The following is a 103,518-nucleotide window of genomic DNA, read 5'->3' on the forward strand; positions in this document are numbered from 1 at the left end:
GAGATTTAAAAGTGTTATAGTGGCCAAAAATTTGTGGCTGTGTAGAATCAAATGATTCAGGAGTTATAGTGGCCAAAAATTGGTGGCTGGAATTTTGTAACAGTGGCCAAAAATGTGTTGCCGTGATTAGTTAATTGTTTGAACGTGGATAAACAGATGTAGTAGCGCAAAAGATGTTATGCTAGAAATAACCTATGTTGTGTCGTTGTTCTCCTCTTATATTTAATGCGTTTCGCTCGGTTTTGGTTTGTTACCCCGATTTTGTTTTTTGTCCATGGATTTATGAGTTTTGAACAGCGGTATACTACTGTTGCCTTTATTTTTCATATATTAATATCTATTTTGACTAATTTTTGTGTGAATCTTTAATGTACTGATTATAGATTATAATAGTGATTGTGTGAGCGAGTGACAATAGACTAGTTATTATTATTTGAAATATATTAAGAGTCACGGGTCTCTGCTAGTGTCATCACTTTGAAACATGTATGTTTATTTTTTAAGCTACATTTTTATGCATCGCAAGTGTTCACTTGAGCAAGTTGACAGTTGTTATTTGTCGTGCTCTTGGAAGTATCCGTAAAATAAATAAGTGAGAGTTTAATGGTCAAGATTTTACGACCTATGGTATCGAACATCTGTGTCTGGGATTTCACAGAGAGATATTTATGATGTTGTGGTTTTTACATAATGAGTTCTGATGAGATTTAGTGGTAAGATTTGTTGATTTTTAACTATACAATTTATGCACACTTGTCATTTTGACAGATCAGTTAACAGAATTTCCGTTTCAAGATTGCAATTTAATTACACTGGGAACTAAGTTTAAAACCATGATCATTGATTTCAATTGAAAAAATGTTTTATTGTTTTCTGTTTTCATATACATTTTGACATAAAAAAAATAATTAACAGCATATTTTAACGAAGAATCTATCATTTAGATGAAATGCAAATGTACTTTTATGATGTGCCAATATCCTTATATGATGTCCATTTTCCTTATATTATGTGCGAACATCTTATTTTTATTGTCTGCGGGCTGAATGCTTCTTACTCTCTAATTGGAAGATGATTAATGACTCTATGATAATGAAATTCGTTGATTGGTTTGGGCTATCATTACCTAGTAATGTCTGCTAATTCCGTAGAGTGTCAGATTTGAGCTCTCTATTTTTAGTAACAAGATTTTGCTTCTTTATCAATGATGCACATCGGTACATAGGTAATACTTATCTATTTATAGCCGAAACTCCTAAAATTATGTAAACACGCACGTGATTATTTATAACGTACATTTTATACATGAAAACAGAGTAAACACCGCACATATTTTTTACTTAGGTTATAGATATTAGTTCGTGGTAAGAAAATCAAAAGGCAGAAAAACATTGGTTAGGTGATATCCAAATCAATTATTTTGAATAAATATTACTTTACAATTTAATCTTTATCTCAACCCAGGGTGCGGCTTAATGGTAACCCCGACTAGCTGAGACATCCAATAACTCACCTTTTTCAGATATCTTGAATAACAAAATAACATACTCTAATTATCATATTTTTTACATTAAATATTCCTATAAATATATATCATTGTTACGCTTTTCAAACGGGAGAAAGATAATTTTTGCAAAATTCTTTATCATATACGACAGAAATTCTAATTGTATCGGTAAAAAAAAATTATACCGATATCTGATTATTTTCAGATCCACAATCAACCTTGTTATATATTTCACGTAAATTGCCCTACCAGATGCCCATCACTTCCATTGACTGTAATACGTACCCCTTCCCACATCATGCACATACCATCAAATCTAAAAGGGATCGTTGTGTAGGCTGAGTAGGACGTTATCTAGCTCTCCCTAGCTCTTCATAGCAAGATAGTAGACGTTGAAGTAAAAAAAGACTAAACAAAATCTCGATTTGGGATTATAAGAATAAGCAAACAAAACAATTATGTGACGATAAAAGCAAGTTTACATATGTGCTAGCATACTTTACGCAATATTTGATATTTATGCCTTATTTAAAAGGAGATGTGAGATAATGAGTTTAGAAAGCAGCCCAATGAAATAACACACAAAACAATATACTTCTTAAGATTAACATGCGGACTTTTACTATGAACATGTCTTTAAAATATTCTAAGTTCTTTATCCTCCAAATGTTAGTTATAATAAGTTGCATAGTTGTGTATAAATGTAACAAAAATCATAAGGATTCTGCGGAACCCTGTGTTTCACCTTTGATTAAATCTATTCAATTGATTGTTAGGGATACAAAATGCAAAAGTGTAGCCGGCGACAAGAAATGGTTTAAAAAATCACAATCTGTTTTAGTCGGTAAGGCAACAGTTGCGGATACAAAGTTGTAATCGTGCATAACAAAAACGACATCAACATTACTATTGCATTAAAAGTACCCTGTTTCGCGGGTAAAGTATATTCCCCCTGCAGATAATATATATGAATCATAATTTTATCTACACCTTCTGTCTTTATAAATCCTTGTTTTCGAATATTCGGTTTTGTGCGGTCTTGATGGTAAATCAAGAAAAGCGCTTCGGACAATTGAAATTTTATCGTGGGGCTGACATCTCTTTTTTTTAATAGAAGACACCATTTGCTATTTTGTATCTGTATTGTCATGAAACGGAAATGCTGTTAACTGATCTGTCAAAATGACAAGTGTGCATAAATTTTATAGTTACAAATCAACTAATCTTACCACTAAATCTCATCAGAACTCATTATGTAAAAACCACAACATCATAAATATCTCTCTGTGAAATCCCAGACACAGATGTTCGATACCATAGGTCGTAAAATCTTGACCATTAAACTCTCACTTGTTTATGTTACGGATACATCCAAGAGCACGACAAATAACAACTGTCAACTTGCTCAAGTGAACACTTGCGATGCATAAAAATGTAGCTTTAAAAATAAACATACATGTTTCATGACACTAGCAGAGATCCGTGACTCTTAATATATTTCAAATAATAATAACTAGTCTATTCTCACTCGCTCACACAATCACTATTATAATCTATGATCAGTACATTAAAGATTCACACAAAAATCAGTCAAAATAGATATTAATATATGAAAACATAGGTTATTTGATATTTATGCCTTATTTAAAAGGAGATGTGAAGTAAACATAATGAATTTAGAAAGCAGCCCAATGAAATAACACACAAAACAATATACTTCTTAAGATTAACATGCGGACTTTTACTATGAACATGTCTTTAAAATATTCTAAGTTCTTTATCCTCCAAAGTTAAGTTATAATAAGTTGCATTGTTGTGTATCAATGTAACAAAAATCATAAGGATTCTGCGGAACCCTGTGTTTCACCTTTGATTGTAGCTATCAGTGTAAAAGTGTAATGTTGACATAAAAAGGGAGTCAATTTATCAGTATAAACAGAATTAAAATATAATTTCAATCTTTTACGTAAGTGGCTTTTTCCTTGTCTTGAAGAGTAGCTTATGTCTAAAACAAATTATCATGTCAAAAACGTTTAATATCAGACTGTTTGAAAATATAAATCAATTAAGTTATCCTATCAAAAAAAAAAAAAAATCAAAAAAGATGTTTTCAAAAGTTTGCTACTTGCGCTAATGATTAAGACATTATCCCTCCGCTTCCAAGGTTACTACATTTCCCCCAAAAAAGAAATTGGTAAATCTGAATACTGCATCAGCTTTTTTAAAGTTTAAACACAACAATTTATATAACTATTCGCAATACATTAAACCGAAATGCGAACACAAAAATCCACTTTCATCTTTCATCCGCTTAGACATTCGGTATATGGTATCGAACAGTTAAAACGTTTTTGAAAATGACACCGCTTATCTTAATACATGTTAGAGTTATCTCCCTAAACACTGTTTCTCTTGTTATTTCATATAGACATTTGCGGAAACTAGGTCTATACCTAGGATTACACTTTAGACTTACGATTACAGGTGACAAAAACAAGGGGTCATCTCACAATACCAAAAAAAAAATGACAATACAGATACAAAATAGCAAATGGTGTCTTCTATTAAAAAAAGAGATGTCAGCCCCACGATAAAATTGCATGTGTCCGAAGCGCTTTTCTTGGTTTACCATCAAGACCGCACAAAACCGAATATTCGAAAACAAGGATTTATAAAGACAGAAGGTGTAGATAAAATTATGATTCATATATATTATCAGCAGGGGGAATATACTTTACCCGCGAAACAGGGTACTTTTAATGCAATAGTAATGTTGATGTCGTTTTTGTTATGCACGATTACAACTTTGTATCCGCAACTGTTGCCTTGCCGACTAAAATAGATTGTGATTTTTTAAACCATTTCTTGTCGCCGGCTACACTTTTGCATTTTGTATCCCTAACAATCAATTGAATAAATTTGCGTATACACTTTGTGTTGAAATTAACGTCATGTTACGGGGGTTGGAACGCCCCTTTTCTTGCCGATCAATGTTTTTGAATAAGGAACATATGGTCGGACCCCCCTTTTTTTATCTTGGGTAGGAATCCCCTTTTGAAAATGGCTGGATCAACCCCTACTTCATCAGTGCACTCTATATGACAATTCTATGAAAATAGTACCAGTCTCGGAACAGGGATTAAAGCTCATGTTTCGAGCATACCAGTTCTTCTCATGTTCAGAGGGGATAAATATTGACACCGCGAAAAAAAAACGTCCATACTTAATGATGCCCAAGATCTCTATTATAATAATTACATAAAAGAAAAACAACTTAGAACTCGTTTGTCATTTTTTGTGTGTTGCTGTTGAAAACATAGATAGAAAAGTTTTCACATATTTGAGTACATCTATTCTTATATTTACGAGTCTGGCGAACAGTCTAAAATATATTTCCGACATAGAGAAGTTACTTGATAACTGTTTTTTTTTCTCGAATCGTTGTGCTTTTTTTTCTATTGAACCCAAAAATGGAGACAACAGTGTTTGTCCTATTCAGGAAAAATAACAGATTACAAAATTATACCAAACGGCAAGTGAAGTTTCACGAAGAATAAAGGCGTAAATATAAAAAATGTATCCTGGTAATCTATGATGAGTTTATATGATAGCTCAAAAATAAAGGCAACAGAAGTATACCGCTGTTCAAAACTCATAAATACAGGCAACAGTAGTATACCGCTGTTCAAAACTCCTAGATCTATGTACAACAAACAAAATCGGTGTAACAAACTAAAACTGAGGGAAACGCATTAAATATAAGAGGAGAACAACGACACAACATTAAAATGTAACACACACAGGAACGGACTAAGCATTAGACAAAATCCAATGAGAATAACACCCGTCCGCTGTATTTCCTCATTCTCTTTAAAACAAACAAAGAGAGAAAGTATGTTTCACCATAAACATGCTAACATGCTCCATGGTTGATTGCACCTTCCCTAACACAAAGTATTGCTGACTTTTATTTAACAATTGTCCCAATCTAGCTACTGCCACGATAATTGCGATATTTTGTGTATCTAATGTTAAATGTATTTTTAAAATAATGTTAGTTCATTCTATCATACTTCGTACAATTACGGCATTTCCAACCTGGATAACACCGTATACAATAATCAATGTTAACACATTGCTGCAAAATATAAGAAAAAAAATCGTTGTTCAACTACAGAAAAATATCACTTTCGTTACATTGTTTTGGATCGACAGTTTATTTTTACACTTTGATAAAGCCCAAGATTTAAATGCTACCTCCCAGTGTAATTGTAATCCTAATCGTAGGTAGATGACAGTTTCCGCAAATGTCTAATATTTTGCAACCGTATAAGAAACCGACAAATTCATTCTACGAAATTATATCTCCAGGATGTTCTGATTGATATTGACCGAAGCGGTATAGAGATTCCATATGCGCGTTATTTCCACTTATTCATTTGATTTAATTGATGTGCATTTGTAACTGGAAAACCATAAGTGAAAGAGACCAAAGGTCTATTGAGTTAAGGTCATTGGTCCGAATAAAAGGAAACAAGGTCAAGGTCAAAGATCAAGGTCATATTCTTATTTTTAATTTTGCCTTATTTTCACTTCTTTTCAAAACTGTATGAGATATCGACAACATATTTCTCTAAATTGTTAGTTGCAACATGTCGTTACACAAACATTTTGTTTTAAAGGGTGGTTTGGCATTAAATGGAAGTTTTCTCTCTCTTATATTTAATATTACGCATAACATGATATAGCACATTAAGCATATATAGTAAAGACCTAGTATATTTTGATTTGAGGTCCTTATGCCCTTTTTCATGTCCTTAAAATTGAGGTCAACGTCACAGGTAACCCTGGAGTTCTGTATTTTGACCTTTGCTTTAACTTAATATCTATGCATGATATGGCTATGGGACTTTGTGGATACAGTTGTAAGCCATATAACCTGAAAAAATCAACCGGAAGTGACATTGTGTTAACCAGAAGTAGCTATTTTTTGTAAAAGAATATAGAACCATATATTTGTAATCATTGTTAAATTCACTAGCATATGTTACCGGAAGGGATATTTCAAACCGGAAGAAACAAATGATCTACCTTATTTTAAACAAAAGTGTAAAGAAATCATAGATTTTTAAATCATCGTTATTTTTCGTGGAAAGACCAGTTGGTTTTGTTCAGATTATTATTTTTTTTTCTTCCGCCAAATGTTTCCATCGCTGTTTGGCTTTTTCGCAAAATGGTGCTTAGATTTCTGATAAATGATTCGAACATTTAATGCGATTTTGAAACTGACGCAGGTTAACTGAATACTTTCCCACGTGAGAGTTATCTCCCAAAACACTATTTTCTTGTTATTTCTAAGGGTGCAATCAACAGTTCTTTTTCTATGACGTCATATTTTGAAGGACCATGCATAGTGGTGGAATTGTTAAGGTGTAATACCACCATTGATTTTCCCCTAGCTATTAGTCTTTGTTAAATTTGCACTTTTCAGAAAAATGTGCAGAATTTATCTTTGTTTCAAATAAAGAAATACTTGGCATGAATAAAGTTTTATCCTGTCCAGTACTATAGAAAAAAATTCACATAACATTTCATTGCATATAAGAAAATAACCATCAGTGGAAATTAACCAATCAAATTTCTCCCCTCATGTTATCTGTGTACAAGGTTTAGTCACCATGAAACCTCAAGATTACAAAATATTCTATAGAAATCCCCACCAAAAAATAATGGTGTTTGGAATACCCAAGACATATGTTTATGACACAGTAATGTTTTACTGCAATAAAAGAAAGGATTAATTACCTACAACTGTCAAATTCAAGGGAATATTTTTTTCGACCTACTTTCGTATACAACCGGATGTGACGTACCATGATTTGGTGGTATTACACCTTAATAAAGAAACATGTATAAAACTATATATCAAGGGAATAAGATTTTTTTTCTAGTTTATAATGAAATAAAAATAAAGTTTGTTTTTTTAAATTAAATTAATAATTCAACCTAATGGAAGGTACTTGACTCATTTTTACTATCAAATTCAAAAAACATGATACCTTATCACCAATTCTGTAAATGAAAGGGATTTCCCTCCATGGCATTTTTTTGGTTGGGGAACATCACATTGTTATTTTTTACACGAAACAGTTTATAGCACACAAATACTTCGCAACCGTTGTTTAACCGACAAATGTTTTTTACCAAATTGCTCGTTATATCCGCATGATGTTGAAAATAAAATCATGTTCTCAATTTTAATTTTAATTAATTTTCAAAACTCGTAGCTTGTATATTTCGGTCGCAATGGTACGTTGACTTCCAGAGGGAATTTCCTTCTTTTTTATATTCAAAATTACATTTATGATGATATAACTCATTAACCAAATATAATAAAGACCAAGTGTTTTTATATTTGAGGTCCTTTGATAATGTACATGAAAAAAAAGTACTAAACTAATCAGGAAAATGTTCAGTACTTTAAATTACAGTACTAAAAATAAACTCATGTATTTATCTTATTGTTAGTTGTCTCATTAGATAGTTGTCTCATTGGCAATCATATCACATCTTCTTTTTTATATCATCATAGATACCAGGATTTTAATTTTAGTTTTGTATTTACGACGCGCGTTTCGTCTTCAACAGACTCATCAGTGAAGCTCGAATCATAAAAAGTTATAAAGGTTAAAAAAAGTTCTAAGTTGAAGAGCATTTATGACCAACAATTCCTAAAAGTTTTGCCAAATACAGCTTAATTACATTTCAAAGTTAGCAGTGTATCAATTATAAAAAGGTAAACCGATTCAGCCAATTAATCTCATACAGATTCAAAATATAAATGGTTTATATTTTTTCCTTTAAGAAATTACCATCTTCTTACAGTCCAAGATATTTTATAGAAAACCTCTTTAAAAAAATAAACATGGTTACATGTATTACTTAGAAGTTGTGTTCTGCAATTTTCTTACTACAACAGTCAAATACAAGGGGATATTACTTTCGTTCCCTTTTCGCCTAAAGCAAGATGTAACATAAATTGTGTTTGCGGTATTTCACAACACGAATGGCAAAAAAAGATAAAGGCAAACAACAATACAGTACACACAACATAGAATGCTAAAGACTGAGCAACACTAACCCAACTTGGGTGGTCTCATATGCTCCGGAAGGGTAAGCAAAACCTGCTCCATGTGTTGAAAACGTCGTGTTGTGCACGTTAGTACAAATCCGGTAATTAGTCTGATTCGGTAGGTTATTTTCGGGGTAAAAGAACGGGTTTGTTGTTACGACATTTCAGACATATCATCTATCATCTTCAACATGTTAAAACGGATATTCCATAACGTTCAACCAGCTCGTGGTGACGTCTGATAAATTAAGGAAGGGATGATTTTAACTTAACCACGGGATTTCTTGGTTTACAGGCTTCCTTGTGAGCAGCAACCCTTTATTAAGGCAATCATTAGAAGAAAAAGAAGTCCTAGAATATCGTTTCAACTGGGAAATATATACTCCGTATGCAGGCGCTGTTGGCATGTTGCCACATATAAATGAGAAGTTCACAATGCTTCTGATGTTATTGTTGTAAATACGGCGCGAAAACAACACAGGCACGTCACTCATTTCTAATGTTGTAATGTTAAGACTTTGTGACGTATCATTTGTATAATTAGGCATTCTAAGATGGATTACATTATTATAAAATGCAACAGTTTCTTCCTTAATTCACGTATTTCCCGACATTTTTGTGCCGTGCCAAAAGGATTTGAATAAGCTGAAATCGATTAGAAAGGCGAACAGAAGTGTAGTAACATGTACAAGACATTTACGAGAAATCGACGATTTCAAAAAACGAAGCGGAGTTAGTCTGTGTAGATTTTTTAGAAACATTCGAAAGTGAAGAACAAAAGAAGAAAATTTGAATTTTCAAATCAACAAATTATAAGTGCAATTGATTCGGAGGATCTGGAAGAAGAAATTTTTAATACAGATTAGTATACATTAGATTTACAAACTAAACTAAAACACCTGTTATTTTCATATAGACAATAATTCGATTAATCATAGAAATTTCCCATCATATTAAGGGCATACGATACAGTTTTGATCCTGTATTTACAAGTTCATAAAAATTTGCATTTAGGCTATTTTTCACCTGATTAAATCAAATATGTAATAAAAACAAGAAGTAATTGTAACAGGATGCTGTTACGAAGTCTCCCAAACAAAGCTCTGATAACTCCCCATTCATATGGTCCCATGTTCATTTTATTTGATTTTTTGTCCCATACATATATATGGCTTACGAGTAGGGATCTCTACCATTTACAAGTTTTCAAACAGGAGGGGTGGTGATGACCCCCAGGGACTTTACCTACATTTCAATTGATTTGTTTTGTTGTCCCCTACAAGAAAATATATGGTTTAGGGGTGGGGATCTGGGCCGTTTACAAGATAATAGTACATTCTCTACTTGAACGGGGTGGGGGTGACCCCCAGGAACTTCCATCTTATTTCATGTGATTTGTTTTTTTGTCCCATACAAGAATATATATGGTTTAGGGGTGGGGATCTGAACCGTTTTCAAGTTTTCAAACAAGAGGGGTTGGAGTGACCCCCTAGGGACTTCCCTTTTATTTCATTTGATTTGTTTTATTGTCCAATACAAGAGTACATATGGTTTAGGAGTGGGGATCTGGACTGTTTACAAGTTTTCAACCAAGAAGGGTTGGGGTGACCCCCTAGGGACTTCCCTTTTATTTTATTTTATTTGTTTTATTGTCCCCTACAAGAATATATATGGTTTAGGGGTGGGGATCTGAACCGTTTACAAGTTTTCAAACAAGAGGGGTGGGGTGACCCCCTAGGGACTTCCCTTTTATTTCATTTGATTTGATTTATTGTCCCCTACAAGAATATATATGGTTTAGGGGTGGGGATCTTGACTGTTTACAAGATAATAGCACATTCTCAAATTGAAGGGGGTGGGGATGACCCCCCGGGGCATCCCCCTATATTTTTCATTTGATTTATTTTATTGTCCTATAATCATTTCTGAAGACTGTATGCATCTATCACTTATAGTTTTCAAGTTATATTCATTTAAAAAAAATTTGAAAATAAAATCCCATAGGGTTCTATAGTAAAACCCTCCCTGCTTTCTACCCCCCAAAATACACCTTAATAGACCCCAAAGCACAAACGAAAGATTGATGGCTCACCTTGACATATTAGTCTACCATTTTATGAAATCCCAAGTCAATCTGACAAGTGGTTTTGGAGAAACGCTGCGGACAAGTTCATATTTTAAAGCGGCGGAAGAAGAAGAGGAAGAAGAAGAATAATAAAAATAATAAGAAATGAGCAAAAACAATAAGTCTCCAAACTTTGTTTGGGAGACTTAAATATACCTTCATGTGCTACTTTTTGCGTAAAATGAGGTCGAAATTTTGTATATTCGCTCAAAATTCTGATTTGTGGCCGTAATTTCTTTTTCGAAAGAAAGACATAACTTTTTTGTTATAAAAGATAAACACAAATTGTTTTTTGTTAAATAATCGGTAATTTCTGTATCTTATAAATATCCTAAAAAAATATGCAATTTTTTATTCAGAAATAACTCATATTTATCAAATGATCATGAATTGAGGAAAAAACTTAATTTTTTACTGCATGTTTATCAAAATTTTTAAAATTCCTATATTTACAGTTTTATAAAATGTGGGTCACATAATCTCCCTGCAAAGTGAAACAAAATGCCGTTTTGAAAAATAGGGGTCCATGAACTCGTTTTCAAATTAAATCAGTTTGAATGATAAAAATCAGTCGAAAAATGCATTTTTTCCCGATATGTCACACTTTGACGTCGCGAAAATAACAAATTACGTTAGCAACGTCATTACATCCCTGTAACTGTATCGTATGCCCTTAAACATTGAATTGCAGCATCACCTTTTATTCCAACTTAATGCATTGAAAATCACCAAAAAAGTTTCAGACATGTAGCACCATCACTGTCAATTTTTAGCAATCAAGATTCTTTCGTATCAGAAGTACATATGAACCCGAGTCTACCCGATATTCAGAAATTCAATTATCTAAAATCACAGCTTGGAAGAACGCATATCTTACTATTAATCGGTTCGTATTGACAAACGCAAATTATAAGGAGGCAGTTAGCGTATTTAAAGAAAGAAACAGACAATCGAGTAAAATTACGTAGCAAAACTCATCATAGATACCAAGAATAAAATTTAATATTTACGCCAGACGCGCGTCTCGTCTACAAAAGACAAGCACACCTGAAAGCGCCACATTATACTTGCAATAATTATTTTGACAGTTTACACGTCTTTTATTATCGCATAAAGGCATCAGTACGTGGATTGGAAGCTTAAGGTCAATCGCAAGACACTTACGGCATATTTCTAGTCCCAATAATTTTGAGCAAGTTTCCCGGAGAGGTAAGGCAACATAAGGGAACATTGATCAAGTACTAGGACTTTATCAGAATTACGCAAATATATTCAGAATGAGATCAATATTATAGAAGCAGGTCAGAATTGCGGTATCCGGCAAAGCTATTCCATTGAACCTACATGTACATTTCTCGTTGAAACACATGTACAATCGTACGTAAAAGAATCATATGATATTATGTAAACAGTAAACAACTTGCTCTAACGGCGAGATCATGTAAATACTGTCAAAAAATTCACACACTAGCATACTGTACACGGATTACAGACACAAACGAAAGAATGAATATCGTAAAATGCAGCAATCTTTGCTTTAATTGTCTCGGTACTCACCGAGCCAATTAATGTAACTCTAGACATGTATGCCATCATTGCAAGAAAATTGGCATTATAGTAGCATGTACTGAATCTATGGACGATAAAAGAAGTACATATACCGCACCACCGAGTTAGAAAAAATGCGTGTGAACTTTGTACAACTCTCAATGCCCAGAAAATGTGCTCTGAAGTTGGAGTTGAACACATAACCTACAAGTTTGCTCAAATTTTAGGAAAAGCAACAGCATCTAGATAAAAAGTCTTCCAAATGTTGCAACACTGAAACGTGAAGACGAAGTCATTTAAACGAATTAATGTAATTGTCTTTTTACTTGAATATCTATCAGATCGAACACACATGAAAACCAAATGCACCTTACAATGATTGTCACTTCACTTTAAATGTTAAATTCAACAAACACGACTAAATAAAAATAACTAACAAGATGAATAAATCCCAAAGCTTCAGAAATTAAAAAGTTAACATTAAAACGCATGATAATTACTACAAACACCCATCGCAAAATTGTAAAATTTGGGTATATAACCAAAAACCAGACAGTGTCGGTCTATGTGTGAAAATATGCGATATTGAAATCCTGAAAAAAAATGCATATGTTTAACCAGTTATATTGCTTATTACTTCTTTCCTCTTAAACGTTAATCGCGTAGCTTGAAGTATCATATGTCTGGTTTACGGCGTGTTTGCACGTGCTTATAATGCTTGGTGATAAACAGTGATTTTGTGATGTCTGTTCCACCATTTTCAGATGTTCTGTGCTTTATTATAGGTTTACTTATAAATGTCTTTATATTGTATGACGTTCAACTGTTATTCCCAATTTCGTTCTAAAATAATGTTAAAAGGGTTGATGTATGAGATTTCACTTCCGAATAAGCCGTGGAGTATTCAATGCAAGTTGGGTAACGTCCGATTAGGCTGTGTTAAACAAGTCGTTCAAAAAAGAGTGGCACAGTTGGTTTCCATGTGAATTTGTCCAACAAAATAGATAATTTGCTATTCTCAAATAGAGAAAACCCGTATCAAAAAATTCACTAGTCCATCGACTTCCGTGTATTGGTGTAGCGTTATGTTGCAACTTACTATTTACTTAAAACCGTATGTAGATACATTTTGTAGTTTCTGTAGAGTTTTAATAACAGGCAAAGTTAAAAATTTAGAAGTTTACTTTGACCTTTGATCAAATTACATGGGTTTTTTTTACCATAGACCTCATAAAAAATGTTCTAGGTGTCTTTAACTTATGGTTTATAGTTACCCAAGCATACCACTCATGTCAAACACAAACAGGGAAATAGCTGTTATTTCATATATTAATTAAAGATCATTAAACTACCTCGTTCAAATTTTAACACATGATCATGAGGAAGTTACGAACATGTTAGAAAAACAATCTAAGTAATATATTTTACGCTTTCTGAAGAGAAGTGATAATATGAGAAACAAGTACAGAAGAAAAAATCGACATAGATGAATCCAAAAATGTTTTGACCCTTCGGTTTTTACGCAAAATTCTTTTCTGTGACGTTTATCTTTGTGTATACTAAGCATCGTATAATTTCCCAAAATTTTCGTTTAACTTATGAAAAGAATATTGGCAAAGAAAATTAGTTCTGCATCATGCATCATTTTAAAATAGGTTATTCAACATACTCTTTTAGAGGAAGGAAATTGAGTTCTCCAGGTTTTTTTTTAACCGGATCAATAAATCAGTTTTTGTGTCCAATAAGATGACTGATATACGAAAATTCCAAGAAGCCAAATTTGTCTTTGTGTTGTTACAGTTTATGTGTAGTTACAATTTAGATAAATTTACCTGAAGATAGCGTGTTTTGGTTTACACTGAATATTTCGTCAATATAAAACCCTATACAATAGAATACTGAAAGAAACATTTCGTTGTCAATATAATGGAATTTGGTGCGACTGTCCTACAGTTGAGAGGTTTACCTAGCTTTAAAACAAGGTATTATAAACCATTTTCTAAATAAGAAAATGTCTGTACATAACTTTACAACAGGTTCCACTGGGATTTTAATTCAGAAAGCTGTTTCGGGTTTACAAAATGCCACAAGTATCATATAAAATTTATTTTTGATACTAATTCAAAAACATATTGTTTTGGACTCACTCCTCTGTTCAATATGGGAGATAATCCAACACTTTTGAATGGCAAACGGTCACTACCAGTGTATTTCAAAAGCTTTATTTACACTGATTCTAAAATATATGGTTTCTATGAACATTGACTTTTTTGTTGCATGACTCATTGTATTCTGATAAGGACTGTTTTGTTATTTTTTTCTTAGAAAACAAGGTTGTATGCAAATAAAACATGGACGTTAATTTGTGTTTTTTGTATTTCTATTATAAGGAAGTTGTCCTACGAAATGTGATAATTATAAATATGTAAAAAAAACACAGACTGAGTCTGATTTCTTTTTATATAATTGAGTTTTTCGATTCTTACCAAAATATAGTGAAAATGCTAAAACGTCAGCATGAAACATATGAAAACGTTTTGGTTTCATAACAAGGTTGATTTCAAAACGCATATATTACCTTAGCTGTATTTGGCCAAACTTTTAGGAATTTTGGTCCTCAATGCTCTTCAACTTCGTACTTTATTTGGCCTTTTTAACATTTATGGATTCGAGCGTCACTGATGAGTCTTTTGTAGACGAAACGCGCGTCTGGCGTATATACTAAATTTAGTCCTGGTATCTATGATGAGTTTATTTTGTATTGTTTCATAAATTGTCCCAAACAGCGTTTGTAAATTGTAAATGATTTAATCAATATACGTACTAAGTAAAGGATTTATCCTAACAGTTATTCATACCTGATTATTATCATCCCATGCTGTGTTGAAAAACGAGCTGTCTATCTTTCCAACTATATTGTGATATATTTTGTTCCTATAGTGCTTTATCCTCCACAAATCAGCCGATAATGTAAAATCGGTTTCAACTGGAAACTTATCGTAATGGTCCAACCCAGTAAGATTTATGAGTAATGTAATCATCAAAGCAATATCAAAAATGTTTGAATTCGGATCACCTGTTGATAGAATAAATCAAAGAATGGAAAAATATTCAACAAAAGAGAACATACTCAACTGATAGATTTCTTAATGCATAAAATCCCTCAGATATCCAATTTATTTTCAAGACTTACATGATTAAATTTCATGAGTGTGTCTGTACTTAAGCCTACCCAGGAGAGCGATAAATAATCAAATCGATTCATTGATACTTCATGTAATTCTGGCGGCCATAGTCACAGTTGCTGAATGCATCTATACCAGTACTTCCCAAACAAGAATCTCATCCACAGAGATGGTTGAAAAGGAAAAATATTTGAAGGGGGTCTCTACATCCTCTAAATCTTATACTGACGCTTATCACAAACACATCCCTTATTACCGCATATGGTGTTTTCGAAGAGTGTTGGGTTTATTGAAATTTAGACTATTACATTCTTTCACTACATAATTCAAAATTTGGTGACTATGTTGAACACATCTTTCCCGTCAAACTAGAGATAAAGGATACAACAGATACAGTTAAGTCGGCCTCATATCTTGACTTACATCTAGAAAATGACAATGAGGGTCGTTTTAAAACAAAACTTTACGACTAAAGGGATGATTTCAGCTTTACAATTGTGAACTTTCCATTTCTAAGTAGCAACACTCCAGCAGCACCTGCATACGGGTTATATATCTCCCAATTGATACGATATTACCGTGCTTGCATTTCATATCATGAGTTTCTTGATAGGAATTGCTGATCACAAGGAAGCTATTAAACCAAGAGTTCCAAATGGTGAAGTTAAAATCATCCCTTTGTAAATTTTACGGACACCATAACGAGTTAGTTGACCGTTATGGAATAACCGTTTCTCAAATGATATCGGATATGTTCCTTACGCCGTAACTAAATTCCCTCACCTTTCATAAAATTGACCTACCGAATTAGACTGATTAACGGATTTGTTATTACATGAGCAACACGTCAGGTGCCACATATGCTTACCCTCAGTTTTTGGTGGGGTTCGTGTTGCTTATTCTTTAGTTTTCTATGTTGTGTGAAGTGTACTATTGTTTGTCTGTTTGTCTTTTTTCTTTTTCATAGAATTTTTTTTTTTTTTTTTTGGGGGGATGGGTCTTAATTAAAATCCATATTGTAACTTTACTCGGTTTTTTTGTTACATAAAATAGGTAAATTCACAAAACATTCTATAATAAAATTTAATGTATCTGAGTTATCTCCACTTATGTGAAAAATCAAAAAAAAAATCAAAGACAAATATTCTGTGATATGTATGATACAGTCGAATATGTGATAAAACACTTCATTTTCTATATGAACGTTTAAAGTCCTACATATGAATTAAAAACTATTCTCAAAATTTGCATATTTCATTAAAGATCTGGACCGATTGTTATTTCCTATTTCAAAATCCAAGATGGAGGAAGAAAACACAGCTACCTTAATAGTTCAAACTTAAGTGCAATATTGGCCTGGATGACCACTTATCTCAAGCACAATTTCAAAAGAAAATGTTCTTCTTCTACCTACAGTTTGTCTGGCAATCCTTTTCAATTGGAATTTAGGGCGTGTTTTGTTGACAAATGCCTTGACGTGTGGTTTTCCTAACCTACCATTACGTGGAAACAGAAGATTCCACTGTGACATGTTGATTATTTTATCTTTTCTTAGTTCAGTCAATTTTTTAGTTGCTTTTCTAATAGATGCTTTCAATACGGATGGATTAAATTCCCTGTTAAACAAAGCTCGAACAGCACGAGTGGAGATTCCAGACATTAATAAACACAACCGAACAAAGTTTTCTTCTTCCTGATATATTGTTGTCATGTTTCTTATACCACTACTCTAACTGGTCTTCTTCATTTCCATTATTTAAATAGTGTGACTGAAATATATATTAACACTTAATAAAAATCAAAATCAAAAATTGAATTAATGTCTGATCTTCTTGTAAATTATTTATTTATTCCTTTTTTATTTGATAAAGAGTAATACATATTTTCAGCAATTATACGGTATGTGTATTGAAAGACATTTGCAATAAGTTTATATGTTTTGGTAAAATTATATTACATAGAACATCCTGTACACAAAGACTTTCATTTGAATTTGACAGACGAAACCTTGCAAAACTTTTAACACAATATTGCTCTCATTTCTATTCATTTTCCAGAAATATCACAACACATCGATACAAAGTTATGGTATACACATATAATTTGAGAGTTACAGAAAATATTGAATTGTGTTCTTAAACAATAGCGTCTAGGTGTAAGAAAATGAAAAACAGTAAAGCAATTTTCAATAAAACTTGATAACAACAATATCTTAAAAGAATGATGTCGTAAATTTATTGTGTTTTAGCCCAATAGATATTTTTTCACTTCAATGTAAACTAACGAAGAAATTATAAAACAAAACTTGTGTTTTTATTATCACCAATTTGAAAACACTTTATTATTAGAATATTAGAGTTTAAACCATTATATTTGAACTTATTAGGATTTCGTTTAGAAAAGAGAAACATATATAAAACTTTTCTATTCTAATGATGAGGTTGTCTCGTTTACAGCTTTTTCCATTTCAACACTATCAAATACTATCAACATTAAAACAGTTCAATAATTTTAAAAGATGTATTCTTTGACTGATCGATATAAGATAAAAGAATCAACACTTACAAAGTCTGGAGTATAGTTCTAAAATAATCACTTGGTAATGAAGTTGTCTCGACTGAACCATTTACCGCTGATTGTTCCCTGGAAATAAAAATAGATATTTAAAAAAATATCTTGAGTCCATGAAAATATTTAGTTCAAACAAGAAATTATTAAAACTGAAAATTGAATTATTATTTTACATTTTCGCTTGATAAATGTACTTGTATAGTATATGTTTGTAGACAACATTATTCAACAAGAATTTGTATTTGACCTTGTTATACAGTGCAGGTATAAGAAAACGAAAAAATATGACGCAGGCTTTGTCAGAGTTGTCAGGTCTTGATATCAACATTTATAACAGATGTAAATCTTGTGTGAAAAGTCCCATATCATCATAGATGCATACTAAACCAAGTAAAATAGTTGTAGTTTATTATGAATATGCAGTGTATATAAGAACTGAACTCAACAAACAATTTAAAGCATACGCCATTTAGTTGAAATAAGGCAAAACCAAATTCATTTTTATATTATTCTTCCGACAATCACTGTCAAAAAAGAAGCGAGCAAGTGTAAAAAAAAATTCTTCTTCCGAAAATTTGATTTTTTTCTGGCGCCGGACAATATTTCAGGTATAATTTCAAAACAATATGAATAAAATAAACCATTTTTGATAAATGAGATGGAGAAACTTTATATATTTTTAAAAAAAGCAATGACAATAATATGATGAATCCACAGTGTGTCAGGGTTTTTTTTCAATTCAACTTTCTTTTGGTGTTAAAATCAAAATTATGAACAAAATGGGGAACGTGCCCATGAGACACAGATATATACCCCCGCTTTCAAATAATATACAGTTACAAAGGGACATAACTGATGAACGGCAAAAGTGAAAATACACAAATTTGAATAGACCGACCTTACAAATTCTTTGTTTGATGTTGTTTATTCATGCATTTAAGTATTAGGTTGGAAGGGAGTTATTTAAGTATTTTTCTCCCATAAAGTGTTTTTTTCCTTTTCAATACAATATAAAAAAAACTTCTTTGTTTGAAAGCAATGATCAAAGCTACAACAAGTCATTGTGTTAATGAATAAAACACACATTCATTTGCAGACTCCATTTTTATTTTCTGTAAATTGCTATAACTTTTATGAATATATCGTTTTATGTTAATTGAATAAATTAAAGAAACATCAAATCAGGTATCTGAATAAAGCATAATTTAATCTATAAAAGATGACCTATACTATATAACATGTTGTCAAGGTTTAGTGTAACAAGCAAATGTACAAAGAGTAGATGTAAATTTGATGTCATACATTTTAAAGAATTATAAGAATTATAACTACAATAATAATGGAAAAAATCTTTGAAAGGGGTTACTCTAATTGGTTAGTCTTAGACTAAGAACAATAGTTGATCTTTCATATCGTAGAAAAAAACTTCTGTCTGTTATTATATTTCTATATCTTTTTATAGTTATTTAGCCAGATTATTAATTTGATTTCTTGTACGAAGTTATAAAAGGTTTTCTCAATTATCATAACAATATCCTTGACTTCGAGCAAATATTTTTATTAGATTTGAAAAACCTCATCAATTTTAGTAACATCTAGTGTCAATGCATTCAAATAAATACATTTCTTATTTATATTTTCAAAATTGAAACCTATTTAATTTTTCATTAAAAAAATGTAAATTGCTTACAAATTTTAATAAAAAAAAGAAAGAAATTTGGTTGTATAAGGATAAATAAAATAAAACTCGGCTTTAAATACTTATACTAGAAAACTCTAAAACTATCCGAAATGACCTCTTTGAATTAATTATTTTACTTTTTAAAGGTTTCATGTTTCGTAGTCCAGTAGATCATAACTATATATATTCTGACAGTACTTTTACTTTGTATTTTTATATCGGATTTTCATTTTCTTTATTTTGATTGCTTACTCTGTCTGAGATTCTTTAATTATGAAGCCCTCTTTTCAATTCCGTTATAGAACACTTCATAGAAAATCCTTCCTTGATAGCTAAAGGGGTAATATGTTTTATTATAAAAGTATTTAAAATATTTAAAATTAAAAAGTGGTAGAGCTCTCCATACGACATGTTCTTTTGATATACTTTCTATATGAAATGAACGATTGTTTTTACATCTAACATTTATATGCGTACTTACATACATGTACAGTATGAAATGTGTTTAGACCTTTCATTTCTGCAGACGAAGAAACTCTTTGGGATGACCCACTCATGTAATAATTTTATTTGAATTGTATTGATTGATGTGAACAAAAAAGGACAAGGAATATTTGCAACAATTTGTGATTTTAACAGTATAACGTAGTTTATACTATCAATATAATGTAGCTGTTTATATATTTTATCATTTGCTGCCTATCAGAATGATAAAAAAAAGGTTTTATCGTTTAGAAACACATCATGCCATTAAAAGTCTTGTGTATTCTACACTGGTTTGTTACAAGTTTTCCATGTGAAAACGCCGTTTTATCTTTATGAATAATAAAACTACAAACATTTAAAAAGAAAATAGTATAGAACATAAAACATCGAGATTCTCATGTTGTACTTACTGTTAATGTCTATGTTCAATTTGAAACTTATAATTATCCTTTCAATTTAACTACAATGCATATAAACTTATTTTTCGCACAAGTTATTAAACGGGTGAAGGTTGTAAAAAGTATAAAAAAAATCGATGTTATCTTTAAAAGCAATTATGAACTTTAAATGAGTATATAACCGAATTTCGCAGTAAAAATGTTTGTACTCTAACCAATTTTCATATCAAATTGTATAATTGAAACATGATAATCATGATAATTGCATTCTATTGAAGACTTCTATACAATGTATATTGTTTGTTTCTGTGGTACAATGACTGCCAATATCTTGTCTTTACGCTTATGAATATCATATCATGTTTTGAGATTCATGTTAACAAAAAAATCTATTCACATTAGTCTCATTTCATAATTGTTATTCAGATATAAACAATATATTGAAAAAGTATTTAAAAGATAAACACATTTTGCATGCTTCAATTACTTTGCTAACAAAAAGTAAAATAACAAAAATACCGACTCCCGGGGGAAATTCAAAACGGAAAGTCCTTCATCAAATGGTAAAATCAAAATCTCTAACACATGAAACAAATGGAAAACAACTATCATATTCCTGACTTGAAACATGCATTTTCTTATGTAGAAAATAATGAATTGAACCAGTATAGCTTATATAAAAGTCGCATTAAGTGTCCATATATTGACAATAATGTGTGAACAAAACAGACTTATTTGGTAAAAATGTCAATGATACGGGTACAGCAGTCAACATTGTGTTATAATTTTAACAACATATTAAACATTATAAAACAAAAATATACTCAAAAAGAAAAACAATGACAAAGCAATTTAGCAAACACAAAAAGACAAGAATACACAAATTTAACATTGAACCATAACACAATGTATGAGTACCGAGCCACGTCAAATTGATGTTACTACAAATATATTAAAACTCGACTTTCTGCGCAGACACTGGTGACGTTTAACCACATCTGAGTAGCAGCTGCTAAATATCGAATAAGTTGAGAAATGTATATCCTACATGCAGGTGAAGTTGGTTTATTGGGATTATTTTTAGCTTTATTGTTACAGTGAAAGTGATAATATTAATAAAGATTAATGTATTAACGTACAGTCATGATAAACAAATTACTTATCGAAAGGGGTTGCTCATGAAACACAGGAATACCACCAATCCATCTTTCTAGTTGCTTATATCTGAATATTTATTAAGTTGGAATTACAAATTGGGTCTTTGTATTTGATCATTGATTTTTAAGTAGTTTCCCATGTTTCATTAACAATGGCTTATCTTATACTGGACTCGATTTATTTATATATTATTCATATGGAGATAATTAGGGCAACCGTTCTTACTAAGTATTAGGTGTGTCTTTTCGTATGTTAAATATCTTGCAGGGTACTATTTGATATCCGAAATAGTGCATTACCACGTACAAGGACAAACACTAAGATAAGATAAAGATAATGTTTCCATAAACTAAGATTCATCGTAAGCTTCATGTTTGACATAGTGAGTTTATCTGAAAAGTATTTCTCAAAAATTACTTAAATAACTGCTTTTCTCTTTTTCTGGTTTTATGAAAATATATGTTTGCCTCCTAGTGTTCACACCTATCAATACAACATGAACAAATCCATTAATGTATTTTGTCACCATCGAAATTCTGAAAACAATTTGATCTTAATGGATTTTTTTCCATCAAAATATAAAATCAGTTGATATTAATTTTGTGATATTGAAAATATTCGTGTGAATTTAAAAAAATAATACACTTGAATTTTTGAAGGTTTAACAACCTCACCGTAAGAATATTTTGTTGCATAACCTTTTGTTTAAAACGATTTTATAAATGTTACTTGACAATAAGATATACTACAACAAAGGTAGTTACCACCATACGACAAGTACAAGTGATATATTTCAACTTTGAAGTTCATCATAACAAATGGACAAAAATGACTTGGATAAATACTATGAATACAGTCAACCCTGTGCAATAGAAGAAGTTTAAATGCCTTAAACCACTAGTTATAAATCAGAGAATTGTTTCCCAGAAAGATCAAATGTCTTGTGGGATTTATAGCAGCCTTTTAAGGTGTCAAAATTTGGTTTAAAACCTTGATATAACCCCCTCAGAGAACATTTTATTGTGTTGTATTGATTGATGTGAACAATAAATTGCCGGTGAATATCTTCACAAAAAAAGATGATTCATACAGCATGTACAGTGTAGCTAAATGGAAAATTTCAATGATTTCTTTTTTCTTTCTTTATTTTGCCATGTTTTGTAGAAACAAACAAAATTCCGATAAAATTTAAAAACAAAATTTTATAATACAAAATCTCAACATACATTTACATATCTAATGAATGCAAGACATAAAACATTTTGTAAAAACCTTTCCTATTTCCTGTTTAACTGTACTCGTCTGTCTGTACTGTTTACAGAAGTTTTCGATGTGCAACTATTGCAATGTTTGTCCATTTGTTTCTGAGTACACCATTATTTTATACTTTTTAATATACCGCCATCTTGGATTGTACTATCGCAGTACACAATCAGTCAAGTTATTTGCCCAAATCTTCAAATTTGTAGACAGATGTGCACTTTTATTGGCTAACTGTTTTTTTTTTAAATGAGGAAAACTTGCTGATTTATTTCATTATCCAAAAACCTTGGTGTTTTAGAATCAATTTCTTCAACTAAGCCATTTAAGAGGAGATAACTCTTTTGGTGAAAAATATATACTGGACTGATAGGGAAATTTTTTTATTTTTACTTTTAGCAAGTTTACAAGTTCGGTGACACCATGTTTTCTTTTTATTTTCTTAAAACATGTAATAAAACCTACCTTCTCACAATTAATTTCTTTAAAATTTTATCTCATAGATTTCTTTTTATGGACATAAATGTGTTTTTTTCATGATCATTCTAAGGAAATTTTTCAACGACTCATAGATTGAAAAATAGTACGGTGACCCATCTTCTATATTATATTTTTGAAAACAGCATAGTATAATCTCCAAATTCTATCTCGGGAAACTTATACCTATTATCTACCTTAACCCACAATATTTTTTTCTTAAAATGTCTTGTACCAAGTCAGGAAAATGGCCATTGTTTTATTATAGTTCGTTTCTGTGTGTGTTACATTTATGTGTGTTTCTGTTGTGTCGTAGTTCTTCTCTTATATTTGATGTGTTTCCCTCATTTTTATTTTTCTCAATCGATTTATGAATTTCGAATAGTGGTATACTACTGTTGCTTTTATTTAACCCTAAGATTTAAATAGAATCTTTAGATTTAGTAGTATAGAGGCAGATCAATTGTATTATACATACTGATTGTTAACATGTGAGGGCTTTCAATAAAACTGTCGAGATGAGTTTTATGAACGAGTATATATACTACTTAATATAAAGACCGTTTATATGTTCACCTGATAAACGTATATCCAATGAAAGCTACAAGTCAAACTTATATAAGGGTATATATACTTGATAGGGTATACTGAAAATGTCACACTCTTACATCGATTACTGTTTCAAACATTAAGCAATTAGACAAATTAATAAGTTCCGGAACTATCAGATGCGATTTTGTTTTAGTTATGTCACATGTTACCTATTACCTTATAAGTACGTTCCGCTCTGTCAGGAGAACCGCCAAACGGTGTATTTGGGATTTTCTATATACACGGTTCATAATCACAGGGTTGACACTACTAAATTCAATCATTTTCGCAGTGTTTCCTGTTTTAATATTTTAATCAGCATGACTTTATAAAATGACTATACGAATACTAAAAATCTAGACTTAAAATAAGGCGTAGGTACAGTTTCCTTTGTTAGCTGACATGACGTAAAAATGATGAATTGAAGAATTCAACTATATTTTATAACTAAAATAGGACAATGCTGTTGATTAAAATTATTACATTTCAAGCCAATTTGTTTTCCAAATTATTAATACTACCAATAATTAATAAGTGCCAGATCAACGGGTTTAAACAGAAAGATTTCGAAAGAAGAGAAAACTGTTCATCTTATAATCAGCATGACTTAATCAGATAACAATACCAATACTAAAAATCCTGGCTAAAATAAGGCTTACACATTATTAGATATTTAATTCAGTCACGCGGGTGTGTTCTTGTAACCTTTAACATGTTTAAATAAATACACAATTGCATAACGTAGTTGAAAATTATGTACCAAACATTTCTCATTAAAAAAAAGTCAATATATTCATCATAATTATTGCATTTTCATTAGTACTGTTCATACAATATTACAAATGTTTCTTCTGTTATGAAATAACTTCCAATGTGCATACTTCGTCTTTATGTCAATTCAAGTAACATCAAATCAGCTTTTTAAAAACATTAAATACTTAATTCTAAAGATGACCTGTATAACATATTCATGATATTGTCAAGGTTTATGTTTACTTAACAAATCTATCTATAGTGGGTTTTATTTTTATAATATGTATTCAGATATCAACTGACATTTATTTTACGCTTTACGTTTGACATCATTTTTCAACATAGACAAAATTTCTCTAAAGAAAGCCTAATAACTGCATTTTCCTTTTACGTTTTCAAAACCTTAAACCAATTAATATTTGTTAAAGAACAAATATTCGTGTGAATTTAAATAGACAATGGAATTGACTCATTTTGAAAGATTAAAAAATCACTTTTTAATTAACATCTTTCAAAAAAAAGTAAGACACCTCCTCGGGGGACAATATTTTTGTGTTATATTGATTGATGTAAACAATAGAAGGTCAATGTATATCTTCATAACAATAAATGATTTAACAGTGTTACTGAGTGAATAGTATCAGTAGACTTTTTGTGTATGTTTATTTTATCATCTTCTACAGAGAGGAACAGAATACAAACCAAAATTTTGTTTTTCGGAATCAAGACATGCTTTATGTACTAGCTTTCCAAACTGCACTGGTTTGTTTGTACTCACGAGAAGTTATCAAGGTGTACATGGTGTAAGCACGGCTATTTTTGTCCTTTTGTTATAATGAAACTTACAATTATACACTTAAAAGATCGATCTTTTTAGAGAAATAAGAATTTTAAAATTATACTTACTTTTCCTGTCCGTGTCAATTTGAAATCCACCATTATCCAAATTGAAAGTTAATTAATTGTATCATACTGTCATACGTACTCATTATTTGAACTATTGGATTGTGAATAAAACGATACACTCGGGTGAACTTTAGTAACGAGTATGAACTTTAAATGAATAAATAACCGAATAACACAGTAAAATTATTAAGATTTTAATAATAATTAAGCATTAAATCAATTTAATAAATTGAGAGTATCGTCTGCTAAACATGAGTTCACTTTCTGAATTTTTAAGGATTTAGGCGTCTTTCGTTTAACATGTTTACCTACATAATTTCATAAGCGGTTTTCGCGCTTTTATTTGATATCAAATTGCATGCTTTTAGTTTATTGCATGATTTGCACTAAAGGAACACAAAAAAGCTGATTCGGACATATTTTAAGATAAGTACATATGTTTTATTGATAGTTAGATATAGTTATTGCAGTTGTATTTTCCTGATGATTTTATTTCGGTTATATGTAAAAGAAATGATTTAGATTTATCTGAAAGTTATTTCTTGCAAGTAGTTCGATTCATTACTTCAATTTTTCGCTTACTTGGAAAACTTATTACACTGAACAAAATATAATTTAATAGTAACGTTACATTGTGTACACATATATCAACCATTGAATATTATTCAATTTAATCGGTGTTGACATGAATATCAATTATGTGGTCATCTTTATAAAATTCCTGTCTATAAAACTTTGAATTTTTCGAAAAACTAAGGGTTTTCTTATCCCAGGCATGAATTAACTCAGCCGTATTGCTTTTTAATTTGGAATTTTGGATCATCCATGCTATTCAACTTTATACTTCTTTGGCTTTATAACTTTTGATATGGGCGTCACTGATGCGTCTTATGTAGACGAAACGCGCGTCTGGCGTACTAAAAAATAATCATGGTACCTTTGATAACTCTTTACTACAGGCGATATATTAGTTTGTTTTGAGCAGATAATTACAATATATATAGTGTACGACGTGTTAAAATTTGAATGCCCGGTTAAGTTTTAATTTATTACACGTTACATCTTTTATGTTTAAAGAATTCGCGTATACATAATTTAATTAAGTTATAAGCTTGGTAATAGAAGGAATTAAACCGTTAATAAACGATGTTTTATTTTGTTAAAAAGTCCATATGGTAGCTGTTTTAGTTATGTTTTTATAATAAAATTTTATGCACTTAAATGTATTAAACTTTATTTAAGACTACGTAGTGTATAAATATAATGGTATTTCAATTTTGTTTTTGTTGAATTAACATAATTTTACTATATTTTTAAATATGAAATGGACTTTACAGACTTGGTGTATGTATCTAATCTGTTTTTATAATTATAATAACAATGCCAAGAGGTAGAGGTATGTGTCGCCAACAGGACCCAATAGGAGGTCGGGAACTACAAGTATGGCGGGCTCCTAGTGATGAAGTGCAACATCTACAACCAGTTATCAGAAATATAAGAAGGCGTCCCTCAGTTGATGTAGAGCAAGAAGCACCTTTAGAAAGAAGACGGCGGGTTGCAGAACCCGAATTAGTTGCCATGCACCCTAATTTAGACATTCAAATGAATTAGCCGCAATAAGCTGCCATATGTGAGGTTAATGAAGTTTTTGATGAACCTCTAATGTTACCTGGCTTTCATGAAGTTGACATATGTATAAGCCAAAAACTTAAGGATAATATTTAGAATTTTGAGTGCATTGATTTGTCTCATGCATCGTTACAATTTTAACAGCTAAACAAATAATGAAAACACAATTGGCATTAATGTTGGTATGCTGGTTATTCAAAACAAAATACAAAAAAAACCATACTATTAATTCTGTTGAGGATTGGAATGTCCAGGTCCTTATCGAAAGCTATCCTGAAAAGACAAGTGAACGTTTCTCGTATATGTCGTTTAATGGTATTTCCATGACCAACAATTCTTTTTAAGGGTATCAAGGGATCATACAAACAGATGGGCATCCATAGATGTTTTTTGTGGTTACGTAGTGTAACTACCAATACTCAAACACACCAACAAGCTAATGTTAGTTATAAATGCTACGATATGAATTTTAAAGCCTTTAATGTTTTTGCATTAAACGAAATTGCCAATACAGACATGCATGTCTCAAATGCGATTTTGATCATTATGCTTGAAGATGTCGTTGATTTATGGACAATAAAGTTGATACTGGTCCATCTTTGCACCTGTGCTAAACAACTCTGCTTATAGACAAAACCTAAACGGAGGTTTTTAAAAAAGATAATTTATATATTTTCTTAACTAAACCAGACATGTTTAATATTTAGGTTCGAGAAACATCTCCGGTTAATGAAAATGAACTCTTCTTATGACGATTTACATTTGTATACTGACAGTGCAGGTGGTCATTCATTGGGTTGTGCAGATTATTTAAATGGGACATGGGCAATGTTACAATACCCATTTAACTTGAACAATGTTTAATTAAGTGACATCAATTAAATTGAAATAATACCTATTGCTTTTGCCATCTTTTTATGGAAAGAAAGATTTACAAATAAAAAACTGATTTTTCATTTTGATAATATGCTAAATAAAACTCTTCAAAAAATGACAGGGTTATGTTTTTTGTTGAGAAAAATCATTTGTCAACATTTATATTCAATTTTCAGTTTAAAGCGTTGCAAAATGTCTCGTTGACAGATGAAAAAGTTCAGAGAAGCAACAAGCAATGCCGACCTGAAGCCACATACTTTTCTACAAGAATTCTTAAATCTTCTGATGTAGAAGCTTCGAAATTGTTGAACTTATCAATTTCTCAAAGAACGAAGAACGTTTATGAAAATGTAATGCGGTCGTTCAATATGTTCACATGAAATATTTTATTCCACTTAGTTGGCCACCTTCTAACTCACTTATTATTCGTTTCAACGTGTTTTATTTTGTGACTTAATCATTATTATTTATCTACAATAAGATCATCTACATAAGTTACAATTTCAAAATTGAAGTTAATGAAGATTCAACTTAATCTTTTTTTATTCAGAATCATTTGGGTTGTTGTGAGAGACTACAAGTCTAAAGATCTCGGGTTGATGTTTTAATCATAGTTAATGCGGCTTTGAGGCACGTTTGCTTTTCTAGATATGAAACCATAATGTTTCAAACAACATTTAACTTCGCTTTTGGTGCATTTTTAAGTGTGAGTGAATATGCCCGCTGAGAATTTGCCATTATATCAAATGTTATAAAAGAACATGAAAATTAGCTGTTTGTTACTATAAAATTTTCAAAAACCTTTCAAAAAAGGAGACCCACTACTGTAGTTGTTGATAAAAATAATCAAATGAGATTTGTCCTCTACATAGTATGAAAGCTTTTTGCCAAATACGACCTGGACATGATGGTCCTCGTTGTTGCCATATTAATGGAGATCATTGGCAAGATTTCAGTTTCAGACTGTTTTAAACAGAAGACTCCAGTTTTTGAGTTCAAGATTTAATACCCATTCATTTAGAATAGGAACAGCGCCACCAGCCTTTATGTCTGGCAAATCTGAAAATCAGATTAAAAACATCAGGCGCTGGATGCCGTCTTCATTCCAGAGCTACATTAGTCTTCCTAAAATTAAAAAAACGACATTTGGATTATTGGTTCATCTTTGTATTGAATTCAGTTGCTAAAAACATGAATTAAGTTGAACAGTTCTGTTAAATATACAATTCTGCTGTAAGTTGTAAATGCACAGTTGAATAAATGTTAAGTTGTACACGTTGTTTATAGTACTGTTGTATAGTATAGTTGATACACTTCGTTGAACTGATGTATAGTATGGTTGATATACTTCGTTGAACTGTTGTATAGTATGGTTGATATATTATGTTAAACTGATGTATAGTATGGTTGATATACTTCGTTGAACTGTTGTATACTATGGTTGATATGCTTCTTTGAACTGTTGTATAGCATGGTTGATATGCTTCGTTGACCTGTTGTATTGCATGGTTGATATATTACGTTGAACTGTTGTATAGTATGGTTGATATATTACGTTGAACTGTTGTATTGCATGGTTGATATATTACGTTGAACTGTTGTAGAATATGGTTGATATTTTACATTGAACTGTGTTATAGTATGGTTGATATATTACGCTGAACTTTTGTATTGTATGGTTGATATATTACGTTAAACTGTTGTATAGTAAAGTTGATATTTTACGTTGAACTGTTGTATAGTATGGTTGATATATTACATTGAACTGTTGTATTGTATGGTTGATATAATACGCTGAGCTCTTGTATTGTATGGTTGACACATTACGTTGAATTCTTGTATAGTATGGTTGATAAACTACGTTGAACTGTTTTATAGTATGGTTGATATATTACGCTGAACTTTTGTATTGTATGGTTGATATATTACGTTAAACTGTTGTATAGTATAGTTGATATTTTACGTTGAACTGTCGTATAGTATGGTTGATACATTACGTTGAACTGTTGTATAGCATGGTTGATATAATACGTTGAACTGTTGTATAGTATGGTTGATAAACTACGTTGAACTGTTTTATAGGAAGGTTGACATAATACGTTGAACTCTTGTATTGTATGGTTGATATAGTACGTTGAACTGTTGTATAGTATGGTTGATATATTACATTGAACTTTTGTATAGTATGGTTGATATATTACGTTGAACTCTTGTATTGTATGGTTGATAAACTACGTTAAACTGTTGTATAGTATGGTTGATATACTACGTTGACCTGTTGTTATAGTATGGTTGATATATTACGTTGAACTCTTGCATTGTATGGTTGATAAACTACGTTGGACTGTTGTATAGTATGGTTGATATACTACGTTGACCTGTTGTTATAGTATGGTTGATATATTACGTTGAACTCTTGTTTTGTATGGTTGATAAACTACGTTGAACGGTTTTATAGGATGGTTGATATATTACGTTGAACTGTTGTATAGTATGGTTGATATATTATGTTAAACTGTTGTATAGTATGGTTGATATATTACGTTGAACTGTTGTATAGTATGGTTGATATACTATGTTAAACTGTTGTATAGTATGGTTGATATATTATGTTAAACTGTTGTATAGTATGGTTGATATATTACGTTGAACTGATATGGTTCAGTTGAAAATTTATGTAATTTCAGAATGTGATTCATGTATTTAATTTTTTGTCTTGGATTGATAAATTTTGTTTGGCGATGATAACAAACAAAGTTTGCTAGCATTTGGCTTAATCTATCACAGTTGGCTTCTTGTAGCCCAGTTGCCATTTGAAGAAAAAACATATGATGGTTGCCCTTCAATGTTTCTATCTTGGACATTTATGAGACATTGTCGATGAATGCAAATTCGTCGGCCGGTTGATATATAGTTGAACTGTCCTAATAAATCCATGACAAAAAATTGTCAAAATTCGAACTTACTTTTTGTTGTTTTTTATTATGATTATAAATTAGTTTGTTTTTACAATTTGTCTCCATTTGTATAATGAGGGTAATCTGGAGTCGTTAGAAATATTACAAGTGATTTCAACGAATTTGGGTTATCTTTTATCTGGTTAATTGAATTGCTAAATTTACATCTGTTGATTTCTTTCTAATATTTAAAAAAATACATGTTCAGGGATATTACTAAGTAATTAGTGGTAGGAATGAGCTGCTGGCGTATGCCACTATGTCATGCTCCATGCTATATTAAAAGGGTACAAATTCAGATTTAAGGTAGATCATAAGTAAATCTTTTTTGAGACAGAATTTTCTTATACTTAGCCAGAATGAAGATTTTAATATGCTCTTTTCAAAAACATAATAAAAAGTAGGGGTCACCGTGCTATTTTTCAAGCTATGAGTCGTTGAAAATTGCCTAAATTTGGTTAGATTGTTAATGGAAAAACACAATTGTGTGCATAAAAAATAATCTATGAGATAGAATTTTGAAATAAATTGTGAAAAGATAGGTTTTGTAATATGTTTTAAGAAAATAAAAAGAAAAAATGGTGTCACCGAACTTGTTTTCTTGCTACAAGTAAATAGAAAAAAATTCCCTATCTGTCCAGTATAAATTTTTTACTATAAGAGTTATCTTCCCTTAAATGGCTCATTTGAAAAAAATGATTCAAAAAGCAAAATAAAATGATATTTGTTTAATTATTTTGAATTATACAATAAATTGCCAAGTTTTCTTTATATTATTAAACAGTCTAACCATCAAATTGCAAATCTGTCTCCAAATTTGCAGATTTAGGCAAATAACTAGACCGATTTTTTACTGTGATTGTTCAATCCAAGATGGCGGTATACCATGAATCTACCTTAATGTATCATTAGGTTGATATTATCACTTGTTTCATTATATCATAAGTATCTGAAACTATTCAGATGTCAGTATTTATTTTTGAAGCGATGAAAGGTAAAAATATACATGAAAAGTCGACCTATCCTATCTGTATTTATTTTTAGATTTTGTTACAGAAAAGCTCAACAGGAAATGCCAGAGCCATAACCACCCAAAGCCAATTGTTACCATCCCATTGTGATGTGGAAACATGTGGTATAATTTCAGGCAGATCCATTAACCATTCAATTAGTTATTGTCTTAAAACTAAATGCTTATTTGGGCCCACTTTTTTGTCCCCAATTCCTAAACTGATGGTACCATAACCCCAAAATCAATCCCAACCTTCCCTTTGTGGTCATTACCTTGTGTTTAAATTTCATAGATTTCTATTCACTTATATCAAAGTTATTGTATGGAAACCAAATGTCTTCTGACGATACTTATATATTTTGCAAAATAATTTATGGTCATATAAAAACAGAGTGGACGTGGCAGGGTGCTCATACATCCCAACTACAAAAGGACACTAATTACAGATCTGAGAGTACTCAAGTCTATATATCACTTGTCAGAAGAATAGTGAACAAAAAAGCTAAAACTCTGATAACATTTGAAAGCTAATATCCAGGCCTCTCATTTGATATCATACTTGAAAATGTATTAAGCTCTTGCATATTGGTTATGTATTCCCAATACCTTATGTCAGCCATCTTTTATTTTTTTTTTGCCATATTTTTTGGTGACTCGATCCATAGCCATTAAATGTTCATTTTCATCATAACGCTGTGCAGAGTTTCATGCTTTTACCTGACGTGATTAATTATGCCAATCTAGTAAATATACTGGAATTAGCTACAAAGTTTCTCTCTAGTTTTTATTTTAATTGCTATAAAAATATTCAAAATATTTGAATCAATCAATTGCTATAAAACAAGTGAATCTGTTACCTACAACTCACTAATTTCAAATGATACCTCGCCTGCTAAAAGTATACGGTAAACAGGAATTTGTAAAGTACACCACACGGTGTAGCTATCTTATATAAACCCTGGCACCAAATTTGAGAAATCCTTGTATTGTAGTTCCTGAGAAAAATGTGACGTTTTTTTTTGTTACTTGGCTATCATGTGTAAACTGATACAAGTGTTCGATAAACAGCAAGTTATTGAGTGATGAATCTGTATAGTTTACCTATAAAAACCCTGAAACCTAATTTCAGCAATCCTTGTATTATAGTTCCGGGGGAATGTGTCAAAAAATATTCACAGGACTGACAGCCAGACTGAAGGCTGGATGGAGCAACAGACATAGGGAAAACAGTATAACCCCGCTTTTTTTAAGCGGGGGTATAAAAATATTTTTTGAAACAACAATATTTCAATATAATATGTCATAAATATATCAAAGTAGATTCCTCTGCAACAGAAAGATAGTTCATACTGATGACTAATTGATTTTTTCTGATAATAATTTTCCTTAAAGAGTGAAAAATTTAATTTTCATATCTTGTACTTGTATGTGGTTTAGTAGAAATCCAGTATATTTTAAGAAAGTTATTAAAACCACAGAGTGAATCTTAGATGACAACACCACCACTGACAATTCAATGAAGGATCTCTATGTCTCTTTGCGACAAAAGTAGCAGACTAAACAAAAAATAATATAAGGCTGAAGAGAATTTGCCAACAGAATAATCATAAATCAAAGATTCAACCTATTTAAAATTGTGTCTGGAAATGTAGGCAACATAGATCTTTGTTAATCTTTTTTATTTAGAAAAGAGAAAGACATAAGATACCAAAGAGGCATTCAATAATCAAGTCCAATAAAAAAAAGACAACAATTTGGACTCAAATATAAATAAAGATCAAATAAGGATAATAAATCATACATAACATTGTAAAATGAAGACTGAGCAACAAAATACGATTCTATGCAGACTACAATTTAAATTAGATTTTCCAATCCACAAATAGCACCCCAAATGGACACTCCATTGATCTATCATAGTTTTGAACTTATTTTCAAAAATGTAATTATTCATGTAAGTAGTCGTTCAATGATTTAGGTCATTTTAGCATTATTGTAGATTTAATATTGCGGATCATCTTTCTGGTTTTATAGTTTCAAAGCTATCTATTATAGCTTTTGACATAATAGGCAAATAAATGTTAATTGCAAATTAAATATTTCAGGGCAATAACTAATAAAACGAGTAAGCCAATGGTTTCAATCATTTCTGTAGATGTTTCTGTAGATTTTGTTTTGCTGATCACTGTATATATAATAAAATTATTTTTTCATATTTCTTAGTTTAAAGGTAAAAAAATAATATTAGGTAAAAAATAATTAATTATAAGCAATTTGAAGTGAGTCAAACTTGACATTTTGAGCATTTCAGTTTCTGTCATATCTTCTCTATTTAATATATTTCAAAATATAATCTTTTAATGATTATACATTTAAAATATTTAACCCTTGTTTTATACTTTAGCCATGTTGGTTGACAGACAAAACCAAAAATACACAAACATATTACTACATTCCTCAAGTATCAATAACCCCAAAGATTGTTGAAAGTGAAATTGGCTGATAAGAGAGCTAGATGCAAAAAAAAAAACCAACCAAATTACATAGTATCTAAAAAAAAAAGGAAGGGTGAACACAATGAAATGTCTAGTCTCTCAACTATTTTACTATTGAAAGTATGTAAAATGAAATGTGTACTAAATGTATCACAGAAACTTAATATTATAAATGATCTATATACAGGAGATTTTGGCTTAAGAACTATGCCAAGCAGGTATAAACACTGTAATATCATGCCTTACCGTTCATTGTAATCCCTATCTTTCCCATTCTGCAAATTTCATTGCAGGTAACTCTGTTAACTAACAGCTTAATATTAAAATTTGAATGTTAATTTCTAGTAAAAATCTTAAAACATCATCAAAACATTAATTACATGATTGTTATAAAAATACCACAGCAAGTTATTGTATGAATCTCATAATAATTGAAAATATAAAAATGTACAGTATAAATAAACATTCATTCAAGAACTAAAATAATAACCATATACATGTAACATTAGTTTTCAAGCAAATGGTTCAATAATATTTACATAATAGTTGCTTATGATTCTGATAAAATAAATTATATTTGGATAGATGTTATTCTTTTAACAACTACATGAAATAGTTTGTTACCAATATTCAGCATTTTCTACTCTGTCATATTTTAAGTAAAGGAGTAGGTTCAGTAAGACCCCTTTTTGGCCCCAAAATATAGCAGTTTTACAAAATTGTTAAAATGTAAACCTTTAGTTATTTATTGGACAGTATAATGCTTCTGCTACATAAATATGGGCTGTTTTTGACAATACAATGCACATATATCCAGTACTAGCACCATTAAGTCATGCTAAATTACTGAAATCCTCATAATTCAGCATTTTTGTTAAATTTTAGACGGTTTTCGTGTAAAACGAAAGTGGCCGCATTCATGTTCATCCTTAATATTGAAATGTAAGTTGTATTTTATGATAATACATAACATATATAAAGGTTGAGGATGAACACGGATGCGGCCACTTTCATTTTTACCAAAAACCATCTGAAAAGTGACATTTTCGGCATATTAGGTAGATTTTTCATATTTGAGCTTGAATCGGATCGTTTTTAATGACTAATTCTGTTATAATCTTTCACATAAACTAATTAATTCAAATAAAATAGACACTTAAGTGTTTAAAAAGTGGTCAAAATCTTTCGTCAGATGAACCTGAAATTTGAGGCCAAAATCGGTCCTTACTGGACCTACTCCTTTTATATATATCAATCATTTTAATAAGTATTTACTAAGTATCTTTTTATACATGAACACAGGATATAACAAGAATGTGAACCAATGGGACATCCTATGTATTGTCCATGTTCAGTGAATAATGAATTTTTGGTCAAATTGTAATTTCTCATATATTTGCAGTTGACCTCACAATGAACATGTGCATTAAGTTGAAAGGTAACACTTACAAAGATTCTTGGTAAACTAGTGCTTGTAAGTACTGAAGGGTAGAGATTGCTTTAATTTATCAGTGGGAGGTAAAATCAAATACTAGTATTGCATTGTATAAAACATTGGTTGTAGTTTATTCAACTTAAATTCTTGACAAAGTAAAGATAACTCCAATAATAATAGATGACTTTAAGGCAATGGCATCAATGATATTTTATGAACCGATAGTAGACTCTTGCACCTTGAAAGGTATGTAATTTTCGTGACAAGTATCACATTATTTAGTGACTTGAATATCTGAGAATATGTTTCATTGATAATTTTCTGGAAATGTTTGTGGATAGGATGCATAGAATGTTTTGATCAATGCACTATATTTTGTGTATATCAAAAGTAGTGATAAACCTTAGAAGATTTTAATATCAAATCAGTCCCATAGGGTATTGATTGCATTTCATGCAATCTTTACCCAAAAATATATCTGGAGAAATGAACTTTTTTTCTCATTTCTATGTTCAGTGAATTGTACATGTGTAGTTGGGGTCACATTCGTAATTTAGTACATAATTTTAAAAGTTCACAATATAATGAACCTGTGTACTACATTTCATTCAATTGCATTATCAGAACTGGATATTGTGCATGGTTTAAGTTTTGAATGTTTTATCTTGCATTCTGTTGATGATTCAATGTAATAGAATAGTTTCCTTAACAAAAAATTGGTTCTCCATTACCAACAGAAAATGTGTTAAAGGATTTTATCAAACAGACCTTCTGAACTTAAAATACTTAGGCATTTCAGTATCATTTGAAATGAAATGTTTTGCTGAGCACAGCCTGATATGACCGCAGAGGGTGAACCATAAAGAGATGGGGCAATTTGGACACATTTAAAAGTAGTTATCCAAGCATCCAAGATTTTCCATTCCAGAGGTTTTCAAAAAGACAACTTTACTTAAAAAACCTAATTAGTATTATTGGACTTTTTGTTGTAAATCAGACACCTTTGAATACAATTAAATATGTTTTATATCACAGTAGGCCTTATCTTGGAATAACTTAACATTAAAAAAGGACTACAATCTTTAAAACGGTCACTTGATTTAATCAAAACTTTATTGAGTTTTACAAAAATTAATAGATAGCCAATGAAAAAAACATGATACAGAACAATGAATAGTTTTTACAAACACATGTACAACATAATAGTATTCGTTTATATTCTATGTATTTTTGAAAACATGCCTTTAACAGAAATACATGTGAACTTGAATATTTTATCACCTTTTTAAAACATATGAAGTAACTTGTAATACATTTTATAAAGAACATCAGCAGATAAGGCCTTTACTCTTTTCATATATCACACAGAAGAGCAGAAGGGATATGGTAAGGTTACTGTGAAAGATTTTGATAACTATTTGTTTACTAAAACTGCTTATTTCAAAACATTTACAAATTCACTAAATTTGCTTTTTGATCACCATGTACTATTCATACAAATTCTCTTATAATCAAAGTCCATCTAGAACTAGTCTTCAATGCCAATTTCAGAATTCATTACACTTCCTATTCATGCAAACGCATAACCCTGGTTACCACACTGTAAAGCCACCATCAGTCTGTTGTGTAACTCTGTCTTTGATTTATATTCTGGCATCTTCAGCATGTTGATACTATAAAAATAATAGATAAAATTGAGAACGGAAATGGGGAATGTGACAAAAAGACAACAACCCGACCACAGAGCAGACAACAGCAGAAGGTCACCAACAGGTCTTCAATGTAACGAAAAAATTCCCGCACCCGGAGGAGTCCTTCAGCCGACCCCTCAACAAATATATACTTATTCAGTGATAATGAACGCCATACTAAACTCCCAATTGTACACAAGAAACTAAAAGTTAAAATAATACAAGACTAACAAAGGCCAGAGGCTCCTGCCTTGGGAACAGGCGCTAAAATGCGGCGGGGTTAAACATGTTTGTGAGATCTCAACCCTCCCCCTATACCTCTAGCCAAAGCAGAAAAGTAAACACATAACAATACGCACAATAAAATTCAGTTCATGAGAAGTCCGAGTCTGATGTCAGAAGATGTAACCAAAGAGAATTTTCTGACCAAGTGTAGTTGTGTATTTTCTTATTACATAAAAGTTAATAGATATCAGATAGAATCCATCTGAAGGATGGCATGCAATACCATTAAAATACCCAAAAATATCTTATGCTATATAAGTTGAATGTGATGCTATAGTTCTTAAAGCAATGCCAACTAAAAGTGTTTTTTTCCCAAATACACGTAGATTGTGTTATGCTTGGTGGCTTGATCAAAACAGTAAAACAGTCAACTTGTTCATTTACTCTTGACTCTGAGTCTGTTTTCTCTTAAACATTAAATGATAACGTTATCACATGTTATAATGGTACCACAATTTTATTTGCTATGAATCTTAAAGTCCATTAATATTCCTTCTCAATAAGTAAACAGATAAGGCTACAAATAACATGTACAAATAAATAACGAGGACTATAATTCCTTACCAAGTACTAGCTGTAGGTAATGTATGTTCTTTATATGGCACTATAGCTATGGTAAAATGTTGTGGCCCTCCTCCACCAACAAACTTAGCAAAACCTCCAAACGGTACTCGGGAACTGCATTCAAAAATAAAATTAATATTTATCTTTATTGTGTTACTGTGATAATCCAATAACCTTTGTTGTAGTGAATTATTTATTGCCTGACCAGTTTAAAAAAAATGTTAATACAATTTGTCTATTTAAATTGTACAATAGGTATTGTGAGAGCTATTATCAACAGGTGGTCATTTAACTACCTGTAGATTTACCTGGTTTGTTTTTGACAGAGCTAATTTAAATGAATGATAGCTAGCTTGCTTTCCTCATGTCCAATGTCCTGAATAAACTATTCTATTTAGGTATGGGACATTTTACATTTTTATTAATACACTATTTGTTCTTTGTAATAAAGATATTTATTGTAAATCTATTTATTTTGCTTGTAATCACAAATAAATCATTGCTTGTAAATCCTACTTTCATGATGAAGAATAAAGCCCTGAAATTTCTATTCACTAAGCCATTTGTACTATTTTTGACATATTGAAAATAAATTTTTAACAGTAATTCCAATTGAAGTAGATCCTAAATATTTAATAAAACTTAGCATCACTACTTTCCATTTCACCAATCGTAATAAAACATGAAAATATATCCCTTTAGAAAACACAAAGCCACACATAATTCATCTTGTAAAAGTATTCCCAATTAGATGGGCTATCCAAAATATCCATTTCACAAACACTTTAATTTCAAATCAGGAATCAACCAGGTGCTCCGCAGGGCACAGCTTTATACGACCGCAGAGGTTGAACCCTGAACAGTTAGGGCAAGTATGGACACAACATTCAACCTTGATACAGCTCTAAATTTGGGTTCTGATCAAATTTTTGACATAATATTAGTTTTTGACACAAAACAAATGTCAAGATCTTACAAATCTATTGCGCAATATTGTGCAATTAAAGATTTTTTCTTCAAACTTTTAAAAGATTTGGAATTTGAGAAATTTTGAAAAAATAATTGAAAACTACTTTCACCCCCCTTTTTTTTGCAATTAGTCCAAAACCTGACATTTCTTTATACATAATTTATGTGTTATCTGAACATGCCCAACGTTGTATGCACATAATTTTGAATTACCTCCCTTACACTACTTTTAAATTGTTTAAATTGTCCATTGACCAGAAAAACATAGTTTTTCCCCTTTTTTGACCCTTTTGCCCCTTATTCCAAAGTATTTTGAGCAATAACCCCCCAAAGTTAATACTAACCATCCCTTCATGGTATGGAAACTTGTGGTATAATTTCAGAGAGATTAATACACTTTAATACAAGTTATTGTTTGAAAACTACAAAATGAATGGGGCTTATTGTGGGCCCCTTTTGGGCCCCTATTTCCTAAACTATTGGGACCATAACCCCCATAATCAATCCCTACTTTCCTTTAGTGGTATTGAACCTTACAGAGATCCATTCACTAAAACAAAAGTTATTGTTTGGAAACTAAATGTGTCTTCGGACGACGACGACGCAGACGACAACATGATACCATTATGCGACGCAAAAATTTTTGTTGTGGTCGTATAAAAACTTAAATACATCCCACATTAAAACCAGATGCTCCACAGGGCGCAGCTTTATACGACCGCAGAGGTTGAACCCTGAACGGTTGGGGCAAGTATGGACACAACTTTCAAGCTGGATTCAGCTCTAAATTTGGACTGTGATTAAATAGTTGACACAGCATAGGTTTCTGACACAGAATGAATGTGGTCTAATGAACTTAAAATGTTTGTTTTGCCTTTGAGCAATTCACTATGCTGTTGAATATTAATCCTCTCAAAAAAATTGAAGAAATAGCAATTACTACTCATTTAAATACATCATAAAATATTAAAATGTAAAAAAAGTGCTTGTTATCAATGAATGGTAAAGATTGTTTTATTTATTAGTTGGTAGTAAAAGTGAATATATATACATTGTATATTGTATAAAACAATGATTTAAGTTGATTCAACTACTATTCTGGACAAAGAAAGATAACTCCAATCAATTGAAAATTTCTTGCTATTGCACAATATTGTGCAATTAGATATTTTTTGCTATAGCGCAATACTGTGCAATTGAAAACATTTGCTATTGCACAATACTGTGCAATTGAAGATTTCTTGCTATTGCTCAATACTGTGTAATTGAAAATTTCTTGCTATTGCACAATACTGTGCAAATGAAGATTTCTTGCTATTGCTGAATACTCTGCAATTGAAAATTTCTTGCTATTGCACAATACTTAATATAATAATTTTGGATCCTGATTTGGACCAACTTGAAAACTGGGCCCATAATCAAAAATCTAAGTACATGTTTAGATTCAGCATATCAAAGAAGCCCAAGAATTGAATTTTTGTTAAAATCAAGCTAAGTTTAATTTTGAACCCTTTGGACCTTTATGTTGACCAATTTGAAAACGAGACCAAAAATTAAGAATCTACATACACAGTTAGAATCGGCATATCAAAGAACCCCAATTATACATTTTTTTATGAAATCAAACAAAGTTCAATTTTGGACCCCGATTTGGACCAGCTTGAAAACTGGGCCAATAACCAAAAATCTAAGTACATTTTTAGATTCAGCATATCAAAGAACCCCAAGGATTCAATATTTGTCAAAAATCAAACAAAGTTTAATTTTGGACCCTATTGACCTTAATGTGGACCAATTTGAAAACTGGACCAAAAATTTTATGGTCATAAACCTTGAGCTCTCACAATACCTATTGTACAATTTTTTATACTGGTCAGGCAATAGGTATTTAAACACCACAAACTTTAGGTAAGGCCACACCCATTTGATTCCTTGTTCGATGGACCCGCCCGCACCTCTTTTTTTTAAAACAGAATTTTTTTATTTTTTTTTATATTCCCGCATCCGGAAATGTAATAATGACCATTTCCCGCATCGTTGTTTTTGTAAATATTTTAAAAAGATATCAACATTTGTTTTAAAATCACAGTCTAACCTGTATATAACGACTTTAAACATAAAATCACCCCACCACAAGGTGTAAATATCTGTGAGAATATTTGGTTCAGAATGAAACCTATTTATCCAAAGAGGGAGTGCTCCGATATAAATTTATAACAGCGCGGAAATACATGTAGAGAACAAACAATTGGTTTCTTTTCCCCTTACTTATATTCCCAATCAAAACATGTTCGCTGTTAGAATAAAGTACGAAGAACTTCTGAAGGATTTGCCTTCAACTGCAATTATATTGTATGCTGGCGAAACAAAACTATCTATAGCCACTGCATGTTTATGCACCGTCCTGATTGATTCAGGGGCCTGTCGTTCAGCAGTTATCGTTTGTTGATGTTGTTCATAATTTGGTATTTTCCTGTTTGGATATATATATATATAAATTAAACCGTTGGTTTTCCTGTTCGAATTGTGTACGCTAATAATTTTGGGGTCCTTTATAGCTTGCTGTTTGGTCTGTATCAAAGCCCTGTGTAAAAGGCCGTACTTTGACCTGTGTTTGTTATTATCAGGTTGAGAACAATCCTCCCTCAGATAAGAGGGGGAGGACAGGGGGTACCCTTCTCCCTTCTCAAACCCCTCTTCTCCTTTCTCCTAACCCCGTTCTCCTTTCTCCCATTAGAATAAAACATCTCCTTTTGAGAATTTAAAAAATTTCTCCTTTCTCCAACTTTTTCTCCTTTCTCTCAGCCTTCCTCTCCTTTCTCCTTTCTCCTACCCCCTTTCTCCCTGTCTCCCTTACCCCTGTCCTCCCCCTCAGATAAGGGGTCATTTTATTGATGTAGAAAAGAAAACAGAAATACCAAGGATTTGTATAGTTCTTCTATACAAAATCTTTGAAAACTTAGAATTTTGTACTCAAAAAAGAGGGGTCCACTTATTTTGAATAATATAAAACTGTTAAAGTAAATGTGTTAACATGGTTAAAGTCCAGGAATATTACAAAATTCTTGGACATTTTTTGACCATTTAATACCAGATAGATATATAGTTCTTTGAGAAAATATGAGCTCTTTTATACAAACAAATATAGTATAACTTATATTGATCCCTCATAAAACATGTAAAAGGGATATTTATAACATTAAGGGGTTGCCCCCAAACTGATTATGACTGAATGGAGAATTGTCTCATTGTCAGTCACACACACATAGACCAGATGTAACTATTTCTTGGTGAACAGGGAAAAAATACATCAGAAATTAAAGAAATGTCAACGTACAAGTGATAAATCAAGTTTTAATATTGTGAAAATCTACTTTTTAATGGTTACAAAAAAAAAATATAATCGCTCGCCTTTCTTTTCAAGCTTTGCCTCAAAAATTTGCAAATTAAATATTTTTTTATTAAAATTTTCAAATCGCTCGCTCTCTCCATATTTTGGAGTCCAAAAATCCGTAGAACAAGAAATTAAATTGGTGTGGCCTAATTGGATAATGACAGTTAAGCAGGCAAAGAATTGCTTGTGATGAACAAATACAAATTACATAACACATACATTTGTTTTAACAATCACTAAGTTGAGATTCCCTTGTCCTCTCTATTAACTGTATTAAAAGGAATCTAGACTTTGTACCTGTTGAAAACTGGATATAGGAAATATTGTAGATTTATAAGTGAAATTCAAAATTCTGAATGAGTTTTGGGTTAAGATATCAACCTTGGTTTCATTTGTCAATAACTATTAATCATGTAGATACTATTGGTATCCCTAATCACTTATGTGTGCTATAGAATGTCTAGTTCACTAATTCAGATATCAAACAAATATTGAATGGTGATGAAATATTTTTTTTGTTCATGATTGTGTATTAAAGGGGCACTAGCTACGAGATATATAAAAAATCTAAAGTTTGATTTTTTTTCTGTTCAATCAATAATGAAAGTGAAATAGTGAAATAACACTTTGCTTTTGGCAGCCAAAAAGGTTCAATTTTGTCAAATAACGCTAAGAAACATTGATAATTAGTAATTCACTTGCAAGTGAATGAGTCGACTTCATCAAATCCGTATTCATGTGAACTTCAATTTAACACCTAGCTAGAGATTGACAACGCATGCATTGTACGTGTACTGTTTATTTAAAGAAAAAAATGTCAACAATGAAAGTGACACTACGGTAAATCATTTGATTACTAATTTGATGCACATAAAATCATTCCTATACAGTTAAAATATGAGAAACATCTATTTTTAATCTATAAAATCAAATCAAACAGACCTATAAAAATCCAATTGCACGTGTTGGTTTAATCTATTCATATCTTTATATATGTTAACATTGCGTATATGGTCATCTGAGGTCAAATCGATAGGTAATTAGATGGCGTCTGGACTAAAATACACACGAAACGAACCTATATATTATCTACCCCATGCACTGTAAACTGTTTATTTTAGACTTTTGATAGTTTGGATAAATGTTTTACATTGTTATAAATCAAATATGAGAATTTGAGTCAAATCGGTGACCATGAATTTGACAGCTAGTGCCCCTTTAAAAAAAAACCAATAATTTTATCATTTCTTTATGAAAATAAGGGAATGTGGTATGATTGCCAGTAAGATCCACCAAAGTTCTAATGAAGTGTAAGCAGTTTTATGTCCACATTACCTGCCAGTAGTGAACTGAAGCAGCAAAACTCTGTTCTCTTGACTGAAATCTTCAACAATTTCCCAAAACCACTAAAAGTATGAAATATTTATAAAAAAAAAATAGTATTTATACAATTTTTTTATTTATATCTAAAAGGTGTATACAAAATGATATCATTTAAAATCATAAGCATCACATCAATTGTCAACAAAATATTTTGTCTGTATATCATGACAATTTCTTTTTTAATATCAGTGACAGAGTAAGTACATTGTACCATTAAACTGACCACATCACCTTAATAAGACAAGGTTGTAAGTACAAAATGTTTATCAACTGAATTTCCGTGACACACTTTAGAACCATGTATAATAAGTGGTGTTGAAAACTGTATTTGAATGAATGGTGCTAAATTGATTAAATTTTTGATATTCAAAATTTAAACTTTTAATCTTTCAACCTTTATTTATTTTGATAAGGGTACAATACTCTATTTTTTATTCCTACAATTCTTCAAGTTTTTAAGTGAACAACTTGTAATAAACAAAATGTGATATCTAACTTTCCAAAGAGTGCCTATTTAATCATTTCACACTAACCTGGATAACAGATGACTGTCTATCATAGCCATTATATTCTGTAGGATTCTCCCAGTCACTGATATCTATCTCTGGAATACCCGACAACATTAACTCCTAAAATAGTACATAAATACAGTAACTCATATTTTTTTTAATTAGAATTTCGTTGCAATTGAAACCAAATTCATTTATATAATTTTGTTAAGTTATATTAAAAATTGTAAAGAACATCTCTTCATATAAAAAAATATAAGAGTATCTTTGTCACAGTGATTTATTTTCTGAAATTTGTAAAATTTATCAATAGTTTGCACTAATTATCTTCCTTTGAAAGGTAATATAAGGTAAATAATTCATTGTTACTAATATTTAACTTCTTAAGGTGGTACATGTACAAAACACCCTGACTAAAATTAACTTGACTCGTTCATAAATTTTGACAAAATATTTACTTTGACTATTTGACAAAAATATAAAAATTAATAAAAACTTGAACCACACACTTTGTCAGAAAAATTTCATTGGATATATAGCAGTTTGTAAAACACTCATTTTGATCAATGAGAAGCTTAATATTTCCTTAAATATAGAATGCGTTTAAATCGTTTAGCTGATTTTACAGAGTTATCTCCATGTAGTGTTATATACAACCTTAGTTTTTTTCTTCCCTAAATCGAATTGAAAGTAATTATAAATAAAATATAACCTCAAAATTGAAAATTTGTATGCCTCTAGATTTTTCTGTAATAAATGATACTAACCAATTCATATTCATCAAACATTTGTATCAGTGATTGTGGAATGTACTGATGGAAACCAGATAGAAAGCTATTTATCTGTGGCTGTATGGCTCTAGTCATTCTTAATTCTGTTACTAACTGAGCATACTCTGTCTGCAAATAAAATATAACAATTCTGTATTGATGATGTTGAATTGAGAACCTGTTTATCATTTGAATTTCTGTTCAAACTGTACTAAGCAAATAGAAATTGCATCAATCATGTTCTGCATAAAACTTTCTATCTAGGACTATCTACTTCTTTGTGATTTTGTCTGTAAGCCTTTCTTTTCAAATATGATAAACAAGTGTAAATGACTAGGTCATATCTTCATCATTCGTTCATTAGTTTCATTGCAAACATGGCGTTTAAAATAATTGTCTATCAAAGATGCAGTCACAAGAATTGCATATGAATTTATATGCAAAAATATGCAACCTATGCAGTGAATCACTTCCTGCATTTATATAATTCCAAAATTCTTACAAGTTATAAAAGGTTGTTGTCTTAGTTATACCTTACTTTATGGAGTCAAAGTGACATGACAACCTTTAAGTTTAATCTAAGTAAAGAATACCTTTTGATCATTATTTAAAAGGGGTTGAACTACTTCCATGTTTTATTACAAATGCACTAAAACCCTTTCAAAGATACTTTCACTCAATCAATACAAGCAGTCAAAAGTGAATACTGGTAAGTTTTTTTTTATGTATATCAATCTGTAGTATCCCTGTTCAATTAAAGTGATTTGACCTATACCTCAAAGTGTTAATTCATTATCTTCTACAACAGTCCTTTCACATATATAGTCCTACCATAATTATTACATAAAGGCATAGTACAATATGAATGACTATAAAAGTTTCATTTTTAATCTGTAATTACCCTCTACATTTAGTTTTCTATCTGGAATATACCCAATAAGTTTCTTCAAAGTGATGTTACCTTATTTTCTTCTGTCACTGTTATCTTACTGCCTCCAGATTTTAGTTCTCCTGCCTGCATCACACCAAACACATCAGTCTCAACAGAGAATGTCAGATCCAATCCTAAGTTGTCAATGTCATGGTCAAGTATCCACTGTAATAAAAAATTAAGAAAAGTCAACTATTATGAGAAAAATATCAATAGAATGTCACAAATAGCATTTCAAAACATTCAAAAAATTTGAAAAATATAACTTACAAAAATCAAGTCTTTATCTATTTATCTAGTTTTGGTTAAAAACAAACAACTGTTAAAATACAGAACTCATCAATGCATGTGTTAACTTACTATGCTTTGCAAGAGGAAAATGTAAACTTTCTATAATGTACACAGGTTTCTAGTATACTATTTTAATGGCATTTACAGAGTTAGCAGTATATATAGCAGCAATATTTTTTCAAGAGATAAAATCTTTCTTAGGTAAATTGTTACAATCTTCTTTTGTTAAAAGGTAAGTAGATTTGTTTTGATTATACATACCTGTAGATTTTTAGCGTAGTCAGGATCAATAGATGCCACATCTGTATAATTCACTGGGATACCTACAAATTAAAGGTGATATTATAAACATGTTTTTATGTGAATAATAATATTCTATCTTAAATAGTCAGCTATCTTAGTGTTTCAATCTATTGTTATACCATGTAATAAAATGCAAAAAATATAGTATGGTATGTAAACTTGGGAAGCTTTCTTTGTGTGATGCTTAAACACTCAACTTCCTTTTAAAGGAGTAATATTATGGGTGTTGCATGTCGAGCAAAACCTGCTTACCCTTCCAGAGAATTTGAAATCACCCCAATGGTTAGTAGGATAGTGTTGCTCAATATTTTGTTTTCTAAGTTGTGTTTTGTGTACTGTTGTTTGTCCTTTCCTTGTTTTTGTTTTGTTTTTAGCCATGGTATTGTCAATTGGGTTTTGCCTTATGAATTTGAATAACCTCTGGTATCTTTTACTACATTGCCATTTAGCAATTCAATTTCCTTTTACCAAAATAAAATTGAGAATGGAAATGGGGAATATGCCAAAGAGACAACAACCCGACCATAGAAAAAAACAACAGCAGAAGGTCACCAACAGGTCTTCAATGTAGCGCGAAATTCCCGCACCCGGAGGCGTCCTTCAACTGGCCCCTAAACAAATATATGCTAGTTCAGTGATAATGAACGCCATACTAATTTATATATTTGGAACATTTTTTCACAATTTTTGAATTTCAAGGCACTACACTACAGCTTTGTACCTAATTTCATCTTTCAACTATTTTAATTCCAGCTTCATTGATGAGTCTTATGTAGCATTCTCTGGCATTTAAAATAATAAGCCTGATATGTTTGATGAGTTTTAACTACCAGTAAATCAAACTTACCCAGGATATGTTTATAGAATGATCTAGTAAAGTAAACATTGATTAACTGCTTGTGATAGAGACAAAGTCCTAAGATTTGTCCAGCAAATCGAAAGTAGTTAAGGTGGTCTGGATTTATAGCTGAGTTACTGTTTGGCTGAAATGTACTACCTAAAAAGATATATTCCCATAAAAGGGTAAGAATGTATTTCTTAAAAAAAACACAGTATTCCCTGTAATATTAGGATGAGAATGTAATTTCATACTAAAAGTACATCTTAAATAAAGACATACATAACATATGTTGTCAGTTATTAGAACGAACCATTAACATCCATAGAGTATCATTTAAATCAAAACAAATTTAGATTTTTTTGTTCCCCTGCCCTACCAATGTGCTTTTTTCAGGTGTGTCCTAGTTTAATTCCATCATTTTTTTCTCAGTAAAACCTGAGAAATATATTTCCATACAAAGATTCAAATTTGAGGACAGTTTTTTTTGGTGTCAAAAATGATTCCATCTTTGAAATTTTTATGCTTCTTTTGTAACCTTAGATTTATAGATCTGTCATTTAATATTTCTGTAATCTTGAAACATTCATTGTCTCTAAAACATCACATCTACTTACTTTTCCTCATATATAATTGAGTCCTATGGTCATTGCTGAAGGCTGTACAGTGACCTATAGTTGTTAATGTCTGAGTCATTTGGTGTCTTTTGGAGAGTAGTCTCTTCACTATCATACCACATTTACTTTTTTTTTATTTGGACATAGTGGTTTGCCAATCTTTTTTCAAACCTTTTATCTTGAAGCTTTTACAACTACCATATTTTTTACTTACCATCTGCTGACTGGGTAAACAAGGCATAATCTGGATTAAGTATTTCTTTAGATAAAACATCAAACCATTCTCTAACAACTCCCTGCCCCTAGAATAATTCAAGTAAAATAATGTTCAATAGTTCGGCTATCCCATTTTTTTTCATGGTCATTGCATTTTAAAATGTTTTATGGAGATTTTTTTTTTTAATTCCATGGTCATTACATTTTAAAATGTTTTATGGAGGAATTAAGAATTGATACTGAAATGCAAGAAATGAAGTCTAATCCTAGGCAATATGCTTGCTTCCATTTCTTATCTTTTTGCCTAAGTGTTTGGTTTTTAGGTGGTAATATTTGGTGTCATTTTATGAGTGTGTTGGGCATAAAATCTATATCAGTACATTAAGCTAAGAGTTGAATATTCTTATGGGGAAAACTTCCATATGACATCTTCGATAACCGTTCTTCAATGATCAATCTAATATAATTATTTAGGCAGGGTTGGATATTAGGTGCATAAGAATAAAGATGGGTGTTTGGGAAATGTCAAGCAGTCACAATTATGTTATCAGTTCAAAGTTACAGGGATCCAGCTTGCCCATAGTACATTTTTAATGACATGCATGAGAAATCAGAGTATAGTAAAATTGTAGTATTTCTGGTAATGGATCATGCATATATATTCCTTTGCAATTTTGACAATGGACCTATGGGGGAAATCAAAAACCCAGTGTTAGAAATTTATTGATCATGTTGATGACATTTAAATATTTAAAATTAAATAACAAGAATATACGTTTGTAAAAAGCAATGTAAACATAATCATGATTACTTATCTGATGTTAATATATATGTAGGACTCTAAAGTGCGATGGGGACGCTAAAATGCGATGGTCACGTTAAAGTGTGATGGCCTACGCTAAAGTACGATGGTTTGATACGCTAAAGTGCGTTTTTCTGCAAATACAGCGACGTTATAAACGTTCGACAGCATTATGACGAGAATGTTTGTCCAGATTAAGGATTTTTATTACACAAGAGAAGAAAGAAGGGAAGAGAAAAAAAAATGATCACAATCTGGAAATTTGGTCGTTGCTGGAATAGGTTTTTGAAAAACTAAGGATTTTCTTATTCCAGGCATAGATTACCTTAACCGTATTTGGCAGCACTTTTTGGAATTTTGGATCCTCAATGCTCTTCAACTTTGTACTTGTTTGGCTTTATAAAAAATTTTAATATGAGCGTCACTGATGAGTCGAATGTAGACGAAACGCACGTCTGGCGTACTAAATTATAATCCTGGTACCTTTGATAGCTATTAACTTAATTTGTGAAATTGTAGAAATAACTTTAATCAAAACATTTACTTTCTAATTGAATTATTCAATACGAAAAGAAAAAATACTATACGGTGTGTTATTTCTGTTAAATAATAAATACTAGCATATGTCAGTTAGATAGCAACCTAACAAACAGATGTGTAGTATCATCATACTATATGATTGCCAATACGACAACTATCTTGCTTCGACCTAATGTCATTGAAATATGCAACTTTAAGTATGACCTTTAACACGGGGCATTGTCTTATAACATATTATATTATTACAATACGACTTCCACTACATTCCAGATGTACTAAAAATACTTCAGTGTAACCATTACACCTTTTGAACAACTATCGTACTTTAAATAAACAAAAGAAGATGTAGAATAAACTATCCATTCAATCCCAAATGCCGTTCATGTATGCGGCTAATAATCATACGGCCATCAACGTAAAGCATTGGTCCATGCTGCTACAAGCTATATAGGGTTATACAATGACCAGTGTAAAACAATTCAAAAGATAAAGACTACGGCTTGACACATAATCAAAACAATAAACAAAAATGTAATAGGAACTCAGCAACAATTGAAAACCATTGCCTGAACCACATTCCCGTTACACCATCGGACTTTAGCGTGTCATACCATCGCACTTTAGCGTGATTTCTGATCGCACTTAAAAACAAACAACCATCGCACTTTAGCGTCTGACACCATCCCACTTTAGCGTAGACCATCGTATTTTAGCGTGACCATCGCACTTTAGAGTACCATCGCACTTTAGAGTCCTACATATATAAACACAGTTATTATCTACATAACTTATGATAAAGAAGTACAAAAGATGGATTATTAAAATCTAAATTATCCAAATAATATAAATACCATGCCCTCTTCACCATCAAACTTTAACGCTAGTCCTTTCTTCAATTTATCAGGATTTTCTTTAAGCACCCTATCACAGCTGCTGTCAAATATTCTTTCTGTTCATAAAAAATGTAATCAATATTGTAACCATGATGTCATTAATTATATTTCATACACAATTCCAACATCCAATATTTGTTGTGTAAGAGACATATGGACAATGTTATTCTCTAGTATCTCAAATAGAAGCATATGAAATAAAACAAGATGCTCCCCAGGGCACAGCTTTATACGACCGCAGTGGTCGAACCCTGAACAGTTAGGGAAAGTATGGACACAACATTCAAGCTTTATACAGCTCTGAATTTGAATTGTGATTAAGTACTTGACAAAGCATAGGTTTCTGACACAGAATGAATGTGGTCTAATGAACTTAAATTTTTTTTTTTTTTGCTTTTGAGCAATACACTAGGCTGTTGAATATTAATCCCCTAAAAAGTATATATTTGTAGAAAAATTCTTTTTAATTTCTGAAATGAGAAAAATTTTACACCCCTACAACATTTTTTTTTCACCTCCCCCATTCCCCTGTTTCCTCAATTCAAATTTCTAATGGAGTTGGCAACAATAAACATGATAACTACTCATTTAGATACGTCATAAAATATTAAAATATGAAATGACATACAGTAATGGTTAAAATTATTAAATCAATAAACAGTAACTTCTACAAATAAATTTACAGCTACACATTTCAAGACAATGATCATTTCTTAATACATAATTTTCAAGCAGTGTAATGGAGTTAATCAAGTAATCAAACATTTGGAGCCATTTATAGCTTGTTGTACGGTGTGAGTCAAGGCTCCGTGTTGAAGGCCTCACATTGACCTATAATGGTTTACTTAAATTGTTATTTGGATGGAGAGCTGTCTCATTGGAACTCACACCACATTTTCCTATATCTATATATATAACAGTGTTCTTTAAATAATTTTAATTGGATTACCTCCCCTTTATTGCTTTAAATTTTTTTGTACATTGTCCTTTAACCAGAAAAAAACCTTGTTTCCCCCTTTTTTGTCCCTAATTGCTTGATGATTAGAACCATAACCCCACCCCCTAATCATCCCTTTGTAGTATGGAAACTTGTGGTATAATTTCAGAGATATTTATACACTAAAACACAAGTTATAGACTGAAAACTAACAAAATGCTTATTTTGACCTCTTTTTTGGCCCCAAATTCCTACACATTTGGAACCATAATCCCCCAAATCAATCCAAACCTTCTTCCTGTGGTATTAAACATTGTGGTACAATTTCAGAGCAATAGAAATGGTTATACACTAGTTGAAATCCAGAAAGTAGAAAAATGCTAGTTTTGGCCCCTTTTTGGACCCCGAATTCCAAAATGGGTGGGACCATCATCCCAAAATCAATTCCCAACCTTCCTTTTGAGGTCATATGGTTGGTGAATTTGAATAAACAAATATGTGTACATGTACTAAAATTTATCATATTAGCAAAATATTATAACTTAAATATGCAATAAAAAGAATTTTGCTCGTCTTATTATTCATGTTAATCAGTCTTTGCTTTATTATTTAGCTGTATTTTCAGTTAATTAAGAAATATGGGGGGAAACAAAGTAAAAATAACAAACAAAAAAAATATTTCCCTTTTTTTAATATAATTTAGCAAAACAGTACCTCTATTTATAATGAGTATGTCCTCGTCAGTTGCTGGGATATGTAATACTTCACTTGGATTTTCATCATCGGATATATTCTGGTAAAAATATTCTCTTCTTTTCACAAAAGGCTGAGGAAAATAATTAAAATAATTGTATTAATAACATTTTATCACACATTTATGTTTTTTTATGTTTTTTTTCTATAGTGGAAATTTAAAGTCACTTGGCTAGTATTTATTTCATTTATGTTGCACAATAAACTGTTTTGATGATTAGCAGTAGAAACAATTGGTAGGCATTACCAGATGGATTTGGAACAATACAGCATATGTTTCCCGTGAACGAATTCTTCTTCTTGCATCAAATACAGTTTAAAGGCGAGATAATTTGGAAGTTCACAAAAAAATATTGTAGTCTGCAAAATAAAGTTTATTGTTTGTTGCTGTCTGATGTATTTGGGTTTTTTTGTAAAAAAAATTTATACATTAATTAAGGACATAAGTTTTCTCTTTTAAATTGTTTTACATTTGTGATATCAGGGACTTTTAAACCCAACTATTGGGTATGTGCTTTGCTCATTGTTGAAGGCCGTAAGGTGACCTGTAGCTGTTAATTTCTTTGTCATTTAGTGTCTTGTGATGAGTTGTTTTATTGGCAATCATAATACATCTTCTTTTTTGTATTTTGCAATGAAGTACAAAAGAGATCAAATGTATTAAGTTTTTTTCATGTATAAAACAAATTAAATCACTACATATTCCTTCTTTTACTTTTTGTATTTTCTTAATATGAATTATACACATCGTGACATGTCAGTTGGGGTGAAGGAGGGGGGAAAAAATCGTTAAATGTATTTTTCATGGCGTTGCTCTACTATTTTTGTTTTACCCTTTTGCACAATAACCCCCTCCTTCTTCTATTGTCTATTGATCAACCACTGACACTGATCATATAAAAAAACATTTAGTTATGTAATTTCATCAAAATTTTACAGTTTCACTTAAATCCATATATTGTTTGTTTGCAATTCAAGATGGCAGCAACTAATTTTCACTAATTATACAACATTAATGCTGCATTATATTCATAGAGTACTTATCTATAACTAGCACTTTTAGACAGTTTGTATCAAATTGAAACACTGGCATTCTAAACCACTGATAGCTAATAGCTTCAGCTTCGTATGAGAACTTTTTTACTTAAACACTATAAATTTTGGAACTCAGCAAAATCTGTTATACAAGCACATTTTGGGTACAAATTACTCAGACACTCTTATAGTGATTGTCATTAATGCTACCATTAATTGGCAACTAATACATAATTCCTATTAGCGCAACAGAGTGCCACTAATAATCTATTATTCTGTCGCTGCAGAAGGTTGAAGGACTGAAACTAGTTAAGCTATGAAATATCAGGAGCTGTGAATTATATGTTTTCTATATTATCCATACTTTTTGTTTGTCATAAATATGATTAGTCTCGATCATCCAGCCGCTTTATTTTTCAAAGTAGAGCGTCTGGATGACAAGTGATATAAAAATGGTAATTTATGACATTCGGAATAGTATCGGCTTTTTTAGCTTGTTTTTAAAGATAATGTCCAAGACGAATAACCAAGAAGTTGGTTATTGACTTCGGAAGAAATTATATTACGATAATACTATTGAAAAGCCCGAGTGTACCGATTGTTGTTTAAAGCTATTTATATTTTTTTTGTGACGACATACAAGTCGTGGAAAACACCAGACAGCATGGCTTCCATGACCGCGAAGGAAAATAACAGCATATCAAACCTTGGTAAGATGATATAACAACACAAACTGTTACATAAATTTTAATGCAAACTGAAACATCAAGTAGTTATATTCTTTCATGCATGTCCGTGCTACGTAAGCAAGTTAATAATTATACAATAAATGGCATTTTTTCTATTGACTGGGACCACTCGAACAGTCGTGTGTACGCTATAAATACATTTTGGGGTTGTTAACTTTAAAAATACTTGATGGAAAAGTGATATGACGCCGAAATATGAACTTCATCCAAGATCATAAAACATGTTCTTGGATTAATTTGCACTTCTCATAAGTGCAAATTGGAACCACACTTTTTTTTGTCGTAGAATCATCAAATTTGGCAATAATGTACCTCTGGGGATAAATAACACAATACAAAAATAAATTTGATATGGCTCGCCCGGTTCGGCAACTGGAGCGAAAACAGTGACAAAATCCTGTAGGATATTTTTTTCTCCCATAGGATATTTAAAAATCCTACAGGATTTTGAGAAATCCTATAGGATAAAGTCATAATCCCGTAGGATATTTTAAATATCCTATGGGATATATAAATCCTATCGGATTTATTTATCCTATAGGAAAATTTATCTCCTATGGGATTAAATTAATATCCTATGGGATTTAAAATCCTGTAGGATTTTCAAAAAAAGTGTTAAATCCGATAGGATTTTTTTTATCCTATAGGATTATCATGAAAGACTTTTTGACAGAAACTAATGTCCCTTAGGATATTTTTTTCTCCTAAGGGATTTATTTTGTCCTGTGGGATGTTTTTTCTCCCATGGGATATTTTTTTCTCCTACCGGATTTTTTTTCTCTCCCTTAGGATAAATTTTGTCCTGTAAGATATTTTGTTTTCCCTTAGGATTAACTTTGTCCTATAGGATTATTTTTTTCTCCCATATGATTAAATTTTGATACGTTTTGTCATCTAAGATGGATTCGTCAGTTTTGTTGGTGTCTTACAAACGTTAACAATTGTTGCTACATAGATATTGATCACTACGTAGCTACTACGATATTGAACTCAACCTTTGTATTTAGCCTAGCTGCTACATAGATATTGATACCAGGGATCAGTTCAATATCGTAGCAGCTACGTAGCGACTATGTAGCTGCTATCAAAATCTAAGTAATAACTAGTCTATAGCTACACGTTCAATAGTCAATATCTACGTAGCACTACGTAGCTGCTACGATATTGAACGCGTCCCGGGTTGGGTTCAATATCGTAGCAGCTACGTAGCGGCTACGTAGCTGCTATCAATATTTATGTAACAACTAGTCTATAGCTACACATTCAATAGTCAAAATCTACGTAGCACTTCGTAGCTGCTACGATATTGAACTCGACCCATCTACGTAACCGCCACGATATTGAACACGACCTTGGGTTGTGTTCAATATCTCATCGGCTATATAGGGCTATGTCGATTTATGACTTTTGAACGGGTGGCTAGCCTAGCTGCTACATAGATATTAATAGCAGCTAAGCTAGCTTCTCGTTCAATAGTCATAAATTTACGTCGCACTACGTAGCTGCTACAATATTGAACGCAACCCTGAAAAGGGTCGTTATAGTTTCAATAATTATCGAAACGGATACATGGAAATATTACTTTATAGGATTGTGCAAATCTTGCCTTCGTATATGGTTTTCATGATATTAATTATTAATGAGTCTGTTTAATAAATGATGTTTGTTTTACGTCCTGTGGCAAATATTACATGTATGTTCATAACGAGAACACAATAGGTAGGCTTTTCATAGCAAATATAAAAGGTCGACTGAGAGAATGGACATGGAACTTGGAATGGTAATGCAAAATGAGGATATATTGAATAAAAAACAGAGCTGCCTCAATTAATTGTGCAAGAGTACCAAATGTGCAGAAGTCTTCCGTGCATGAAATCTATGCTTAAATCGACCATCGTTTTTCAAGTACAGTTTTTAATAATATCAACTGGTTAAATGCATTTTGATGGCTTAAATAAAAGGGAGAGTTATTTTAGATTGGATTATTTATAGCACTTTAGTTTTTTTGGTATGATACTATATTTCAGATTTCTCTTGGTTATGTTTTTGCACTTAGTGCGGGAAATCGTGGTTTCAAATCCCGGCCTGGTCAATCCAAATACGTCAACATTTAAAATTGCTGTTCCTCCGCTAAGCAAGTGGAATTAATAATTTAATTACACCTCTCCTCCATTACATGATATATCTGTAAAAAAAGACTGGTATGCTCGAGTGGCTAAATGATGTCCAAATGCGGAGTGTTACCTTGTGAACTAGCACGTTAAAAATCTTTCTCGACACTATCAGTCTAGAACAGGGTTCATATTCAGTATAACATTTGGAACTTGAATTTGTCTCTGGACAGGTCTGGATATAAGGCATATTCAACGTTCATTATATATCTACTAAATCGTTAATAAATAGAGAAGTATTTTCCTTGTACTGATTTTTATTTCATGTACTTGGTTTGATTTCCACGAATTGATATTATAAAAATGGTATGGTTAAACTTTTCACAAAATATGTATGTGCCTTTTGTGATATTTTTAATGGCAGGTAATATGAAATTAGCTCCTTACTTTATTTATACATGGAACGTTTTTGTTTGGCTTGATAAGGTGTATAGGGATCTCTCTATAATAAAAAAAAAAAACCAAAAGACTGTAAAAAAAACTTTCAATATCTTGATTGTCTGTGTTGTTGGGTTGTTGTCTCATCAATATTTACTCTTAATCCCTTTTTTCGAACCCAAAGGGTAGACTTGAGCACAGAAATATTGTCCACTCTTGACTTCATCAGCTCGACTTTCGACTTAACCTTGCTGAAAAAGGAAAGCCCCCCCCCCCTATTCCTACCAACGTGAAAATTAGTTAACAGACTAAGATGGCCACTACGATGCTTTATGCTGTTGTTTTTTAATCGCTGCCTATTGCAGCTATCATTCCCGGTTTTGGACAGAATAAAAAGTAGATGTGGTTCGATTGTGAATGAGACAACTTCAAACTATTGCTTTCCACCAAGGTCCACATGAAGCTGATGAACGCAAATTTATATAAAAAAAAGAAGATGTGGTATGATTGCCAAAGAGACGAATGACATAGAAATTAACGACTATACATGTAGTTCACCTTACGGCTTCCCACAATGAGCAAAGCTTTTGTGTCTAATTTTATTTTATATGATTAATGTATTGCCTTGTGTCGTTTCTTTTGTTTACTAGTATATTGAATGTCTCTGGTGGTATGAATCTTACTTCATGAAATTTAAAATTATACCCTTTTTCAATAATAGGCTACCGCAATAAAGATATAAGCTTAATAAAATAATTATTTCAGATTTTCACTCGTTCAGGAAATGTCATACGGGACAAGAATGAGTTTTAATGGCGAAAAATATTTTTTTTAACAAATGTGCATGTGTAAGCTGTTTTGTGATGTTCTATTCTATCAGGAGTTTCAGAAAAGGGGGAATAAAAACAATTATGCCAAAAAACAGTTTAACTTGCGAAGCTTTCTTTGGTATTCAATGTTACAAAAATAGTTATTCTTTTGTAGATTTAGAACTTTGAACACAATTAAAAAAATGTCTATTGAAATTGGTAGATGGCAAAATAGTTAAAGAGAACATTTTATTTATTATATATACTTTATGTAAAATTAGGTGAAATTGAGGACGAGTTTCATTATAAAGTTGAAACAAAACGAAAAGTGTATTTTACGTTTTTATCAAAACAAAAAGTATAAGATCAAAAATTAAATTTTCTATCAAGATTCTTTTTTTCTCATAAAACCAAGTTTAATGATACAAGGAACGATCTTTTTACATATAATAACATACAGATTTTGCGCATGACAAGTTTGCACAAAACGAGCAACAAGAATGAGAGATTGGGGATCAACCTGGAGAACATACGTCTATATTGATATTTCTAATTAATTTACACAAATTTTTCAATACACGAATATTTTTTGAAATAAATAAAGTGCCGAATGCATATCTATACCACATCTTCCTATATCTCACACTCACACCACATCTTCCTATATCTATAACTTGCCTTGGGTATACTTGTTATATCCCTATTCGTACAGGAAGTCCTGTGTTGTTATTTAGACGTACCGATCCACTATATCTGACACACATTTGCAAAACAGGTCATTTGTAATATAAGCTGGAAAAATTTCATAGTTTTAGAATAAAGCGGAGCATCGCAATTGCGTTAAAAATTAATATTTAATTTCCTACCAAAAGATATTGGTTTTTGTTTTCAATTCTTTCTCAAATTTAGATATAGAGTTGACACTGCAATGTTTTGTATCAGGTTTATTCCACTCAAGAACTATAGAAGGAATAAACGATTCAGGGAAAGCCTGCAAAATGGAACCACAATTCAAAATTTTTGTGTTTACTTTGCCTTTGTTTTATTTTGTTTCTAAGGAAATTGCTATGTAAGCTTCTTTGTTTATTTAAGGAAGCCAATTTTGAGATACAAAGTGAGAAACAAAGCTTTTGCGATTTCATTTCCTTATTTACAACACTAGAGTTTACAGACTATCATTAAAGAATTGAATGCTCTTTTTTGTAAATTTATTGGGGTGTAAAAGCGTTGACCGAAGTACATTTTGTATGAAGCGCGGAAGCGCTTCATATTAAAAATGTGCGCACGGTCAACGCTTTTACAACCCTATAAAGTTACAAAAAAAAAGCATTCAATACTTATAATTACATTTTTACCTATAGGATCATGAAAACACGCCTTTTATCAAGTTTTTATTTCATTTACCTGTGCACTTTATTGTGGGACCTCGTGTCATCATGAATGAAAAGTTTTATTGTGTGAAACAACTGCTTAAGGAATAACACGTGATGTACAGTTAGCCAATCAGAATAACGTATTATAGTGAAACATACATTTAATGTAATTATTATACCTTGAGAGACATATGAGAGTATGTGGCGTCCGTGGGGTTCTTCAAATTCGATTACAGAAGTAATATAGAAAAACTCCAAGGGGTAAATACTATATTACGTTTTTAAAAGAGAATATAAATCATAACTGTCTTCTATGAACGATAACTTTAAAACTGATGTCAATGCTTTTTTTTAACAATTCATCTTTATTCAACAATTGAAGATGAATACCATTTTATTGTATAATGTAATAAGCAGTGATGTAAGAAATATAATTCACAATGTGCATGGGAGAACTAAATAATTTAGTTAACTTAATCATATGACTCTAAAGCCCGTTCTGTCATTATTAAGAGACGCTAAAGAACTGGACAACTGTGGAAATATAAGATTTTAAGATTTGGAAATAAATGAAATTGGTGTCACAAATGGTATGTCTGCTTGTATTTGATTTTTTTTTATAAATAAATATATATGATGCTCTTATACACAATTATTAATGGTTGTTTTACTTCGCTTAGTTATAGCATTTAACAAATAACTCTTCGTATTCTTATTTTCGGCATCAAATAAAATTTATAATGGAATATTTTTTAAAAGACAAGGAAAATGAAAAAAAATATATACAACAAAAATAAGCAAAAGGAGATGTGGTATGGCTGTCAATGAAACACCTATCAACAAACGTTGAAATTGAAGTAGCTGTAAGAAATAAATAAGTCATATTTACAGTCTAAAAATGTGTTTAGCCGGGGCCTGAACATCAAATTACACATATCTATACTTGTAATGCATTTGTAAACAAGTTCGTACCCTAAATATGTTCCTCTCCTAAACATGTCGAGGAAAGTGTTTAACCCTATATGTATTTAACCTGACCACATGTTAAATATAAACATGTTTGGTACTGCCTCTTATAAATAAGTGAAACATTCTCAGTAAATCACATCAGAACTTAGATCAGACTAAAACCTCACTTAAACTGAATATATTTGTTTTTGTAGAACAGGAGTTTAGTATCTCATAAAACATAAATCATTATATAGAGACCTAGGCAGCAAAGATAGTCATTAGAATCTTTTTGCATTTGCCTGTGTTCTATCCTTTTTAAAACCTTGCGGTGAGGCATGGTTTCTGACATCAGAAAAAAAAGTGAAGTATAGGCCACTGGACGTTAAGCAACCAAGTATTAAACCTCACCTTTCCGTGAAGTGTTTACAATTATTTGTATTTTTAAAATAAAAAAAAAAGGATAAACATTTCCAAAAACTGAAAATATTTGAGAAGACGCTATTACCTTAGAAGTAAAAAATTTACCAGACAGAATAAACACGGCAGAAACAAACAAACGAAAAAAAAACCAAGAGAACAATTTGAAATACCATAACAATAATACAATAACAATAATAATTTATTAACGTCTCACCATCAATAATACAGTATACACATTTCACATTATAAAAGTAAACCTTTTTAAAATTATTAATGCCATTCTAAAAGAATTATGAGAGACGGATTAAAAGGAACTAGTATTTACAAATTTTCAAAAAGCAATTATAAAACAAAAGTTAATCATAAAACATATTTACATCAATTATCGGTATAAAAAACGTCGTCTACGGTCTAAAATAAGCTTGCAGGTTTTGGCACATGTTTGTATCACATTAATATTATCACTCGCTAAAATAAATGAAAGTTTCAAAGAATTCGGCAATGGACTAAAATTTTCGTTTTCAAAGTTTAAAAACTTATACAGTTCGTCTCTAAGATCGTCGTATAACGGACATTCAGTCAATACATGCTCCTCGTTTTCAATTTTATCATCACAAACAAAACAAGTTCTTTGATCTATTGGAAGACTCTCGTAGCGTCCTGTCTCCACACGTATTGGGGCAACACCACAGCGAAACTGAGAGTATGCTCTTCTGTGCGATGGTATTATAAGTTTATCTAGGTAAAGTTCTGTATATACATCCTGTTTAAATGTTCTATATGTCCGTAGTTTGTTACCTCCTGGTCCATTTCGTCTGGTAGTGTCATATACATGTTAAAATCGGTATATACAAGCGGATTATAAACGGGACAGGGTTGAGCGAACATGAATTTCTACTGATTACACTAAAGGTGGCAATCAACCGATTGAAGCACGTGTCGAGAAAATATTAGATAACTTTCTAATTAAAAATGACATAATTATAAAATTTGATTTTATGATTTTTTACAAAGTCTTTTTCTAGATGCCATATCCGTTGTGATAGTATCTTTCCATCAGGTCATTAGTGTACAATTTTGTTCTTAGTGCACTAAGGAGGTCCTTTGTAGTATTTCTACGAATCCCATGATTTACATGTATGCTGAGGGAAAAGTCGCACATGTTTTTATAAGTAGGACGAAAGTCACAAAAATGTAATCCAAGTGTACACGTTGGGAAAAAGTCTGTGAGAAAGTTTTAAATAATTTTATTTAACATCTTCATATTTTTTTCTGCGAAATCATAACTTTGCTAACCGTTAAGACGGAACGATATTCCATACCGCAGATACCATTTAATGATAGACTTTGTAAATTTTGTAGTTCGAACTGAGTGGAAAACGAAATACATGTTTTAATGGTCTGTCTTTTATATACAGACTTCCGATATGAACTTTTTAAAACATCACGTGAACATATTAACTTTGACAGAATGAACACAGAGAAAAGATGTATTGCTCATATGAACTGTAAATACAAACAAAAGTTTTTAGCTCGTACAATAAATAGTTTTTTTATTAGAAGAAAACAGTTTTTATGAAATTATGATTTACAAACAATATATCTTCAGTATTATTTTTGTCTTTCTTTGTGCATATTTGTTTCTTACATAAAGGTTACTGTGATGTGTTTCAAATAAAATCCCAAGTTTATATACCTTTATTTTCTTTTGCAAAGATAATTTCAATTGACAATTTTATTATAATATCCATCATCAGAATATTAGCATTTTAATAAAGATTTTATTCGTTTATTTTGTTACTTATATCAGGGACATATAATACATATGTATTATATGTCTCTGCTTATATCAAATGTGGATATTATTTTAATTTCATCAAAGATTTACTAAACAAATCCTGGATTTCATTGATAAAGATGTGTGTGTAACTATACAAATCCTTGTTGTAACTAATTCATAATTGTATATATTTTAATTAATTTTATTGTAAATTTAGTGTCTCGTAATTTTATGAAGGCTGGCTATCGATCTTTGTTTTAACTGTAAGACCAATGTGCGACACTATAATGAAATAATCATTATATTCATCTTTTATATTTAATCTCAATTACCAGATTAAAATTTCACACCTAATTGAACATTGCAGATGTACGCTGACCACTATGTGTATATACCAAGAAACTGCTAGGTGTGAAAATAAGATGTGTCAATTGTATGAGGACCTGTACGGGGGTCCTTAATTCTATAATTGTTCAGTCTTTTTCTGTGTTCTTTATATATATAAGCACTTCGTCATTCTCTATTCCATATCTTTTTCTCTATGTTTCTGTAGTCATTATTTATTTTCCTTTATTCGGCACTTTTAACCCATTATTCACTATTCATCGACCCCATCCTGACCCTCTTTTTTAATGAACCGTTAGCAAATACGTCTCGAAGGTGGCAGCATACATCACAGTCCACGACATTATAAACTAGTAAGGCACACATACTGCTGGTGATCAACCGTTGATTTATAAACTAGAATAAATATACTAAACAATTTTAAAGATAATATATATTTTTTACAATTTCGTTCGTCCGTTTTTTATCGACAAATGGTTCAGTTTTTTTTTCGCAGTTTTAAGTAACGTTATAATATATATATTTTATAGAATAGCTTAAAAGCAGATACATATCTTTATTTCGTGTCAAACCATTTCTTGGAACTTGTGAAGCTTTTTATGATAAATGAAATATTTTTTTTCCCGATTGACCTATTGATATCCATAATTTGTTTTATAAACCAATTGAAATACCAAACACATGACGAAAAAACAGTCGCCGAAAAAACATATTCATAGTCAAACTGTTTGTACACACGTGCGTGATTAGCGGTCCATGGTTGAATGATCATGAATTTCAATCGATTACACAGATTGCAATCAATATTGAACGTGGCATGTGTCGATAAAACATTAAATTTTGTAATTCTTAAAGATGTTATTAATATAAAATATTGAATTATTTATTTTGAAATAGTTTACTTTTATAATTCATTCCCTAGTGCCAATTATATCATATCGTCTGGTCCCTTGTACTTGCATCACTTTTTATTAAAATTGTCATAAGAATCTTTCGACAATTTCGATCACACAGATGAAGCTTTAAAAAGTTGAAAAATATTTTCACGAGTCCAACAGTTGACGTGCTTTCTTTATCATGTTTAAGCATGCGAAAATGTATTCTTAAAAAATCTAAGAGACACAGAAAACGTAATACTACTAGTATACGAAATCATTCAATTTTGCATAAAGATGATAACTCTAACTTTAAAAAAAAAACGTTCAGAAATATGAAAAGGAAAAGATGGACTTCTTTCTTGACCAAAATACAAAACTAGTAAACGGTCAATGTATATGTACTACTGTAGACTTTGTTATGATGACCTTTAACTTAATAAATATTTATTTTTTATTATTTCAATCAACAGGTATACCTTAATTAATTTTTTTCCGGAATAGTAATTTCTTTTTCTGGAAAAGTAATACCAATTTGCGGAAACGTAAAAACGCCGCTACTTATTTCAGAAAAGTAATGCACGAAAATGCGGAAACGTGAAATTGGACTTTTGGAAAAAAAAAAAAAAAAACTACTAAAGGACATGTTAGCGCCGACATGAGTTGTAAGAAAAGATTTCCAAAACAACCATATCATTAAGAAGGAATGTTTACATGCTATACTCTCGTACTAGTATTACAGGGTTCTTGTGGCGTTCACCTTAGACACACATCTTTTTAACGATGTTTAACAAGAAAATCACTTTTTAGCGGACAAGCAATTTTTTTTTCTTTCTGTTATTGAATATCGAGAAAGAAAATAAATCCCGAAATTAATTTGGAACTTTGATACTCAATAGTTTCCCATCAAAATATTCACAATTAGTGTTCGTCCAGTGGCATACATAACAATCTTATTTCTATATGCAATCAACAATGAGCAAAACCCTAACCTTGTAGTCATTTATAAAAGGGTTCATTCTCATTTATCCAACTTTTTGAAATAATAGGTAATACAGGTAAAAAAAAAGTTGGATAGATGAGATCAAAGGTAATCCAGAACAATGGGTTTTTCAATTAGAGTTTGGGTTGAATGACAGGTGAAAAATAAGACTGAAAATTATACCCGGATGAAATTTTCTGTAGTATTATTTAGCATAGCATGTTAAAATGTGCAACTGACATTTAGCTAATGTAATGTAAATCATTTGAAAGTATTTTAAAGTTTGTTAACGTTAATTAAAATGTGAATTGGATAGAAAAATATCAGTTGCACTTTTATTCATGAAGAGATTTGTCAATGAGTTGGAGCTTTTTTTTGTGTGTAATAGATCATCTTTGTTCATTGTTTTCTGTTCTTCTGATCAAATGATCCAAATAAGACAAAATATAAGTTGATTACGTTTTACTGCACAAAGACTGAACAGAACAAAATTCACTCAACATATAATACATATAATTTTTTTTATATATATAAACAAAAGCAAAAGCAATGCAAGCACAATAGTTAAAAAACGTAGCACAGAAATATCCATAGCACACACTAAAGGAATGTTCAGTAGATCTTCATCCTAGTTTAAGTAGGTGGGATACTGCATCAGTGTAGTGATATATACGTTGATCTGTCCTTGTTGTAGTCTATTCTTAAGTTGGGTCAGTCTGTTGTCTGTGTAGGTTTAGGGGCGTTTCCAAGATTTTTGAAAGAGGGGGCGGAGAATGAAATATTTTTTGACAATTATTTTTGCCAATAACATAAAATAAATAAGTAATGCACTAATGTAACGGTTCCTCACTTGGAGCATGTATACTTTATAGTTAAAGTGTCAGGGTTTAACAATTTTGTATTCCAAACTCTCTCCATTAATTGTCTATGGTATGTTAAAATGATATGATGGATCTTAACAGCAGAAGACCTATGACGAGAAATTCCAAATCATACGGTATAAGGCGTTACTAAACATTTCAATAGTCCTAGGTCAGAATTTTATGAACGAAAGGTGTAATTACGGTTGCCCTGGTAGAGGTTCCGTGGGGAAGCTCAGAAGCTCCTGGGTTTCAACAATTTAGCATCAAATTATAAAGAAGCCAGACTAATAAACATCTCTCTATTTTTAGATTAGATTCTGGTTTCTTTGAACAACACATGATACAAGACAAACAAACACTGAAGTATAAAGTTCGTTCTTTTTAAATAGCGAAGGCTATCCAGATTGGGAAGTAAAAATGCTATACCAAATATACATGTCATACATATTACTAGTATAAATGCAAATTAACGCAAAACCTCAAATGAACAAATATTACTGATTTGTGGGTTTCTTCTGTATAAATAATGAAACATTTATTTATTATTTATAATATACTAAATTTTATTTAAGAATAAAATGTAACACGTTTACTATCGCCTATTTTATCTATATTTTTTTAAATAATATAAAAACATAGAGGAAAAAATTTACTGTCAAATTTTAGAAAGACACCTTATTATTACTAAACAAACAACTCAATAATTAACAAAAATAAAAAGTTGGCTAAATGAGAATACCTTATTTTAAAAAGTTGGATAAATGAGAAGACACCTATAAAAGACCCGAAATGATAAATGTAAAAACAATTCAAACGAGAAAACTAACGGCCTGATTTATGTACAAAATGTGAAAATTCCTTGATAACCTGAATTTTCTTAATTATTTGACTACAATATATAAGTCACTGTTTAAGAAAAATAAAAAATAAAATTCTGGGACTATTATATTAACGTTAGTATAATAGTCCAAGAATTAAAGTGTTGATAAAATAAGAGCCTCACATTTGAAAGTTTTAAAACATTTCGAAGATAAAAAAAAAAAGTAAAAAAATATAAAAAACAAACTTTTTCGTTCATTTTGTAACATGAATGAGGCAGTTAGTTTTCTCGACTGAATTGTTTTACATTGTCATTTCGGGGCCTTGTAAAACAGACTATGCGGTATGGACTTTGCTCATTGTTGAAGGCCGTACAGTGACCTATAGTTGTTTATTTTTGTGACAATTTGGTCTCTTGTGAAATGTGGTCTCATTGGCAATCATACCACATCTTTTTTATATATTTAAATCATTTTACAAGACATCAAATTGTTATTTTGTGTTACTGTTGCAGACAATTCTTTTCAAATATTAAAAATTATTTTAATTAAATGGAATTTTGCATTTGCACCCGCTTGAAAAAAATAAAAACATATAAAGAAGCAACATCGAAATTCTCTGTACTTTAAGCGGCATTTTCACATGAGTAAAATATAAGGTCAACGTTTGAAACTTTTTCAGTCTTGTTCCGTCTTGTTCCATAACTTTCAGTCTTGTTCCGTCTTGTTCCGTATTTTTCAGTCTTGTTCCGTAACTTTCTACCCAGTCGTATAAACGAATCGTCGACAAGTGCGTACATTTTTTGGAACAACGTCAAAATCGTTGTTGTATTAGGAACGTCGTGTAACGCTAAGTGGCACCAATACCGTGCGTAACGTCAATATAAATCTGTGATTTTACTATGTCCACAACTTCGATGAACCAAAGCAAGTTAAACATCGACCTGTATCTAAATCAAATTGGTTCTCTTCTTCTTCTTCGTCTTCTTCTTTTGGTATACAATAGTCTATCGACATTCGATGATTACATACTGTTGGCATACATGGACTAGTCTATTTACAAAACTTTTACCCCAATTTATTCAAAATATATGTTTTTTTCTTATGTTTAATGTATACATGTATATATTTTAAATTGCGCTATAGTTCCGTAACTTTCTACCCAGTCGTATAGACGAATCATCGACAAGTGCGTACATTTTTTTAAATCAATATTTCTGGTATGTTCCAATCTGTCCTTCACTATTGACATCGAGTATATATTACATTTTCCCAAAGTCAACCTTGGAAAAAATATTTAAATAGATTGTAATTTCATCAAATCTTATTTTTTGGGTATTATTTATATTTTTATTTTACACCAGAAATGTTATTTATAAACAAGCGTATGAGTTTAGTTATGACAAGTAAGACAGAGTTGTATATTATACATCTGATAGTTCAAAATGGAAAGTTATAAGTTATCGGCCGTGTACACTGAATATTACCTGCAGAAGTGAAACGATGCATGAACTTGCAAGTCCGACAGGAAATCGCTTGAATACCTGGAAGTGTCACCTCACACCCCTTACAATACCTTTGGAAGTAATACCTTAGCCATGCTGGTGATCAGATGAGGGAAGATCAGAATTTATTTGAAAAAAAGTTTATTACTTTAAAGAATTATGAACAAATTATATTTTCGAAAACAATTTTCACGGAACACTTATTCATGATTTCAACTTTGACTCTTTACTTAATTCCAATATTAACAGTTTAAAAACAACAGACCATGGTAAATTAAAAAAAATGCAAAAATTTTCCGTATAAAGTTAGTTAGTCGAATAAAACAACAGTACGATTGACAAGATATCGACACGCAATTACGACTACATCCTTATTCTTTCAAAAAGAGATTCCCAGGCAACCTCAGAATATAAAGTTTCAGGTTTTGTAAATATTAGTAGACCTGTTACTATTCTTGCGGCCTCTAATTGCAAATTTTCTAATTTCCAAGGATCCGTGTTGAAGGCTGTTCTTTGACCTATTCAATTTTTAAATAAAATATGTTTAAACTTAACGCAGCCTTGGCTATAAAAAGCCTCAAATGTTGAAGGCTATTCTTTGACCTATTAAATTTTTAATAGTCTTCAAATTTCAACAAAATTCCGCGTAAGGGACCACAACTTGGAAATGGAGGTAGGTTTTTATAAAAAAAAAAATCAAAGAGAACACAGAGTGTGTAAAGTTTTAAAATTTTTGATGGATACGAACATTTTTCTCCACTGCCAAATCAACTGTAATATTAGCACTCATACCACTAATTATATTTATATCTATTTTCAGCATAGAATATCTCAGTTTGTTATTGTCGACATTTCTATTACATTTTCTTGATAAAACTTTTTAATACATGTATAAACATTTTAACAAGCTCACCATATTCTAATTTAAGAGTTGGCGCCCATCAAAGCCATGCACACGAAAATATTTATAGGAAGAGAAATAAAACAAAAGCAAAATGATTTGTCCTTTTAATCTCTGAAATTATCAGCAATAATGATTTTTTTTTTAAGTTTTAGTTACGAATGATATTCTGGGTGTGTCTAAACACTGCTAAGGAGTCCTTAGTGCACTAAGGACTGATAACATGCCACTAAGAACTAGATGGAGAGCTGTTACATGCAATTTCTTTTCATATTACGGTAGAAATTGATATTTAATGCATAAATTTCAAATTTTATAGAATAATAATAATAAATTAAGGAGATATTCAACATTATTTAGACACGTGCCTGTTTTTCTTTGATATGCCGAAAATCCATGAACCGTTTGACACCGTCACGTGTCAAATTACATATTAATTGATTACACGGGAATCCTTTTGGTAAAGTTGGATACTAATAAATGAATTGTTGTTGAAATTTTATTTACAAAACAATCTGAATGAAGAAGTATTTTCTCAAGTGTATATTTCTTGTAAATAATAAATTTGTCACCAGAGAAATATATCTAATGTCGGATTTTTATTTGATGTTCATATTAATAAGTGACTGAAATACAAATTTTTATAGATATTTAATTCACATTTATATATATTTTTTTTAAAGTACGTGTTGAAGTTTCAAATTGGATAACCGGCAGATGCTTGTTGCGTTTTCATTAAATTCATCTTGTTATTGGGCTGTGATAAGCCCGGTAGTACCGAAAAATTAATCTAATATTTCGTAGCGTTCTTTGTCTCTTGAACCAATTTTATTTTTCAGGTGGTCGGACACATTATTTATAATGTGTTTTGTACCCGTATCTCTATTCTGTTTATTTTTTCTTGCAAGCGTGCTTTAATGTGGTGACAGGCGACGACGGACATGCGTTTGAACAATAGACTGGTTTGGAGCTCGAACACTTTAGTTTGTTTCTTATGGTGCACTGTTCAAAATTTATTTTCATATATGAAGACATTTTAAGAAATGTATAACTGGACAAAACGAACCAATAAGATAATGCATTTTTACTACATGCAACACACTAAGTTCATATATGACCCGTTTGAGTAATATATTTCGGGCCTTCAACAGTGAGTAAAGCGCATAGCACATAGTCATTATTTCATAAATTATTTCGTACGATATGTTAAGCAGACAATTTGTTAAAAACAATACAAATCGGATTTCCTTCTGACATACTTGCCACAGGCATTTGTCTCAGAAAAAAAATTCCTATATACCTTTTCTGAGACAAGTGCCTGTGATACTTGTTCTTCTTTAAGAAAAGTAGATTTAAAGAAATTATAGTTGAAAATATTTCTGTCGGCTTTTTCTTTTTTTCGCGTGATATATTTAGGTTTAAATATTCTGATTATATTGCATTACAAAAAATAATTATTTACACATCATGTGGTAAAGGCATATTTTCAAGGCATTCATACGAAGCATTCTCTTTCTCTGTCAGAATTATATCTTTAGCTCTAAATTTACACATACTGAAAAATAATTCGTGAATACTGTACTAAAAACTGTGGAACATTTTTAAAACATTTGTCTCTTTTGTATATTTGAAAATGAAACTTAATCTGACTTAAAATCGGGAAATGATTTTTTTAACTTCTTTTACTTTTAGAAGAATAATAAAATGTCGAAATATACAAACAAATAAGTACCGTATGAAGCCTTTGTAAACAAATATCAAGCTGGTTGAAAACTAGCGGTTTGGATAAACCCCAAGAACGACACACAATTTTCTCTCTCTCAATTCCATCGTATTGTTTTAGTGAAACCATTTGTATATATACACGCATCTTTGTCGAAATTAAAATAAAAACAAAACACTTATCAATATATATATTTATTTTGTCTTCATATCTCTTACATAACAAGCTGACCACACTCTAACTTATTAGTCATTTAGTAGGCGCACATCAAAGTCGTGCACCTGTGGCAAATAACTTTGTCGGGAAAGAAGTAAAACAAAAACAAAATTAAAAACCAATTGTTCAGAGAACCATTGATGGTCTTTCCACCACTAACAACATATTTTGATGTGAAAATATTAAAAATTCAGTTGATATGTCAGTTCCTATGACTTTATGATGTCTAAATATGAATTTGGAGCAAAGGTCAAAATCTAGAACGTCCAATTAACCTATGACCTTGACCTCAATTTCAAGGTCATAGACTAAGGATCTCAAACCTAAAGACACTAGTTCCTTAATATGTATGGTTCATGAGTAATATCACTTTACGCATAATTCTAAACATAAGAGGGGCGAAAACTCCCATTTATTGTCTACGCACCCTTTCAACCAAAATTTATAAGTTACGACATGTCGCAACTAACAATTTAGTAAAAATAATTTGTCGATAAGTTATACGGCTTTTGAAAATAAGTGAAAATAAGCCAAAATCAAAATTTATAATATGACCATGACCTTTGACCTTGATCTTATTTTCATGTTTTTGGACCAAGGACCTCAAATCAAAAGACCCTAGGTCTCTATCACTTATGGTTTACCAGATAGAAATGCAAATTCTTATATCAAACATAAAAGGGGGGATAACTCTCATATGGAATCTATATACGGCTTCAGTCAAAATAAAACAGCACATCCTGAGGATATAACGAGCAATTTGGAAAAATAAATTTGTCGGTTTCTTATACGGTTGCGAAGCCTTAGAGATAACAAGAAAAACAGTGTTCGGGGAGATAACTCTTATTTGGGAAAGTATTTGGTTCAGCAGAGTTGGTTTCAAAAGCGTATAAACTGTTCGATATCATATTCCAAAAATCTAAGCGACATCTTGCGAAACAAAAAAACAGCGAAGGAAAAAAATTAGGCGGAAGAAGAAAAAAAAAAAAAATAATAATTAAAAACCAATTGTTCAAAGAACAATTGAAGGTCTTTCAACTAATAAAGATCTATTTTGATATGAAAATATTAAAATTCAGTTTAAAATGTCAGTTCCTATGGCTTTATGATGTATAAATATGAATTTAAAGCAAAGGTCAAAATCTGGAACGTCCAATTAACCTATGACCTTGACCTCAAATTCAAGGTCATAGACTAAACATCTCGAATCAGAAGACACTAGTTCCTTAATATGTATGGTTCATGAGTAATATCACTTTACGCATAATTCTAAATATAAGAGGGGCGAAAACTCCCATTTATTGTCTATGCACCCTTGTAACCAAAATTTATAAGTTACGACATGTCGCAACTAACAATTTAGGAAAAATAATTTGTCGATATCTTATAAGGTTAATGAAAATAAGTGAAAATAAGCCAAAATCAAAATTTAGAATTTGACCTTGACCTTTGACCTTGACCTAATTTTCATTTTTTTGGACCAAGGATCTTAAATCAAAAGACCCATGGTCTCTATCACTTATGGTTTACCAGTTAGAAATGCATATCACTTATATCATATACAAAAGGGGGGATAACTCTCATATGGAGTCTCCGGATAGCTTCGGTCAAAATAAAACAGAACATCCTGAGGATATAACGAGCAATTTGGAAAAATAAATTTGTCGGTTTCTTATACGGTTGCGAAGCCTTAGAGATAACAAGGAAAACAGTGTTTGGGGAGATAACTCTTATTTGGGAAAGTTTTCGGTTAAGCAGAGTTGGTTTCAAAAGCGTATAAACTGTTCGATATCATATTCCAAAAATCTAAGCGACATCTTGCGAAACAAAAAAACAGCGAAGGTAAAAAAAGTTGGCGGAAGAAAAAAAAAAATAATAATAATTAAAAACCAATTGTTCAGAGAACAATTGAAGGTCTTTCAACCAAAAAGGATCTATTTTGATATGAAAATATTAAAATTCAGTTGAAAATGTCAGTTCCTATGGCTTTATGATGTAGAAGTATGAATTTCGAGCAAAGGTCAAAATCTAGAACGTCCAATTAACCTATGACCTTGACCTCAATTTCAAGATCATAGACTAAACATCTCTAATCAAAAGACACTAGTTCCTTTATATGTATGGTTCATGAGTAATATCACTTTACGCATAAATCTAAATATAAGAGGGGCCAAAACTCCCATTTATTGTCTACGCACCCTTGCAACCAAAACTTATAAGTTACGACATGTCGCAACAAACAATTTAGTAAAAATAATTTGTCAATATCTTATAAGGTTAATGAAAATAAGTGAAAATAAGCCAAAATCAAAATTTAGAATTTGACCTTGACCTTTGACCTTGACCTAATTTTCATTTTTTTGGACCAAGGATCTTAAATCAAAAGACCCTAGGTCTCTATCACTTATGGTTCACCAGTAAGAAATGCATATCACTTATATCATATACAAAAGGGGGGATACCTCTCAGATGGAGTCTCCGGATAGCTTCGGTCAAAATAAAACACAACATCCTGAGAATATAACGAGCAATCTGGAAAAATAAATTTGTCGGTTTCTTATACGGTTGCGAAGCCTTAGAGATAACAAGAAAAACAGTGTTCGGGGAGATAACTCTTATTTGGGAAAGTATTCGGTTAAGCAGAGTTGGTTTCAAAAGCGTATAAACTGTTCGATATCATATACCATATATCTAAGCGACATCTTGCGAAACAAAAAAACAGCGAAGGTAAAAAAAGTTGGCGGAAGAAAAAAAAAAATAATAATAATAATAATAATTAAAAACCAATTGTTCAAAGAACAATTGAAGGTCTTTCAACTAATAAAGATCTATTTTGATATGAAAATATTAAAATTCAGTTAAAAATGTCAGTTCCTATGGCTTTATGATGTATAAATATGAATTTAAAGCAAAGGTCAAAATCTAGAACGTCCAATTAACCTTTGACCTTGACCTCAATTTCAAGGTCATAGACTAAACATCTCGAATCAAAAGACACTAGTTCCTTAATATGTATGGTTCATGAGTAATATCACTTTACGCATAATTCTAAATAGAAGAGGGGCGAAAACTCCCGTTTATTGTCTACGCACCCTTACAACCAAAATTTATAAGTTACGACATGTCGCAACTAACAATTTAGTAAAAATAATTTGTCGATATCTTATAAGGTTAATGAAAATAAGTGAAAATAAGCCAAAATCAAAATTTAGAATTTGACCTTGACCTTTGACCTTGACCTAATTTTCATTTTTTTGGACCAAGGATCTTAAATCAAAAGACCCTATGTCTCTATCACTTATGGTTTACCAGTTAGAAATGCATATCACTTATATCATATACAAAAGGGGGGATAACGCTCATATGGAGTCTCCGGATAGCTTCGGTCAAAATAAAAATGAACATCCTGAGGATATAACGAGCAGTTTGGAAAAATAAATTTGTCGGTTTCTTATACGGTTGCGAAGCCTTAGAAATAACAAGAAAAACAGTGTTCGGGGAGATAACTCTTATTTGGGAAAGTTTTCGGTTTAGCAGAGTTGGTTTCAAAAGCGTATAAACTGTTCGATATCATATTCCAAAAATCTAAGCGACATCTTGCGAAACAAGAAAACAGTGAAGGAAAAAAAAGTTGGCGGAAGAAAAAAAAAAATAATAATAATAATAATTAAAAACCAATTGTTCAAAGAACAATTGAAGGTCTTTCAACTAATAAAGATCTATTTTGATATGAAAATATTAAAATTCAGTTGAAAATGTCAGTTCCTATGGCTTTATGATGTATAAATATGAATTTAAAGCAAAGGTCAAAATCTAGAACGTCCAATTAACCTTTGACCTTGACCTCAATTTCAAGGTCATAGACTAAACATCTCGAATCAAAAGACACTTGTTCCTTAATATGTATGGTTCATGAGTAATATCACTTTACGCATAATTCTAAATATAAGAGGGGCGAAAACTCCCGTTTATTGTCTACGCACCCTTGCAACCAAAATTTATAAGTTACGACATGTCGCAACTAACAATTTAGTAAAAATAATTTGTCGATATCTTATAAGGTTAATGAAAATAAGAGAAAATAAGCCAAAATCAAAATTTAGAATTTGACCTTGACCTTTGACCTTGACCTAATTTTCATTTTTTTGGACCAAGGATCTTAAATCAAAAGACCCTAGGTCTCTATCACTTATGGTTTACCAGTTAGAAATGCATATAACCTATATCATATATAAAAGGGGGGATAACTCTCATATGGAGTCTCCGGATAGCTTCGGTCAAAATTAATCAAATCATCTTGAGGATGTAACGAGCAATTTGGTAAAATAAATTTGTCGGTTTCTTATACGGTTGCGAAGCCTTAGAGATAACAAGAAAAACAGTGTTCGGGGAGATAACTCTTATAAGGTAAAGGTTTTTGTTACGCGGTGTCAGTTTCAGAAGCGTATTAACTGTTCGATATCATATACCATATATCTAAGCGACATCTTGCGAAACAAAAAAACAGTGAAGGAAAAAAAAGTTGGCGGAAGAAAAAAAATAATAATAATAATAATAATAATAATAATAATAATAATAATAATCAGAACAAATACAATAGGTCTTTCACCTGAAAGGTTGAAAGACCTAATAATAATCAGAACAAAACCTATAGGTCTTTCAACTGAAAGGTTGAAAGACCTAATAATCAGAACAAAACCTATAGGTCTTTCAACTGAAAGTTGAAAGACCTAATAATAATAATAATCAGAACAAAACCTATAGGTCTTTCAACGAAAGGTTGAAAGACCTAATAAATATAAATCAATTGCTTTCAAAAAGCAATTGTAAACGGTCTTTCCCCCCTTAGAAACATGATTGTTTGTTGTGTGTGTGTGTGTGTGTGTGTGTTTGTTTGTTTGTTTGTTTGTTTGTTTGTTTGTTTGTTTCTGTGAGAGGTCTATATTATTCCGGAGAAGTTTCATGTTTAGTTTGGAAAGTTTTTATTTTATTTTAGGTCCAGCGCGCGCGCCAGATTGAGGAGACACCACGTGACTTGGGTTTATAATAACGAAAACTTAGTCTTTTTATTTCTCTTTAGGTCGTGATGTTGAAAAGACAACATGTATAGAGACGGAATGTACACAATGTAATTTCTTTTGTCATTGTAGGAGGAAATTGACATTTTGATCACAGTTCACCAGCAGTGCATGTTTTGGATTTAATTGATCCGGTGGAACTTTAATACACATTTAAGGATTATTTTCTGATAATGTACATTTTTCAGCACCAGTTTGTAACACAGATAATTATTTCAATCTAGGAGCGGACATTTTATTGTAGGTTTTTACTGAGATTTACGGACCTAGCAAGCGATTTTTACAGCATTGCCATTTTTTTTCTCTAGGAAAAGTCTTGAGAGATATCTGCACCACGTTGTTTTATGAACCTTTAATACATGTATGCCCTGCTGACTGTAAAGTTTGGGGTCGATTGGACTTGTAGTTTCAGAGTTTAACTGATAACAAACATGTGGATTTTTTTTTCAGAAGAGATGTAAGAACAATTAAAAACCAATTGTTCAGAGAACCATTGATGGTCTTTCCACCACTCACAACATATTTTGATGTGAAAATATTAAAAATTCAGTTGATATGTCAGTTCCTATGACTTTATGATGTCTAAATATGAATTTGGAGCAAAGGTCAAAATCTAGAACGTCCAATTAACCTATGACCTTGACCTCAATTTCAAGGTCATAGACTAAGGATCTCAAACCTAAAGACACTAGTTCCTTAATATGTATGGTTCATGAGCAATATCACTTTACGCATAATTCTAAACATAAGAGGGGCGAAAACTCCCATTTATTGTCTACGCACCCTTTCAACCAAAATTTATAAGTTACGACATGTCGCAACTAACAATTTAGTAAAAATAATTTGTCGATAAGTTATACGGCTTTTGAAAATAAGTGAAAATGAGCCAAAATCAAAATTTATAATATGACCTTGACCTTTGACCTTGACCTTATTTTCATTTTTTTGGACCAAGGATCTCAATTCAAAAGACCCTAGGTCTCTATCACTTATGGTTTACCAGTTAGAAATGCATATTCTTATATCAAACATAAAAGGGGGGATAACTCTCATATGGAATCTATATACGGCTTCGGTCAAAATAAAACAGCACATCCTGAGGATATAACGAGCAATTTGGAAAAATAAATTTGTCGGTTTCTTATACGGTTGCGAAGCCTTAGAGATAACAAGGAAAACAGTGTTCGGGGAGATAACTCTTACAAGGGAAAGTATTCGGTTAAGCAGAGTTGGTTTCAAAAGCGTATAAACTGTTCCATATCATATTCCAAAAATCTAAGCGACATCTTGCGAAACAAAAAAACAGCGAAGGAAATGAATTAGGCGGAAGAAAAAAAAAAAAAAAAAAAATAATAATTAAAAACCAATTGTTCAAAGAACAATTGAAGGTCTTTCAACTAATAAAGATCTATTTTGATATGAAATATTAAAAATTCAGTTAAAAATATCAGTTCCTATGGCTTAATGATGTATAAATATGAATTTTAAGCAAAGGTCAAAATCTAGAACGTCCAATTAACCTATGACCTTGACCTCAATTTCAAGGTCATAGACTAAACATCTCAAATAAAAAGACACTAGTTCCTTAATATGTATGGTTCATGAGTAAAATCACTTTACGCATAATTCTTAATATAAGAGGGGCGAAAACTCCCTTTTATTGTTTACGCACCCTCGCAACCAAAATTTATAAGTTACAACATGTCGCAACTAACAATTTAGTAAAAAAAAATTGTCGATATCTTATAAGGTTAATGAAAAAAGGTGAAAAATAAGCCAAAATCAAAATTAAGAATTTGACCTTGACCTTTGACTTTGACCTAATTTTCATTTTTTTGGACCAAGGATCTTAAATCAAAAGACCCTAGGTCTCTATCACTTATAGTTTACCAGTTAGAAATGCATATCACTGAATTCATATATAAAAGGGGGGATAACTCTCATATGGAGTCTCCGGATAGCTTCCGTTGAAATGAAACAGAACATCCAAAGGATTTAACAAGCAATTTGGAAAAATAAATTTGTCGGTTTCTTATACGGTTGCGAAGCCTTAGAGATAACAAGAAAAACAGTGTTCGGGGAGATAACTCTTACAAGGTAAAGTTTTTTGTTACGCGGTGTCAGTTTCAGAAGCGTATTAACTGTTCGATATCATATACCATATATCTAAGCGACATCTTGCGAAACAAAAAAACAGTGAAGGAAAAAAAAGTTGGCGGAAGAAAAAAAATAATAATAATTAAAAACCAATTGTTCAAAGAACAATTGAAGGTCTTTCAACCAATAAGGATCTATTTAGATATGAAAATATTAAAATTCAGTTGAAAATGTCAGTTCCTATGGCTGAATGATGTATAAATATGAATTTTAAGCAAAGGTCAAAATCTAGAACGTCCAATTAACCTATGACCTTGACCTCAATTTCAAGGTCATAGACTAAACATCTCAAATAAAAAGACACTAGTTCCTTAATATGTATGGTTCATGAGTAAAATCACTTTACGCATAATTCTTAATATAAGAGGGGCGAAAACTCCCTTTTATTGTTTACGCACCCTCGCAACCAAAATTTATAAGTTACGACATGTCGCAACTAACAATTTAGTAAAAAAAAATTGTCGATATCTTATAAGGTTAATGAAAAAAGGTGAAAATAAGCCAAAATCAAAATTAAGAATTTGACCTTGACCTTTGACCTTGACCTAATTTTCATTTTTTTGGACCAAGGATCTTAAATCAAAAGACCCTAGGTCTCTATCACTTATAGTTTACCAGTTAGAAATGCATATCACTGATATCATATATAAAAGGGGGGATAACTCTCATATGGAGTCTCCGGATAGCTTCCGTTGAAATGAAACAGAACATCCTAAGGATATAACGAGCAATTTGGAAAAATAAATTTGTCAGTTTCTTATACGGTTGCGAAGTAGTAGTGGCCACAAGAAAAACAGTGTTTGGGGAGATAACTCTTACAAGGTAAAGGTTTTTGTTACGCGGTGTCAGTTTCAGAAGCGCATTAACTGTTCGATATCATATACCAAATATCTAAGCGACATCTTGTGAAACAAAAAAACAGCGAAGGAAAAAAAAGTTGGCGGAAGAAAAAAAAAAAAAAAAATAATAATAATAATAATCAGAACGAATACAATAGGTCTTTCAACAGAAAGGTTGAAAGACCTAATTAAAAACCAATTGTTCAAAGAACAATTGAAGGTCTTTCAACTAATAAAGATCTATTTTGATATGAAAATATTAAAATTCAGTTGAAAATGTCAGTTCCTATGTCTTTATGATGTATAAATATGAATTTAAAGCAAAGGTCAAAATCTAGAACGTCCAATTAACCTTTGACCTTGACCTCAATTTCAAGGTCATAGACGAAACATCTCGAATCAAAAGACACTAGTTCCTTAATATGTATGGTTCATGAGTAATATCACTTTACGCATAATTCTAAATATAAGAGGGGCGAAAACTCCCATTTATTGTCTACGCACCCTTGCAACCAAAATTTATAAGTTACGACATGACGCAACTTACAATTTAGTAAAAATAATTTGTCGATATCTTATAAGGTTAATGAAAATAAGTGAAAATAAGCCAAAATCAAAATTTAGAATTTGACCTTGACCTTTGACCTTGACCTAATTTTCATTTTTTTGGACCAAGGATCTTAAATCAAAAGACCCTGGGTCTCTATCACTTATGGTATACCAGTTAGAAATGCATATCACCTATATCATATACAAAAGGGGGGATAACACTCATATGGAGTCTCCGGATAGCTTCGGTCAAAATAAAACAGAACATCCTGAGGATATAACGAGCAATTTGGAAAAATAAATTTGTCGGTTTCTTATACGGTTGCGAAGCCTTAGAGATAACAAGAAAAACAGTGTTCGAGGAGATAACTCTTACAAGGTAAAGTTTTTTGTTACGCGGTGTCAGTTTCAGAAGCGTATTAACTGTTCGATATCATATACCATATATCTAAGCGACATCTTGGGAAACAAAAAAACAGTGAAGGAAAAAAAAGTTGGCGGAAGAAAAAAAAAAATAATTAAAAACCAATTGTTCAGAGAACAATTGAAGGTCTTTCCATCAAAACAATGTATTTTGATATGAAAAGTTGTGAAACTAAGTTTAAAATGTCATTTCAATTGTCAAATGATAGCTCCTAGTAAGCTGATTCCAAAAATATATTGTTTCCATACATTTTTTTTTTAAATAAGGGAGATAATTTGTTACTTCCGGTTTGAAAAATGTTACTTCCGATTATATTTGAATATTTATTTGAAACCGATTCCAAAAATATCTGGTTCTATATACTTTTAAATTAATAAAGTACAAAAAATAGCTACTTCCGGTTTACAAAAGGTCACTTCCGGTTGTTTTTATCAAGGTTAAATGGTTTGATACCTTTTTCTAAAAGTTGTATATCTTTATCATGTATACATATAGAATAAAAGCAAAGGTCAAAATCTAGAACGTCAAATTAAGCTATGACCTTGAGATCAATTTCAAGGTCATAAACCAAGGACCTCAAATCAAAAGACCTTAGGTCTTAATTATATTTAGTTAATGAGTTATATCACCAAACGCGTATTTTTTAATACAAGAGGGGAGAAAACTCCCTTTTACATTCAACGTACGCTTGCAATGAAAATTTACATCTTACGACATGTCGCAACTAACAATTTAGTAAAAATAATTTGTTGATATCTTATACAGTCTTTGGATATAAGTGAAAATAAGCCAAATTCAAATATTAAAATATGACCTTGACCTTTGACCTTGACCTAATTTTCATTTTTTGGGACCAAGGACCTCAAATCAAAAGATCCTAGGTCTCTATCACTTATGGTTTATAAGATAGAAATTCATATCACTTATATCAGATGCATAAGGGGAAATAACTCTCATATGGAGCGGTCATATTGCTTCGGTCAAAATAGGACAAATCATGCGAAGGATATAACGAGCAATTTTGTAAAATAAATTTGTCATAATCTTTTACGGTTGCGAAGGAGATGCGATAACAAGGAAAACAGTGTTTGGGGAGATAACTCCTACAAAGAAAAGTATTTGTTTACGCAGGGTAAATTTCAAAAGCGCATAAACTGTTCGATATCATATACAAAATATCTAAGCGACATATTGCGAAACAAATGTTTATCGCAAGAACAAAATTAGGCGGAAGAAAAAAAAAAAAATAATCAGAAGAAAAACAATAGGTCTTTCCACAGAAAAGTGGAAAGACCTAATAATAATTAAAAACCAATTGTTCAAAGAACAATTGAAGGTCTTCCAACCAATAAGGATCTATTTTGATATAAAAATATTAAGATTCAATTGAAAATGTCAGTTGCTATGTCTTTATGATATAAAAATATGAATTTCGAAGAAAGGTTAAAATCTAGAACGTCCAATTAACCTATGACCTTGACCTCAATTTCAAGGTCATAAACTAAGGATCCCAAATCAAAAGACCCTAGGTCAGTATTATGTATGGTTTATGAGTAATATCACTTTACGCATAATTCTAAATATAAGAGGGGCAAAAACTCCCATTTATTGTCTACGCACCCTTCCAATCAAAATTTATAAGTTACGACATGTCGCAACTAACAATTTAGTAAAAATAATCTGTCGCAATCTGATAAGATTAATGAAGTAAGTGAAAATAAGCCAAAATCAAAATTTAAAATTTGACCTTGACCTTTGACCTCGACCTAATTTTCATTTTTTTGGACCAAGGATCTTAAATCAAAAGACCCTAGGTCTCTATCACTTATGGTTTACCAGTTAGAAATGCAAATCACTTATATCATATATAAAAGGGGGGATAACTCTCATATGGAGTCTCCGGATAGCTTCGGTCCAAATGAAACAGAACATCCTGAGGATATAACGAGCAATTTGGAAAAATAAATTTGTCGGTTTCTTATACGGTTGCGAAGCCTTAGACATAACAAGAAAAACAGTGTTCGGGGAGATAACTCTTACATGGTAAAGGTTTTTGTTACGCGGTGTCAGTTTCGGAAGCGTATGAACTGTTCGATATCATATACCATATATCTAAGCGACATCTTGGGAAACAAAAAAACAGTGAAGGAAAAAAAATTTGGCGGAAGAAAAAAAAAAATAATAATCAGAACAAAAACAATAGGTCTTTCACCTGAAAGGTTGAAAGACCTAATAATCAGAACAAAACCTATAGGTCTTTCAACCGAAAGGTTGAAAGACCTAATAATAATAATAATAATAATAATAATCAGAACAAATACAATAGGTCTTTCAACTGAAAGGTTGAAAGACCTAATAATCAGAAGAAATCCAATAGGTCTTTCCACGGAAAAGTGGAAAGACCTAATATTAAAAACCAGTTGTTCAGAGAACCATTGATGGTCTTTCCACCACTTACAACATATTTTGATGTGAAAATATTAAAAATTCAGTTGATATGTCAGTTCCTATGACTTTATCATGTCTAAATATGAATTTGGAGCAAAGGTCAAAATCTAGAACGTCCAATTAACCTATGACCTTGACCTCAATTTCAAGGTCATAGACTAAGGATCTCAAACCTAAAGACACTAGTTCCTTAATATGTATGGTTCATGAGTAATATCACTTTACGCATAATTCTAAACATAAGAGGGGCGAAAACTCCCATTTATTGTCTACGCACCCTTTCAACCAAAATTTATAAGTTACGACATGTCGCAACTAACAATTTAGTAAAAATAATTTGTCGATAAGTTATACGGCTTTTGAAAATAAGTGAAAATCAGCCAAAATCAAATTTTATAATATGACCTTGACCTTGACCTTGACCTTATTTTCATTTTTTTGGACCAAGGACCTAAGAGATAACAAGAAAAACAGTGTTCGGGGAGATAACTCTTATTTGGGAAAGTATTCGGTTAAAACGAGTTGGTTTCAAAAGCGTATAAACTGTTCGATATCATATTCCAAAAATCTAATCGACATCTTGCGAAACAAAAAAACAGCGAAGGAAAAAAATTAGGCGGAAGAAAAAAAAAAAAATAATAATAATAATAATAATCAGAAGAAATCCAATAGGTCTTTCCACGGAAAAGTGGAAAGACCTAATAATCAGAAGAAATCCAATAGGTCTTTCCACGGAAAAGTGGAAAGACCTAATTATTTGTTCTGTAATCATTTTTCATAAGAACAACACATTTAATTATAAATATTAAGCATACATTTTTTTAGATACAATTGTTTATTACCTAAAATAAAAAGATTATGATTGTTTAATGATGGCACGTGTCAAACGGTTCATTGATTTTCGGCATATCAAAGAAAAACGGGCACGTGCCTAAATAATGTTGAATATCTTGTTTATTTATGATTATTTTTCTATAAAATTTGAAATTTATGCATGAAATATCAATCTCTAACATAATATGTAAAAATAATACACACAACAACACTCCTTCTAGTCCTTAGTTGCATTATATAGTCCTTAGTGCACTAAGGAGTCCTTAGCAGTGTTTAGACGTACCGTGATATTCTAGCCTAACGTGTTGATGTGTCTGTTGTCAGAGATGCACATAGACCTAGGTGAACAATACTGTCTTTAGTTACATCTAGTGTTTAGTTCCATAAAATTTCAGTTATTATCAAATTTTGTTGAAGAATTTATTGGTGAAAGTTAATGTAAATGTTCAGTTGCAAATACTACATGCATATTGAGAACACAATAGAAGTATGGTTACTGGCAAATCTATCCAGGCATCTCCACAATAAAAATATCTTCACGGAAAGCAAGCTATACTAAATAAAATAATAAAAAACACTTATGTACGATTTTCAAAGTTGTTTAAGTAATTGTAGTGTATTGGATATACCTGTTGGACGCATGTTTCTGTCTTGTCATTACTTTCAATGAAAAGCTGGTGGTATTCTTAGCCCCAACACCATGTGTTGTTTTAAAATTGCTTCTGATTTTATTCACAGTTTTTGTTCAGATGGTGTCACAGTCATGTCTCAGTACCCAACAAGTCGGTTGAGTACAGGAACCCTGATGAGTTCAAAATGATGAGTCCTCTATGCAGAAAGAAAATTCCGCACATAGAGGCGGGCCTCTTTTGGTCACTAAACAATAATGAATAATAGTTCAGAGAAATGGTTGCTACACTAAACACTAAAATGCACTTTTGAACTTAAATTGAAAAAAAGCACATGAGATTACCAAAGGATAAAGGTTTCTGCTTTGAGACAGGCGATGGATGTATACTCATGACTTTTGATATCTCAACCGGCCCCTATTCCTTTAGCAAATGAGGAATAAACAACCACAATGCATTAAACAAGAGAAAACTCGATTTAAAAGAAGCCAGAGTCAAATGTAGAAATAGGTAACAGAAGAAACTACGCAAATGGCAATAATAAACATAAAATAACAAACGGACCAGTAGCAGTAACTCAATGCAAGCTCCATGTTTGAAGTACACTTATCGGTAATTTGTGTCATTGGTAGAAAAATTAACAATTCTTAAACAATAATATCTGGGAATATTTGGTCTGCTCCAATAAAATAATATCCTTTCCTACTACAAAAACATATAAAACTATTCTCTGTTCTTTTGTTGAGTTCACAAATAGATTTTTCTCTAAGATATTTCATTCTCCCATAGGATATTTGTTTCTCCTATAGGATATTTATTTCTCCTATAGGATATTTCTTTCTCCCATAGGATTTTTTTCTCTCTTATGAGTTGCTTTGATCTCCCATAGGATTTTTAATCTCCCTTAGGATTTTTAATCTCCCTTAGGATTTATTTATTACCCTTAGGATTTATTTATTACCCTTAGGATTCTTTTTTATCCCACAGGATATTTTTTCTGTTATGAAATCCCTTAGGATATTTATTAATCCTATCGGATATTTTTAATCCCATGGGATTATTTTATTAGACTAATATCCTGTAGGATAAAAAATATCCTATAGGAAATGCTTTTATTTTTCCGTAGGGATTTTTTTAATCCTAAGGGCGAAACTATATCCTATAGGATATTTTTATTCTCCTAAGGGATTATAAATCCCTTAGGATTTAAATATCCTGTAGGATATAAAAAATATCCTATGGGATTATGACTTTATCCTATAGGATTTCTCAAAATCCTGTAGGATTTTTAAAAATCCTATGGGAGAAAAAAATATCCTACAGGATTTTGTCACTATTTTCACTCCAGTTGCCGAACCGGGCGAGCCACACCAATTTTTTTTTTTGTATTGTGTTATTTATCCCCAGAGGTATATTATTGCCAAATTTGATGATTCTACGACAAAAAAAAGTGTGGTTCCAATTTGCACTTATGAGAAGTGCAAATTAATCCAAGAACATGTTATAAGTTTGTTGTATTTATATGTAGTGTATAAAGGAGTTTGCATCTTGATATGTGTAAATAAAAGGGGGGAGAAGACATGCGCAATGTTCTTCACATTTGAAGGAGGGAACGCAATTCAAAACCATAAGCAGAAGAAAAACAAACAAAGTATATCTAGAAGATGCCACTGATTTTGTACATACACCAAACGGTCAAAATGATTTAATCTCTATTTTTTTTAAACAAATGCATTTAGCTTATACAAACATACAAGGAGTGGGACACGTTGTTATGAAAAGTAATTTAAATAAACTGTTAGTAAACCAAGTCTGGACTGGTCAACTTAAAAAAGAAAAATACTTTTTTGCACTTTTAAGAGGCATTTTTTCACACTAAAAAAAGTCCATAAAAGAATACAAATGTTATCAGTGAATATATACCAATTGGCTATCTAAACCTTGAAACAAAACCATGGCATGAGGAATACACTGAAAATTTGTTTTTATGCAAAACAAGACAGTAAAACAATAGATGCAGCATCAATGAAAGGAGGTGTCAATGAGGCAGCAACCTGTGAACCCAATGACATTCTTTACCAAAAGTAGACATCAACATGATTAACAGGACATCTTGTTGACTGAAACAAAAATTGAGAATAAAAGTACCAAAAGGTCAACATTATACAAGTATAAGAACATGCGGTATGAATACCAATGAGACAACTATCCACCCCAAGTTCAAATGAGGTGGATGAGAGCAAGTATAGGCAACTGTATGGCCTTTAACAATGATAAAAATGCATGCATGATTTTGATAGAGAATACAGACAGGGAATGTGTCAAAGAGACATCAACCCGACAAAAGAGCAGGAAACAATCCAATGCCACCAATGGGTCGTGTCATCACCAAAGCGAGATAATCTCGCATCCCGTAGCGGGATTCAGCTTGCAGCAAGACATTTCTAAATGTATATTTCTGTATGATGTTTTTTTCCAAACATTTTGTTTTCATATATGCTATGCTGGTGACCAAAAATTAATATGATTTTATTAACATTTACTTTATTTTGTAGACACACCAATGATGATTTCGGGACACAGATGTTATGTGTAAAATGTGAAGAATTAAAAAAATCTATATAAATATTCGAATTTTCATTGTATCATAAACAGCTTCAATTTTATAAGAAAAAAGATTCAAAGATTTTTTTTTAATTACTGAAGCAGCAATCATTATAAATAAATCACAGTATCAAAAATGTTGGGTTAACATTATTTTGATAGCAACCACAAAGGGAAAAAAGGTACACAGACATATATTAAGTAAATAAAACATACATCAAGAAACACATTGTTGTCAGATATGTCGGAGAATTAAGATTTGTATTAACAAATTAAAAATCATATAAACAATTTAACAGTTTTCACGTTTGCGTTGTATCTCATTTACATGTCTGGCCCTTCTCAGTTAACTATATGCTATGGAGTTTTCTTAATATTTGAGGCCGAGCAGTGATTATATTTGCGAATATCCATGTCATTTAAACTCTGATGGGTTGTTGCCTCATTAGCAATCATACCAATTTCCTTATTTTATATAAAGGTTCACATGTACAGGATCCCGAGAATTCGAAGTTGTTGTTTTTGTGAAGCTGCCCTTTTATACAAAAGTCTTGATGGATATGATAATAGTTTGTAGTAGGAGAATACACTTTTCAGTTATTTTTTGTACAAGTTACTATGCAGTATGGGATAAATCCCATTTCATCTTTTCCATGTGATTGATTAAAACATGCATTCAAAGAGTATTGGGTTTCATGAATGACTGGTTAACTTCTGAATTTCTTCATAGACACGGAGACTGTCAAAGTGGTATTGTGTGAAGGTTGGTCCCCAAATGTTTTCTTCCCAAAAGGATTAGGCGATATAGATTATTGGTGAAACATTCAGACTATTCTGTCGTTAGCAATTTTAAGATCAGTTAATTTTGTAAATAAAAATTAAGTTGACTCATTGTGTGATCTCACTGATCTGCAGTGATAAGTTGTTAAGCAGGGTTTTCTACATTGTAATCTTAGTATTTGTATGAGTTGTTTTTCTTTCCATAAACGTGCTTTTCCAGTAAGGTAAGTGCGTCAGATATCTGAAAGATTATTATAAAAAGGAAAGCATAAATTATAACAAGAATTTACAGAAATAAGAATGAGACAAAACTAAGAAAAATGGATAAAAATTAAAAATAAGGAATACAGACTAACGTGGCTACAATATACCGACTGTTGGTTGATTAACGTCAAGTGGCAAATATTTCATGAATGTTCAGGCCGATGTGATACAATATAAAGAATAGAGAATATATATAGTGGTGTACTATAGTATGAAAATAGAGAAAAATGGTAGTTTATAGTATGTATATTAAACGTGGTGTGTTAAAATATAAAAATAGATTGACTTTTCTTTTGGGTTGCTTGGTTATCGTCTTGTGGTAAATAGTGTATGTTCAGGACGAAAAAAAATAACAATAATTATAAAGATGAGGTCCTAAATTATAGCCCGTTGGGGATACATGTTCGAGAAATTATAACTCACCAGAAAATTAAGGTATATTGTATTGCTTTATGTACAACGTTCCACCTACGGATCCCTCTCTTAGCGCGCAGAGAGCGTGGTATCCTCTATACACGACCAGTGGCGGATCCAGAACTTGTTATAAGGAGGGCACTATACAGTCATGCTACAGTGTTTCCTTATATGATATAATCAACCAAATTTTTCCCACGAAAAAAATCATGTCTTTGATTTTCTTATACATGTGTACAAAATTCAGAAAAAAAGATCGCCGCTAATTACAGTTTTGTTATCGTTCTTTTTTTTAACATTGCCCATCTGCAAGTTGGGCAACATAGGATCAGCTACAAGAATGTCAGTTTTAATAGTCACATATAAATGTAACGTTACACTGTTTACTGTTGTTATTTTTTGTTTAAATATAATGGGGATAACTGAAGTGCTATTTATAGATATGTTCTATATTTAATTATTTGTTACGCCCCCTATAAATATCTGACCAGTCCGGTTAATCACCCCAGACGCTATATTTAAAAATGCGTCTGGGTTATCGAGACTAAAATATGATACACATAAAAAAAATATGGAGTCACCTCTTTGTCATAAGTTATCTCTAATACTGTAAATTAATAAATTATTGCGATATTTTTATTATCGCAATAATTCTAACTCTCATTTTGAAATTTTTATACATGTACATATGAATTATACTAGATTTTTCTCCATATCGTGAAAAGTAAAAATTGCATTTAAGCCTTAAATGACAAAATCACAATAATACCTGCATGCCATTATTTCTGAAATTACAGTCCTCATATATATATAATAATTCATACCTGCAATTTAATGATATGTATAAACTGGGACATCTATTCTGGACATTCCTATAGGAAGTGGAAATGATCAAATATCACAGTGGTATTTCTGTAAATATATCAACTGAGACATCAATTCTAGACATTCAATAGTACATCAATATGGTGAAGTCTTAGGAACCCAACACAACTATTTGACTTATTTGAGGTTCTATTCCTACACAAGGTCCCAATTACATTTTATGTTGTTTCATTTCAAGAATGTATCTTGTATCGTCAGCCATGAGTATAAAGGAGGAAAATGTTTTGAAAGTATTTCATCACGGTGAGGTTCTACTCTATCTGACTATGACCTTGCTTCACATGTATATGGCATTTTACTATATTTCATTAATTATAAAAAAAAAATCCAGTATCAAACGAGGGCATCTGATGATTATCTTTAAATGAATAATGAACAAATATCCTGATCTTTCCTTAATTTTACTACTTGAATCAATAGCATGTGATCAACCATCTTTCGGTACATAAAATTGAGAATGGAAATGGGGAATGTGCCAAAGAGACAACAACCCCGACAATGAAAAAGACAACGGCAGAAGGTCACCAACAGGTCTTCAATGTAGGGAGAAATTTCCGCACCCGGAGGCATCCTTCATCTGGCCCCTTAACAAATATATACTAGTTCAGTGATAATAACCCCATACTAAACTCCAAATTGTACATAAGAAACTAAAATTAAATATAATACAAGACTAACAAAGGCCAGAGGCTTCTGATCATGACTTGGGACAGGCGCAAAAATGCGGCGGGGTTAAACATGTTTATGAGATGTTTATGCATGCAAGAAGTTATCTCATTATGTTAAAAGTATCTTAATGTAAAACAAACTATATGTTTACCTCTGAACTAAAGCTTTGAGCACCTTATTATCTTGGTGATGTAATCCTAAAATTAAATACTAAATATTATTAAATGACTCATAGCATTTTGAAGTAAACAAACTACAAAATGTCATGCATGCATATCTGCCAACTGTCACTATTTGCGAGGATTTCCCCCATGGAGGCTCCAAAATGAAAATTTTGAAAGAGCATTTTTTTCCATAATTTAAAGCAAAACAATCAATTTAACCATTGGTATAGCATTGTAAAAGCATGATAAGCTAATAAACACCATTAAAATAAATTTGAAGACCCCCTCCCCTTGGAGCAAGAAACCCAAAACTCAATTCCAGCCTTTCCTTTGTAGTAAGAAACCTTTTAGTATAATTTCAGAGAGATCCATACACTTAAACACAGGTCATTGTCTGTAAACTAGAAAAATGCTTCTTTTTTGCCCTTTTTTGGCCCCTTATTCCTAAATGTAAAGGGTTATTAAGTTAATAGGGCTTCCAAAAAATATTTGAGCCAGCCGGACATTTTATATCTGATCCTGATTTTAATCCCTTAAGCCTTAGTCACAAAAGGCAATTATGGTAATCAGATGGCCATTCCAATGATTGACATTACATTTAAATAACGATTTTAAACTTTACTTTGATATGAATTTGATGTTCGGATGAAAACTGTTAAATTGTCAGTGCATCATTCAAAGTGTGCACTTTAGCGTGCTCATATCTGCCTTAGACTCTTTATTTGTGCAAAATAACATTGTCAAAAACTTTACTTTCGTTTTTTCTAACCAGATGTTGATTTGACAATGATAAAACATGGACCATAAACGGATACGGAAAATCTGTAATAATAACGTGGACAGAGCTTCTTCACTCAGTCGTGCAAGGTACAAAGCACGACTGAGTGAAGAAGCTCTGCCCACATTATTATTTCAACAAAATACTTGAAATGAACGTAATATACAGGTATCAATGATAATTTTAGCATTTTTGAAGAAATGTAGGATGCATAATTAATTTTCCCACCTGTGCACATGCGCACATGTGTTCTAGTTCAGAGTTCATACAACGTAGTTCTGACGATTTTTCATTTAAAACCTTTTTTAATTTTTCATCAAATCATGTTGATAAACTAATTTCTTATAATTTTAATCTTTTGGACTAAATCAATTTATAGATACAAACCGCTGAAATGTAAGAAAATAATTGTGAATAGACTGATCAATTTATACGATGTCCGGTACTGAAAATAGTTCACCTGTCACCTGAACAGGTAGATTTCAACTGTCCAACTACTAATTAGCCTTGATTAAAATTAAAAAGTATGGAAGGGGTTGTGTTGATAGTAATTAATTATCATGTCACTTTTATAACCAGAAATGTGTTGAAGTTAAAGGCAAAAGGTTGGATCAAAAAGATCGTGAATTATGTTAAAATGACTGAAAAAGCCTTGAAAACTAAAAAGTATATGACCGTACTTTCATGCTTTGCCCAGCCGGACTTTCACCGGACATTATACCAATGACCGGAATATATGACCGTTTTGGAAGCCCTGTATAATAATTAAATATTAATCCCAAACTGACACCAAGCCTTCCCTTCATTATATGGAACCTTGTGGTGCAATGCCAGAGAGATCCATACAGTTAATCATAAGTTATTGTCACAAAGCTTCAAAAAAAGCTTGTTTTGGCCCCTTTTTGGCCCTTAATTCCTAGACTGTTTACCCCATAACCCTTTAAATAAATCCAACCTTCTACTTAAAAATATGAACATTGTGGTACAATTTCAGAGTAATTGAAACACTTATACACAACTTATTGTCCTGAAACTAGATAAGGCCCCTAATTCCTAAACCGATATGACCATAACCCCTAAAATCGATCCCAACCTTACTTATGTGGTTATAAACATTGTGTTAAAATTTTATTGATTTCTATTAATTTATACTAAAGTTATTATCTGGAGACCATCTGTCTTCAGTCTAAATAAAATTAGTAAGTCAAATGGATACTTTAACAAATATTGATATTCTTACTTAATATTTTATATGTAAATGTCATGAATTGAAATATTTTTTTTTTTTACTCTGATTGGATATGATAAGAACATGTGATATACTATGCTTTACTTTGATTGAGTAAGAGCATGTAATACAAAATGTCTTACTCTAACTGGGTATAACAAAACATGTGATATAAAAAGTCTTACTCTGATTGGGTATGACAAGAACATGTGATATAAAATGCCTGAACAACACCACAGATCCTTGGTAATGTAGCACCAATGACATCCTGGTCCTCTAAACTCATATGTTTTCAAATTCACTCAGATACTTGAAGTTTATCTTTACTACAGTTCACATTTTTGTGACGTAGCAATGATGACCAAAAAAAGTTGAACTAAGAATAAATTGGCAATTTATTGTTGGTTCATGTTGATGAAATAGATCACCTAATATTTATGGCCACTCCTGGCTTTCAAATTTTTTATAATTCTGTTTGAAAATTAATCAAGAAAAGGCTTCAGACATACAAAATGTCTTCTGCAGTAAAGAATGAAAACAAAACTAAATTTCATGTCTGTAGTGCTTTTCTGGATTTACCTTCATCTGGAACGCTCAAAGTTGAAAATTTAAAAGCCAAGGACTGTCAACTTGATGGACTTTCACTGTTTTATTCTTCACGACCCTTCATTTCTATCATTAACATACACTGTATATTCATAAATTTTTGCATACTTTTTTGTTCCTTTTTTTCCACATACTACAGTTGTTAAACAACAAAACAAAAATGTGAGATTAGTTTTTATAATGTTTGGTATGAGCCATTCAAAAAGATATCAAAATTCAGAATGTCACTCTTTGATTTTGAAAAAAATCACTATTTTCAAAATAAACAAATCAGGGCAATTTTTTTTAAATTTAGAGTAAATTGCATGTGTTTGTCTCTATTATACAATTTAAGATATAATTTCAGTGATATAAATAATTTAATAACCTTGAATATCCTTATAGTTTTTGGTGAGACAGGAGTGACACCATTGGCTACTGCTGACTGTATGGATGATGTCATAGACTGGTACACTGATGTGTAAAGTTTACATAGAACTCTGACACAGGTCAACAGTACAGAAACATGGACTTCAACATTACTGGCCTGGATAAGCTGTAAGCAGAGAAAAAACATAAATTTCAACATTACTGGATAAACTGAAATCAGAATTAATTTTCTATAAAATGATCAATCAAAAGATCAAAGGAGGGAATTAAATTATGTACACCTAGTACTGCCATATCCCTTAAGGAAACAAATAGAGAATGTGTCTATAGGCCACAGATGCTCCAACTTATTAATATGTTCCATTTAACTTCCACATACACATTTAGGATTCCCATAGTTTGGACCGTTTTGGTGAATACAAGCATTGTGTATAAATTTCATAACATTTGGTTGAGGCAAACTGTAGTTCATGAACTGAAACAACAGATTCAGCATTTTTAAAAATTTATAAAGGGTCATAACTCATAGAAGTAAAAGTGATGCCATCCAATTTCAAACATAATCAGTATTTCGGGGTCATATGCATTGTGTTGTAAGTTTCATAACATTTGATTGAGGCAAACTAAAGTCAGAGAACTGAAACGAAGAATTCAGCAATATTTATGTTTATAAAGAGGAATAACTCATGGATGGTATAAGTGATGTCACCCTATATCAAAATTGATCTTGTGTTTAGTGGTTAAAATCATTGTGTATAAGTTTTATAACATTTGCATGTTTAATTTGATGCAAACTAAGAATTAGAGAACGGAAACCAATTTTGGGGACATAAGGATGGACAAATGTGACAGATAGGATGAACAAGGTAACACTTAATGCGGGGTCCATAAAAAGCCACTTATTCATAGCCCAATTGCTTTCTATGTTAAATCTGCACTTTGAAGAATAAATGGCTACTTTTCCTCAAGTTCAAAAACAGTGGCAGTCAATCATGTCAGTTATAGAACTATCCTGACTTGTGTTGGATAATTCAACTTACGCAGAGTGCACTGGTTCCTGGATTTTCGGTTGTACAAAAAACTACTGAACTGAACAGTAGAGCAAATGTGCTCCCTGTTATAATTTCATATATCTTTTTTATTATTCAAAAGAAACTTTCAACAAGGGTTCTACAGTGATTAAAAGTCCTTAAGCTCTCATTTGTTACCAAAATTACTAAAATTGTTCACTATTGACAAAGTTACAGCTATCATACGAACTATTTTGCAAAATAATACAATTTTTTTCTAAATAGGACCAAATGTTGACAAATAAATCACAAATGAGGTCAGGTGTCTGACAAACAGGTATACTTTTACAATGATGCCTTTAAAAATAAGTTTATTGGTCCTAAAGCCCATGTTAATTAAAAAAAAAATTAAAAAAAAAATAGTTTTTTAGTAAATAGTCTGGTAATTTAATAACTGTTAAATTTTATAACTTGTTAGTATTATTGATTAAACGTTATTTTTTTGGCATGATATGAAAACAGAAAATTTATTTTATTAGAAGCTGTTTTCTTTATTTATTTTTTTAAGAATAATACTGCCAATAACCTAATGCTTAATTTTCCTAGAATAATTACCTTTGAAAAATTATTAACTGTAAGAATCGTAATCGTTAACTGTAATAATTTGATACGCCAGACGCATGTTTCTTCTTCATAAGACTCATCAGTGATGCTCAAATCAAAAAAGTTTCAAAGCCAAACAAGTACAAAGATGAAGAGAATTGAGGACCCAAAACTCCAAAAAGTTGTGCCAAATACGGCTAACTAAGATAATCTATTCCTTGGATGAGAAAATCCTTAGTTTTTCGAAAAATTCAAATTTTTGTAAACAGAATACACATATATTCATCTATGATAACAGACATTTAATTCTTTTTTATTGCAACCAATCTATTCCTGGGATGAGAAAATCATTAGTTTTTCGAAAAAAATCAAAATTTTGTAAACAGAAAATTTATAAAAATGACCATATATTTGATATTCATGTCAACACCGAAGTGCTGACTACTGGGCTGGTTATACTATCGGGGACGAAACGTCCACCAGCAGTGGCATCAACCCAGTGGTGTAAATAGTTATCAAAGGTACCAGGGTTATAATTTAATACGCCAGACGCGCGTTTCGTCTACATAAGACTCATTAGTGACACTCAGATCAAAAAAGTTTTAAAGCCAAACAAGTACAAAGATGAAGAGCATTGAGGACCCAAAAATTCCAAAATGTTGTGCCAAATACGGCTAAGGTAATCTATTCCTGGAATGAGAAAATCCTTAGTTTTGTAAACAGAATACACATATATTCATCTATGATTACAGACATTTAATGCCTTTTTTTCATTGCAAACAATATTTGAGAAAAAAGTATATTTGTTCATGTACAATACTGCTAGGCTGTTTACTAAAGCCTTACATTTATCTACATTTACTAGCAGTAAGTCATATGTCCATTTTTAGTTTTTTTATATATGAAAGTAGGAAATATTTAAGAACCAGCTTTTTTTCAAACTAAAAGAAATGAAGTAAAGATTGAAATACATTTTAAACATGGCCAAGTGTGTTATCATGGTAATGGTCATTTTTCAGACAACCCTTAGTCTTACATTTTTAGGTCTTTTTTAATCATAAATCAATTTATCTATTATTGTGCATCTCTTTTTTTTAATATAAAACAGGAAATATTTTAGAATAAACTTATAATTTACACATCTTTCCAAAACAAAGTATAAACTGACTAATGCTTATAAACTGTCCTAGAATTATGACCTTTTGAATGCTAATAGTATAACTGTAAGCTATTTTAGTACAAATTTGGAATTTACATGTCTTTCCAAAACAAAGTAACTGATGACTAATGATGAAATTTCCCAACTTTATTACTTTTTGAATACTTATAATAGAACTGTAAGCTATTTCAGAACAAATTCCTTTCATAAACAAAGTTAATTGCAAATGGTTCAATTTTCCAAGAATAATTACCTTTTAATATTTAAAGTATAAATATAAGCATAAGTAACACATGCAAATTAAGACATCTCTGGTGAAAGACAGTTCAGGTATTTATCTTTGCAAAAACATCTTTTTAGATTTTTTTATAATTTATTTAAGTTCGACATTGTATGCCATTGTTAACGTTGTGTATTCTTGCTTCATTGTGTTAAATTGGTTACGTCTACTTATCTCTTTTTTTTTTTTTTTTTTTTTTTTTTTTTTTTTTTTTTTTTTTTTTTTTTTTTTTTTAAATGTTAAAATATTTTATTTGAATTTTACATTTGTTAGAGATACATGAAGTACCGGTACCTTATCCCGGCCTCGTTAACGTTAGTATATAGCATTTTATTGATAAGTTAGTACTTGTTAGTGCACAATATGTATATATAGTAATAATGACATGTATGTAACTGAATAGAAATATGATAACAAGATGTATAATAAATTCTAATTTATGAAATTAATTTAATTTTTTCTGCAACCAGATTATGGAATTTTTCATATTTGCCTTCTTTATTTATCAATATTTCGTGATATTGAAGAAATTCTTTTTTGAAAATTTCAAACATATTAATTTGTTTTGTTTTTTGTTCGGATGTATAGTATCCTTTGTATACAGTAAAAATAATAATTGTAATTAAATCATTTATACTGTAGTAACTTGTATCGTTTATTTTGTATCCGTACAAAAGTGATTTAATTGATATGATGTGATGTCCTATTTTAAGTTTATCAAGTAAAAGTTTTATTTTATCCCAAAATGATTTCAGAAATTTGCATGTTAAAAAGTAGTGCTCATAATCTTCGATGACATCACAAATATTACAAAGCGGAGTTTTAGTTATTTTCCAAGAGAAAAGTAATTGTTTGGTTGGTAAAATGTAGTGCAGAAATTTCCATCTTAACATTTTGAATTTATTATCTTGTATATAATAAAAGATATAATTTAGCATTTGTCGTCTACTTATCTCTGCTTAAGCTAATTAACAACAAATACACTCTTATTTACATAACAATTTATGCTTTTAAAAGAGTGCCAGATATGAACTCATTTGGCAAAAGTGACATTCGGACAGTTTTGCATGGTTTTCTGGCAGATTGGCTCTTAATAAACATGTCAATCTTTTATGGGAGGATTCTCAATGATCTTCAACCTCATACTTTATTTTTAACTTTTTTTATTACATTGTCACTGATGAGTATTTTGTATATAAAACATGTGTCTGGTGAATAAACTGTTTACCCTAGTATCTATGATGAGTTTATATTTAGGGTTTTGCTATTAAAACAGGAAATATTTTGAACAAACTGGTATTGTACACTTCTTTGTAACAGGATGTCACAGTTTTAGAGTTTTCCTTCCCTTGAATTATTTAAAAAATATTTCACTTTACTTTTCAGATGAAAGTTATATTTGTAAATGTACATCATTGTATGACATTAAATTTCATTGACATTTATAACATCTCATTTCCTTTCAGCTAAACCTATCAAATGATAACTGTAATTGGTTGTGCTCAGTGTATAGTTAATGTAAAGTAAATAGACAGACTGATAGGTATGTTAATCCACAAAATAACAGCATAGCAATGTCAAATTGAGTCCAGTTACATGTATTTTCAAAGAAGTAGGAATACTTTTCAAACAAATTATATTTAACGCTACTGATGTATCTGATTAATTTTGGTTTCATGGATTGAAGATAACTTGCATTTTCGTGGATATTAAATTTAAGTTGATTTGGCAAAGTCTGCGAACATTTCTTTTGAAAATTCGTAATTCGTTGAAAATTTAAATTTGTGGTTCCCCTGTTTAAACAAAATCCGTAAAATTTGTTTTTCTTACATCAATATTTTTATTGCACCTTTGTATTACCTTTGTGTTTTCATACAATGTAAAAAATAAGTCAAACTAACCTCAAAAGATTATGTCCTATGTTTGACAATTCCTCAGCTAAAGCTACCAATATTCTATCTGCCATTTCATTATTCTTTTTACACAGAAATTTCAGCACCTTCAAATACTTAAAATATAAAAAAAGAAAGTTTTTATCTTAATTTCTGGGTGTCTGATCTGTATAATATGATACAGATGGTGTATTGTTGCAGAATATGGTATTTTTACTGTGTGTAGATTTGCATGGCCTCGCTGTGATGTGTGCATAGCAAAAAATCAAATCACAAAAATACTGAACGCTGAAGAAAATTCAAATGGAAATTCTGTTATCAAATTGCAAAATCAAAAGCTCCAACACAAAGAATCCAAACAAATGGATAACAACTGTCATATTCCTGACTTGGTACAGACTTTTTCTTATGTAGAAAATAGTGGATTAAACCTGGTTTTTAAAGCTAGCTAAACCTCTCACTTGTATGACAGTTGTATCATTTGGTCTCCCTCATGCAAAGCTCTAATTCTTTTCACGGATTTGTCTATACTTTTTGGACCTTTTTGGATTATAGCTCTTCATCTTTTATATAAGCTTTGGATTTCAAATATTTTGGCCACGAGCATCACTGAAGATACATGTATTGTCGAAATGCGTATCTGGTGCAAGAAAATTGGTACCGTTAATTTTATTGCATCAAATGCCATAACATTGACAACAATGTGTGAACAAAACAAACACAATAGGTAAAAGTATCACAAATACAAGAGAAAATTTCTGTATCATTTGGTCTCTTTTGGAGAGGTGCCTCATAGGCAATCATACCACATCGTCTTATTTTTTATATGTACAGATTTTTTAATTTCAATTACCATAGATTCTTTGAGATCTTCTTGCCTGACCATCTGAATCAATTGTTCAAATAATTTAGGACAATGTGTCAGTAAATTGTCACAAGTTTCGCAGTATCCTCCCTGAAATAGATAACATAGTAAGGGTTTATATATATACATATAAAGGAGTAGGTCTGGTAAGGGCCCATTTTGGCCTCAAATTTTAGGTTCATCTGAAGAAAGATTGTGTACACTTTTTAAACACTTAAGTGTCTACTTCAGTCGATTCAATTAGGTTGTGTGAAATATTTGAACTGATTTAGTCATTTCAGAGGCTCATATTCAAGCTTAAATTACAAAATCTATCAATTATGCCATAATATGTCACTTTTCAGATAGCTTTTGTCAAAAATGAAAGTGTCCACATCTGTGTTCAACCTCAACCTTAATATATGTTATGTATTATTATCATATACAACTTACATTTAAATATTAAGAATGAACACAAATGCGGCCACATCCATTTCAGATGAAAAACCGTCTAAAATTAAATTCAAATGCTAAAATTGTAAAGACTTCAGTAATTTTGCTTTACTTGATAATGCCAGTACCCGATACATTTGCATTGTATTGTCAAAAACAGCCCATATTTATGTAATAAAAGTATACTACTTTCCAACAATAACTAAAAGTTTACATTATAACAATTTTGAAAAATTGATATATTTTGGGGCCAAAAAGGGGTCTTACTAAACCTTCTATTTTATATGACCAGTCTTACCTATGCCTAATTGAACACTATCAGCTCAAATAAATCTAAAACCATACTCACTATATCATATATAACTATGTGAAATGCTTTAGACATAAGAAATCCAGGTAAACAATAAAAATAAGAGGAATATTAACACCAATTATTATAAAGTCATTGGTGAATATTGTGGCAAGTAGATTTTTATATAGCACAAACTTGCATGTGCAATATATATTTGATGAAGGATAATATTTACCAATATTCATGCAATTCAGGTTTTACTGTCTCATCAAAGCTTGTAAAACTGTTTAACTGTTTTCCTGTTTTTGTCAATTGTGCTAATTTGAAGCAATACTTGCACTTTATTTTTTGCAATATGACAGAATATTGCAAGCTAATTTTTTGGTATATTCTTTTTGAAATAATGTTTCTATACAATAATGTACAATACAAAACATTCTAGTATGAAGTTTATATTCTGAATTTTATCATTGTATTTCAATTTTAAGAATACAATTGAGTGAGTAGTGCATTATTGTAGTAAATTTCGCAATTTTTGTTAAATAAACATGAATTCAGTCTGGCAACTCTAGGCTACAACCTGAAAGTTCTAAAATAATTCCAAAATACGATTAGAATAGTCAGATAACATCACGCAAAATGTGTTTTACATAATTTGATCAAAGCAAACAGAATTGTCCAAATTTTGAAATAAATTATGGACATTAAAAAATCCGCATGTAATTTACCCCTGTATACTATTATCAAATTAATAGTTAATCAAAGGTTCTATCACAGTTGATGATTAAATGCTGATGCATAATGCCCAAACTGCACCAAATTGTCAATATGAAAATAGCAGGGGTTGCGATGGGACACAAAACGAAATAAAATTTTTACTTCCACTGCAAATATTCTGTTGGGTTGGAAAATATCCTACCAGATACACTTCTCTTAATGAAAGACACTTGAGTCTGAGATTGTTTAGCTGCGGAACAGTAGCTCTTTGGTCCTTGTGTTATTTTTTTACCCTTTGCAACATAAAAAAAGGACCATAAGAGTTACGGTTCCGCAGTTAGAGATTGTTTTGACCTAAAAAGCATGTTTAAGGGAACATATACAAGTAATTTTATTGTTTCAGTAAATTTGTCAAATCTGTATGAAATTTGAAACAATTGACAAAATTTCTGTAACAAGGAAATAAATGCCTATGAATTTATATGGATACAAATTAGATATAACAGGAAGATGTTCTTGAAAAATATACTAACATGAAACTGAAAGGGATACCATATTTTCCAAAATTCAAAATAAAACAGTTTATGACTATTTCCTGTTATGAAATATAATCCAGTAAAAGGGCTTCGGACGCATAAAAATTAATAAGTGTTGTTTCATTTCTTTTTTGTCTCTCTGTGTAAATACAAAATAAACGTTCCACTAGATGAAAACTATGTATGTAATGGAGATTTTCATATTTCAGAGTTAATGGATTATAAATCAGTTTTGTATTAAGAAAGGTTAATTCTTTAGTTTTCTATGTTGTGTCATTGTGTTTTATTGTTTGTCTGTTTGTCTTTTTCATTTTTAGATATGGCAATGTCAGTTTATTTTCGATTTATGAGTTTGACTGTCCCTCTGGTATCTTTCGTCCCTCTCTTAAAAAATTGTGCTAATCAATCTTATCATTATGACATAAAAAATATGTGTATACTGAGCAAATGAAATTCACTTCCAGTGTATGCTGGAAACACAGGCACTTGTCTCAGAAAAAAAATCTTATATACCTTGATTGTTATATCAAGGTATATAGGACATTTTTTTTCTGAGACAAGTGCCTGTGGCTGGAAACCCTTTTACAGTATACATTGATGCCTTGGCATATTATCATGATAATTGTTCTTTATTCTACTTTTATGGATACCAAAGTAAAAAGATGATAAATCTGTCAATATTCATGTTGTTCAATTGTTTATAATACTTCATTGTTTCCCCTTTTAATATCTAGCTCAAAAAGAAAAAAATTCATTATTTTTATAAATGGTAAACTGTGTTAATTTTTGTCAGTGTAATACATTTGACAACAATGAGAACTTCACAACCATCTGGTGGAAATGTACCATGTATAAAGAAAAAAGCCTGTTGTGTTCAATTTTAACTGTCATTTAAGACAGAATCATGTAGTATTATTACAAACGTGTATCACTGCTTTCCTCTAATGTATTTTTATTTTCTTATAGAAACATACATATGTACATTCCATAAAGTGTGACAATGGCAACAGATAAAAGTGAATCATTATATCTTTACAAATTCTTGTGTCAGAAGATTGGATCTGAACAGATTGTGAGAATAAGGCGGCTAACTTCCACAATTGGTGACATAGGAAGTGACTCAAGATTAAAACAAATCTCTAGTGGAAGCAAAGGTGAAGGACTTAAAACAAAAGGCAGTGACTTGGATTTAATGTTTATTCTTCCTATTACAAAAGTGTATGAATCGGCTAGAGATATTGTTACTCCAATCAATATGTCTTATTCTGTTGTTATGGATACAGAGGATGTATCTCCATGTTTCACAAAGCTATGTCTTATCTTCAATGGTCCAAAAATAAACATTAAACTATTACGCAACATAGTGCAGATTGGTAGTTTTGGTAAATATTTTCTTTCCAGTAAATTATTAAAAAAGGTATTACTTCAGCCAGTTATTGCAAAATTCAAAATTCATGGGCCATGTTTAACTGACCTTCAGGATATATTTGATATTGCAATGGTTTTTAAATGTGATCAATGGATATCTGCGGCACAACCTTGGGTAACTAGATCACGTAGAACATGGCCTTCAACAGATATCATTTCCAAAATAACATCCTGCGGTGTTTTATTTGTTCCAGTTGGGTGTAAAGGGTCAGTGAATGAGGAAATAGAGTGGCGAATATCATTTTCAATTGCAGAGAAATTCCTCATATTTTCGTTCAACCATACCCAATTATTATGCTATGCTTTGTTGAAGATTGTACTCAAAGAAATTATAGAAAAGCAGGAAGATTTGAAAGGTTTACTGTGCTCATATTTCTTAAAAACACTGATGTTTTGGATTATGGAGGAATCACATACCTCCACCTGGAGACCTGACACCATCATCTCATGTTTCAAGGCATGTTTACAAAGACTTATTTATGATATACACTATTCAACTTTATTACATTATTTTATTCCAGACAATAATTTATTCTATTTACGATTCAATTCTTTGAGCAAACATAAATTGATCAGCATCCTGGATACTTTATACCAGCAACAGCAAGGATTTCATTGGTTAGCATTATCAGAAACTTTGTCCGATTATCCCAGACTAACTAATAATTCATCAATAAATGAAAACATCATGGAATTCATAGAAACACATAAGAATCCTTTTTTTGGAAAGGAATATAAAGTTCTACTGTGTCATATGCTACATTATTCCAGATCTGATTTATCTGTAGGTTTATTTACTTCATTTGTTGCACGTGCATCCAAGGATATTCTAGAGACACGACAACAAAAATACAAATTAAACAACAAACTCCAATACTATAAGTACAAGTATGACATCAGTCATCTGTTGATAGGTGTACAATCAGATGCAGTATCTGGATGGATAAAATTAGCATCATATTTTTACGTTAAGAAAAACTATATAACAGCTTTATTTCTAGTAGATTATTCTTTGTGGAAGTGCACAGATGAAAAAATATATAGTTCATTAGTATGTAAAATGTTTCGTGTAGAAAACATATATTGGAATCCAAATCAGGAATATGTGATGAAACTAACAAAGCATTGGAAACTTTACACAGTACTTAAAATGCTGGTTGTTCAGTGCATTACATTTTCTATTGAGTCACCAATCATTCCACAGGAACTACAAATGAAGGTAACAAAAGATAGTGTTGAATTTCCTTCAAAACAATATGCACATTTCCTTCATTTCCTGTGTTACTTTCATTTACATGATCTTACATCTTATACATATGCTTTACATCAACTAGAACAGACAAGTTTAGAATGCCTTGGAACTGATGCTAGAATATCTGCCATGACATTTCTTGGCATAGCTTATCAGATGATCGGTTAGACCAGCTTAGCAAGACAACAGTTTTACTTAGCTGAACAATTAGACAAGACAGGGAAACTAATAGTATATGTGTAATTAATAATCCCCCTTTTAAATGATTTCAGAATCGAGAAATTGAAAAAACTAGAGGCTCTAAAGAGCCTGTTTCGCTCACCTGTATTGTCTGATGCTTTGGAAATCATGTAAAATAAATTTAAATCATAATTTATAGTATAAGATATTACTAGATACTATAATAATATCTTAGATAATAGCCAAAAACAGAAAAAGTTCTGTAAAATTACTAACTAAGGGGCGCAACCTCACAACTGTCTGGTTGTCGGATTTGTCTGAAAGTTTCAGGGCAGATATATTTAGATCTGATGAACATTTTTGCCACCAGTCAGATTTGCTCTAAATGCTT

General features: G+C 31.1%; 1 protein-coding gene and 1 pseudogene across 1 annotated transcript; one reads left to right on the plus strand and one right to left on the minus strand.

Moving 5' to 3' along the window:
- Nucleotides 1-37,730: 37,730 nt before the first annotated feature.
- Nucleotides 37,731-98,859, minus strand: LOC143048851 (E3 ubiquitin-protein ligase HACE1-like; annotated as a pseudogene).
- A 2,408-nt stretch (nucleotides 98,860-101,267) lies between these two features.
- On the plus strand, nucleotides 101,268-103,115 carry LOC143048852 (uncharacterized). Its single transcript, XM_076222721.1, has one exon. It carries the CDS (start codon nucleotides 101,268-101,270, stop codon nucleotides 103,113-103,115), a length of 1,848 nt encoding a protein of 615 aa, XP_076078836.1.
- Nucleotides 103,116-103,518: the final 403 nt, after the last annotated feature.

The sequence above is a fragment of the Mytilus galloprovincialis genome, chromosome 10 (assembly GCF_965363235.1).
Source record: "Mytilus galloprovincialis chromosome 10, xbMytGall1.hap1.1, whole genome shotgun sequence".
NCBI classification, from domain to species: Eukaryota; Metazoa; Mollusca; class Bivalvia; order Mytilida; family Mytilidae; genus Mytilus; species Mytilus galloprovincialis.

Excerpts from the sequence above, each read along its gene's own strand:
- LOC143048852 (XM_076222721.1), top strand. The coding sequence starts at position 101,268 with ATGGCAACAGATAAAAGTGAATCATTATATCTTTACAAATTCTTGTGT.